At 53.4% G+C, this 134,278-nt stretch overlaps 9 protein-coding genes and 9 long non-coding RNA genes across 36 annotated transcripts; 10 read left to right on the top strand and 8 right to left on the bottom strand.

Annotated features, from left to right (window-relative positions):
* Window positions 1-24,340: 24,340 nt before the first annotated feature.
* On the top strand, window positions 24,341-27,137 carry LOC135321809 (ral guanine nucleotide dissociation stimulator-like). Of its 2 annotated transcripts, none has more exons than XM_064487905.1 (5): window positions 24,341-24,821; window positions 25,772-25,965; window positions 26,160-26,265; window positions 26,534-26,627; window positions 26,951-27,137. In XM_064487905.1, exons 1-5 carry the CDS (start codon window positions 24,784-24,786, stop codon window positions 26,954-26,956), a joined length of 438 nt encoding a protein of 145 aa, XP_064343975.1. In that variant the 5' UTR covers window positions 24,341-24,783; the 3' UTR covers window positions 26,957-27,137. The 2 variants fall into 2 exon arrangements, with proteins under 2 accessions (XP_064343975.1, XP_064343976.1); XM_064487906.1 differs by having other exon boundaries at window positions 24,342-24,821; window positions 26,166-26,265.
* Window positions 27,134-31,557, bottom strand: LOC116155731 (uncharacterized). 2 transcript variants are annotated; one of them, XR_010381886.1, is made up of 3 exons: window positions 30,787-31,557; window positions 28,704-29,870; window positions 27,134-27,402 (listed from the first exon to the last, which is right to left on the bottom strand). It is a non-coding gene; the product is annotated as an uncharacterized LOC116155731 (long non-coding RNA). The 2 variants fall into 2 exon arrangements; XR_010381887.1 differs by having other exon boundaries at window positions 28,704-29,833.
* A 4,044-nt stretch (window positions 31,558-35,601) lies between these two features.
* On the top strand, window positions 35,602-38,973 carry LOC116156065 (ral guanine nucleotide dissociation stimulator-like). 2 transcript variants are annotated; one of them, XM_064487904.1, is made up of 6 exons: window positions 35,602-35,961; window positions 36,598-36,657; window positions 37,608-37,801; window positions 38,002-38,101; window positions 38,370-38,463; window positions 38,787-38,973. In XM_064487904.1, the coding sequence occupies exons 2-6, from the start codon at window positions 36,620-36,622 to the stop codon at window positions 38,790-38,792; spliced, it is 432 nt and encodes a 143-aa protein (XP_064343974.1). In that variant the 5' UTR covers window positions 35,602-35,961; window positions 36,598-36,619; the 3' UTR covers window positions 38,793-38,973. The 2 variants fall into 2 exon arrangements, with proteins under 2 accessions (XP_064343974.1, XP_064343973.1); XM_064487903.1 differs by having other exon boundaries at window positions 37,996-38,101.
* A 25-nt stretch (window positions 38,974-38,998) lies between these two features.
* Window positions 38,999-43,391, bottom strand: LOC135321808 (uncharacterized). 2 transcript variants are annotated; one of them, XR_010381884.1, is made up of 3 exons: window positions 42,621-43,391; window positions 40,540-41,706; window positions 38,999-39,238 (listed from the first exon to the last, which is right to left on the bottom strand). It is a non-coding gene; the product is annotated as an uncharacterized LOC135321808 (long non-coding RNA). The 2 variants fall into 2 exon arrangements; XR_010381885.1 differs by having other exon boundaries at window positions 40,540-41,669.
* A 4,040-nt stretch (window positions 43,392-47,431) lies between these two features.
* On the top strand, window positions 47,432-50,803 carry LOC135321806 (ral guanine nucleotide dissociation stimulator-like). 2 transcript variants are annotated; one of them, XM_064487901.1, is made up of 6 exons: window positions 47,432-47,791; window positions 48,428-48,487; window positions 49,438-49,631; window positions 49,832-49,931; window positions 50,200-50,293; window positions 50,617-50,803. In XM_064487901.1, exons 2-6 carry the CDS (start codon window positions 48,450-48,452, stop codon window positions 50,620-50,622), a joined length of 432 nt encoding a protein of 143 aa, XP_064343971.1. In that variant the 5' UTR covers window positions 47,432-47,791; window positions 48,428-48,449; the 3' UTR covers window positions 50,623-50,803. The 2 variants fall into 2 exon arrangements, with proteins under 2 accessions (XP_064343971.1, XP_064343970.1); XM_064487900.1 differs by having other exon boundaries at window positions 49,826-49,931.
* Window positions 50,800-55,221, bottom strand: LOC135321807 (uncharacterized). 2 transcript variants are annotated; one of them, XR_010381882.1, is made up of 3 exons: window positions 54,451-55,221; window positions 52,370-53,536; window positions 50,800-51,068 (listed from the first exon to the last, which is right to left on the bottom strand). It is a non-coding gene; the product is annotated as an uncharacterized LOC135321807 (long non-coding RNA). The 2 variants fall into 2 exon arrangements; XR_010381883.1 differs by having other exon boundaries at window positions 52,370-53,499.
* A 3,952-nt stretch (window positions 55,222-59,173) lies between these two features.
* Window positions 59,174-62,625, top strand: LOC135321804 (ral guanine nucleotide dissociation stimulator-like). Of its 2 annotated transcripts, none has more exons than XM_064487898.1 (6): window positions 59,174-59,613; window positions 60,250-60,309; window positions 61,260-61,453; window positions 61,648-61,753; window positions 62,022-62,115; window positions 62,439-62,625. In XM_064487898.1, exons 2-6 carry the CDS (start codon window positions 60,272-60,274, stop codon window positions 62,442-62,444), a joined length of 438 nt encoding a protein of 145 aa, XP_064343968.1. In that variant the 5' UTR covers window positions 59,174-59,613; window positions 60,250-60,271; the 3' UTR covers window positions 62,445-62,625. The 2 variants fall into 2 exon arrangements, with proteins under 2 accessions (XP_064343968.1, XP_064343969.1); XM_064487899.1 differs by having other exon boundaries at window positions 59,176-59,613; window positions 61,654-61,753.
* On the bottom strand, window positions 62,622-67,180 carry LOC135321805 (uncharacterized). The gene is made up of 3 exons (XR_010381881.1): window positions 66,276-67,180; window positions 64,192-65,358; window positions 62,622-62,890 (listed from the first exon to the last, which is right to left on the bottom strand). It is a non-coding gene; the product is annotated as an uncharacterized LOC135321805 (long non-coding RNA).
* Window positions 67,181-71,084: 3,904 nt separating this feature from the next.
* On the top strand, window positions 71,085-74,450 carry LOC135321802 (ral guanine nucleotide dissociation stimulator-like). Of its 2 annotated transcripts, none has more exons than XM_064487896.1 (6): window positions 71,085-71,438; window positions 72,075-72,134; window positions 73,085-73,278; window positions 73,473-73,578; window positions 73,847-73,940; window positions 74,264-74,450. In XM_064487896.1, exons 2-6 carry the CDS (start codon window positions 72,097-72,099, stop codon window positions 74,267-74,269), a joined length of 438 nt encoding a protein of 145 aa, XP_064343966.1. In that variant the 5' UTR covers window positions 71,085-71,438; window positions 72,075-72,096; the 3' UTR covers window positions 74,270-74,450. The 2 variants fall into 2 exon arrangements, with proteins under 2 accessions (XP_064343966.1, XP_064343967.1); XM_064487897.1 differs by having other exon boundaries at window positions 71,086-71,438; window positions 73,479-73,578.
* Window positions 74,447-79,005, bottom strand: LOC135321803 (uncharacterized). Of its 3 annotated transcripts, XR_010381880.1 has the most exons (4): window positions 78,893-79,005; window positions 78,103-78,228; window positions 76,021-77,187; window positions 74,447-74,715 (listed from the first exon to the last, which is right to left on the bottom strand). It is a non-coding gene; the product is annotated as an uncharacterized LOC135321803 (long non-coding RNA). The 3 variants fall into 3 exon arrangements; XR_010381878.1 differs by lacking the exon at window positions 78,893-79,005 and having other exon boundaries at window positions 78,103-78,870; XR_010381879.1 differs by lacking the exon at window positions 78,893-79,005 and having other exon boundaries at window positions 76,021-77,150; window positions 78,103-78,870.
* Window positions 79,006-82,919: 3,914 nt separating this feature from the next.
* On the top strand, window positions 82,920-86,285 carry LOC135321801 (ral guanine nucleotide dissociation stimulator-like). 2 transcript variants are annotated; one of them, XM_064487893.1, is made up of 6 exons: window positions 82,920-83,273; window positions 83,910-83,969; window positions 84,920-85,113; window positions 85,308-85,413; window positions 85,682-85,775; window positions 86,099-86,285. In XM_064487893.1, exons 2-6 carry the CDS (start codon window positions 83,932-83,934, stop codon window positions 86,102-86,104), a joined length of 438 nt encoding a protein of 145 aa, XP_064343963.1. In that variant the 5' UTR covers window positions 82,920-83,273; window positions 83,910-83,931; the 3' UTR covers window positions 86,105-86,285. The 2 variants fall into 2 exon arrangements, with proteins under 2 accessions (XP_064343963.1, XP_064343964.1); XM_064487894.1 differs by having other exon boundaries at window positions 82,921-83,273; window positions 85,314-85,413.
* LOC116156040 (uncharacterized) lies at window positions 86,282-90,824 on the bottom strand. Of its 2 annotated transcripts, XR_010381877.1 has the most exons (4): window positions 90,721-90,824; window positions 89,931-90,056; window positions 87,852-87,979; window positions 86,282-86,550 (listed from the first exon to the last, which is right to left on the bottom strand). It is a non-coding gene; the product is annotated as an uncharacterized LOC116156040 (long non-coding RNA). The 2 variants fall into 2 exon arrangements; XR_010381876.1 differs by lacking the exon at window positions 90,721-90,824 and having other exon boundaries at window positions 89,931-90,658.
* Window positions 90,825-94,655: 3,831 nt separating this feature from the next.
* On the top strand, window positions 94,656-98,105 carry LOC135321799 (ral guanine nucleotide dissociation stimulator-like). 2 transcript variants are annotated; one of them, XM_064487891.1, is made up of 6 exons: window positions 94,656-95,093; window positions 95,730-95,789; window positions 96,740-96,933; window positions 97,128-97,233; window positions 97,502-97,595; window positions 97,919-98,105. In XM_064487891.1, the coding sequence occupies exons 2-6, from the start codon at window positions 95,752-95,754 to the stop codon at window positions 97,922-97,924; spliced, it is 438 nt and encodes a 145-aa protein (XP_064343961.1). In that variant the 5' UTR covers window positions 94,656-95,093; window positions 95,730-95,751; the 3' UTR covers window positions 97,925-98,105. The 2 variants fall into 2 exon arrangements, with proteins under 2 accessions (XP_064343961.1, XP_064343962.1); XM_064487892.1 differs by having other exon boundaries at window positions 94,658-95,093; window positions 97,134-97,233.
* Window positions 98,106-98,127: 22 nt separating this feature from the next.
* On the bottom strand, window positions 98,128-102,641 carry LOC135321800 (uncharacterized). 2 transcript variants are annotated; one of them, XR_010381875.1, is made up of 3 exons: window positions 102,547-102,641; window positions 99,676-99,803; window positions 98,128-98,370 (listed from the first exon to the last, which is right to left on the bottom strand). It is a non-coding gene; the product is annotated as an uncharacterized LOC135321800 (long non-coding RNA). The 2 variants fall into 2 exon arrangements; XR_010381874.1 differs by lacking the exon at window positions 102,547-102,641 and adding an exon at window positions 101,757-102,230.
* Window positions 102,642-106,476: 3,835 nt separating this feature from the next.
* LOC135321797 (ral guanine nucleotide dissociation stimulator-like) lies at window positions 106,477-109,933 on the top strand. Of its 2 annotated transcripts, none has more exons than XM_064487889.1 (6): window positions 106,477-106,920; window positions 107,557-107,616; window positions 108,567-108,760; window positions 108,956-109,061; window positions 109,330-109,423; window positions 109,747-109,933. In XM_064487889.1, the coding sequence occupies exons 2-6, from the start codon at window positions 107,579-107,581 to the stop codon at window positions 109,750-109,752; spliced, it is 438 nt and encodes a 145-aa protein (XP_064343959.1). In that variant the 5' UTR covers window positions 106,477-106,920; window positions 107,557-107,578; the 3' UTR covers window positions 109,753-109,933. The 2 variants fall into 2 exon arrangements, with proteins under 2 accessions (XP_064343959.1, XP_064343960.1); XM_064487890.1 differs by having other exon boundaries at window positions 106,479-106,920; window positions 108,962-109,061.
* On the bottom strand, window positions 109,930-114,483 carry LOC135321798 (uncharacterized). 4 transcript variants are annotated; one of them, XR_010381873.1, is made up of 4 exons: window positions 114,373-114,483; window positions 113,583-113,708; window positions 111,501-112,667; window positions 109,930-110,198 (listed from the first exon to the last, which is right to left on the bottom strand). It is a non-coding gene; the product is annotated as an uncharacterized LOC135321798 (long non-coding RNA). The 4 variants fall into 4 exon arrangements; XR_010381870.1 differs by lacking the exon at window positions 114,373-114,483 and having other exon boundaries at window positions 113,583-114,188; XR_010381871.1 differs by lacking the exon at window positions 114,373-114,483 and having other exon boundaries at window positions 111,501-112,630; window positions 113,583-114,188.
* A 3,712-nt stretch (window positions 114,484-118,195) lies between these two features.
* LOC135321795 (ral guanine nucleotide dissociation stimulator-like) lies at window positions 118,196-123,104 on the top strand. The gene is made up of 5 exons (XM_064487888.1): window positions 118,196-118,747; window positions 119,384-119,443; window positions 120,394-120,587; window positions 120,787-120,886; window positions 122,900-123,104. Exons 2-5 carry the CDS (start codon window positions 119,406-119,408, stop codon window positions 122,967-122,969), a joined length of 402 nt encoding a protein of 133 aa, XP_064343958.1. The 5' UTR covers window positions 118,196-118,747; window positions 119,384-119,405; the 3' UTR covers window positions 122,970-123,104.
* A 4,183-nt stretch (window positions 123,105-127,287) lies between these two features.
* LOC135321796 (uncharacterized) lies at window positions 127,288-129,824 on the top strand. The gene is made up of 3 exons (XR_010381869.1): window positions 127,288-127,313; window positions 127,471-127,507; window positions 128,367-129,824. It is a non-coding gene; the product is annotated as an uncharacterized LOC135321796 (long non-coding RNA).
* The last annotated feature ends 4,454 nt before the right edge of the window (window positions 129,825-134,278 follow it).

Here is a 134,278-nt window from a genome sequence, read left to right as displayed (position 1 = left end):
TTGGGTGGGGCTCACCCTAGGGCTTGCTCTAAGAAGACTTAGTGCCAGGGCCACCCCCTCTCTGCTCCTGTTATTGCAACAGGAAGACATAATCTCCCCAAATAACCTGACTGCTGGCTACCCAAGTGAGATGCATCCCATCCAAACACGTATCCGGCTCCACGCAGCTACTCTGAAATAAGAATACTTTAAATTTATGCAACAGCTTTCATCTAAGGATTTCAAAATATATTTCAGTCAATAATTAAGTCTGATAGCATCCAGTCAGCCTCCTAAATTTTAAAGAAGTTGCAAAATTTTCAGGCTAAAGATGAGTGCTTGGATGGAAATAAAATATCAGTAAAGTTCATTCCTCTTCTCAGGTGCATTTGATCATCTCATTTTATCTTTTCTTTTTTTCCCTTTGTGAAGTCATTATATACGAACCGGATTGGGAACTAAGAACCTTGACACCATGGACAAGTATTACAAACCGGAGCCCGTGCTCTGGCTTTGCAGCCACCTGGACATGTGGCCAAGATGAACCATTTTACCTTCCTAGGTCTTAGTTTGTGCACACATAAAGGACTTGAGGCCACTGAGGTTAATGGTTAAAGCCTCCATAGGGAGGTAGATAGGAACCGATTCTGACTGAAAGGAAGATTAAATAGCAAACAGCTGCACTGAAATTCAAATGCATGTTCTCTGCAGAAGCCTTTCATCTTCTGTTCTGTATCTGGTCTTCGCCCCCAAACCTCTCAACCTGTCAATCTAATGGAAATGAACAGTTATGAGACAGTGATGGATTGGTTCAAACAAATGAAGATGTAATCAGATCGCTGTTTTGAATATCAAACCCTTCACACAGAGTTACCAGATAATCTATCAACCTGATTTGATGACTACTAACATCTCTGAGAGTCTGGTAGTACCGAGTTTTCCCTCAAGGCTTCTTCTGGCTTTGTTAGATGCTCCTAACACTTAGAATTGCTACCCACTCAAGCAAACTGTCACGAGATGCCTGAAAGCCTGCTGAATCTTCACAAATGTCCCTCAACCATGGCTTCCCTTTGAAGTTAGGAGACAATAATGCTTAATTAGATTTATTTAAGCTTCTCCCTGGGTCTTATCCCGTGTTGCTTTTGAAAGCCTCACATTGGATTTGTCCTGAAGAGGTAAAGAAATGAAGAAGGGAAAAAGGCTGAGGAAAGAAGAGCTTTATATGTATCCCTTCCTTCCAGAGACATGCTGCTGTTGCTATTAAAATATTGCTTTCACAGAATTACTTTCTATCCTAAGACTCCAAGCAGAAGCAGCCTGAAGGAATTCTTCAAATATTCAGTTCCTTTCAACTATTAGGATGCCTCTTCTTTAGAAACCATAAGAGAGAATCCATGCTATTCTGAGGGCCCTCCTCCTATAAAATTAGAATTATAATCCCAGAAAATTTTAAAGCAGTACTTGGATTTTTGTTTTAATGTTTAGCGTTGGCTATACCAGAAGATCAGTTCATGGCTGAGAGCTGACACTTAATCCCTGTGGTACCCTCCACTTCTTTATCTGAAAGTTGATGGTGTAGAACCAAATGACCTTTAAGAACTCCCTTTCCCCAAAAACCCAGGCACTTCAGAGGTCCGAGGGGGTGGTGGTTAAGAGTGCAGGCTCTGGGGTCAAACTGCTTAGTCTGAACTCTGGGCTCTGTCACTTCCTTGCTCTAATTTCTGTAATTTGTTCTTTATTCTCTCCCCAAACATGGCCCTTGTGTCCATCAAACTGCTCAGATGCAAGTGTAGTGAATCCATCCCCAAATGGGTCTTCTCCCCTCCGGTCACCAGATTCTCTCCAAAAATCTTACCAAACCCCCTCCTCATTTAGTTCAACATCCCAGGGCTGTACCACATACAAACGAACAGGCAGGGTCTGAAATACTGAAAGTCAAATACTCTGAGTTGCCCTCTGTCTGGGCCTCTGCTCCGGACCAGCAGCTAAAGAAAGGGCTGGGAGCTGGGGTGAGTGTTCGGTAGACAGAATGAGCCCAGGAAAAGGATCCATTTCCTGTCCCCCAAGTGAACCACGTCTACCCTGCCTTGTCTGGGGCATTGAGCCCTGGAGGTATTTGCCCTCTCCCGTGGGGGAACCCTATTCTGGGACGGGTCCTGGCAGGATGTAAGGAGGTGAAGATACAGTTGGTCCATACTTCGGAGGCTGCTGTCTTGGGTGCACCGTGTCCTCCTCTAAAGCTGGCTCTCAAGAGTGGGCTCCTGGCAGGGGGAGGAAGTGAGGGGGTGCGGCTGGCTTTGACTTTCTTTGCTTCTAGCTGCCTCAGGCTGCATCCCCCTCTGCCTTGGGTTCCATCTCAGACAACACTGCCCTGTTCTGCCTCCGCCCCACTTCCTGGAGAACACTGGCTTCCTCCAGTGCCTGAAATAGTGGCCCACCATGTGGCCACCCTGGAAGCCTCTCTCAGATGCCCATGACACCGGCAAGGTCTAAAGGGCTGGCAGGGCCCCTAGCATCTCTCCTCTCTTCTCCAGATATCTCCTGGTTCAAGGGCCGCCAGCCTGTCTCTGCCTGGAAGGGAGTGACGGTGTCAGCTGATGGAAGAGCTCTCTGCATTGAGCAAGCCTGATTTTCTGATACTGGGAGCTACCGCTGTGTGGCATCCAATGTGGCAGGCAGCCCAGAACTGCAGTATGGCCTACGGGTCAATGGTGACCTGCCCTGTAACTAAAAGAAGCCTTGTCTGAAAAGTTGTCTTCCATCCATTTTTCCATTAGTCTATTCATCCATCTGTCATCCTTCCTTTCTTTCTTCCACCCATCATCCATCCATCCATTCTTCCATCTATGCATGGAAACACCTACCTGCCCATCCATTGATCCAACCATCCATCCAATCCCCTGCCTATCCATCCAGCCACCCGTCTAACCATCCAGTTGTCCATCTACCCAACCATTCATCTATTTAACATTCATTCCTCCATCTATCCATCTTCTATCCAACCACATTTATTGAGCACAGGCGGACCCTGGAGACATTGCTTGTTCAGTTCCAGACCACCACAACGAAGCAAATAGCACAATTAAGCAAGTCACATGAATTTTTTGGTTTCCCAGTGCATACAAAAGTTATACTTACATTGTACTGTAGTCTAGTAAGTGTGCTGTAGCATTATGTCTAAAGAAACAATGTACATTCCTTAATTTAAAATATTTTATTGCTAAAAAATGCTAACCATCATCTGAGCCTTTGGTGAGTTGTAGTAGTAAGAGCAGAGACCACTGATCGCAGATCACCACGACAAATATAACAATAAAGGAAAAGTTTGAAATATTGTGAGAATTACCACCATGTGATAAGGAGATCAGAAGTAAGCAAATGCTGTTAGAAAAATGGCACCAACAATCTTGCTCAGCGCGGGGTTGCCACAAACCTTCAGTGTGTAAAAAAAACTCAACATCTGCAAAGTGCAGTGGAGTGCAGCCCAGTAAGACGAGGTGTGCCCGTACGTGTCCTGGGCAGACCCTGGGGCTGCAGCCCTGAACCAAACAGACGCGGGAGCTGTCAGTCTAGTCAAGGATACAGTAACTTGACACTTACCCAAGTGCTGTTTCATGACTGCAGTGATAAGACCTAGGAAAGGTGAGTGCCTGGAACTGGGGCACTGACCTGGCCTGGGGAGTCCCGGGAGGCATCTGTGAGAGCTGGATAGCTAAACAGAGACCACCTGCCAAGCCCTGAGGCTGTAGAGAATTTGAGAAACTGAAAGGAAGCCAGGCGCCTGGAGCTAACAGAACCATGAGAGGAGGGGCCAGGCGTGCTGGTGTCCAGATGCAGCTGGAGAGATCGGGTCTGTATCCTAAGAGAAGAGGGTAGATTGACACGAGGCTGGGCCCTGAGCATCATGGCTCAGGCCCCGCAGATGCAACTGAATCTTCTGGCCATTTTCTGCCCAAGACTGGGCACCTGTTGGCTGATACCACTGAGGTGGGAAACAAAACCTGCCCAGGGATCCCTAACCCTTGTTACCCTGCACCATTCCCATGGTAATGACCTCATGCTGACCAGAGGCCCAAGATCAAGTGCTGCTTCTGCCAGTTCCTAGCTGGTCAACCTTGGGCAGGTGACTTGCCCTCTCTGAGCCTTAGTTTTCCATCTGTGGAAGCCTTATGGAGTTAGAAGGATGAAATGAGAACTGTGGAGTGGCGTGCCCTATGCTCTTGGGTGTGGCTGTGTGCTCCTGTGGTGGTGCCCAGCCAGGGGCCCTCCCTGCTTCACCCCTGCAGGGTTCAGCCTGTGCCCTGTGTCGCCCTGGCTTTGCAGTGGCTCTGTGCATCACACTGCCGCCCAGCCTGCCATGCTCCATGCTGCTCCACACCCCGGTTCGGCTGACCTGCAATGCCACCAGAGTCCCCAGCCCCATGCTGATGTGGCTGAGGGATGGAAACCCTGTGTCCATTGCAGGGACCTCCAGCCTCCAGGTCAGTAGGGCTGAGTGTTCCTGGCTCACCTCCCTGGTGCCCAAGCAGGTGCTGGGAGCAGAGGTCAGGGTCTGGGAGCGCCGAGGTGTGAGGGAAACAGTGATGGTCCAGAAGGGTTGGCTGGCTGGAGCTGCTAAACAGAGTCTAGAGTCAGATGGTCTCCAGAAACACAACGCGTGCCACAAACATGAGCCAAACATGGAATTGTAAATTTCCTGGTAGTTGTGCTAAGATGCATAAAAAGAAACAGGCGAAACCAATTTTAATCATACCTTTTAGTTAACACAATATACCCAAAAAGCATGATTTCATCACATGGATCATTAAAGAAAATTATCAACTAGACATGTCACATTCTTCTTTTTGTACAAAGTCTTTGAAATCTGTTGTGCCTCTTATACTCTGAGACAAGCCTGGTTTCAAAAGGTCCCCAGCCACAGCCCTGCTCCTGGGAACTCATTCTGAGATCCAATGCAAGTGGCCATCAGTGGCAAAGGTCCTGAGGTCTGGGTACAGCTCACAGCTCCCCTGCATTGTGGGGGACTCTGGAGGTCTGAGGTAGGCTGCCCAGTTGTGCCGTGCAGCAGGGCCAGCTTGTGAAGGTGCATGACCTCATGTGGGCTTCCTTCTGGGGCACAGGTCTTCCCTGGGGCTGGGTTCTCATGCTGGCCTGTGCCCAGGCCTCAGACTCAGGCAGCTACTCCTGCATGGCAATGAGTGCACGGGGCGAGGATTGCCGGGACATCATCCTAAATGTCCACAGTGAGTGTCAGGCCCTGGAGGCTGCCAGGTCCAGGCCAGCAGCTTAAGAACATGGATCTAGGGCATCCCCAGCCACATCCAAAGGGGGAGGGTGCAGCTGGATATGGTATGTCTGGCCTGAGACTGTGGCTGCCTTCATGTGGGGGTCAGTTGGACCCCCAGAGGCCTGTCTTAGAGTGTGAACCCCCTCATCATGGACAGGTGGGCAGGTAGGCAGGTGCATCACCCAGCTCAGCCAGAAGCTCTGTATCAGGGAGCAGGACGTAGCAGGAGGAGCACCAGGCCAAGAGTCAGGGGGCTGGACAATCTCACTGTCCTGGGTCAAATGGGGGTTACCATCTGTTTGGGGAAAGGCAGTATGGGGTGGTGGTTAGGAACACTGGCTCTCTAGTGCCGCAGACCTGAATTCAAATCCTGCCTCGCAACTTTCTAGCTCCGTGACCTTGGGCAGGTTGCTTTGTTTCTCTGAGCCTCCATTTCCTCATCCATAAAATGGGGATAAGATAGCACCCACCTCAGAGGGTGTCATGGGATTCACTAAGCTCATGGAACACCCAGTTATAGTCGCTATTATTGAAAAATTTCCTTGTCGGGGATTTTGTGGGGATCTGTGGAGGAAAACGTGAGAATTCTGGCAAATGCAGAGCCTTGGGCAGCAGGAGTGAGGTAGTATCTGGTTCTAGTTCTTTCCCTTTGCTGGAGTCAAGATAATAGATATTCTGTGCTGGGCACTCATCTGCGTCATTGTGTTTAATCTCATGTGGCCCCACAAGCTAGGCCCCATTTGACAGAAGAGGAAACTCAGGCCCAGAGAGGCTGAGTAAGGTCTCCAGGGCCTCACAGTGTGACCAAGGATAGCTCGCAGGGCTTCAACCCAGGAGCACTGACTCCGGACCCTGCCTTCTTAACTCCGACACTGTACTGGTTGATTTAGCCACAGGGAAGAAGGTGGTTCTGGCATGTGATTTTTAAAAACTTAAAAAAATATATTAATTAAAAAAAATTTAAGATATTGTAAATTCACATACAGTTGTAAGAAATGAAACAGAGAGATCCTAGGTCCCTTTTCAACAGTGGTAACATCAGGTACAACTAAAGTACACAGTCGTATTCGGGACACTGATTTCGTTATAATCCACCATCCTATTCAGGTTTGGGGGCCTCCTCTGAAGGTCATTGAGGGGACGACAAGAAAGCTGCAGCTCAGGGGGTGGCCCCCATCCTAGTGATGACAGCCCATCCCCTGGCGTTGGCTCCTGGCTGCTGGAAGGGGCAGACCTGACCCAGGTCGTGGCCCTGTCCTGCGAGCCCCACTCACGTGCCTGACACAGTCCCTCTCATGCCCCCTCCTGCAGTGCCCCCAAGCATCCTTGGAGAATAGCTGAACGTGTCTGTCATGGCCACGAGTCAGTGGCCATGGAATTCCAGAGGCACACTGTGCCCTCTCCTGTGCTGAGCTGACGGAAGGACGGCCACCCACTGGAGCCTCAGCCGGAGTCCACCGGTCTGCAGACAAGGCCTTGCTGGAGGTGTGTGACCTGTGAGGTCCTCACCTGCCCCAGAGAGCAGCTCATCCATGTCAGCTGGGGAAGGGGAGGTACCTCTCCAAGCTGTTGGGAAGAACCCTCCACTCCACCCTGCTCCTCCTTCTCCCACCCCTCTACACCTTGTGATATGACCATTCCCAACTCTGAGCACATCCGTATGGTTTCCTCTTCCCTTCATTCTTCAAAGCCACAGCCTAGCTCCATCTCCCCCAGGTCAGGATTTGACTCCTGATGACAGGGCTCCCTCTGCCTCCTCTTTGAAACAGGGCTGGGCTGTGGATGTGAAGTGGGGTGAGGCTGGCAGGGCCACCATTTGTGCCCAAGATGTGTCAGACCTCCAAGGCACTGGCTTCCAGAACCTTCCCAGTATAAGTGTCACAGCAGGTGCTGTCATTGCCCCCAGGTCCCAAGTGGGAGGATGGGACTCAGTGAGGTCAAGTGACATATCCAGGGGTAATCCCATCTCTGTGCAGCCCCCGCTGATGGGTTGTTCTGCTCTTGGCCAGGTGGACAGAGCAGAGGTGTGGGATGCAGGCTGCTACACCTGTAAGGCACTGAACCAGGTGGGCCGCTCGGAGAAACACTACAACCTAAATGTCAGGGGTGAGGGTCTCCTGGGCTGGGCGGGGGTCCCTCCCCTGCCCCTGTCAGGCTGGCTCTCAAGCCCTGGGTAGGGGTGGAATGCTGTCTCGGATGGGTCCCAGAATACAGCCCTCCTCCACCTCACCTTATCCTGTGGGGTCCTGTTCTCATTCCAGCCAAAAGCTTCCTGCCCCCTCATCTCCTCTCTGCTTTTACTCAGTCCCTCCAGTGTTCCCCTCATGGGAGCCCTGGACCCTGACTGTGACTGAGGGGCACCCTGCCAGGCTGTCCTGAGAATGTCAGGGCATCCCCTTCCCCAAGATCTCCTGAAGGAAGGATGGTAGGATGGCTGCCCCTGCCCAGCTCCACCCTCGCTGCCCCATACAAGGAGGAAGCACCCCCTGCCCTCTCTGGAAGTCACTCCAGACACTAGCTGAGATAGAGGTGGGTGGGCTTACAGCCTTAGGGGGTGCAGGTGCTGGTAACAGAAATGAAGTTTCCTGAAGCCCCTCTTTGCTCAGTCCCTGAGTCTGCAGGCCCCCCATGCCCTTCTCAGCCAGTGAGAGCTAAATTGATCCTCATGCCTCTTCTTCCAGGAAGCCCTCCCTGACCTCCACCTCAGTCTAGGGCAGGGCCTCTTGATGCCACCCCTGTGTGTTAACTTGTCATGTTACCCACCCCAGTCCTTCAATGTTTGCTCCTCAGTGAGTCTGTGAGCCCCATGAGGCACTGTCTGGGAATTCAGCAATGGCCAAGACAGTGCCTGGTGCAAAATGGGTGCTCAATAAATATTTGGAGTTCTTTCATCTAACCAGTATTTTGAGAACCTCTCTATGTGTGGCCCAATTCTAGGTTATGGAAATACAGTAGATTGAGGCAGTCAGATAATTAACAAGAAGTTAGTACCGGCATAACCTCATCTATACTGTGCTTTGCTTTATTGAGTCTCACAGGTGTTATGTTTTGCCAAACAGAAGGTTTGTGGCAACCCTGCCTCCAGCCAGTCTGTTGGCACCATTTTTCCAGCAGTAATTGCCTACTTGGCGTTTCTGTCACATTTTGATAATTCTCGCAATATTTATAACATTTTTGATTTTATTATGTTTTATGGTAATCTGTGACTATTGAAAAAAGATTATGACTTGCTGAAGGCTCAGATGATGGTTAACATTTTTTTAGCAGTACAGCATTTTTTAATTGAGGTATGTACATTTTTTAAAAAAATTTCATTCATTCCATGACTATTAAATTGAGGTGTTGCACATATGGTGAATAAATCTTCAGAATGTGGCTTGGTGAATTTGGGGTGTTTTGGTGGGGGTAGGTAATTAGGCTTATTTATTGATTTATTTTTTAGTGGAGGTACTGGGGATTGAACCCAGGGCCTTGTGTATGCTAAGCACATACGTGACCACTGAGCTATATACTGCCCCCCATTGTTTTTAAACATAATTCTATTGAACACCTAATAGACTCCAGTATAGTGTAAACATAATTTTTATATGCACTGGGAAATCAAAAAATTCATGTGACTTGCTTTATTTCGATATTTGCTTTATTGTGGTGGCCTGGAACTGAACCTGCAGTCTCTCCGAGGTATGCCTGTAAATGACTTAATACCTGACGTGATAAGTGCTCTGGAGAAAAATAAAGCCAGGAAAGGGGAGAAGATGTGCTGGGGGCTGGGGAGGGGGTAGGATTTGCTATTTTAAGTTGAGTGGCCAGGGACATTTGAACAAGCAGACCTGAAGAAGCTGAAGGATGAACATGGGCCTATTGTAGGGAAAAGCATTCCAGGCAGAGGTGATGGCAGGTGCAAAGGCCCTGGGGCAGGAATGAGGCATGCATGTTTGAAGAACAGCAGAGAGGCCAGTGGGGCTGCAGCAGATTGACCAAGGGGCGGCAGCAGGACATGGTCACCTGAGTGATGGGGGCTGGATCAAAGGCTGTTGTGAGGATCTCAGCTTTTACCTTGAGTGAGATGCGGCTACTGTGGGGCTCTGGAAAAGGGAAGGACACAATCCGATTGGTGCTCTAGCAGATTCCTGCCAGCGTGATGAGCACAGACCATTGGGAGCCAGGGTGGAGCAGGGTGGCCAGGGAGGAGGCTCTTGCAGGGACTCCAGGCAAGAGGTACTGGTGCCTGCAGGTGGGTAGCCATGAGGTGCTGGGAGGGGTCCATAATCTGGATGAGTTTCAAAGGTGTTGCTGGCAGGATTTCCTGGATGGGGGCTGAGAAGAAGGAGTTGGGAATGACTGGAGGTTCTAGCTTGAGTGTCAGGAGAGTGCTGCTGTCATCACTGAGACAGAGAGGCTATGGGGGCAGGTTTCGGGGGCAGGTCCAGAGTTTGGGCCTTGTTAGTTTTGAGATCTGCTAGACACCCAGTGTGTTGTTGGCTGGGCAGACGTAGGTGTCCGGAGCTCAGAGGAGAGGTCTGGATGAAGAATAAATCTAGCTGCAGAAAGACCTGGAGATCACCAGGAGAGAGCGTGTGGACACATGGTAGACCATAAGAGGGAGGAAGTATCATCCTGGGGCCACTGGGGCTCCTCCCCCTGCTGGGACATGTATAGATGGATGGCCAGAGCCCAGAGGGCTGCTGCTCTGTAAACAGGTGCAGGATGACAGAAGTTAGTGTTTAACCCAATGCCTTGGGGTGTACAAAATCCTTCCCTGCATTGGAGTCTCCTTGCTGCCAGGTGTGCCAGCTGCTTGGCCTCCCTCCCTTGGTCAGTGTAGCTCGACAGATGGGTCATTTATTCAGTAGCCTTCACTGAGCCCTATGATGTGCCAGGCCCTGGACAGCCTCTGACAATCCTGGGGAAAGTGAGGCAGGTCTGCCCTCCAGGACAGGCCAGGCAAGGGCAGGATTCAGATGGCCAGCTGCAGGGAGATCTGTGACTGCCTCACCATGACCTTGGCTGTTAGGGAGGGTGGGCTATGATACACTGAGGATGGAGGAAATAACCTGGAAATCTCTCAAAAGAAATCCCTTAAGAACTCAAAAATCTCCATGCTACCATATTATCCAAATTATTTCTCATGCAAACTATCTATTCATTAAGGGTCCATGAGGGGATTGAGGTGGGGACCTGAAGAAGTGAATGCTGTGCCCCACAAAGCCACTCAGAGACTCAGGCTGAAAGAGGTTTCACCATCTTGTAAACTCCATCATTTGAAAAAAATATGTGGTCTTCTCAATCCCATGGATCAGAGAAGAGAGAGGTGGGATCATGACACATGTTTTTTTCACTGCTTTATATGTCATTTCTGCTCACTCTTATTGGCTAGCACTGGTCACATGACCCTGCCTAGCTGCAAAGGGTTTGGGAAATGTAGGGGAGCCAATGGAATTCGTGTAAGCATTCATTTCTTTGCCACATTCCCTAAGGTGGCTGTTGTTCCTGGTTCAGGAAGCAATCCCAGAAAGATTAAGTACTCTTACCCAACATTATAGAACACACACTGGAGAGAAACCATATGGATGCTGTGAATGTGGGAAATCATTCTCATTTAAATCAGTCCTTACTGTACATCAGAAAACACATACAAGGGATTAGCCCTATGAATGCTGTGAATGTGGGAAAGCCTTTCTCAGAAAATCAGACCTCATTAAACATCAGAGAACTCACACAAGGGGAAAGCCTTATGAATATAACGAATGTGGGAAATCCTTCTCTGAAAAATCAACTCTCACTAAATATTTGAGAACTCATACAGCTGATAAGCCCTATAAATGTATAATGTGGAAAATGTTTCTGCTACATCTCAGGTTTCACAGAACATCATAGGAGACACACAGGAGAGAAACCTTTTGGATGTAATGAATGTGGGCAAAACTTTCATCAAAAGTCAGCCCTAATTGTTCATGAGAGAACTCACGTAAGATAGAAATCCTATGAATGTAATGAATGTGGAAAATCATTCTGTGTGAAGTCAAAACTCATGCACATCAGAGAACACATTTAAAGAGAAACTCTATAAACATAATAAATGAAGGAAATCACTCCGTGTGAAGTCCAGTGTTTATAGAACATAGAACACAAAATGGAGAGGAAAATCTATTTATATAATGATTTTGAGAACACCTTTGATCTAAAATCAGTTCTTACAATACAGAGCAGAGAACTTACATAGGGGAGAAAATCACATCTGGACATAGGAACATTTTCTACTGAAATTTGGACCATACTGTATATGAGACAACTGAGTGGAGAAAACCTATTGTTGAAGGAATACAGGGCACCTTTTGCACAAAGCCACACCTTACTAAACATCAGAGAAATCAAATAGGGTAGAAACCTCTATAAGCATTTGCTGAGAAGACTACACACAGGCTAGAGGAAATGCACAAGCTATAGAAAATTATAGGAAAACATTTACTAAGAGGTGATATTTTATTGGATTTGTGTGAAATATTTTAAGTAGCATCTCAGTGGATATCAGATAGTAGTTACTAGAAAAATACTTTTAAGTGAATGGAAGCTTTAAGTTAAACCTAAGATTATCATACATCAGAGATGTTCAATTGCAGTGTCTAGCAATTTAGGAAACGTGGAGAGTGTTTCCATTTTAGCACTTTGCTTTGTTAAAATACAATCTGGACCATTGCCTGGTATACTGTTCCTTTCAACTTAAGGTTTTAGATGTGACCTGGAGCTGGCGGTTGTAAACAATTTGCAGGTTTATTGCTCAGGCATATGTGAAATAAGGAAAGGTTTTTGCAGTGGACCCACCAACAAGAAGACATTCCGATGTCCAGGCAGAGAGAGAGCAATCCTGGTCTTGGTGACATATATAGGACAGGAGACTGCCAGCAGGATTTTTAAAATAATTCTGGGGTAGACTAATTTTGAGTGGCTTGTCCGGAAGTGGTGGATTGAAGGGGCAAGGTAGGTTGCCTTGAATGTAACTTACTAGCTGTAGCGGAAGTGGGTGAGTATAGAACGTAGGTGGTGTCTGCCCTGCCAGTGTCTTACCAGTTTGGCCAGCTGTCATCCTGCTGTGAGTGACTTACTGCACCCAACGTTATTTCTCCACATACTTAACACTTCTCACATGAGATACAATGATTTTTTAAAAGCAAAAATTCACGTACAAACATACACATTGTCAAGTACGGAGCTTTAAAAAGCACAAATAGATTCTACTACTCAATAGGCTATAGTAGCTTTCAGCAGACCAGTGCACTCACTAAGGACAACTAGAAAAGCAGTTCACAAAAAGTATATTTAAATGCAACCTGTTGTTGCAAAAGCAGAGAGGGCTGGTATGCTAAAATTCAGGAGGGGAGTGAAAGACAGAAAGTAAACAGGAAAATGTAGCTGTTTTACCTGGGAGCGCTTGCCAGTTCTGGCTATAGGGAGGAGCCTGAATATTGAGCTTGGCTCAGGCAGAGGGTTATGACTTGGTGGCAGGGGAGGGGAGATGTAGGGTGCAGGGAGACCAGAAACCAGTGACCAGCAGAACTTTGGCAGTCAAGGCTGGAGTGAAAATTTTTGAAACATGGGAGGCTTCAAACCCATGGCCAGTTTCTCAGGATTTTCAGAAGACTGACACAGGGCAGGAATCTGAAAACCTAAGCTGAAAAACACGATTAGTTTTTCTTCCATTACTGAGGGAAAAATGAATAGAATTCAGGAACTGCCAGCAGGCTGGGCCCTTGGTGAGCACAGCATGCTCTCAGTGACAGCGCAGGGTCAAACCAGAGGTAGACCATACCTTACCAAAACTGCAAACAATTCCTGACTCATATTTAAAATACCTCCCAGAAAGAAAACTCACGGGAACAGATGACTTCACTCCAGTTATTCCAAATATTTAAAGAAATAGTACCAAGCTTTTATAAGCTCTTCCAGAGAAAGGATGAGGGGGGTTTTCCTGTTCATTTTATGAGGCTAGTACAACATTGATACCAAAACCTATAAGATATTTCAGGAAAGTAAATGTACATTTCACTATCTTATGAATTTAGATGCAAATCCTGAAATGAAAAAAAAAATTCCAGCTATATCAGTGGATAACATATCTTGACTAAATGATATTTATTAGAGGAATCAAAGGATGAATTTAATATTTAAAATCACTTGATTTGGCCTTCTATTCCCCTTCCTCTCAGATTCTGCCTTCTCCCTTGCAATTTGTACATTTCTCTCCTGCTTTCCTGTCCTAGAGTGGGAGTCAGAACAGCCCTGACATGGGGGATGAGAAAGGTGTTGAGGTGATGTGCCTCCTTGCATCAAAAGTGCTGAGGGCAGATGGAAGACATGATCAGCATGGCTGAGATGCTGGTAACACTGGGCAGATAAATAAATGTACTGAGGGTGGTGAGAGCCAGCTTTCTCACTGTGGTATCTGTAAACACAGAAGGGGAAAGCTAGAAAACCACCTGAAGTGTTGGATTGGAATTTAATTCAGATTTTAAGTACACAAATCGAATAGTGCTTGTGGTTGTGTTTTTGCATTTGTGTGCTGAGAGGGCATAAACACAATGACACCCCAGTAGTGTTGAGCACACCAGGTGCCAGGTGATTAATTTTAAATACTATCCTCCCACCAATAAAAGACCAGGCCCCTGAAGTGATGGCTTATTGAAAGTCAGAGATGGGGAGAAATACAAGATGATCCTGAATCATCTTAGCTATTAGACAATAAAATGTCAAAGAATTATGGAGACATGTTAAAAGGACAAAAGAACCATCTTGTGCAGCTTCCAATGGCCAAGTCTGAGACAATTTGAACATGAAAACAAATGAACAGCGTCAAAATGCAAGAGATGAAATAGGAATCCATTAATTTGTACTGACATAAATATTTGAATCCATAAACAAAGGAAAGCTTTATACAATGCCAGCTAATAAATGTAGGAGGAACAATGGCAATAGAAAAACACTATCTGGTAGCCATCATACTGGTTGTTGATTCAGTACATAGTTGATGACACAGTCTAGCGTTTGTGGGTAGAGGTTTGATGGACAGGATGTTGGCATAATCTCCAAACATTTCCCCACAAAATACTAAACCACAAAGGTGAAAATGGTGACAACAACATAATCAGATGATCAAAGTTCACTTCACCAGCGGCAGAGCACATCAGTGTGTTGTACCCCTGATGAGATGCACTGAGAAGAGCCAGCATCACTCGTGCTGTATTCCTGCTAAGGACGCGTGGCCAGAGTGTGCTCACAAGGAAACATTAGATGAATTCACTTGAAAGGATCTTTCACAGAATGGAAAGTCTATGTTTAAATTGGCAAGGACATGCAAGGAAAAGACTTCCAGATTGAAGGAGGATGAAGATACTTAACAAGAAAACAAAAAGGAAGAATAGAACATTGGCCTAATTCAGAGTGTGTGGGTTCAATGGTAGTGTCTCTTTCCTGACTTGGTTCAGTAAGCAAGTGTTTTTGTTTGTGGAAAATACACACTCCAATATTTAGCAGAAATAGAGTCTCATGTCTGCAGGTTGTTTTCAAATGCTTTAGAGAAAGAGGAAAGTGTGTGAGTGAGTGTAGAGGTAGGAGTGCAAGCAAGTGTGTGAGGGACATGGAGGAAATGCAGTGCACAGTTGGGGAAAAGTGAGTTTTCTGTACACTGCCTGTGACTTAAATTCTGAAGTCATTTCAAAATAAATATGTAAACATTTAAGTTAATTGATGTAGCCTAACACATTAGTAGAAAAAGACAAGTGAAGCCTTGTTAGTATCTCAGTAGATGCAGAAAACATTTGAAAAAACTTCACACACCTTCATGATCAGAAAAAAAAAAAAACTAAACTAGGAATGAAAGGAAACTTCATTAAAAACAAAACAAACAAAATAAAAATCATACTAAGATAAATACTGGACTGTTTCTTCCTGATATTAATAATGAGAGAAGAAGGCTTGTTACTGCCACTTCTATTCAACATTGGACTGAAAGCTCTAGCTTGGTCAGATCAGTAAGGCCAAAAAGATTTTTAGAAAAGGTGTAAAAACATTTAAGATTGAAATAAAACTCATTTTCAAGTGATATCATTGTATTCATCAAACAGTCAAAAAATTCTATGGAAGAGATATTAGAAATAAGTTAATTTAGCAACCTGACTATATAAAAATCATATTTTTGTGTATAATCAACAAATAGAAAAATTAAGTGATACCAGGACAATTGTACCCTTTCTGGATTGGGTAGCATGGGGCCAGACTTACCCTCCCACCTGACAAAATTGGGTAAAAGAAAACAAAAATAATTATTTTCAAGTCACTGCATTGTGATGGTTACACAGGTATATTTGTTAAATTGTATCAAGTTGTACAATTCAAATATGTGCATTTTAAATACTGTGTTACATTGCTGTTAAATTTATAACAGGCCTAAAACAGTACCAGAAATCTAAAAACTTAAAAAAAAAAGAAAAGAAAAGAAAAAGAAAGAAATCTAAAAACTGCATCACAAAATTGAGAAGTTAAAAGACAAAAAGGACTTTTGATGACTTTGAAGTCTGGTTTCTTCCCAGATTGGTTGATTCAGTGCTCCCCTAATCACCATCCAACAGCTGGTTTTGTTGTTGGAAATTAGCAAGTCTGAATGTAAATAGTATATGCAGATTCAGTGACCACCAACAGCTAAGTCAATCTGAAAATGGCAAAGTCAGTCTACAGGACTTAGAGGGCTAAACAACAAGACTGTTACAGGCACACCTCAGAGTCACTGTGGGCTTCGTTTTGGACCACTGCAATAAAGTAAATATCACAGTAAAATGGGTCATAATTTTTTTGGTTTTCCAGTCATATAAGAAGTTATAATTACACCATAATTTATAAAGTGTGCCATAGTTTTATGTCTAAAAAAAGTACTTGCCTTAATTAAAAAGATACTCTATTTCTAAAAAATGCTAACCATCATATGAGCATTCAGCAACTTGCAATCTTTTTGTAATGGTAACATCAGGGATCACTGATCACAAATTATCATAACAAGTGAAAAAGTAAGAAATAGTATGAAATATTGTGAGAATTACCAGAGTGTGACACAGACACATGAAGGAAGCATGCTGTTTTCTCCCAGACCCCATCCCCAACCTGAACCCCTAGACCCACAGCCCTCACACTCCCCATCAGTCTTGTCCTCAGGAAGTCCCACCCCTTTCTTTGAGGTGGTTTGGTGCAGTTTAACCATTTCTCTAATTCTGGGCCCTGTGACAACAGCTCCGTTCCTGACAGCCTACTTTATTCGCAAAATCTATGAGAGTCACACTTAATAGGCAAAGTTCCCAGGAACAAAAAGGTAACAGGAAAGATGGAGCTGAACTCCTATTGGTGAGGACATCCCTGAGGGAGAGGGAGGCCTTGAGGCTGGGTGAGGAGGCCACAGAAGTGGGGGTGGGTCAGGGAGGCTCAAGACTCTTCTTTGCCACTGCTTGGAGCTCATCTCATTGAGGTTTTCCAGCTAAAATCTGCAGGCACAAGATTCCCCATCTGGCCGGACAAGGGCAGATCACCCAGGCCCGCCTACATCCAGGAACTCTGCTCTGGGCACCAGGCTCATATCAGTGGGGTGGGGGATCCCTAGCTACACAGGGCCTGCCTGGGTGTGGCTCGCCTGTGGGTCAGGGCAACGATGGACACAGGTTAGGAGCTGCTGCCTGTTACAGTTTATTAAGATGCACACAAAGCCTGCTCTGGCCCCACTGTGGAATGTGGATGGCGGGGCTACTGGCCCATCTTGAGCAACACTACCTGTGGTCAGCCCCTCACCTCCCATCCCAACCTGTGTGTGGCCCCAAACTCATGGCCTGGACAGGGCTGTGGGGAAAAAACACTGCTCTGGAGAATACTTGGGTATTAAAAGTACCAGAAGCCCCTCCCAATCCCCACCCTGGGCACATGGCAAGGACTGTGCCACCTTCTGTAGCACAGTGATCACAGGCCTGGCTGGGAGTCCTGGGGGATCTAGCCACCTGCTCCTTCCCTGCCAATGCTCAGGCTGGTGAGAAGTCCTGCAGTGATGTTAAAGCAGGCAGATAGCTGGATAAGAGCAGAGAAAGACACAGAAATAATGGCAGATTTGGACAGAAAGGAGGGCCACAGGCCAGATGCAGGAAACCATACATCATATAAGCACCAGGGGTCCCTGGGCAGAGAAAGAAAAGCAGGAACCTCTGGGCTGATAAGTGGTCACAACTTTGGGGGTGATAAGCAACAAAGAAAGGTGGGAAAAGGCAGGAATTTCCAGTGTCCGAATGTAACCTTTTGCACATTATGCCCTCATTTCAATAAAACTAGACTTGCAGATTAGAAGAACTCACCACTGGCCAACACCATGACACTTCCCATCCAGACTAAATAAGGACAAAAATCCCTCCTCCATTTGGGGAGGTGGAGTTGGGATTGAAAAATCAAGGAATATAACCCCAGATCCTTCCCTCCCTAAATAATACACAAACCATTTATTTTTACACCCTATGGAACCAACTTGCCAAAGAAACTCAGGGCAGCCCCTCACCTGAGGCTGCCTGCTCTTCCCCTGGGAGTGTACTATCCATCCTTTAAAAAATTCTCACTTGACTTTTTTAACCACAGTGTCTTGCCTCTGAATTCTTTCTGGGACAGGACAAGAAACTGGAACACCAGTTACATCCATCAGCAACAGAATCTTGCAATATTTTTCCTTTCCAAAGTCTGGCATACTTTGCTTAGTGCACTTCTTCAAGATTCACCCATGTTGTAGGAGGTATCAGAACTTAATTCCTATGTTTCCTTTTTGCATTCCCATTATGTTAATTTTTTTCTTTTTTTTTTTTTTAACACCTTTATTGTGGTAGATTCCTGAACAGTAAATGACGCTTACTTCAGATGTACAATTTGATGAATTTTGATAGTTGTATACACCAATGACACCATCACCACAATCAAGAAAGCTAACATTTCCATCACTCCCCAAGAGGAGCAAATTTAAATACCCAGCTTATACCTTCCCACCCACATTACCCGCTGCTAAACCTAAGTTTAGAACTGAATTCCTTTTCAAGGTAGAATAATATTCCACTATATGAGTTCACCACACATGATTCCACCATTCATTGGCAGATGGACACATGCTGTTTGCCCCCTTTAGGCTGTTGAGAATAATGCTACTGTGAACATGGACCCTGGTTACAATTCTTTTGGAAATTTAGCTGTACAAGTGGAATTGCTGGATCAGTTGGTAATTCTGTGTTTAATTTTGGAAGCCCTGCCCCTCCTCACTGCAGCTGAGGCTGTCAGAGGTTACAGGCTGGCATCCAGAAGTAGCACATCAGGCCTTTCCCTCTCCAGTCCCCCTTCCAAGGATTGTGGTGTGTGAGCTTCCCCTGTGCCTAAGGGGCCCATTGGAAGGGAAGACAAGGGAAGAGGAATATGAAGACACCTTGAGTAACTGAGGGTTTTTGTTAAAATTGATGTCAAACTCTAAACTGGGCAGAGAACATTTAAGCAGTTCTGAAAAATACCTACTAAATTGGACCAAGTATCCTGAGCTAGGAGAACATTATAATAGGGCCTTGAGAGCAAAGTTCAATGCCATTAAACACAATTAATTTTTTTTTTCATTTGTGGGAAATCAAGTGGGTTTTTCCTTTTGACATTGTAGTCGAAATGCACACATTTTAAACTCAGTCACAGAAACCACTAAGATCCTTGTAGCTTGTGATTCATGCCAGTTCTCACAAGGAACTGGAGGAGGCCCTGTGATGGAGAGAACTGAGGGGGCCTGTTCTAACTCCTGTCATGGCCCCAGAGGGCCCTTCGGAGGAGGTGACACTTGGGTGGAACTTTGTCGAAGTCAACCCAGAGGTGAGCTAGTGTAAGAGGTTCCCAGGCAGATAGAAGTGTGCACAAAGAGGCCTGGAGGTGAAAAATAGCTTGATGTGTTTGAAGAGCAGAAGCTATTTCATAGTAAATAGAGCATGATGATTAAGGAGGTTGCATGACCTTTCAGTTTTGATCATAGGCCCCCACTCCTTTCAATTCTTTACCCATTGCTCATAGGTTTGAAAATAAAGTTTAATTTCTGCACTCTTGAGACAAGTTCCATCCTGGTCCTGACTTCCCTGGCCTCCCCCTCTGTCATGACAGTGCACACCCTTCCCATCAGCCGTGCTCACCCCCATGCAGCCCCTGGACATTGATGGTTCTTTTCTCCCCTCTGCCTTCCCTTCTGCCTGGGACACTGGCCTCCGTCTTCTCTACCTGCCTAATTCCCTTCCTGTGTTTGAAAACCCAGGTCCTGCCACCTCCTCCAGGAAACCTCCCAGGTTGAGGGGCTCACCCCCTCGGCACTTCTGCCATTCTCTCTGCAATGGTTGGTTCTTTGTCTTTCTGTCTGAGTGACTGCACACTCTTTCAAGGCAGTAAGCAAGGCTCATTACTCATGTTTGTGTCCCTGTGTTGACCTGGTCAGAGTTAATATCTCCGCTGATGTCTCCCAAACACCTTCTGCACCCCAGGTCCTCCCTCTCGAGCTTTACGCCCACACATCTGCCTTCCTAGTAGATACGTTCATGCAGTTGGCCTCCAGCAGTGGTCCTGGGGCCCCAGGTTCACAGCACAACCACTTGGAGCTACCATGCTGCCTGAGGGTGACAATTGCTGTGTCTCTTCTCAACTCGGTCTGAAGTCAGATGAGTGGCTAGAAGTCAACTGTGGTGGGATGGTTCCCACCACTGAGTTGGCAGACACTAAAATCAGGGCTCCTACCCTCTCCCCAGGAATGAGTTGTTAAACACTGACCAGCACACCCTTCCTGGGAGGGCTGGAGGGTTTGTTAACACCCAGATTGCTCGCCCTACACACCCAGAGAGTTCCTGATCTAAGAGGTCTGGGGTAGGGCCTGAGAAATTGCATTTCTAAAAGTTAACAGTGACACGAGGCAGCTGGACTCAGAGTCAGAGCCCTACAGACAAGTTAGCATCACGTCCAAAAGGAAAGCCATCATCTTTCCCTCAACCTGCTCTTTCTGTGTGTTGTGTGTGGGGAATGGCAGCACCATCCACCCAGTTTCCTCTGCCAGAAATCTGGGGATTGTCTCCCTTTTGTCTCCCTCCACTTCTGGGCTAACTGATCACCAGATCCTTAGTGTCACCTCTCCTCAATCTTCCCCCTCTGATTCTTCCCCTTCTCCCCCACCTCAGGGCCTGGGCCCAGCCTCATTCACACTCCCTCCCTCCTGTCTGTTCCTGTGACAGCCTCCCAAGGAGGCACCAGCTTCCCTCCTCACCTGTTCTGGTCCATTCTCCGTGTCACTTGGTACCGTGGTCCTGATGAGCTAAGCCATCAATCCCATCATATGATTCCCCATTCATTCCCTTCAGAAGAACTTCTGCCTGGAGGCCTCCCATCATCATTCTTCAGCCCCCACCACCATCAGGGCTGGGCAGCTGTGTGTCCTCTGGGATCCCTGCACCCTCTCCATCCCCATGGCTTATTGAAGTGTATCAGGTTTACAGTGTTGTGTTAGTTCCTGCTGTATAGCACAGTGATTCAGTTATACATGTATATATATTGTTCTTCATATTCTTGTCATTATAGGTTATTAATAGTTACTGGATATAGTTTCCTGTACTATAAAGTGGTCCTTGTTGTTTATCTGTTTTCTGTATAGTCATGTGAACCTGCTAATCCCACACTCCTACTTTAACCCTCCTCACCAACACTTTCATCCTGGTAACCATAGTTTGTTTTCTATGTGTGTGAGACTGTTTCTGTTTTATAAATAAGTCAATGTGTATCATTTTTTTAGATTCCACATACCAGTGAAGTATTTGTCTTTCTCTGCCTGACTTACTTCACTGAGTATGATAAACACCATGTCCAACCATGTTCCTGGAAATGACATTACTTCATTCTTTTTTATGGCTGAGTAGTATTTCATTGTGTGCATATATGATGTCTTCCTTATTCACTCATCTGTCAGTGAACATTTAGGTTCCTTCTCTGTCTTGGCTGTCATACATAGTGCTGCTGTGAACATTTGGGTGTATGTCTAGGAAACCTAGAGACAGTCATACTAACGGAAGTCAGTCAGACAGACAAGAATACATACTACATGATATAAATGATACAAGGCATCTAAACAAACTGCAAATCTGAGACCACTTTATAATGAAGACACTGGGAGAAACTGCTCCTCAGGGGGTTACAAGAAAGCTGAGCTACTCCAGCTGAGTAAAGAGCCTCTTGTTCCTGGTGACCTCACCTCTGGTTCTACCAGGACTGGGCCTGGATAAAACCTGACAGCCAGCCTCAGTCTTGGGGAGAGGTATTTAAAGACAGGAACATAATGCAACTAGCAAATGAGATTTTCAAGTCTGTCTGGTGATGACAGCCACCATAAGCCCGTGTGTCCCCAGGTCACTGCATGTCCAACCGAAGTTAAGATGGCAGACAGTTTGACTAGAGAAGTGGACAGTTTCCCTGCCCACAGCACCATGGCAATAAGTGTGCATAGTGGAACCAGACTGCCTTTGCACGCAGGTTCAGCCCTGCTACCTGCATGGCCTTCAGTTGTGAGCTCTGAAATCCAAGCCAGGGCCTAAGACCACTCATTTAGTTTGCTTTGGAAATTAGAAACCCTGAGACTTCAGGGTGCTCTTGCAAATCCCTCCCATTCTGGAGCAGTGTTCTGCTGGTCACACAAAGTATGAGTACTGGCTTAGAAACACACACACACACACACACAAAGACAAACACAGACAGAAATGCACCACTGTACATTACATAAGGATTATAAGGTAGGATCAGAAGAGGAACAGAAATGGAGGAGGAAGTCAGAGGAAGATAACTTGGGTCGCAGGCAACACCTCCAGGTGACATCACTCTCCAATTTTTTAGGCCTTATTCCACTTGCACCTCAGGACGTCCCTAGAAGTACTTGCTAAAATCATTCCCACTGTGCAGCTGGGGAGACACACCGGCCTGGACACACACCAGGACTTCCCCAGGATGGAGAACAGGTAAGTATGAGGGGTGGAGTCTGGAAGCCAGGGCGTCTCCTCAAAGCTGCATGCAGACCCTCCCCGGCAGCTCTAGAGACGGCGGGGCTGCTATAACTGTGCAAGATGCGGGTTCACGTGGAGAAGGGCGTGAGCAGGCAAGCAGCCCAGAGGGCAGTGTGTGGAGGTGTTGTCTGAGGAGGGGCTTCCAGGAAGTGGACCCCAGGAAGTGACATCACATCCTTCACAGACCCCAACCGAAATGGAACCTGGTTACCAGGCACCCACATTCTAGTGACGGCTCCAGAGCCAGCGCACTTGGCTGGAGACAGTTGAAGACACAGGATGTTCTCCTCTTGTTTCCCGGTCTCCCGGGGCTTCTCCGCCAGGAAACCCTGGACTGCGAGGTTCTTCGGTGGCTGTAGGCGTCTGTGGAACCCTCCACCCAGACGCCTGTGGCCTATTTTGCGCAGGTCACCTAAGGTAACGCAGGGTGGCCTGGAGAAGGCCAGTGTAGGACCGGCCTCCACTGGGGGCCCTCCCTGGGCAGGCCCGCTTTCCCTCATCTCCATGTCGCTGGAGGGGGACTTGAGAGGAGGTGTCCCCTCTGGGCAGGAATGGCTTGTTGAACACTTGGTAACCTGGTGGTCCTGTCATGGCTGCACCCAAGGACAGGGCTGATAAGGGGGAAAGAGGACCCCTGAGGGGCATCTTCTCTGTGTCAATGGGAATACAAGGCTCCCACTTTGTCAGCTTTTCTGCCCCTGAAGGAGGTCTGTGCAGACAGTGGTGGATGTGTGTCAGGACTGGAGATTGCTTATGGGTCGGACAACCAGACAGGGTTCTGAGGCTGCTGCCTGGCCTCTGGGCACTGTATTTACAGGACTCAACACAAGGGACGGGACAGGACCTGGTCCATGGAGAACCCCGCGCCACCTCCCTGCAGGAGGCGCAGGTGCCCCACGACAGCAGCAGAGCCAAGGACGCGCTCAGTGTGAGTGTGAGCGAGGAGAATCCACACCCAGGAAGCCCCGGGCCCCACTGCTGCCCCGCTTCTCCCCTGGGCTGCCTCTTAAGAGAGCTGCTGGCAAAGGGATCTGATGCCCCGTCTCCCCCATCTGCCGTCACAACCCAGGCCCTTCCTTGGCCAGACGCAAAGTCAGTGCCCACATATGAGTCCAAATCTGAGAAAGAGACTTGGACAGAACTTCAGTATATGTACAGTCAAGGGTGTTTCTGCATTTTTCTACACGTTGTCCTGTTTCTTCTACATCCCCACGTGTCCACATTAAACTGAATATCCTGAGCCCACCCACCCCAGGCTCAGCCGCTGTGTTCTCATCCCTAGAATGGGATGTGTGACCGCAGTCACGGGGATGAAGTGGTGCATGCAGGGAGGGGCCGGCACTGCGGTGCTGACACAGGGATCTGAGGCACTGATGCATTTCATCATCGCCCTTCGCCCCTTGTACTGGTGATGCCGAGAACCTTGGATCTGCTCAGGGCTCCCCTGTTCCACCTCAGTCACAAGAGCTTGCGGCTTGAGGATTCGGTCTAATCTCCAGCCCCAAGTGCCAGGGGGTCCCCGGTGCTGCCTCTGATTCACATCTCTCCACTTTCCACCCCAGGGTGTAGCTGGACAATCAGGGAGCAGGGATGAAGCCTGCAAGGCTTGAAGCCTCCAGCGACACAGGCTGGAGAAGCTGGTGGCAAAGCTGGTGCCTGCCGTCCTGGGTGGCCACCCCTCCTATGTGAACACATTTCTGGGCAATTGTCGAACTTTTGCCACCGCCCAGCAGGTGCTGGACCATCTGTTCCGAAGTTGAGCACTTTGTCTTCATGGGACATTGGGGACCTGGCCACCTACCAGCAGTGCCATGAGGCATTGTTCCTCTACATCCCTAAGCCTCAGATTCCCCCCCTGCACCCTGGGGTCAAGAGAGGATCAGGCCCTAGGAGGGTAGGATCAGAGGGAGACCTTCACGGAAGGTGCTCTCTGGGGACCTGGCTCAGGGCAAGAGCAGCTGGCGGGGCTGTGGTTGTGCGAATTTGTCATTGTCCTCCTGCCCAAGAGCTAGCGTCTGCCTCCTGTGTCACTGGGACTTTGGCCTTGGGTGGAACTGTTTTCCCATTTCAAAGGGGATCTGTGACGCCATTAGCTGTCCCTGTCCTGGGAGAGTGAGAGCAGGGATCCCTGGGAGGGACAAGTGGGGTCCCAGGCCCACTCAGATGTGCGCTGTGGGGCCGGGTGGGCTCACTCACTCATTCCTCCAATGTATAGGAAGGGCCCCCAGGGCGAGGGGCTTTTCTAGGAACAACCATCATTTAATGCATCGAGCAGACATCAGCCCTGCCCTCCAGGGCTTCCATTCTCTGGGGTGTCACACTGTCACACTAGACAGCACATCCAGCTAGTGTGCTCGGGACAGTCCATGTGACGCCTTCCTGCTCTCCTCTAGATACGGATGCATCCTCCCTGTTATGGAAGAGGACGGGGGACCCCTGCACCAGCTGAAACAGTGAGTCTTTTGGATTGAAGCGGGAAGGACTCCTTCCCCAAATAGTGTGTGAAGCTCTGGGCTCTCTGGTTGGTCCAAGGTGGGCAGAATCCAGGATCCCACATATCCAGTGAGTCTGGTTTGAGAGCAAAAGTCCTAGGGCTTCCCCTGGCAAAGAGGAGACGAGACCCAGAGAGCTGTGGATGGGACTGTGGTGCTGTGAGGGGCAGCTGGGAGGTCAGAGGAAAGAGTCAACCCTGAAGAAAACCCACAACCATCCCCTACACATCCCATCCCTGCCCACACGCCCTTTGGGAGACACAGAATGCAAGGGGTGGAGAGCATCCTGCCCACCATCTTGTGGAGCCTCAATGGTGGGGACTCAGCTGGTGCTCAGGGGACCCAGTGAGCCTCAGGGGACAGCTGAGCCCATCCTGATGATGCTGAGTGGCAGGGGCAGAAGGAGACCCAGGCAGGGTCCCTGGAGGATTCTGCAGCCAGCAGGTGCAGGAGCTAAAGTCTGTGGAGTTAGGAGGCCCGTGGGCAGCCTGGATGGCCGACACAGCCTGTCTGTTCCCTCCTGGCTCAGGCACTGATAGAGCAGCTCCCGTGTCCCTTAGAGGGCAGTGCCCAGAACGCACAGCCTGCCTGTCCTCACAGATGTGCCATCCAGTGGGGAGGGGCAGGGAGAGGGACATAGCAGTGTGACAGTTGTCCCTGAAGTGGTGGACAGGTGGTCACACCACTGAGCCAGGGCTGTCCCTTCAGAAGGCTGGTAGCAGCCCCTCCTCTGTGTCCAAGCCCGCCTCTGCCCACACTGCCAGCTGAGATGGGACATGGAGCAGAGCCGGCCTCTGGATGGGCAGGAGCCAAAGGCAAAAAGGCCCAGGTCCCCGCAGGGCTACCCTGGGAGCCCAGCATGGTAGGAAAGGCCAAGCCTCTGACCCTGGTGTCCCCCTGACTACCCCCAGGGCCATGTCCTCCATCCTGGGCACCTGGCTGTTCCAGTACCCAGACGATTTCCACCAGCCTCCAGAATTCCCATGCCTTAAGACCATTGTCGCTTACGTAGAGCTCAGCATGCCTGGCTCCGACCTGGAGCAGCAGGCCCACCTCCTCCTGGCACAGCTGGAGCAACTGGAGCTCCCAGAGGCAGACAGTGATGGTGAGCAGGATGCAGGGTGGGGGATCTGGTGGGTGGGGAGGGGAAGGCACTGGACCCCACAGAGCAGAGTCTGGGAAGACTCCCTGGGGGTGGAGTCAGGGAGTGAGAGTTGATTGAGTAGCAGTGAGGGCTCCCCTGGCTTTGGGAGACACGTGGGAAAGCAGTCCTATTGATGAGAGTTTCCCTTCTTGGAGCTACAGCACCAGCTCCAGAACCCGCTGGGGAAGCCCCTCTGGATGGAGAGCCAGCTCCAGCTCTCCTGCCTGCAACAGCACCAGAGCCAGAGCAGAGGGACGCGCTGTAAGTATCAGTCAGGCTCTGCTGCCTCCCGTCGCCTTCAGGCCCGGGACGCCCACTGTTCTTGAGGTGTCTGTGATTTACAATTCCGGATTACTCTTAGAGGTGATAACATATTCCTTGCGGCCTGTTGTGTTTGTGTTTTATTGTTAATAGAAACATCAAAGTGCCCTACATGTCTTTGTTTGGATACACTCACTTCTCTGCACCAGGCACACCGGGCGGGGATGTGGACAAGTGAACCCAGCATGTTCCCAATCTCTCCCTGCAGGTCCTGTGAGGCAGCGGCCTCCTCTCCCTTGTCTGCTGTGGACCCGGTGCCCAGCTCAGGGCCTCCATCAACACTCCCTGAGACCCCGCCCTTGGTAAGTGGCCGGTCATGTCATGATCAAGACAAGGACATAGAAGGCAACCCCGAATTTTGATCTTAGAGGGTTTGTTTTTTTCCAGCAGTGAGACTGATGTTGTGTTTGTGTGAATGTTGCCTGTTTGTCCGACATCCATGGAGCCAGCAGCTCACTTGCCATTCCCATATGGCCACCAGAGGGAGGGGTGTCACTGCTTCTGAGAAACACTGTTCCATTCCAACGTGGTCCTTCCCAATTTAGCCCCCCTCAGAACATGTTTTAGAAAGTGAGGATTTCTTTAAGCTATAGAGCTTTGGTTTTTTCCTTCAATCTCATTTCAGGTCTAATCTCAATACACTGTAATTCACAAAAAGAAGTTGGCCACTGAGTGGAAGTTGTCCCTTGGGATACACAGACATGTGTTAGTCTGTGTCCAGCACCCATCTGTGTCCACCTCTGTCCCTTCCTCTCTCCCTCCAACCGTCTGCGTTTGTAAATATCTATTTAAATAAAAGACTTTGACAATCAGTGCAATGTAGTAGAGATATTTTAATTCATGTTGCCTTGTGTGTGTGTGATGTAGATTTGGGTAGAAAGAGGTCTGCTCACAGGACAGTGGGGTTGTCCCTGAATCCCTAGGAGACAATTGAAGCAGGGCAGTAGGTCTCGGTGAGAGTCACTCACCGGGGAATTTCTCCTGCTCAGCACAGCCAAGGTGGGTCCGCATCGACTTCTATCCCCAGAGCACTGAGTCTGCTTTCGCCTGGGGCGCTTTGCTACAATCCTGTGTATCCTAAAGTGTCAGAAGAAAGAACAGTGATGATAAGAACTGCGGGAGAGGGACAGGTTTTGATTTCAATTACCTGCTCCTCTACCTACAACGGCTTTCCCTGGATTGTAGTATAACGAACGCTCAGCCACCTGGGAGCAGAGTCTATGCCTGGTTTTGAGCATATTACAGATCTCCAGCCCAGCACTTGGCCAAGAAGATGTACACGTATTGCTGAGTGAATACAGTTGGGAGGGAAGATAGGACAGGTTCGGGAATATATTTGAAATGGGGCCACTCCTGGAGCTTTCCTGACAGGAGGTGATCATACATAGGCACCTTCCTCACCTGCCACACCTGCCAGGCCGTTTACTCCTGAAGACCTTCCCACAGAGCCCCTCAGCCAGGACCCACATGATCCCAGGGCTCTCCCACATCACATCTCACCATCTGCTCTCACTTCCGTTCTCATTTTGGCCCCCTTGACTCTCCTGCTGTGTGGCTCTCCACTCTAGGACTCAGGGGACACCTCTGACTCCCTCAGGGATCCAAAGTCAGAATATTAGATCCTACAGACCTGTAGTTCCACTATGGGACTGAATTTAGGAATCAGTCACCACATGGAGAAATACCGCTCTGCATGACTGTCATAATGGGGGGGTTTCTCCTGAACAATCTATGTTAAATTCGATGGCATAAAGGAAGCATGTTTTTCTTGCAATGAGCATCCCTACTAAATGGAGCCATTTCTCTGATGAGGCTCTAAAAGACCTGACGCACAGCATGAGGAACAGTTTGAAGTGATATTGTGCTATAACGCAGTATATAATGCTGTGATACTTCTAAAAATTGTTATTATCCAGTTGGGCTAGAGTTATTGAAGAAAAAAACATTGTGTGTATATGACCCTTTAAATTTCTCATGTTTCCATGAAATTCAGAAGATGGTGGTGAATTCATCCATTTCCTTCTCGGCATTCATTGGGATGATCCTGTTTTTTCTCCTCACACTGTTAATGGAATGGAGTATATACTCATGCATTTTTCTAGGGTGAAGCCACCCTGCATTCCAGGAATCTTTCCCACTTGTTCATGGTGCACAATTCTTCTTACACAGATGGATGTGAGTGACTAGTATATAGGTATTTTTCTGCCCTTTCTACCTCAGCTCAGGCTTCCTGAGCCCTGGTAGGGTGGCCGGTGATGGCCAGGACACAACACCGAACCACAGAGGTTTTTGCCTTCTCATTACTCATGATAATCGTTCTTACTAACCCCCGATGCTTGATTTACACAGTCATGACTGTCAGACAGACCTGCCCTCACCCATTTCCCCACCTCGTGTCTCACGCTCCACTCGTTCCTTCTGGGATTCGTTCATTTCTTCCTTCAATCCAACCGTCCTCACTCTCAGTGACAGCCTGACAGCGGCAAACTCTCTGAGTCTCTTGGATCTGAACACAATGTTATTTTGCTTTTACTCCTGAGTCATGGCTTAGAAGGAAAAACATATGGACATTCCTGTGATGGGTCCCTTCGCATCTGAGATGTCTTTCTGAAGTCTTGAAGTCAGTGGCAGCCTGGCCTCGCACAAAGTGGGCTCACTTGGACCACTGGGCCCTGGCTGGGCTGAGAAGCATCCGTGCAGATGGGGCACTGCCCTTGGAGGAGCATCAGCAGGGCCCTCGCGGGTCAGGAGGCAGGGGAGGGGAAAAAGTGGGCAAGAGCCTCTCCTGTGGTTTCCATGGCGAGCAACAGGGAGGCAGGACTAGCAGGTGGGAGGAATCAGCATCTCTGGGTGGAGGGGCTGCCCCTACTTGTCTGTCCCCGCCCTGGGTGTGCTCACTGGCATCTTCTACTGTCTCTAGGAACTGACTAGCCCTGGGAGGGGCAGCCCCTCCAGGGTCAGTGGGACCCAGATGTCAAAGTGTCAGAAAACAGACAATAAAAAACGGCTAGCATACATGTCCAAACCACAGGCCTCTGTTTCCGCATCCGTGGAGGGCGGGATTGGTCCCAGTGGCCCTCCAAGGTCCAGCCCTGCACTCTCAGAGTCCAGCCAGCCCCCAGGACCTCCCCGAATTCAGGTCCTAACTGTCTGGGGTCAGCAAAGCAGCCATGCCTCTACCCAGCCCTGCAGATCAGGCATTTCAAGGCCAGTGGGTCACCTGGGGCTTCTGTGGCACAGGAGAACAGGCAGTGGTGGGGCTGCTGGCTCAGCCTCCAGGTTGGACTTCACAAATGGAACAGGGGGCTCTGGGCTGGAATAATCCAGGCTTGTTCGCCAAGGGGAAGGACGGGGGTAACCGAGTCAGAGCACAGACTGCCAGTGCCTCGAGAACCATGCTGAGGACCGGGGGCGAGGGGGTTGGCAACTGGGAGCGCGCATCCTGCTGGGATCCTGTGAGATGGTGGCTGGGTGATTAATGCTGAAGCTCACACTGCCCAGAAGGCTTCTGGAAATAAACACGCTCTCATAAACACAGGAACATCCTGAGAAGACAGTCAGACAAGGCTGGGAGACAAATGCGGGGCACGCGGCCCACCGCCCATCAGAAAGCACCCCTCGCACACACGCCCCTTGTCACCACGGCTGCCTGGCCTGTCAGTGGTGACAGCGAGTGGCCTGCTTTCCTGACCGCTTGGCCAGTGGCCAAAAGTCAGGGCTGAAGTTGGCACTTGTTCACCAGTGCTGTCCAGGGGACAGCAGGTGCCACAGAAGGATCTGTGGGGCCTCCTTGCGTCTGGCCAGAGGGACAAGATCTGCAGATGGGTGTGGGGGTGCTGATCCTGCACCCGGGAAGTACACTGGCTAACTGGCCATCCTTTCCTGGAATCCCTGAGAACCAGCAAGACGGGGACCTTGACATTTGGGGCAGGACTGAGCCACCCCATGTCTGTTCTGAGTCTTGTCTTTCTGCCTGTCCTCCTGACAAGGTGGCGCTCTGAGCATTTTCATCTGGAGACAGGAAGACAGAGGCCCACAGGGGCAAAGTGACCTGCCCAAGGCCACACAGCCACAGCCAGGAGGGGCGCAGACTCCAAGTCCAGCCCCTTCCCACTGGGACATGGCCTGTAGCTGCAGAAGGCCCCAGCTGCAGCCCACAGAGGGTTCTCGGGAGTCCTTCTGACTCCAGAACCAGGGAGAGCAGGAGACCCCCAGGCCCCACATCTGCAAACGATAGCTACTGATAAAAAAAAAAAAAAAAAAAAAAAAAAATTGGCACGTCCAGAGCAGCCCAGGGCCAGAGTATAGTTCTTGAAGGCAGAAGGTGAGTCAGCTGGTCTCCTTCTTGCCAGGGTGGGTGGGATCCTGGTCCTCAGCCCCTGCCACAGCACTGGTGGATTTGGGGGACCCCGCAGCCTCTAAAACAAGCTCCTGGACCCCCTTGCCAGCCACTTGGCATACCTTCTCCCTTCTGACTGCCAGGATTTCTTCAATATTCCTCTTCCCATCCAGGTCCGAGAACCAACCCAGGTTGTCCGGGGTGGTGTGGTGGGTCTGGCAGCCAGGACAGGTCACAATGACCACACCCTGGTGATAGGCAAGCTTGGAGATATGCTTGGAGTACCCAGTCCCACAGACATCGCAGGTGAAGACTAGCTGGTAGTGCGCGGGCACAGGTCCCTTGTCGGAGCTGGAGGGCCGCCAGCCCCAGCCCCAGGCCCGCCTTCTCCCTGCGGCCTCCAGGCAGGCACCGAGCCCCCAGCAGCCACCTCAGGCCAAGCCTCCGGGAGTCGCGCGCCTCTCAACAGTCTCGGCAGGCGGCTCAGCGCTGTCCACAGCAGCCCGCCCGCAGGCCCCAGCCGCCACGATCTGCGCAGCGGAGACCGAACCCCGCCCCGGCTCTCCCCGCGCCACGGCTCTCCCGCACGGCAGAGGCCGCCTCCGGACCAGACTGTCCAGCCACAGCCGAGATCGCCCCCCGCCCCATGCCCCGGCTTTCCCGGCGCGGCCGAGAACGACCCCCGCACCAGATCTCCCCGAGCGGCCAAGGGCGCCCCCCTCCCAGGCTGTCTCGCCACAGCCGAGATCGCCCCGCCCCACAAGCCCCGGCTTTCCGGCGAGGCCGAGAACGACCCCCGCCCAGGCTCTCCCCGCCTCGGTCCTCCCCGCCCCAGATCTCCCCGCCCGGCTGAGGCTGCCCACTGCCCAGGCTCTCCCCGCGCAGCAGACGCCGCCCCCCGCCCCAGCTCACCCCGCACAGCCGAGACCGCCCCAACCGGGCTCTCCGCTCCTGGCCCAGCCCTTCCCCTGCCCCTGCTCCGCAGATTTCTCCCCTCCTGTTCTGGCCCTCCCCGCACAGCCCATACCGCCCCTGCCCCCTGCCCCAAGCTCTGTGCGGGAAGCCCGGGCCACGCCTTCGACATCTTGGAAGCAGGCTTCCCTAGGCTGTTGCTTTAAAGATGATTTTGAAGGGAAAAAAAGGAACAGAAAAGAACATAAATACAAAACAGAAACAGACTCATACAAATAGAAAACAAACTTGTGGTTGCCAAGCGGGAGGGGCGTGGGACGGGACAGACCGGGAGTTCGAAATGTGCACACACTGACAGGCAGATGCAGAATAGATGAACAAGATTATACTGTATAGCACAGGGAAATACATACAGGATCTTGTGGTAGCTCACAGCCAAAGACATTGTTCCAATGAATATGGGTATGTTCATGTATCCCTGAAAAATTGTGCTCTACATGGGAAATTGACAAAATTATAAAGAAAGATTCATTAATTGCCCAAATACCTGTCTATATAAATCAACCTTTTTAAATAAAATACCAAAAAGTGCAGGGGGGAGAAAAAGCTTCGGGTTATTTCCATAGCATCCTGGTGTGTTTGACGACGTGGAGTGACCCTATTCGTTCCTTCAGCGAGCATTCGTTGAACGCCTCCTATGTGCCTGATACTGTGCCTGGTGCCCAGGAAATACTCCCTGTCCTGAAAAAGCGTACAGTCGGACATGGAAATGAGCAGCTACAGCAGCGTATGAGCAGTTCTGTCATACTCACCCGGGCCCCGCTAGTTCAGACATGATCACAATTTGGGGAAGGACTGAGATAAGGACCGTATTCGTGGTAGTGTAGAAAGCATGTCGTCTAAGCAAACTGAAAGACAGAGCAATAAGCATTCCTCCACCTAAAAGTACAAATGGCTTCAAGGGCCCTAAGAGCATCCATTGACATGCTACAGCAGTGAAGGCAGAATCCGCTTTAAGGAGCAGAGAACAGAGAAAGCACTCACCTTACAAGGGCAAACCTCTGACTGCCCTGTTGCCATCCCAGTTGAGGGAGTGGGACCTATAGGAAGGAAAAGTGACCTGAAAGGAAAAAGGTAAGTGGTAATACGATAAGGCTGAGAAAGGGCCAAATGAGCAGCCGTGGCAATGACACAGTGGCTTCAGCGATTCAGTGGCGTGTGAGCTGCCTGAACGTGTAACCCCCAATATCTCAGTGGCTTAATACAATCCCGGGCTTTTCTTCCCTTGCGTAACGTCCAAGATGGGTTTATCTTCCTTGGTGGGTAGCTCTTCTCCTAGCCAGAGTTCGGGGATCCAGGTTCTTTTTATCCGCTGAATCGATCATCTTCGACATATGGCTTCTCAGGTCTCAAGGACGTGAAGGAGGACGTGAAGGGGAACGTGTGGGAGATCTTTATGGGCTGTGCTGAAGTTCACATGCCACCGTTAGACCTCAACAGCTGAGCGCGCCCGACTGCCAGGGAGGCCGGGAAATGGAGTCCAGCCGCATCTGTGCCCACGAACAGGAGGCAGTGACCATGGTAAGCAGCTAGGCCAGAGCGCCACACGGAGCTAGAGGTAGAGGCCAGCTCCCTGTGGGTGGGCACCCTCTCTCGGCCTCACCTTGCTATCTCTGATGCCGAGTTGAGGATCTCGGGCCCCCAGGTCATGAGGTCCCTACTGTCATTTGCTCCGTGCCATGCTGCCCGTGGCCTTGCTCTCTCTCACGTCCCCAGTGTATTCCATCAGAGCAGTTATTACTTCCTGATTACATCCTTCCTTGTCATTCAGTTTACCCGCTGGCCTTCCTCCTACGTGGACGGAAGCTCCATGAAGGCAAGGAAGCAGCCAACGAGATGGTCACGTCACTCTAGTGATGTCAGCCTCCATCTGCCCATCTGTCCCTGGGTCTCTGCATATCCAGCTGGAGAAGTTCAGCGTGCCAGACTGTGTAATCAGAGAAGTGGATAGTTTTCCTGCTCCCAGGACTGTGCTACTGAGTGTGCACAGTGGACACAGGCTGTCTATAATCCCAGTTCCAGCCCTGCTACCTGCATGGCCTTGACTCACGAGCTCTAAACTTCCAGCAAGGGCCTCAGAATTTCTCATTCCATTTGCTTTAGAGAACTGAAACCCTCAGACCTCAGGATGCTCTTGCCCATTTCTCCTGTGTGGGGACAGTTTCCTACTGGCGACACAGAGTGTGAGCACTGGTTTAGGCACACAAACACACACACACACACACACACACACACACACACATACCAACAAAGACACACACATAGACACCCGTGTACAATGACATTGAATAAGAATTATCGCGTCACATCCTAAGAGGAACAGCCATGGAGGAGGAAGTCAGAGGAAGATAACTTGGGTCGCAGGCAACACCTCCAGGTGACATCACTCTCCAATTTTTTAGGCCTTATTCCACTTGCACCTCAGGACGTCCCTGGAAGTACTTGCTAGAATCATTCCCACTGTGCAGCTGGGGAGACACACGGGCCTGGACACACACCAGGACTTCCCCAGGATGGAGAACAGGTAAGTATGAGGGGTGGAGTCTGGAAGCCAGGGCGTCTCCTCAAAGCTGCATGCAGACCCTCCCCGGCAGCTCTAGAGACGGCGGGGCTGCTATAACTGTGCAAGATGCGGGTTCACGTGGAGAAGGGCGTGAGCAGGCAAGCAGCCCTGAGGGCAGTGTGTGGAGGTGTTGTCTGAGGAGGGGCTTCCAGGAAGTGGACCCCAGGAAGTGACATCACATCCTTCACAGACCCCAACCGAAATGGAACCTGGTTACCAGGCACCCACATTCTAGTGACGGCTCCAGAGCCAGCGCACTTGGCTGGAGACAGTTGAAGACACAGGATATTCTCCTCTTGTTTCCCGGTCTCCCGGGGCTTCTCCGCCAGGAAACCCTGGACTGCGAGGTTCTTCGGTGGCTGTAGGCGTCTGTGGAACCCTCCACCCAGACGCCTGTGGCCTATTTTGCGCAGGTCACCTAAGGTAACGCAGGGTGGCCTGGAGAAGGCCAGTGTGGGACCGGCCTCCATTGGGGGCCCTCCCTGGGCAGGCCCGCTTTCCCTCATCTCCATGTCGCTGAAGGGGGACTTGAGAGGAGGTGTCCCCTCTGGGCAGGAATGGCTTGTTGAACACTTGGTAACCTGGTGGTCCTGTCATGGCCGCACCCAAGGACAGGGCTGATAAGGGGGAAAGAGGACCCCTGAGGGGCATCTTCTCTGTGTCAATGGGAATACAAGGCTCCCACTTTGTCAGCTTTTCTGCCCCTGAAGGAGGTCTGTGCAGACAGTGGTGGATGTGTGTCAGGACTGGAGATTGCTTATGGGTCGGACAACCAGACAGGGTTCTGAGGCTGCTGCCTGGCCTCTGGGCACTGTATTTACAGGACTCAACACAAGGGACGGGACAGGAACTGGTCCATGGAGAACCCCGTGCCACCTCCCTGCAGGAGGCGCAGGTGCCCCACGACAGCAGCAGAGCCAAGGACGCGCTCAGTGTGAGTGTGAGCGAGGAGAATCCACACCCAGGAAGCCCCGGGCCCCACTGCTGCCCCGCTTCTCCCCTGGGCTGCCTCTTAAGAGAGCTGCTGGCAAAGGGATCTGATGCCCCGTCTCCCCCATCTGCCGTCACATCCCAGGCCCTGCCTTAGCCAGACGCAAAGTCAGTGCCCACATATGAGTCCAAATCTGAGAAAGAGACTTGGACAGAACTTCAGTATATGTACAGTCAAGGGTGTTTCTGCATTTTTCTACACGTTGTCCTGTTTCTTCTACATCCCCACGTGTCCACATTAAACTGAATATCCTGAGCCCACCCACCCCAGGCTCAGCCGCTGTGTTCTCATCCCTAGAATGGGATGTGTGACCGCAGTCACGGGGATGAAGTGGTGCATGCAGGGAGGGGCCGGCACTGCGGTGCTGACACAGGGATCTGAGGCACTGATGCATTTCATCATCGCCCTTCGCCCCTCGTACTGGTGATGCCGAGAACCTTGGATCTGCTCAGGGCTCCCCTCTTCCACCTCAGTCACAAGAGCTTGAGGCTTGAGGATTCGGTCTAATCTCCAGCCCCAAGTGCCTGGGGGTCCCCGGTGCTGCCTCTGATTCACATCTCTCCTCTTTCCACCCCAGGGTGGAGCTGGACCATCAGGGAGCAGGGATGAGGCCTACAGGGCTTGGAGCCTCCAGCGACACAGGCTGGAGAAGCTGGTGGCAAAGCTGGTGCCTGCCGTCCTGGGCGGCCACCCCTCCTATGTGAACACATTTCTGGGCAATTATCGAACTTTTGCCACCGCCCAGCAGGTGCTGGACCATCTGTTCCGGAGGTGAGCACTCTGTCTTCATGGGACATTGGGGACCTGGCCACCTACCAGCAGTGCCATGAGGCATTGTTCCTCTACCTCCCTAAGCCTCAGTTTCCCCCCTGCACCCTGGGGTCAAGAGAGGATCAGGCCCTAGGAGGGTAGGATCAGAGGGAGACCTTCACGGAAGGTGCTCTCTGGGGACCTGGCTCAGGGCAAGAGCAGCTGGCGGGGCTGTGGTTGTGCGAATTTGTCATTGTCCTCCTGCCCAAGAGCTAGCGTCTGCCTCCTGTGTCACTGGGACTTTGGCCTTGGGTGGAACTGTTTTCCCATTTCAAAGGGGATCTGTGACGCCATTAGCTGTCCCTGTCCTGGGAGAGTGAGAGCAGGGATCCCTGGGAGGGACAAGTGGGGTCCCAGGCCCACTCAGATGTGCGCTGTGGGGCCGGGTGGGCTCACTCACTCATTCCTCCAATGTATAGGAAGGGCCCCCAGGGTGAGGGGCTTTTCTAGGAACAACCATCATTTAATGCATCGAGCAGACATCAGCCCTGCCCTCCAGGGCTTCCATTCTCTGGGGTGTCACACTGTCACACTAGACAGCACATCCAGCTAGTGTGCTCGGGACAGTCCATGTGACGCCTTCCTGCTCTCCTCTAGATACGGATGCATCCTCCCTGTTATGGAAGAGGACGGGGGACCCCTGCACCAGCTGAAACAGTGAGTCTTTTGGATTGAAGCGTGAAGGACTCCTTCCCCAAATAGTGTGTGAAGCTCTGGGCTCTCTGGTTGGTCCAAGGTGGGCAGAATCCAGGATCCCACATATCCAGTGAGTCTGGTTTGAGAGCAAAAGTCCTAGGGCTTCCCCTGGCAAAGAGGAGACGAGACCCAGAGAGCTGTGGATGGGACTGTGGTGCTGTGAGGGGCAGCTGGGAGGTCAGAAGACAGAGTCAACCCTGAAGAAAACCCACAACCATCCCCTACACATCCCATCCCTGCCCACACGCCCTATGGGAGACACAGAACGCAAGGGGTGGAGAGCATCCTGCCCACCATCTAGTGGAGCCTCAATGGTGGGGACTCAGCTGGTGCTCAGGGGACCCAGTGAGCCTCAGGGGACAGCTGAGCCCATCCTGATGATGCTGAGTGGCAGGGGCAGAAGGAGACCCAGGCAGGGTCCCTGGAGGATTCTGCAGCCAGCAGGTGCAGGAGCTAAAGTCTGTGGAGTTAGGAGGCCCGTGGGCAGCCTGGATGGCCGACACAGCCTGTCTGTTCCCTCCTGGCTCAGGCACTGATAGAGCAGCTCCCGTGTCCCTTAGAGGGCAGTGCCCAGAACGCACAGCCTGCCTGTCCTCACAGATGTGCCATCCAGTGGGGAGGGGCAGGGAGAGGGACATAGCAGTGTGACAGGTGTCCCTGAAGTGGTGGACAGGTGGTCACACCACTGAGCCAGGGCTGTCCCTTCAGAAGGCTGGTAGCAACCCCTCCTCTGTGTCCAAGCCCGCCTCTGCCCACACTGCCAGCTGAGATGGGACATGGAGCAGAGCCGGCCTCTGGATGGGCAGGAGCCAAAGGCAAAAAGGCCCAGGTCCCCGCAGGGCTACCCTGGGAGCCCAGCATGGTAGGAAAGGCCAAGCCTCTGACCCTGGTGTCCCCCTGACTACCCCCAGGGCCATGTCCTCCATCCTGGGCACCTGGCTGTTCCAGTACCCAGACGATTTCCACCAGCCTCCAGAATTCCCATGCCTTAAGACCATTGTCGCTTACGTAGAGCTCAGCATGCCTGGCTCCGACCTGGAGCAGCAGGCCCACCTCCTCCTGGCACAGCTGGAGCAACTGGAGCTCCCAGAGGCAGACAGTGATGGTGAGCAGGATGCAGGGTGGGGGATCTGGTGGGTGGGGAGGGGAAGGCACTGGACCCCACAGAGCAGAGTCTGGGAAGACTCCCTGGGGGTGGAGTCAGGGAGTGAGAGTTGATTGAGTAGCAGTGAGGGCTCCCCTGGCTTTGGGAGACACGTGGGAAAGCAGTCCTATTGATGAGAGTTTCCCTTCTTGGAGCTACAGCACCAGCTCCAGAACCCGCTGGGGAAGCCCCTCTGGATGGAGAGCCAGCTCCAGCTCTCCTGCCTGCAACAGCACCAGAGCCAGAGCAGAGGGACGCGCTGTAAGTATCAGTCAGGCTCTGCTGCCTCCCGTCGCCTTCAGGCCCGGGACGCCCACTGTTCTTGAGGTGTCTGTGATTTACAATTCCGGATTACTCTTAGAGGTGATAACATATTCCTTGCGGCCTGTTGTGTTTGTGTTTTATTGTTAATAGAAACATCAAAGTGCCCTACATGTCTTTGTTTGGATACACTCACTTCTCTGCACCAGGCACACCGGGCGGGGATGTGGACAAGTGAACCCAGCATGTTCCCAATCTCTCCCTGCAGGTCCTGTGAGGCAGCGGCCTCCTCTCCCTTGTCTGCTGTGGACCCAGGGCCCAGCTCAGGGCCTCCATCAACACTCCCTGAGACCCCGCCCTTGGTAAGTGGCCGGTCATGTCATGATCAAGACAAGGACATAGAAGGCAACCCCGAATTTTGATCTTAGAGGGTTTGTTTTTTTCCAGCAGTGAGACTGATGTTGTGTTTGTGTGAATGTTGCCTGTTTGTCCGACATCCATGGAGCCAGCAGCTCACTTGCCATTCCCATATGGCCACCAGAGGGAGGGGTGTCACTGCTTCTGAGAAACACTGTTCCATTCCAACGTGGTCCTTCCCAATTTAGCCCCCCTCAGAACATGTTTTAGAAAGTGAGGATTTCTTTAAGCTATAGAGCTTTGGTTTTTTCCTTCAATCTCATTTCAGGTCTAATCTCAATACACTGTAATTCACAAAAAGAAGTTGGCCACTGAGTGGAAGTTGTCCCTTGGGATACACAGACATGTGTTAGTCTGTGTCCAGCACCCATCTGTGTCCACCTCTGTCCCTTCCTCTCTCCCTCCAACCGTCTGCGTTTGTAAATATCTATTTAAATAAAAGACTTTGACAATCAGTGCAATGTAGTAGAGATATTTTAATTCATGTTGCCTTGTGTGTGCGTGATGTAGATTTGGGTAGAAAGAGGTCTGCTCACAGGACAGTGGGGTTGTCCCTGAATCCCTAGGAGACAATTGAAGCAGGGCAGTAGGTCTCAGTGAGAGTCACTCACCGGGGAATTTCTCCTGCTCAGCACAGCCAAGGTGGGTCCGCATCGACTTCTATCCCCAGAGCACTGAGTCTGCTTTCGCCTGGGGGGCTTTGCTACAATCCTGTGTATCCTAAAGTGTCAGAAGAAAGAACAGTGATGATAAGAACTGCGGGAGAGGGACAGGTTTTGATTTCAATTACCTGCTCCTCTACCTACAACGGCTTTCCCTGGATTGTAGTATAACGAACGCTCAGCCACCTGGGAGCAGAGTCTATGCCTGGTTTTGAGCATATTACAGATCTCCAGCCCAGCACTTGGCCAAGAAGATGTACACGTATTGCTGAGTGAATACAGTTGGGAGGGAAGATAGGACAGGTTCGGGAATATATTTGAAATGGGGCCACTCCTGGAGCTTTCCTGACAGGAGGTGATCATACATAGGCACCTTCCTCACCTGCCACACCTGCCAGGCCGTTTACTCCTGAAGACCTTCCCACAGAGCCCCTCAGCCAGGACCCACATGATCCCAGGGCTCTCCCACATCACACCTCACCATCTGCTCTCACTTCCGTTCTCATTTTGGCCCCCTTGACTCTCCTGCTGTGTGGCTCTCCACTGTAGGACTCAGGGGACACCTCTGACTCCCTCAGGGATCCAAAGTCAGAATATTAGATCCTACAGACCTGTAGTTCCACTATGGGACTGAATTTAGGAATCAGTCACCACATGGAGAAATACCGCTCTGCATGACTGTCATAATGGGGGGGTTTCTCCTGAACAATCTATGTTAAATTCGATGGCATAAAGGAAGCATGTTTTTCTTGCAATGAGCATCCCTACTAAATGGAGCCATTTCTCTGATGAGGCTCTAAAAGACCTGACGCACAGCATGAGGAACAGTTTGAAGTGATATTGTGCTATAACGCAGTATATAATGCTGTGATACTTCTAAAAATTGTTATTATCCAGTTGGGCTAGAGTTATTGAAGAAAAAAACATTGTGTGTATATGACCCTTTAAATTTCTCATGTTTCCATGAAATTCAGAAGATGGTGGTGAATTCATCCATTTCCTTCTCGGCATTCATTGGGATGATCCTGTTTTTTCTCCTCACACTGTTAATGGAATGGAGTATATACTCATGCATTTTTCTAGGGTGAAGCCACCCTGCATTCCAGGAATCTTTCCCACTTGTTCATGGTGCACAATTCTTCTTACACAGATGGATGTGAGTGACTAGTATATAGGTATTTTTCTGCCCTTTCTACCTCAGCTCAGGCTTCCTGAGCCCTGGTAGGGTGGCCGGTGATGGCCAGGACACAACACCGAACCACAGAGGTTTTTGCCTTCTCATTACTCATGATAATCGTTCTTACTAACCCCCGATGCTTGATTTACACAGTCATGACTGTCAGACAGACCTGCCCTCACCCATTTCCCCACCTCGTGTCTCACGCTCCACTCGTTCCTTCTGGGATTCGTTCATTTCTTCCTTCAATCCAACCGTCCTCACTCTCAGTGACAGCCTGACAGCGGCAAACTCTCTGAGTCTCTTGGATCTGAACACAATGTTATTTTGCTTTTACTCCTGAGTCATGGCTTAGAAGGAAAAACATATGGACATTCCTGTGATGGGTCCCTTCGCATCTGAGATGTCTTTCTGAAGTCTTGAAGTCAGTGGCAGCCTGGCCTCGCACAAAGTGGGCTCACTTGGACCACTGGGCCCTGGCTGGGCTGAGAAGCATCCGTGCAGATGGGGCACTGCCCTTGGAGGAGCATCAGCAGGGCCCTCGCGGGTCAGGAGGCAGGGGAGGGGAAAAAGTGGGCAAGAGCCTCTCTTGTGGTTTCCATGGCGAGCAACAGAGAGGCAGGACTAGCAGGTGGGAGGAATCAGCATCTCTGGGTGGAGGGGCTGCCCCTACTTGTCTGTCCCCGCCCTGGGTGTGCTCACTGGCATCTTCTACTGTCTCTAGGAACTGACTAGCCCTGGGACGGGCAGCCCCTCCAGGGTCAGTGGGACCCAGATGTCAAAGTGTCAGAAAACAGACAATAAAAAACGGCTGGCATACATGTCCAAACCACAGGCCTCTGTTTCCGCATCCGTGGAGGGCGGGATTGGTCCCAGTGGCCCTCCAAGGTCCAGCCCTGCACTCTCAGAGTCCAGCCAGCCCCCAGGACCTCCCCGAATTCAGGTCCTAACTGTCTGGGGTCAGCAAAGCAGCCATGCCTCTACCCAGCCCTGCAGATCAGGCATTTCAAGGCCAGTGGGTCACCTGGGGCTTCTGTGGCACAGGAGAACAGGCAGTGGTGGGGCTGCTGGCTCAGCCTCCAGGTTGGACTTCACAAATGGAACAGGGGGCTCTGGGCTGGAATAATCCAGGCTTGTTCGCCAAGGGGAAGGACGGGGGTAACCGAGTCAGAGCACAGACTGCCAGTGCCTCGAGAACCATGCTGAGGACCGGGGGCGAGGGGGTCGGCAACTGGGAGCGCGCATCCTGCTGGGATCCTGTGAGATGGTGGCTGGGTGATTAATGCTGAAGCTCACACTGCCCAGAAGGCTTCTGGAAATAAACACGCTCTCATAAACACAGGAACATCCTGAGAAGACAGTCAGACAAGGCTGGGAGACAAATGCGGGGCACGCGGCCCACCGCCCATCAGAAAGCACCCCTCGCACACACGCCCCTTGTCACCACGGCTGCCTGGCCTGTCAGTGGTGACAGCGAGTGGCCTGCTTTCCTGACCGCTTGGCCAGTGGCCAAAAGTCAGGGCTGAAGTTGGCACTTGTTCACCAGTGCTGTCCAGGGGACAGCAGGTGCCACAGAAGGATCTGTGGGGCCTCCTTGCGTCTGGCCAGAGGGACAAGATCTGCAGATGGGTGTGGGGGTGCTGATCCTGCACCCGGGAAGTACACTGGCTAACTGGCCATCCTTTCCTGGAATCCCTGAGAACCAGCAAGACGGGGACCTTGACATTTGGGGCAGGACTGAGCCACCCCATGTCTGTTCTGAGTCTTGTCTTTCTGCCTGTCCTCCTGACAAGGTGGCGCTCTGAGCATTTTCATCTGGAGACAGGAAGACAGAGGCCCACAGGGGCAAAGTGACCTGCCCAAGGCCACACAGCCACAGCCAGGAGGGGCGCAGACTCCAAGTCCAGCCCCTTCCCACTGGGACATGGCCTGTAGCTGCAGAAGGCCCCAGCTGCAGCCCACAGAGGGTTCTCGGGAGTCCTTCTGACTCCAGAACCAGGGAGAGCAGGAGACCCCCAGGCCCCACATCTGCAAACGATAGCTACTGATAAAAAAAAAAAAAAAAAAAAAAAAATTGGCACGTCCAGAGCAGCCCAGGGCCAGAGTATAGTTCTTGAAGGCAGAAGGTGAGTCAGCTGGTCTCCTTCTTGCCAGGGTGGGTGGGATCCTGGTCCTCAGCCCCTGCCACAGCACTGGTGGATTTGGGGGACCCCGCAGCCTCTAAAACAAGCTCCTGGACCCCCTTGCCAGCCACTTGGCATACCTTCTCCCTTCTGACTGCCAGGATTTCTTCAATATTCCTCTTCCCATCCAGGTCCGAGAACCAACCCAGGTTGTCCGGGGTGGTGTGGTGGGTCTGGCAGCCAGGACAGGTCACAATGACCACACCCTGGTGATAGGCAAGCTTGGAGATATGCTTGGAGTACCCAGTCCCACAGACATCGCAGGTGAAGACTAGCTGGTAGTGCGCGGGCACAGGTCCCTTGTCGGAGCTGGAGGGCCGCCAGCCCCAGCCCCAGGCCCGCCTTCTCCCTGCGGCCTCCAGGCAGGCACCGAGCCCCCAGCAGCCACCTCAGGCCAAGCCTCCGGGAGTCGCGCGCCTCTCAACAGTCTCGGCAGGCGGCTCAGCGCTGTCCACAGCAGCCCGCCCGCAGGCCCCAGCCGCCACGATCTGCGCAGCGGAGACCGAACCCCGCCCCGGCTCTCCCCGCGCCACGGCTCTCCCGCACGGCAGAGGCCGCCTCCGGACCAGACTGTCCAGCCACAGCCGAGATCGCCCCCCGCCCCATGCCCCGGCTTTCCCGGCGCGGCCGAGAACGACCCCCGCACCAGATCTCCCCGAGCGGCCAAGGGCGCCCCCCTCCCAGGCTGTCTCGCCACAGCCGAGATCGCCCCGCCCCACAAGCCCCGGCTTTCCGGCGAGGCCGAGAACGACCCCCGCCCAGGCTCTCCCCGCCTCGGTCCTCCCCGCCCCAGATCTCCCCGCCCGGCTGAGGCTGCCCACTGCCCAGGCTCTCCCCGCGCAGCAGACGCCGCCCCCCGCCCCAGCTCACCCCGCACAGCCGAGACCGCCCCAACCGGGCTCTCCGCTCCTGGCCCAGCCCTTCCCCTGCCCCTGCTCCGCAGATTTCTCCCCTCCTGTTCTGGCCCTCCCCGCACAGCCCATACCGCCCCTGCCCCCTGCCCCAAGCTCTGTGCGGGAAGCCCGGGCCACGCCTTCGACATCTTGGAAGCAGGCTTCCCTAGGCTGTTGCTTTAAAGATGATTTTGAAGGGAAAAAAAGGAACAGAAAAGAACATAAATACAAAACAGAAACAGACTCATACAAATAGAAAACAAACTTGTGGTTGCCAAGCGGGAGGGGCGTGGGACGGGACAGACCGGGAGTTCGAAATGTGCACACACTGACAGGCAGATGCAGAATCGATGAACAAGATTATACTGTATAGCACAGGGAAATACATACAAGATCTTGTGGTAGCTCACAGCCAAAGACATTGTTCCAATGAATATGGGTATGTTCATGTATCCCTGAAAAATTGTGCTCTACATGGGAAATTGACAAAATTATAAAGAAAGATTCATTAATTGCCCAAATACCTGTCTATATAAATCAACCTTTTTAAATAAAATACCAAAAAGTGCAGGGGGGAGAAAAAGCTGCGGGTTATTTCCATAGCATCCTGGTGTGTTTGACGACGTGGAGTGACCCTATTCGTTCCTTCAGCGAGCATTCGTTGAACGCCTCCTATGTGCCTGATACTGTGCCTGGTGCCCAGGAAATACTCCCTGTCCTGAAAAAGCGTACAGTCGGACATGGAAATGAGCAGCTACAGCAGCGTATGAGCAGTTCTGTCATACTCACCCGGGCCCCGCTAGTTCAGACATGATCACAATTTGGGGAAGGACTGAGATAAGGACCGTATTCGTGGTAGTGTAGAAAGCATGTCGTCTAAGCAAACTGAAAGACAGAGCAATAAGCATTCCTCCACCTAAAAGTACAAATGGCTTCAAGGGCCCTAAGAGCATCCATTGACATGCTACAGCAGTGAAGGCAGAATCCGCTTTAAGGAGCAGAGAACAGAGAAAGCACTCACCTTACAAGGGCAAACCTCTGACTGCCCTGTTGCCATCCCAGTTGAGGGAGTGGGACCTATAGGAAGGAAAAGTGACCTGAAAGGAAAAAGGTAAGTGGTAATACGATAAGGCTGAGAAAGGGCCAAATGAGCAGCCGTGGCAATGACACAGTGGCTTCAGCGATTCAGTGGCGTGTGAGCTGCCTGAACGTGTAACCCCCAATATCTCAGTGGCTTAATACAATCCCGGGCTTTTCTTCCCTTGCGTAACGTCCAAGATGGGTTTATCTTCCTTGGTGGGTAGCTCTTCTCCTAGCCAGAGTTCGGGGATCCAGGTTCTTTTTATCCGCTGAATCGATCATCTTCGACATATGGCTTCTCAGGTCTCAAGGACGTGAAGGAGGACATGAAGGGGAACGTGTGGGAGATCTTTATGGGCTGTGCTGAAGTTCACATGCCACCGTTAGACCTCAACAGCTGAGCGCGCCCGACTGCCAGGGAGGCCGGGAAATGGAGTCCAGCCGCATCTGTGCCCACGAACAGGAGGCAGTGACCATGGTAAGCAGCTAGGCCAGAGCGCCACACGGAGCTAGAGGTAGAGGCCAGCTCCCTGTGGGTGGGCACCCTCTCTCGGCCTCACCTTGCTATCTCTGATGCCGAGTTGAGGATCTCGGGCCCCCAGGTCATGAGGTCCCTACTGTCATTTGCTCCGTGCCATGCTGCCCGTGGCCTTGCTCTCTCTCACGTCCCCAGTGTATTCCATCAGAGCAGTTATTACTTCCTGATTACATCCTTCCTTGTCATTCAGTTTACCCGCTGGCCTTCCTCCTACGTGGACGGAAGCTCCATGAAGGCAAGGAAGCAGCCAACGAGATGGTCACGTCACTCTAGTGATGTCAGCCTCCATCTGCCCATCTGTCCCTGGGTCTCTGCATATCCAGCTGGAGAAGTTCAGCGTGCCAGACTGTGTAATCAGAGAAGTGGACAGTTTTCCTGCTCCCAGGACTGTGCTACTGAGTGTGCACAGTGGACACAGGCTGTCTATAATCCCAGTTCCAGCCCTGCTACCTGCATGGCCTTGACTCACGAGCTCTAAACTTCCAGCAAGGGCCTCAGAATTTCTCATTCCATTTGCTTTAGAGAACTGAAACCCTCAGACCTCAGGATGCTCTTGCCCATTTCTCCTGTGTGGGGACAATTTCCTACTGGCGACACAGAGTGTGAGCACTGGTTTAGGCACACAAACACACACACACACACACACACACACACACATACCAACAAAGACACACACATAGACACCCGTGTACAATGACGTTGAATAAGAATTATCGCGTCACATCCTAAGAGGAACAGCCATGGAGGAGGAAGTCAGAGGAAGATAACTTGGGTCGCAGGCAACACCTCCAGGTGACATCACTCTCCAATTTTTTAGGCCTTATTCCACTTGCACCTCAGGACGTCCCTGGAAGTACTTGCTAGAATCATTCCCACTGTGCAGCTGGGGAGACACACGGGCCTGGACACACACCAGGACTTCCCCAGGATGGAGAACAGGTAAGTATGAGGGGTGGAGTCTGGAAGCCAGGGCGTCTCCTCAAAGCTGCATGCAGACCCTCCCCGGCAGCTCTAGAGACGGCGGGGCTGCTATAACTGTGCAAGATGCGGGTTCACGTGGAGAAGGGCGTGAGCAGGCAAGCAGCCCTGAGGGCAGTGTGTGGAGGTGTTGTCTGAGGAGGGGCTTCCAGGAAGTGGACCCCAGGAAGTGACATCACATCCTTCACAGACCCCAACCGAAATGGAACCTGGTTACCAGGCACCCACATTCTAGTGACGGCTCCAGAGCCAGCGCACTTGGCTGGAGACAGTTGAAGACACAGGATGTTCTCCTCTTGTTTCCCGGTCTCCCGGGGCTTCTCCGCCAGGAAACCCTGGACTGCGAGGTTCTTCGGTGGCTGTAGGCGTCTGTGGAACCCTCCACCCAGACGCCTGTGGCCTATTTTGCGCAGGTCACCTAAGGTAACGCAGGGTGGCCTGGAGAAGGCCAGTGTGGGACCGGCCTCCACTGGGGGCCCTCCCTGGGCAGGCCCGCTTTCCCTCATCTCCATGTCGCTGAAGGGGGACTTGAGAGGAGGTGTCCCCTCTGGGCAGGAATGGCTTGTTGAACACTTGGTAACCTGGTGGTCCTGTCATGGCCGCACCCAAGGACAGGGCTGATAAGGGGGAAAGAGGACCCCTGAGGGGCATCTTCTCTGTGTCAATGGGAATACAAGGCTCCCACTTTGTCAGCTTTTCTGCCCCTGAAGGAGGTCTGTGCAGACAGTGGTGGATGTGTGTCAGGACTGGAGATTTCTTATGGGTCGGACAACCAGACAGGGTTCTGAGGCTGCTGCCTGGCCTCTGGGCACTGTATTTACAGGACTCAACACAAGGGACGGGACAGGAACTGGTCCATGGAGAACCCCGCGCCACCTCCCTGCAGGAGGCGCAGGTGCCCCACGACAGCAGCAGAGCCAAGGACGCGCTCAGTGTGAGTGTGAGCGAGGAGAATCCACACCCAGGAAGCCCCGGGCCCCACTGCTGCCCCGCTTCTCCCCTGGGCTGCCTCTTAAGAGAGCTGCTGGCAAAGGGATCTGATGCCCCGTCTCCCCCATCTGCCGTCACATCCCAGGCCCTGCCTTAGCCAGACGCAAAGTCAGTGCCCACATATGAGTCCAAATCTGAGAAAGAGACTTGGACAGAACTTCAGTATATGTACAGTCAAGGGTGTTTCTGCATTTTTCTACACGTTGTCCTGTTTCTTCTACATCCCCACGTGTCCACATTAAACTGAATATCCTGAGCCCACCCACCCCAGGCTCAGCCGCTGTGTTCTCATCCCTAGAATGGGATGTGTGACCGCAGTCACGGGGATGAAGTGGTGCATGCAGGGAGGGGCCGGCACTGCGGTGCTGACACAGGGATCTGAGGCACTGATGCATTTCATCATCGCCCTTCGCCCCTCGTACTGGTGATGCCGAGAACCTTGGATCTGCTCAGGGCTCCCCTCTTCCACCTCAGTCACAAGAGCTTGAGGCTTGAGGATTCGGTCTAATCTCCAGCCCCAAGTGCCTGGGGGTCCCCGGTGCTGCCTCTGATTCACATCTCTCCTCTTTCCACCCCAGGGTGGAGCTGGACCATCAGGGAGCAGGGATGAGGCCTACAGGGCTTGGAGCCTCCAGCGACACAGGCTGGAGAAGCTGGTGGCAAAGCTGGTGCCTGCCGTCCTGGGCGGCCACCCCTCCTATGTGAACACATTTCTGGGCAATTATCGAACTTTTGCCACCGCCCAGCAGGTGCTGGACCATCTGTTCCGGAGGTGAGCACTCTGTCTTCATGGGACATTGGGGACCTGGCCACCTACCAGCAGTGCCATGAGGCATTGTTCCTCTACCTCCCTAAGCCTCAGTTTCCCCCCTGCACCCTGGGGTCAAGAGAGGATCAGGCCCTAGGAGGGTAGGATCAGAGGGAGACCTTCACGGAAGGTGCTCTCTGGGGACCTGGCTCAGGGCAAGAGCAGCTGGCGGGGCTGTGGTTGTGCGAATTTGTCATTGTCCTCCTGCCCAAGAGCTAGCGTCTGCCTCCTGTGTCACTGGGACTTTGGCCTTGGGTGGAACTGTTTTCCCATTTCAAAGGGGATCTGTGACGCCATTAGCTGTCCCTGTCCTGGGAGAGTGAGAGCAGGGATCCCTGGGAGGGACAAGTGGGGTCCCAGGCCCACTCAGATGTGCGCTGTGGGGCCGGGTGGGCTCACTCACTCATTCCTCCAATGTATAGGAAGGGCCCCCAGGGCGAGGGGCTTTTCTAGGAACAACCATCATTTAATGCATCGAGCAGACATCAGCCCTGCCCTCCAGGGCTTCCATTCTCTGGGGTGTCACACTGTCACACTAGACAGCACATCCAGCTAGTGTGCTCGGGACAGTCCATGTGACGCCTTCCTGCTCTCCTCTAGATACGGATGCATCCTCCCTGTTATGGAAGAGGACGGGGGACCCCTGCACCAGCTGAAACAGTGAGTCTTTTGGATTGAAGCGGGAAGGACTCCTTCCCCAAATAGTGTGTGAAGCTCTGGGCTCTCTGGTTGGTCCAAGGTGGGCAGAATCCAGGATCCCACATATCCAGTGAGTCTGGTTTGAGAGCAAAAGTCCTAGGGCTTCCCCTGGCAAAGAGGAGACGAGACCCAGAGAGCTGTGGATGGGACTGTGGTGCTGTGAGGGGCAGCTGGGAGGTCAGAAGACAGAGTCAACCCTGAAGAAAACCCACAACCATCCCCTACACATCCCATCCCTGCCCACACGCCCTATGGGAGACACAGAACGCAAGGGGTGGAGAGCATCCTGCCCACCATCTAGTGGAGCCTCAATGGTGGGGACTCAGCTGGTGCTCAGGGGACCCAGTGAGCCTCAGGGGACAGCTGAGCCCATCCTGATGATGCTGAGTGGCAGGGGCAGAAGGAGACCCAGGCAGGGTCCCTGGAGGATTCTGCAGCCAGCAGGTGCAGGAGCTAAAGTCTGTGGAGTTAGGAGGCCCGTGGGCAGCCTGGATGGCCGACACAGCCTGTCTGTTCCCTCCTGGCTCAGGCACTGATAGAGCAGCTCCCGTGTCCCTTAGAGGGCAGTGCCCAGAACGCACAGCCTGCCTGTCCTCACAGATGTGCCATCCAGTGGGGAGGGGCAGGGAGAGGGACATAGCAGTGTGACAGTTGTCCCTGAAGTGGTGGACAGGTGGTCACACCACTGAGCCAGGGCTGTCCCTTCAGAAGGCTGGTAGCAGCCCCTCCTCTGTGTCCAAGCCCGCCTCTGCCCACACTGCCAGCTGAGATGGGACATGGAGCAGAGCCGGCCTCTGGATGGGCAGGAGCCAAAGGCAAAAAGGCCCAGGTCCCCGCAGGGCTACCCTGGGAGCCCAGCATGGTAGGAAAGGCCAAGCCTCTGACCCTGGTGTCCCCCTGACTACCCCCAGGGCCATGTCCTCCATCCTGGGCACCTGGCTGTTCCAGTACCCAGACGATTTCCACCAGCCTCCAGAATTCCCATGCCTTAAGACCATTGTCGCTTACGTAGAGCTCAGCATGCCTGGCTCCGACCTGGAGCAGCAGGCCCACCTCCTCCTGGCACAGCTGGAGCAACTGGAGCTCCCAGAGGCAGACAGTGATGGTGAGCAGGATGCAGGGTGGGGGATCTGGTGGGTGGGGAGGGGAAGGCACTGGACCCCACAGAGCAGAGTCTGGGAAGACTCCCTGGGGGTGGAGTCAGGGAGTGAGAGTTGATTGAGTAGCAGTGAGGGCTCCCCTGGCTTTGGGAGACACGTGGGAAAGCAGTCCTATTGATGAGAGTTTCCCTTCTTGGAGCTACAGCACCAGCTCCAGAACCCGCTGGGGAAGCCCCTCTGGATGGAGAGCCAGCTCCAGCTCTCCTGCCTGCAACAGCACCAGAGCCAGAGCAGAGGGACGCGCTGTAAGTATCAGTCAGGCTCTGCTGCCTCCCGTCGCCTTCAGGCCCGGGACGCCCACTGTTCTTGAGGTGTCTGTGATTTACAATTCCGGATTACTCTTAGAGGTGATAACATATTCCTTGCGGCCTGTTGTGTTTGTGTTTTATTGTTAATAGAAACATCAAAGTGCCCTACATGTCTTTGTTTGGATACACTCACTTCTCTGCACCAGGCACACCGGGCGGGGATGTGGACAAGTGAACCCAGCATGTTCCCAATCTCTCCCTGCAGGTCCTGTGAGGCAGCGGCCTCCTCTCCCTTGTCTGCTGTGGACCCGGTGCCCAGCTCAGGGCCTCCATCAACACTCCCTGAGACCCCGCCCTTGGTAAGTGGCCGGTCATGTCATGATCAAGACAAGGACATAGAAGGCAACCCCGAATTTTGATCTTAGAGGGTTTGTTTTTTTCCAGCAGTGAGACTGATGTTGTGTTTGTGTGAATGTTGCCTGTTTGTCCGACATCCATGGAGCCAGCAGCTCACTTGCCATTCCCATATGGCCACCAGAGGGAGGGGTGTCACTGCTTCTGAGAAACACTGTTCCATTCCAACGTGGTCCTTCCCAATTTAGCCCCCCTCAGAACATGTTTTAGAAAGTGAGGATTTCTTTAAGCTATAGAGCTTTGGTTTTTTCCTTCAATCTCATTTCAGGTCTAATCTCAATACACTGTAATTCACAAAAAGAAGTTGGCCACTGAGTGGAAGTTGTCCCTTGGGATACACAGACATGTGTTAGTCTGTGTCCAGCACCCATCTGTGTCCACCTCTGTCCCTTCCTCTCTCCCTCCAACCGTCTGCGTTTGTAAATATCTATTTAAATAAAAGACTTTGACAATCAGTGCAATGTAGTAGAGATATTTTAATTCATGTTGCCTTGTGTGTGTGTGATGTAGATTTGGGTAGAAAGAGGTCTGCTCACAGGACAGTGGGGTTGTCCCTGAATCCCTAGGAGACAATTGAAGCAGGGCAGTAGGTCTCGGTGAGAGTCACTCACCGGGGAATTTCTCCTGCTCAGCACAGCCAAGGTGGGTCCGCATCGACTTCTATCCCCAGAGCACTGAGTCTGCTTTCGCCTGGGGCGCTTTGCTACAATCCTGTGTATCCTAAAGTGTCAGAAGAAAGAACAGTGATGATAAGAACTGCGGGAGAGGGACAGGTTTTGATTTCAATTACCTGCTCCTCTACCTACAACGGCTTTCCCTGGATTGTAGTATAACGAACGCTCAGCCACCTGGGAGCAGAGTCTATGCCTGGTTTTGAGCATATTACAGATCTCCAGCCCAGCACTTGGCCAAGAAGATGTACACGTATTGCTGAGTGAATACAGTTGGGAGGGAAGATAGGACAGGTTCGGGAATATATTTGAAATGGGGCCACTCCTGGAGCTTTCCTGACAGGAGGTGATCATACATAGGCACCTTCCTCACCTGCCACACCTGCCAGGCCGTTTACTCCTGAAGACCTTCCCACAGAGCCCCTCAGCCAGGACCCACATGATCCCAGGGCTCTCCCACATCACATCTCACCATCTGCTCTCACTTCCGTTCTCATTTTGGCCCCCTTGACTCTCCTGCTGTGTGGCTCTCCACTCTAGGACTCAGGGGACACCTCTGACTCCCTCAGGGATCCAAAGTCAGAATATTAGATCCTACAGACCTGTAGTTCCTCTATGGGACTGAATTTAGGAATCAGTCACCACATGGAGAAATACCGCTCTGCATGACTGTCATAATGGGGGGGTTTCTCCTGAACAATCTATGTTAAATTCGATGGCATAAAGGAAGCATGTTTTTCTTGCAATGAGCATCCCTACTAAATGGAGCCATTTCTCTGATGAGGCTCTAAAAGACCTGACGCACAGCATGAGGAACAGTTTGAAGTGATATTGTGCTATAACGCAGTATATAATGCTGTGATACTTCTAAAAATTGTTATTATCCAGTTGGGCTAGAGTTATTGAAGAAAAAAACATTGTGTGTATATGACCCTTTAAATTTCTCATGTTTCCATGAAATTCAGAAGATGGTGGTGAATTCATCCATTTCCTTCTCGGCATTCATTGGGATGATCCTGTTTTTTCTCCTCACACTGTTAATGGAATGGAGTATATACTCATGCATTTTTCTAGGGTGAAGCCACCCTGCATTCCAGGAATCTTTCCCACTTGTTCATGGTGCACAATTCTTCTTACACAGATGGATGTGAGTGACTAGTATATAGGTATTTTTCTGCCCTTTCTACCTCAGCTCAGGCTTCCTGAGCCCTGGTAGGGTGGCCGGTGATGGCCAGGACACAACACCGAACCACAGAGGTTTTTGCCTTCTCATTACTCATGATAATCGTTCTTACTAACCCCCGATGCTTGATTTACACAGTCATGACTGTCAGACAGACCTGCCCTCACCCATTTCCCCACCTCGTGTCTCACGCTCCACTCGTTCCTTCTGGGATTCGTTCATTTCTTCCTTCAATCCAACCGTCCTCACTCTCAGTGACAGCCTGACAGCGGCAAACTCTCTGAGTCTCTTGGATCTGAACACAATGTTATTTTGCTTTTACTCCTGAGTCATGGCTTAGAAGGAAAAACATATGGACATTCCTGTGATGGGTCCCTTCGCATCTGAGATGTCTTTCTGAAGTCTTGAAGTCAGTGGCAGCCTGGCCTCGCACAAAGTGGGCTCACTTGGACCACTGGGCCCTGGCTGGGCTGAGAAGCATCCGTGCAGATGGGGCACTGCCCTTGGAGGAGCATCAGCAGGGCCCTCGCGGGTCAGGAGGCAGGGGAGGGGAAAAAGTGGGCAAGAGCCTCTCTTGTGGTTTCCATGGCGAGCAACAGGGAGGCAGGACTAGCAGGTGGGAGGAATCAGCATCTCTGGGTGGAGGGGCTGCCCCTACTTGTCTGTCCCCGCCCTGGGTGTGCTCACTGGCATCTTCTACTGTCTCTAGGAACTGACTAGCCCTGGGACGGGCAGCCCCTCCAGGGTCAGTGGGACCCAGATGTCAAAGTGTCAGAAAACAGACAATAAAAAACGGCTAGCATACATGTCCAAACCACAGGCCTCTGTTTCCGCATCCGTGGAGGGCGGGATTGGTCCCAGTGGCCCTCCAAGGTCCAGCCCTGCACTCTCAGAGTCCAGCCAGCCCCCAGGACCTCCCCGAATTCAGGTCCTAACTGTCTGGGGTCAGCAAAGCAGCCATGCCTCTACCCAGCCCTGCAGATCAGGCATTTCAAGGCCAGTGGGTCACCTGGGGCTTCTGTGGCACAGGAGAACAGGCAGTGGTGGGGCTGCTGGCTCAGCCTCCAGGTTGGACTTCACAAATGGAACAGGGGGCTCTGGGCTGGAATAATCCAGGCTTGTTCGCCAAGGGGAAGGACGGGGGTAACCGAGTCAGAGCACAGACTGCCAGTGCCTCGAGAACCATGCTGAGGACCGGGGGCGAGGGGGTCGGCAACTGGGAGCGCGCATCCTGCTGGGATCCTGTGAGATGGTGGCTGGGTGATTAATGCTGAAGCTCACACTGCCCAGAAGGCTTCTGGAAATAAACACGCTCTCATAAACACAGGAACATCCTGAGAAGACAGTCAGACAAGGCTGGGAGACAAATGCGGGGCACGCGGCCCACCGCCCATCAGAAAGCACCCCTCGCACACACGCCCCTTGTCACCACGGCTGCCTGGCCTGTCAGTGGTGACAGCGAGTGGCCTGCTTTCCTGACCGCTTGGCCAGTGGCCAAAAGTCAGGGCTGAAGTTGGCACTTGTTCACCAGTGCTGTCCAGGGGACAGCAGGTGCCACAGAAGGATCTGTGGGGCCTCCTTGCGTCTGGCCAGAGGGACAAGATCTGCAGATGGGTGTGGGGGTGCTGATCCTGCACCCGGGAAGTACACTGGCTAACTGGCCATCCTTTCCTGGAATCCCTGAGAACCAGCAAGACGGGGACCTTGACATTTGGGGCAGGACTGAGCCACCCCATGTCTGTTCTGAGTCTTGTCTTTCTGCCTGTCCTCCTGACAAGGTGGCGCTCTGAGCATTTTCATCTGGAGACAGGAAGACAGAGGCCCACAGGGGCAAAGTGACCTGCCCAAGGCCACACAGCCACAGCCAGGAGGGGCGCAGACTCCAAGTCCAGCCCCTTCCCACTGGGACATGGCCTGTAGCTGCAGAAGGCCCCAGCTGCAGCCCACAGAGGGTTCTCGGGAGTCCTTCTGACTCCAGAACCAGGGAGAGCAGGAGACCCCCAGGCCCCACATCTGCAAACGATAGCTACTGATAAAAAAAAAAAAAAAAAAAAAAAAATTGGCACGTCCAGAGCAGCCCAGGGCCAGAGTATAGTTCTTGAAGGCAGAAGGTGAGTCAGCTGGTCTCCTTCTTGCCAGGGTGGGTGGGATCCTGGTCCTCAGCCCCTGCCACAGCACTGGTGGATTTGGGGGACCCCGCAGCCTCTAAAACAAGCTCCTGGACCCCCTTGCCAGCCACTTGGCATACCTTCTCCCTTCTGACTGCCAGGATTTCTTCAATATTCCTCTTCCCATCCAGGTCCGAGAACCAACCCAGGTTGTCCGGGGTGGTGTGGTGGGTCTGGCAGCCAGGACAGGTCACAATGACCACACCCTGGTGATAGGCAAGCTTGGAGATATGCTTGGAGTACCCAGTCCCACAGACATCGCAGGTGAAGACTAGCTGGTAGTGCGCGGGCACAGGTCCCTTGTCGGAGCTGGAGGGCCGCCAGCCCCAGCCCCAGGCCCGCCTTCTCCCTGCGGCCTCCAGGCAGGCACCGAGCCCCCAGCAGCCACCTCAGGCCAAGCCTCCGGGAGTCGCGCGCCTCTCAACAGTCTCGGCAGGCGGCTCAGCGCTGTCCACAGCAGCCCGCCCGCAGGCCCCAGCCGCCACGATCTGCGCAGCGGAGACCGAACCCCGCCCCGGCTCTCCCCGCGCCACGGCTCTCCCGCACGGCAGAGGCCGCCTCCGGACCAGACTGTCCAGCCACAGCCGAGATCGCCCCCCGCCCCATGCCCCGGCTTTCCCGGCGCGGCCGAGAACGACCCCCGCACCAGATCTCCCCGAGCGGCCAAGGGCGCCCCCCTCCCAGGCTGTCTCGCCACAGCCGAGATCGCCCCGCCCCACAAGCCCCGGCTTTCCGGCGAGGCCGAGAACGACCCCCGCCCAGGCTCTCCCCGCCTCGGTCCTCCCCGCCCCAGATCTCCCCGCCCGGCTGAGGCTGCCCACTGCCCAGGCTCTCCCCGCGCAGCAGACGCCGCCCCCCGCCCCAGCTCACCCCGCACAGCCGAGACCGCCCCAACCGGGCTCTCCGCTCCTGGCCCAGCCCTTCCCCTGCCCCTGCTCCGCAGATTTCTCCCCTCCTGTTCTGGCCCTCCCCGCACAGCCCATACCGCCCCTGCCCCCTGCCCCAAGCTCTGTGCGGGAAGCCCGGGCCACGCCTTCGACATCTTGGAAGCAGGCTTCCCTAGGCTGTTGCTTTAAAGATGATTTTGAAGGGAAAAAAAGGAACAGAAAAGAACATAAATACAAAACAGAAACAGACTCATACAAATAGAAAACAAACTTGTGGTTGCCAAGCGGGAGGGGCGTGGGACGGGACAGACCGGGAGTTCGAAATGTGCACACACTGACAGGCAGATGCAGAATCGATGAACAAGATTATACTGTATAGCACAGGGAAATACATACAAGATCTTGTGGTAGCTCACAGCCAAAGACATTGTTCCAATGAATATGGGTATGTTCATGTATCCCTGAAAAATTGTGCTCTACATGGGAAATTGACAAAATTATAAAGAAAGATTCATTAATTGCCCAAATACCTGTCTATATAAATCAACCTTTTTAAATAAAATACCAAAAAGTGCAGGGGGGAGAAAAAGCTGCGGGTTATTTCCATAGCATCCTGGTGTGTTTGACGACGTGGAGTGACCCTATTCGTTCCTTCAGCGAGCATTCGTTGAACGCCTCCTATGTGCCTGATACTGTGCCTGGTGCCCAGGAAATACTCCCTGTCCTGAAAAAGCGTACAGTCGGACATGGAAATGAGCAGCTACAGCAGCGTATGAGCAGTTCTGTCATACTCACCCGGGCCCCGCTAGTTCAGACATGATCACAATTTGGGGAAGGACTGAGATAAGGACCGTATTCGTGGTAGTGTAGAAAGCATGTCGTCTAAGCAAACTGAAAGACAGAGCAATAAGCATTCCTCCACCTAAAAGTACAAATGGCTTCAAGGGCCCTAAGAGCATCCATTGACATGCTACAGCAGTGAAGGCAGAATCCGCTTTAAGGAGCAGAGAACAGAGAAAGCACTCACCTTACAAGGGCAAACCTCTGACTGCCCTGTTGCCATCCCAGTTGAGGGAGTGGGACCTATAGGAAGGAAAAGTGACCTGAAAGGAAAAAGGTAAGTGGTAATACGATAAGGCTGAGAAAGGGCCAAATGAGCAGCCGTGGCAATGACACAGTGGCTTCAGCGATTCAGTGGCGTGTGAGCTGCCTGAACGTGTAACCCCCAATATCTCAGTGGCTTAATACAATCCCGGGCTTTTCTTCCCTTGCGTAACGTCCAAGATGGGTTTATCTTCCTTGGTGGGTAGCTCTTCTCCTAGCCAGAGTTCGGGGATCCAGGTTCTTTTTATCCGCTGAATCGATCATCTTCGACATATGGCTTCTCAGGTCTCAAGGACGTGAAGGAGGACGTGAAGGGGAACGTGTGGGAGATCTTTATGGGCTGTGCTGAAGTTCACATGCCACCGTTAGACCTCAACAGCTGAGCGCGCCCGACTGCCAGGGAGGCCGGGAAATGGAGTCCAGCCGCATCTGTGCCCACGAACAGGAGGCAGTGACCATGGTAAGCAGCTAGGCCAGAGCGCCACACGGAGCTAGAGGTAGAGGCCAGCTCCCTGTGGGTGGGCACCCTCTCTCGGCCTCACCTTGCTATCTCTGATGCCGAGTTGAGGATCTCGGGCCCCCAGGTCATGAGGTCCCTACTGTCATTTGCTCCGTGCCATGCTGCCCGTGGCCTTGCTCTCTCTCACGTCCCCAGTGTATTCCATCAGAGCAGTTATTACTTCCTGATTACATCCTTCCTTGTCATTCAGTTTACCCGCTGGCCTTCCTCCTACGTGGACGGAAGCTCCATGAAGGCAAGGAAGCAGCCAACGAGATGGTCACGTCACTCTAGTGATGTCAGCCTCCATCTGCCCATCTGTCCCTGGGTCTCTGCATATCCAGCTGGAGAAGTTCAGCGTGCCAGACTGTGTAATCAGAGAAGTGGATAGTTTTCCTGCTCCCAGGACTGTGCTACTGAGTGTGCACAGTGGACACAGGCTGTCTATAATCCCAGTTCCAGCCCTGCTACCTGCATGGCCTTGACTCACGAGCTCTAAACTTCCAGCAAGGGCCTCAGAATTTCTCATTCCATTTGCTTTAGAGAACTGAAACCCTCAGACCTCAGGATGCTCTTGCCCATTTCTCCTGTGTGGGGACAGTTTCCTACTGGCGACACAGAGTGTGAGCACTGGTTTAGGCACGCAAACACACACACACACACACACACATACCAACAAAGACACACACATAGACACCCGTGTACAATGACATTGAATAAGAATTATCGCGTCGCATCCTAAGAGGAACAGCCATGGAGGAGGAAGTCAGAGGAAGATAACTTGGGTCGCAGGCAACACCTCCAGGTGACATCACTCTCCAATTTTTCAGGCCTTATTCCACTTGCACCTCAGGACATCCCTGGAAGTACTTGCTAGAATCATTCCCACTGTGCAGCTGGGGAGACACACGGGCCTGGACACACACCAGGACTTCCCCAGGATGGAGAACAGGTAAGTATGAGGGGTGGAGTCTGGAAGCCAGGGCGTCTCCTCAAAGCTGCATGCAGACCCTCCCCGGCAGCTCTAGAGACGGCGGGGCTGCTATAACTGTGCAAGATGCGGGTTCACGTGGAGAAGGGCGTGAGCAGGCAAGCAGCCCTGAGGGCAGTGTGTGGAGGTGTTGTCTTAGGAGGGGCTTCCAGGAAGTGGACCCCAGGAAGTGACATCACATCCTTCACAGACCCCAACCGAAATGGAACCTGGTTACCAGGCACCCACATTCTAGTGACGGCTCCAGAGCCAGCGCACTTGGCTGGAGACAGTTGAAGACACAGGATGTTCTCCTCTTGTTTCCCGGTCTCCCGGGGCTTCTCCGCCAGGAAACCCTGGACTGCGAGGTTCTTCGGTGGCTGTAGGCGTCTGTGGAACCCTCCACCCAGACGCCTGTGGCCTATTTTGCGCAGGTCACCTAAGGTAACGCAGGGTGGCCTGGAGAAGGCCAGTGTGGGACCGGCCTCCACTGGGGGCCCTCCCTGGGCAGGCCCGCTTTCCCTCATCCCCATGTCGCTGAAGGGGGACTTGAGAGGAGGTGTCCCCTCTGGGCAGGAATGGCTTGTTGAACACTTGGTAACCTGGTGGTCCTGTCATGGCCGCACCCAAGGACAGGGCTGATAAGGGGGAAAGAGGACCCCTGAGGGGCATCTTCTCTGTGTCAATGGGAATACAAGGCTCCCACTTTGTCAGCTTTTCTGCCCCTGAAGGAGGTCTGTGCAGACAGTGGTGGATGTGTGTCAGGACTGGAGATTTCTTATGGGTCGGACAACCAGACAGGGTTCTGAGGCTGCTGCCTGGCCTCTGGGCACTGTATTTACAGGACTCAACACAAGGGACGGGACAGGAACTGGTCCATGGAGAACCCCGCGCCACCTCCCTGCAGGAGGCGCAGGTGCCCCACGACAGCAGCAGAGCCAAGGACGCGCTCAGTGTGAGTGTGAGCGAGGAGAATCCACACCCAGGAAGCCCCGGGCCCCACTGCTGCCCCGCTTCTCCCCTGGGCTGCCTCTTAAGAGAGCTGCTGGCAAAGGGATCTGATGCCCCGTCTCCCCCATCTGCCGTCACATCCCAGGCCCTGCCTTAGCCAGACGCAAAGTCAGTGCCCACATATGAGTCCAAATCTGAGAAAGAGACTTGGACAGAACTTCAGTATATGTACAGTCAAGGGTGTTTCTGCATTTTTCTACACGTTGTCCTGTTTCTTCTACATCCCCACGTGTCCACATTAAACTGAATATCCTGAGCCCACCCACCCCAGGCTCAGCCGCTGTGTTCTCATCCCTAGAATGGGATGTGTGACCGCAGTCACGGGGATGAAGTGGTGCATGCAGGGAGGGGCCGGCACTGCGGTGCTGACACAGGGATCTGAGGCACTGATGCATTTCATCATCGCCCTTCGCCCCTTGTACTGGTGATGCCGAGAACCTTGGATCTGCTCAGGGCTCCCCTGTTCCACCTCAGTCACAAGAGCTTGAGGCTTGAGGATTCGGTCTAATCTCCAGCCCCAAGTGCCTGGGGGTCCCCGGTGCTGCCTCTGATTCACATCTCTCCTCTTTCCACCCCAGGGTGGAGCTGGACCATCAGGGAGCAGGGATGAGGCCTACAGGGCTTGGAGCCTCCAGCGACACAGGCTGGAGAAGCTGGTGGCAAAGCTGGTGCCTGCCGTCCTGGGCGGCCACCCCTCCTATGTGAACACATTTCTGGGCAATTATCGAACTTTTGCCACTGCCCAGCAGGTGCTGGACCATCTGTTCCGGAGGTGAGCACTCTGTCTTCATGGGACATTGGGGACCTGGCCACCTACCAGCAGTGCCATGAGGCATTGTTCCTCTACCTCCCTAAGCCTCAGTTTCCCCCCTGCACCCTGGGGTCAAGAGAGGATCAGGCCCTAGGAGGGTAGGATCAGAGGGAGACCTTCACGGAAGGTGCTCTCTGGGGACCTGGCTCAGGGCAAGAGCAGCTGGCGGGGCTGTGGTTGTGCGAATTTGTCATTGTCCTCCTGCCCAAGAGCTAGCGTCTGCCTCCTGTGTCACTGGGACTTTGGCCTTGGGTGGAACTGTTTTCCCATTTCAAAGGGGATCTGTGACGCCATTAGCTGTCCCTGTCCTGGGAGAGTGAGAGCAGGGATCCCTGGGAGGGACAAGTGGGGTCCCAGGCCCACTCAGATGTGCGCTGTGGGGCCGGGTGGGCTCACTCACTCATTCCTCCAATGTATAGGAAGGGCCCCCAGGGCGAGGGGCTTTTCTAGGAACAACCATCATTTAATGCATCGAGCAGACATCAGCCCTGCCCTCCAGGGCTTCCATTCTCTGGGGTGTCACACTGTCACACTAGACAGCACATCCAGCTAGTGTGCTCGGGACAGTCCATGTGACGCCTTCCTGCTCTCCTCTAGATACGGATGCATCCTCCCTGTTATGGAAGAGGACGGGGGACCCCTGCACCAGCTGAAACAGTGAGTCTTTTGGATTGAAGCGGGAAGGACTCCTTCCCCAAATAGTGTGTGAAGCTCTGGGCTCTCTGGTTGGTCCAAGGTGGGCAGAATCCAGGATCCCACATATCCAGTGAGTCTGGTTTGAGAGCAAAAGTCCTAGGGCTTCCCCTGGCAAAGAGGAGACGAGACCCAGAGAGCTGTGGATGGGACTGTGGTGCTGTGAGGGGCAGCTGGGAGGTCAGAAGACAGAGTCAACCCTGAAGAAAACCCACAACCATCCCCTACACATCCCATCCCTGCCCACACGCCCTATGGGAGACACAGAACGCAAGGGGTGGAGAGCATCCTGCCCACCATCTAGTGGAGCCTCAATGGTGGGGACTCAGCTGGTGCTCAGGGGACCCAGTGAGCCTCAGGGGACAGCTGAGCCCATCCTGATGATGCTGAGTGGCAGGGGCAGAAGGAGACCCAGGCAGGGTCCCTGGAGGATTCTGCAGCCAGCAGGTGCAGGAGCTAAAGTCTGTGGAGTTAGGAGGCCCGTGGGCAGCCTGGATGGCCGACACAGCCTGTCTGTTCCCTCCTGGCTCAGGCACTGATAGAGCAGCTCCCGTGTCCCTTAGAGGGCAGTGCCCAGAACGCACAGCCTGCCTGTCCTCACAGATGTGCCATCCAGTGGGGAGGGGCAGGGAGAGGGACATAGCAGTGTGACAGTTGTCCCTGAAGTGGTGGACAGGTGGTCACACCACTGAGCCAGGGCTGTCCCTTCAGAAGGCTGGTAGCAGCCCCTCCTCTGTGTCCAAGCCCGCCTCTGCCCACACTGCCAGCTGAGATGGGACATGGAGCAGAGCCGGCCTCTGGATGGGCAGGAGCCAAAGGCAAAAAGGCCCAGGTCCCCGCAGGGCTACCCTGGGAGCCCAGCATGGTAGGAAAGGCCAAGCCTCTGACCCTGGTGTCCCCCTGACTACCCCCAGGGCCATGTCCTCCATCCTGGGCACCTGGCTGTTCCAGTACCCAGACGATTTCCACCAGCCTCCAGAATTCCCATGCCTTAAGACCATTGTCGCTTACGTAGAGCTCAGCATGCCTGGCTCCGACCTGGAGCAGCAGGCCCACCTCCTCCTGGCACAGCTGGAGCAACTGGAGCTCCCAGAGGCAGACAGTGATGGTGAGCAGGATGCAGGGTGGGGGATCTGGTGGGTGGGGAGGGGAAGGCACTGGACCCCACAGAGCAGAGTCTGGGAAGACTCCCTGGGGGTGGAGTCAGGGAGTGAGAGTTGATTGAGTAGCAGTGAGGGCTCCCCTGGCTTTGGGAGACACGTGGGAAAGCAGTCCTATTGATGAGAGTTTCCCTTCTTGGAGCTACAGCACCAGCTCCAGAACCCGCTGGGGAAGCCCCTCTGGATGGAGAGCCAGCTCCAGCTCTCCTGCCTGCAACAGCACCAGAGCCAGAGCAGAGGGACGCGCTGTAAGTATCAGTCAGGCTCTGCTGCCTCCCGTCGCCTTCAGGCCCGGGACGCCCACTGTTCTTGAGGTGTCTGTGATTTACAATTCCGGATTACTCTTAGAGGTGATAACATATTCCTTGCGGCCTGTTGTGTTTGTGTTTTATTGTTAATAGAAACATCAAAGTGCCCTACATGTCTTTGTTTGGATACACTCACTTCTCTGCACCAGGCACACCGGGCGGGGATGTGGACAAGTGAACCCAGCATGTTCCCAATCTCTCCCTGCAGGTCCTGTGAGGCAGCGGCCTCCTCTCCCTTGTCTGCTGTGGACCCAGGGCCCAGCTCAGGGCCTCCATCAACACTCCCTGAGACCCCGCCCTTGGTAAGTGGCCGGTCATGTCATGATCAAGACAAGGACATAGAAGGCAACCCCGAATTTTGATCTTAGAGGGTTTGTTTTTTTTTTGGAGTGAGACTGATGTTGTGTTTGTGTGAATGTTGCCTGTTTGTCCGACATCCATGGAGCCAGCAGCTCACTTGCCATTCCCATATGGCCACCAGAGGGAGGGGTGTCACTGCTTCTGAGAAACACTGTTCCATTCCAACGTGGTCCTTCCCAATTTAGCCCCCCTCAGAACATGTTTTAGAAAGTGAGGATTTCTTTAAGCTATAGAGCTTTGGTTTTTTCCTTCAATCTCATTTCAGGTCTAATCTCAATACACTGTAATTCACAAAAAGAAGTTGGCCACTGAGTGGAAGTTGTCCCTTGGGATACACAGACATGTGTTAGTCTGTGTCCAGCACCCATCTGTGTCCACCTCTGTCCCTTCCTCTCTCCCTCCAACCGTCTGCGTTTGTAAATATCTATTTAAATAAAAGACTTTGACAATCAGTGCAATGTAGTAGAGATATTTTAATTCATGTTGCCTTGTGTGTGTGTGATGTAGATTTGGGTAGAAAGAGGTCTGCTCACAGGACAGTGGGGTTGTCCCTGAATCCCTAGGAGACAATTGAAGCAGGGCAGTAGGTCTCGGTGAGAGTCACTCACCGGGGAATTTCTCCTGCTCAGCACAGCCAAGGTGGGTCCGCATCGACTTCTATCCCCAGAGCACTGAGTCTGCTTTCGCCTGGGGGGCTTTGCTACAATCCTGTGTATCCTAAAGTGTCAGAAGAAAGAACAGTGATGATAAGAACTGCGGGAGAGGGACAGGTTTTGATTTCAATTACCTGCTCCTCTACCTACAACGGCTTTCCCTGGATTGTAGTATAACGAACGCTCAGCCACCTGGGAGCAGAGTCTATGCCTGGTTTTGAGCATATTACAGATCTCCAGCCCAGCACTTGGCCAAGAAGATGTACACGTATTGCTGAGTGAATACAGTTGGGAGGGAAGATAGGACAGGTTCGGGAATATATTTGAAATGGGGCCACTCCTGGAGCTTTCCTGACAGGAGGTCATCATACATAGGCACCTTCCTCACCTGCCACACCTGCCAGGCCGTTTACTCCTGAAGACCTTCCCACAGAGCCCCTCAGCCAGGACCCACATGATCCCAGGGCTCTCCCACATCACATCTCACCATCTGCTCTCACTTCCGTTCTCATTTTGGCCCCCTTGACTCTCCTGCTGTGTGGCTCTCCACTCTAGGACTCAGGGGACACCTCTGACTCCCTCAGGGATCCAAAGTCAGAATATTAGATCCTACAGACCTGTAGTTCCACTATGGGACTGAATTTAGGGATCAGTCACCACATGGAGAAATACCGCTCTGCATGACTGTCATAATGGGGGGGTTTCTCCTGAACAATCTATGTTAAATTCGATGGCATAAAGGAAGCATGTTTTTCTTGCAATGAGCATCCCTACTAAATGGAGCCATTTCTCTGATGAGGCTCTAAAAGACCTGACGCACAGCATGAGGAACAGTTTGAAGTGATATTGTGCTATAACGCAGTATATAATGCTGTGATACTTCTAAAAATTGTTATTATCCAGTTGGGCTAGAGTTATTGAAGAAAAAAACATTGTGTGTATATGACCCTTTAAATTTCTCATGTTTCCATGAAATTCAGAAGATGGTGGTGAATTCATCCATTTCCTTCTCGGCATTCATTGGGATGATCCTGTTTTTTCTCCTCACACTGTTAATGGAATGGAGTATATACTCATGCATTTTTCTAGGGTGAAGCCACCCTGCATTCCAGGAATCTTTCCCACTTGTTCATGGTGCACAATTCTTCTTACACAGATGGATGTGAGTGACTAGTATATAGGTATTTTTCTGCCCTTTCTACCTCAGCTCAGGCTTCCTGAGCCCTGGTAGGGTGGCCGGTGATGGCCAGGACACAACACCGAACCACAGAGGTTTTTGCCTTCTCATTACTCATGATAATCGTTCTTACTAACCCCCGATGCTTGATTTACATAGTCATGACTGTCAGACAGACCTGCACTCACCCATTTCCCCACCTCGTGTCTCACTCTCCACTCGTTCCTTCTGGGATTCGTTCATTTCTTCCTTCAATCCAACCGTCCTCACTCTCAGTGACAGCCTGACAGCGGCAAACTCTCTTAGTCTCTTGGATCTGAACACAATGTTATTTTGCTTTTACTCCTGAGTCATGGCTTAGAAGGAAAAACATATGGACATTCCTGTGATGGGTCCCTTCGCATCTGAGATGTCTTTCTGAAGTCTTGAAGTCAGTGGCAGCCTGGCCTCGCACAAAGTGGGCTCACTTGGACCACTGGGCCCTGGCTGGGCTGAGAAGCATCCGTGCAGATGGGGCACTGCCCTTGGAGGAGCATCAGCAGGGCCCTCGCGGGTCAGGAGGCAGGGGAGGGGAAAAAGTGGGCAAGAGCCTCTCCTGTGGTTTCCATGGCGAGCAACAGGGAGGCAGGACTAGCAGGTGGGAGGAATCAGCATCTCTGGGTGGAGGGGCTGCCCCTACTTGTCTGTCCCCGCCCTGGGTGTGCTCACTGGCATCTTCTACTGTCTCTAGGAACTGACTAGCCCTGGGAGGGGCAGCCCCTCCAGGGTCAGTGGGACCCAGATGTCAAAGTGTCAGAAAACAGACAATAAAAAACGGCTAGCATACATGTCCAAACCACAGGCCTCTGTTTCCGCATCCGTGGAGGGCGGGATTGGTCCCAGTGGCCCTCCAAGGTCCAGCCCTGCACTCTCAGAGTCCAGCCAGCCCCCAGGACCTCCCCGAATTCAGGTCCTAACTGTCTGGGGTCAGCAAAGCAGCCATGCCTCTACCCAGCCCTGCAGATCAGGCATTTCAAGGCCAGTGGGTCACCTGGGGCTTCTGTGGCACAGGAGAACAGGCAGTGGTGGGGCTGCTGGCTCAGCCTCCAGGTTGGACTTCACAAATGGAACAGGGGGCTCTGGGCTGGAATAATCCAGGCTTGTTCGCCAAGGGGAAGGACGGGGGTAACCGAGTCAGAGCACAGACTGCCAGTGCCTCGAGAACCATGCTGAGGACCGGGGGCGAGGGGGTCGGCAACTGGGAGCGCGCATCCTGCTGGGATCCTGTGAGATGGTGGCTGGGTGATTAATGCTGAAGCTCACACTGCCCAGAAGGCTTCTGGAAATAAACACGCTCTCATAAACACAGGAACATCCTGAGAAGACAGTCAGACAAGGCTGGGAGACAAATGCGGGGCACGCGGCCCACCGCCCATCAGAAAGCACCCCTCGCACACACGCCCCTTGTCACCACGGCTGCCTGGCCTGTCAGTGGTGACAGCGAGTGGCCTGCTTTCCTGACCGCTTGGCCAGTGGCCAAAAGTCAGGGCTGAAGTTGGCACTTGTTCACCAGTGCTGTCCAGGGGACAGCAGGTGCCACAGAAGGATCTGTGGGGCCTCCTTGCGTCTGGCCAGAGGGACAAGATCTGCAGATGGGTGTGGGGGTGCTGATCCTGCACCCGGGAAGTACACTGGCTAACTGGCCATCCTTTCCTGGAATCCCTGAGAACCAGCAAGACGGGGACCTTGACATTTGGGGCAGGACTGAGCCACCCCATGTCTGTTCTGAGTCTTGTCTTTCTGCCTGTCCTCCTGACAAGGTGGCGCTCTGAGCATTTTCATCTGGAGACAGGAAGACAGAGGCCCACAGGGGCAAAGTGACCTGCCCAAGGCCACACAGCCACAGCCAGGAGGGGCGCAGACTCCAAGTCCAGCCCCTTCCCACTGGGACATGGCCTGTAGCTGCAGAAGGCCCCAGCTGCAGCCCACAGAGGGTTCTCGGGAGTCCTTCTGACTCCAGAACCAGGGAGAGCAGGAGACCCCCAGGCCCCACATCTGCAAACGATAGCTACTGATTAAAAAAAAAAAAAAAAAAAAAAAAAAATTGGCACGTCCAGAGCAGCCCAGGGCCAGAGTATAGTTCTTGAAGGCAGAAGGTGAGTCAGCTGGTCTCCTTCTTGCCAGGGTGGGTGGGATCCTGGTCCTCAGCCCCTGCCACAGCACTGGTGGATTTGGGGGACCCCGCAGCCTCTAAAACAAGCTCCTGGACCCCCTTGCCAGCCACTTGGCATACCTTCTCCCTTCTGACTGCCAGGATTTCTTCAATATTCCTCTTCCCATCCAGGTCCGAGAACCAACCCAGGTTGTCCGGGGTGGTGTGGTGGGTCTGGCAGCCAGGACAGGTCACAATGACCACACCCTGGTGATAGGCAAGCTTGGAGATATGCTTGGAGTACCCAGTCCCACAGACATCGCAGGTGAAGACTAGCTGGTAGTGCGCGGGCACAGGTCCCTTGTCGGAGCTGGAGGGCCGCCAGCCCCAGCCCCAGGCCCGCCTTCTCCCTGCGGCCTCCAGGCAGGCACCGAGCCCCCAGCAGCCACCTCAGGCCAAGCCTCCGGGAGTCGCGCGCCTCTCAACAGTCTCGGCAGGCGGCTCAGCGCTGTCCACAGCAGCCCGCCCGCAGGCCCCAGCCGCCACGATCTGCGCAGCGGAGACCGAACCCCGCCCCGGCTCTCCCCGCGCCACGGCTCTCCCGCACGGCAGAGGCCGCCTCCGGACCAGACTGTCCAGCCACAGCCGAGATCGCCCCCCGCCCCATGCCCCGGCTTTCCCGGCGCGGCCGAGAACGACCCCCGCACCAGATCTCCCCGAGCGGCCAAGGGCGCCCCCCTCCCAGGCTGTCTCGCCACAGCCGAGATCGCCCCGCCCCACAAGCCCCGGCTTTCCGGCGAGGCCGAGAACGACCCCCGCCCAGGCTCTCCCCGCCTCGGTCCTCCCCGCCCCAGATCTCCCCGCCCGGCTGAGGCTGCCCACTGCCCAGGCTCTCCCCGCGCAGCAGACGCCGCCCCCCGCCCCAGCTCACCCCGCACAGCCGAGACCGCCCCAACCGGGCTCTCCGCTCCTGGCCCAGCCCTTCCCCTGCCCCTGCTCCGCAGATTTCTCCCCTCCTGTTCTGGCCCTCCCCGCACAGCCCATACCGCCCCTGCCCCCTGCCCCAAGCTCTGTGCGGGAAGCCCGGGCCACGCCTTCGACATCTTGGAAGCAGGCTTCCCTAGGCTGTTGCTTTAAAGATGATTTTGAAGGTGAAAAAAGGAACAGAAAAGAACATAAATACAAAACAGAAACAGACTCATACAAATAGAAAACAAACTTGTGGTTGCCAAGCGGGAGGGGCGTGGGACGGGACAGACCGGGAGTTCGAAATGTGCACACACTGACAGGCAGATGCAGAATCGATGAACAAGATTATACTGTATAGCACAGGGAAATACATACAAGATCTTGTGGTAGCTCACAGCCAAAGACATTGTTCCAATGAATATGGGTATGTTCATGTATCCCTGAAAAATTGTGCTCTACATGGGAAATTGACAAAATTATAAAGAAAGATTCATTAATTGCCCAAATACCTGTCTATATAAATCAACCTTTTTAAATAAAATACCAAAAAGTGCAGGGAGGAGAAAAAGCTGCGGGTTATTTCCATAGCATCCTGGTGTGTTTGACGACGTGGAGTGACCCTATTCGTTCCTTCAGCGAGCATTCGTTGAACGCCTCCTATGTGCCTGATACTGTGCCTGGTGCCCAGGAAATACTCCCTGTCCTGAAAAAGCGTACAGTCGGACATGGAAATGAGCAGCTACAGCAGCGTATGAGCAGTTCTGTCATACTCACCCGGGCCCCGCTAGTTCAGACATGATCACAATTTGGGGAAGGACTGAGATAAGGACCGTATTCGTGGTAGTGTAGAAAGCATGTCGTCTAAGCAAACTGAAAGACAGAGCAATAAGCATTCCTCCACCTAAAAGTACAAATGGCTTCAAGGGCCCTAAGAGCATCCATTGACATGCTACAGCAGTGAAGGCAGAATCCGCTTTAAGGAGCAGAGAACAGAGAAAGCACTCACCTTACAAGGGCAAACCTCTGACTGCCCTGTTGCCATCCCAGTTGAGGGAGTGGGACCTATAGGAAGGAAAAGTGACCTGAAAGGAAAAAGGTAAGTGGTAATACGATAAGGCTGAGAAAGGGCCAAATGAGCAGCCGTGGCAATGACACAGTGGCTTCAGCGATTCAGTGGCGTGTGAGCTGCCTGAACGTGTAACCCCCAATATCTCAGTGGCTTAATACAATCCCGGGCTTTTCTTCCCTTGCGTAACGTCCAAGATGGGTTTATCTTCCTTGGTGGGTAGCTCTTCTCCTAGCCAGAGTTCGGGGATCCAGGTTCTTTTTATCCGCTGAATCGATCATCTTCGACATATGGCTTCTCAGGTCTCAAGGACGTGAAGGAGGACGTGAAGGGGAACGTGTGGGAGATTTTTATGGGCTGTGCTGAAGTTCACATGCCACCGTTAGACCTCAACAGCTGAGCGCGCCCGACTGCCAGGGAGGCCGGGAAATGGAGTCCAGCCGCATCTGTGCCCACGAACAGGAGGCAGTGACCATGGTAAGCAGCTAGGCCAGAGCGCCACACGGAGCTAGAGGTAGAGGCCAGCTCCCTGTGGGTGGGCACCCTCTCTCGGCCTCACCTTGCTATCTCTGATGCCGAGTTGAGGATCTCGGGCCCCCAGGTCATGAGGTCCCTACTGTCATTTGCTCCGTGCCATGCTGCCCGTGGCCTTGCTCTCTCTCACGTCCCCAGTGTATTCCATCAGAGCAGTTATTACTTCCTGATTACATCCTTCCTTGTCATTCAGTTTACCCGCTGGCCTTCCTCCTACGTGGACGGAAGCTCCATGAAGGCAAAGAAGCAGCCAACGAGATGGTCACGTCACTCTAGTGATGTCAGCCTCCATCTGCCCATCTGTCCCTGGGTCTCTGCATATCCAGCTGGAGAAGTTCAGCGTGCCAGACTGTGTAATCAGAGAAGTGGACAGTTTTCCTGCTCCCAGGACTGTGCTACTGAGTGTGCACAGTGGACACAGGCTGTCTATAATCCCAGTTCCAGCCCTGCTACCTGCATGGCCTTGACTCACGAGCTCTAAACTTCCAGCAAGGGCCTCAGAATTTCTCATTCCATTTGCTTTAGAGAACTGAAACCCTCAGACCTCAGGATGCTCTTGCCCATTTCTCCTGTGTGGGGACAGTTTCCTACTGGCGACACAGAGTGTGAGCACTGGTTTAGGCACGCAAACACACACACACACACACACACATACCAACAAAGACACACACATAGACACCCGTGTACAATGACATTGAATAAGAATTATCGCGTCGCATCCTAAGAGGAACAGCCATGGAGGAGGAAGTCAGAGGAAGATAACTTGGGTCGCAGGCAACACCTCCAGGTGACATCACTCTCCAATTTTTCAGGCCTTATTCCACTTGCACCTCAGGACATCCCTGGAAGTACTTGCTAGAATCATTCCCACTGTGCAGCTGGGGAGACACACGGGCCTGGACACACACCAGGACTTCCCCAGGATGGAGAACAGGTAAGTATGAGGGGTGGAGTCTGGAAGCCAGGGCGTCTCCTCAAAGCTGCATGCAGACCCTCCCCGGCAGCTCTAGAGACGGCGGGGCTGCTATAACTGTGCAAGATGCGGGTTCACGTGGAGAAGGGCGTGAGCAGGCAAGCAGCCCTGAGGGCAGTGTGTGGAGGTGTTGTCTTAGGAGGGGCTTCCAGGAAGTGGACCCCAGGAAGTGACATCACATCCTTCACAGACCCCAACCGAAATGGAACCTGGTTACCAGGCACCCACATTCTAGTGACGGCTCCAGAGCCAGCGCACTTGGCTGGAGACAGTTGAAGACACAGGATGTTCTCCTCTTGTTTCCCGGTCTCCCGGGGCTTCTCCGCCAGGAAACCCTGGACTGCGAGGTTCTTCGGTGGCTGTAGGCGTCTGTGGAACCCTCCACCCAGACGCCTGTGGCCTATTTTGCGCAGGTCACCTAAGGTAACGCAGGGTGGCCTGGAGAAGGCCAGTGTGGGACCGGCCTCCACTGGGGGCCCTCCCTGGGCAGGCCCGCTTTCCCTCATCCCCATGTCGCTGAAGGGGGACTTGAGAGGAGGTGTCCCCTCTGGGCAGGAATGGCTTGTTGAACACTTGGTAACCTGGTGGTCCTGTCATGGCCGCACCCAAGGACAGGGCTGATAAGGGGGAAAGAGGACCCCTGAGGGGCATCTTCTCTGTGTCAATGGGAATACAAGGCTCCCACTTTGTCAGCTTTTCTGCCCCTGAAGGAGGTCTGTGCAGACAGTGGTGGATGTGTGTCAGGACTGGAGATTTCTTATGGGTCGGACAACCAGACAGGGTTCTGAGGCTGCTGCCTGGCCTCTGGGCACTGTATTTACAGGACTCAACACAAGGGACGGGACAGGAACTGGTCCATGGAGAACCCCGCGCCACCTCCCTGCAGGAGGCGCAGGTGCCCCACGACAGCAGCAGAGCCAAGGACGCGCTCAGTGTGAGTGTGAGCGAGGAGAATCCACACCCAGGAAGCCCCGGGCCCCACTGCTGCCCCGCTTCTCCCCTGGGCTGCCTCTTAAGAGAGCTGCTGGCAAAGGGATCTGATGCCCCGTCTCCCCCATCTGCCGTCACATCCCAGGCCCTGCCTTAGCCAGACGCAAAGTCAGTGCCCACATATGAGTCCAAATCTGAGAAAGAGACTTGGACAGAACTTCAGTATATGTACAGTCAAGGGTGTTTCTGCATTTTTCTACACGTTGTCCTGTTTCTTCTACATCCCCACGTGTCCACATTAAACTGAATATCCTGAGCCCACCCACCCCAGGCTCAGCCGCTGTGTTCTCATCCCTAGAATGGGATGTGTGACCGCAGTCACGGGGATGAAGTGGTGCATGCAGGGAGGGGCCGGCACTGCGGTGCTGACACAGGGATCTGAGGCACTGACGCATTTCATCATCGCCCTTCGCCCCTTGTACTGGTGATGCCGAGAACCTTGGATCTGCTCAGGGCTCCCCTGTTCCACCTCAGTCACAAGAGCTTGAGGCTTGAGGATTCGGTCTAATCTCCAGCCCCAAGTGCCTGGGGGTCCCCGGTGCTGCCTCTGATTCACATCTCTCCTCTTTCCACCCCAGGGTGGAGCTGGACCATCAGGGAGCAGGGATGAGGCCTACAGGGCTTGGAGCCTCCAGCGACACAGGCTGGAGAAGCTGGTGGCAAAGCTGGTGCCTGCCGTCCTGGGCGGCCACCCCTCCTATGTGAACACATTTCTGGGCAATTATCGAACTTTTGCCACCGCCCAGCAGGTGCTGGACCATCTGTTCCGGAGGTGAGCACTCTGTCTTCATGGGACATTGGGGACCTGGCCACCTACCAGCAGTGCCATGAGGCATTGTTCCTCTACCTCCCTAAGCCTCAGTTTCCCCCCTGCACCCTGGGGTCAAGAGAGGATCAGGCCCTAGGAGGGTAGGATCAGAGGGAGACCTTCACGGAAGGTGCTCTCTGGGGACCTGGCTCAGGGCAAGAGCAGCTGGCGGGGCTGTGGTTGTGCGAATTTGTCATTGTCCTCCTGCCCAAGAGCTAGCGTCTGCCTCCTGTGTCACTGGGACTTTGGCCTTGGGTGGAACTGTTTTCCCATTTCAAAGGGGATCTGTGACGCCATTAGCTGTCCCTGTCCTGGGAGAGTGAGAGCAGGGATCCCTGGGAGGGACAAGTGGGGTCCCAGGCCCACTCAGATGTGCGCTGTGGGGCCGGGTGGGCTCACTCACTCATTCCTCCAATGTATAGGAAGGGCCCCCAGGGCGAGGGGCTTTTCTAGGAACAACCATCATTTAATGCATCGAGCAGACATCAGCCCTGCCCTCCAGGGCTTCCATTCTCTGGGGTGTCACACTGTCACACTAGACAGCACATCCAGCTAGTGTGCTCGGGACAGTCCATGTGACGCCTTCCTGCTCTCCTCTAGATACGGATGCATCCTCCCTGTTATGGAAGAGGACGGGGGACCCCTGCACCAGCTGAAACAGTGAGTCTTTTGGATTGAAGCGGGAAGGACTCCTTCCCCAAATAGTGTGTGAAGCTCTGGGCTCTCTGGTTGGTCCAAGGTGGGCAGAATCCAGGATCCCACATATCCAGTGAGTCTGGTTTGAGAGCAAAAGTCCTAGGGCTTCCCCTGGCAAAGAGGAGACGAGACCCAGAGAGCTGTGGATGGGACTGTGGTGCTGTGAGGGGCAGCTGGGAGGTCAGAAGACAGAGTCAACCCTGAAGAAAACCCACAACCATCCCCTACACATCCCATCCCTGCCCACACGCCCTATGGGAGACACAGAACGCAAGGGGTGGAGAGCATCCTGCCCACCATCTAGTGGAGCCTCAATGGTGGGGACTCAGCTGGTGCTCAGGGGACCCAGTGAGCCTCAGGGGACAGCTGAGCCCATCCTGATGATGCTGAGTGGCAGGGGCAGAAGGAGACCCAGGCAGGGTCCCTGGAGGATTCTGCAGCCAGCAGGTGCAGGAGCTAAAGTCTGTGGAGTTAGGAGGCCCGTGGGCAGCCTGGATGGCCGACACAGCCTGTCTGTTCCCTCCTGGCTCAGGCACTGATAGAGCAGCTCCCGTGTCCCTTAGAGGGCAGTGCCCAGAACGCACAGCCTGCCTGTCCTCACAGATGTGCCATCCAGTGGGGAGGGGCAGGGAGAGGGACATAGCAGTGTGACAGTTGTCCCTGAAGTGGTGGACAGGTGGTCACACCACTGAGCCAGGGCTGTCCCTTCAGAAGGCTGGTAGCAGCCCCTCCTCTGTGTCCAAGCCCGCCTCTGCCCACACTGCCAGCTGAGATGGGACATGGAGCAGAGCCGGCCTCTGGATGGGCAGGAGCCAAAGGCAAAAAGGCCCAGGTCCCCGCAGGGCTACCCTGGGAGCCCAGCATGGTAGGAAAGGCCAAGCCTCTGACCCTGGTGTCCCCCTGACTACCCCCAGGGCCATGTCCTCCATCCTGGGCACCTGGCTGTTCCAGTACCCAGACGATTTCCACCAGCCTCCAGAATTCCCATGCCTTAAGACCATTGTCGCTTACGTAGAGCTCAGCATGCCTGGCTCCGACCTGGAGCAGCAGGCCCACCTCCTCCTGGCACAGCTGGAGCAACTGGAGCTCCCAGAGGCAGACAGTGATGGTGAGCAGGATGCAGGGTGGGGGATCTGGTGGGTGGGGAGGGGAAGGCACTGGACCCCACAGAGCAGAGTCTGGGAAGACTCCCTGGGGGTGGAGTCAGGGAGTGAGAGTTGATTGAGTAGCAGTGAGGGCTCCCCTGGCTTTGGGAGACACGTGGGAAAGCAGTCCTATTGATGAGAGTTTCCCTTCTTGGAGCTACAGCACCAGCTCCAGAACCCGCTGGGGAAGCCCCTCTGGATGGAGAGCCAGCTCCAGCTCTCCTGCCTGCAACAGCACCAGAGCCAGAGCAGAGGGACGCGCTGTAAGTATCAGTCAGGCTCTGCTGCCTCCCGTCGCCTTCAGGCCCGGGACGCCCACTGTTCTTGAGGTGTCTGTGATTTACAATTCCGGATTACTCTTAGAGGTGATAACATATTCCTTGCGGCCTGTTGTGTTTGTGTTTTATTGTTAATAGAAACATCAAAGTGCCCTACATGTCTTTGTTTGGATACACTCACTTCTCTGCACCAGGCACACCGGGCGGGGATGTGGACAAGTGAACCCAGCATGTTCCCAATCTCTCCCTGCAGGTCCTGTGAGGCAGCGGCCTCCTCTCCCTTGTCTGCTGTGGACCCAGGGCCCAGCTCAGGGCCTCCATCAACACTCCCTGAGACCCCGCCCTTGGTAAGTGGCCGGTCATGTCATGATCAAGACAAGGACATAGAAGGCAACCCCGAATTTTGATCTTAGAGGGTTTGTTTTTTTTTTGGAGTGAGACTGATGTTGTGTTTGTGTGAATGTTGCCTGTTTGTCCGACATCCATGGAGCCAGCAGCTCACTTGCCATTCCCATATGGCCACCAGAGGGAGGGGTGTCACTGCTTCTGAGAAACACTGTTCCATTCCAACGTGGTCCTTCCCAATTTAGCCCCCCTCAGAACATGTTTTAGAAAGTGAGGATTTCTTTAAGCTATAGAGCTTTGGTTTTTTCCTTCAATCTCATTTCAGGTCTAATCTCAATACACTGTAATTCACAAAAAGAAGTTGGCCACTGAGTGGAAGTTGTCCCTTGGGATACACAGACATGTGTTAGTCTGTGTCCAGCACCCATCTGTGTCCACCTCTGTCCCTTCCTCTCTCCCTCCAACCGTCTGCGTTTGTAAATATCTATTTAAATAAAAGACTTTGACAATCAGTGCAATGTAGTAGAGATATTTTAATTCATGTTGCCTTGTGTGTGTGTGATGTAGATTTGGGTAGAAAGAGGTCTGCTCACAGGACAGTGGGGTTGTCCCTGAATCCCTAGGAGACAATTGAAGCAGGGCAGTAGGTCTCGGTGAGAGTCACTCACCGGGGAATTTCTCCTGCTCAGCACAGCCAAGGTGGGTCCGCATCGACTTCTATCCCCAGAGCACTGAGTCTGCTTTCGCCTGGGGGGCTTTGCTACAATCCTGTGTATCCTAAAGTGTCAGAAGAAAGAACAGTGATGATAAGAACTGCGGGAGAGGGACAGGTTTTGATTTCAATTACCTGCTCCTCTACCTACAACGGCTTTCCCTGGATTGTAGTATAACGAACGCTCAGCCACCTGGGAGCAGAGTCTATGCCTGGTTTTGAGCATATTACAGATCTCCAGCCCAGCACTTGGCCAAGAAGATGTACACGTATTGCTGAGTGAATACAGTTGGGAGGGAAGATAGGACAGGTTCGGGAATATATTTGAAATGGGGCCACTCCTGGAGCTTTCCTGACAGGAGGTCATCATACATAGGCACCTTCCTCACCTGCCACACCTGCCAGGCCGTTTACTCCTGAAGACCTTCCCACAGAGCCCCTCAGCCAGGACCCACATGATCCCAGGGCTCTCCCACATCACATCTCACCATCTGCTCTCACTTCCGTTCTCATTTTGGCCCCCTTGACTCTCCTGCTGTGTGGCTCTCCACTCTAGGACTCAGGGGACACCTCTGACTCCCTCAGGGATCCAAAGTCAGAATATTAGATCCTACAGACCTGTAGTTCCACTATGGGACTGAATTTAGGGATCAGTCACCACATGGAGAAATACCGCTCTGCATGACTGTCATAATGGGGGGGGGGGTTTCTCCTGAACAATCTATGTTAAATTCGATGGCATAAAGGAAGCATGTTTTTCTTGCAATGAGCATCCCTACTAAATGGAGCCATTTCTCTGATGAGGCTCTAAAAGACCTGACGCACAGCATGAGGAACAGTTTGAAGTGATATTGTGCTATAACGCAGTATATAATGCTGTGATACTTCTAAAAATTGTTATTATCCAGTTGGGCTAGAGTTATTGAAGAAAAAAACATTGTGTGTATATGACCCTTTAAATTTCTCATGTTTCCATGAAATTCAGAAGATGGTGGTGAATTCATCCATTTCCTTCTCGGCATTCATTGGGATGATCCTGTTTTTTCTCCTCACACTGTTAATGGAATGGAGTATATACTCATGCATTTTTCTAGGGTGAAGCCACCCTGCATTCCAGGAATCTTTCCCACTTGTTCATGGTGCACAATTCTTCTTACACAGATGGATGTGAGTGACTAGTATATAGGTATTTTTCTGCCCTTTCTACCTCAGCTCAGGCTTCCTGAGCCCTGGTAGGGTGGCCGGTGATGGCCAGGACACAACACCGAACCACAGAGGTTTTTGCCTTCTCATTACTCATGATAATCGTTCTTACTAACCCCCGATGCTTGATTTACATAGTCATGACTGTCAGACAGACCTGCACTCACCCATTTCCCCACCTCGTGTCTCACTCTCCACTCGTTCCTTCTGGGATTCGTTCATTTCTTCCTTCAATCCAACCGTCCTCACTCTCAGTGACAGCCTGACAGCGGCAAACTCTCTGAGTCTCTTGGATCTGAACACAATGTTATTTTGCTTTTACTCCTGAGTCATGGCTTAGAAGGAAAAACATATGGACATTCCTGTGATGGGTCCCTTCGCATCTGAGATGTCTTTCTGAAGTCTTGAAGTCAGTGGCAGCCTGGCCTCGCACAAAGTGGGCTCACTTGGACCACTGGGCCCTGGCTGGGCTGAGAAGCATCCGTGCAGATGGGGCACTGCCCTTGGAGGAGCATCAGCAGGGCCCTCGCGGGTCAGGAGGCAGGGGAGGGGAAAAAGTGGGCAAGAGCCTCTCCTGTGGTTTCCATGGCGAGCAACAGGGAGGCAGGACTAGCAGGTGGGAGGAATCAGCATCTCTGGGTGGAGGGGCTGCCCCTACTTGTCTGTCCCCGCCCTGGGTGTGCTCACTGGCATCTTCTACTGTCTCTAGGAACTGACTAGCCCTGGGAGGGGCAGCCCCTCCAGGGTCAGTGGGACCCAGATGTCAAAGTGTCAGAAAACAGACAATAAAAAACGGCTAGCATACATGTCCAAACCACAGGCCTCTGTTTCCGCATCCGTGGAGGGCGGGATTGGTCCCAGTGGCCCTCCAAGGTCCAGCCCTGCACTCTCAGAGTCCAGCCAGCCCCCAGGACCTCCCCGAATTCAGGTCCTAACTGTCTGGGGTCAGCAAAGCAGCCATGCCTCTACCCAGCCCTGCAGATCAGGCATTTCAAGGCCAGTGGGTCACCTGGGGCTTCTGTGGCACAGGAGAACAGGCAGTGGTGGGGCTGCTGGCTCAGCCTCCAGGTTGGACTTCACAAATGGAACAGGGGGCTCTGGGCTGGAATAATCCAGGCTTGTTCGCCAAGGGGAAGGACGGGGGTAACCGAGTCAGAGCACAGACTGCCAGTGCCTCGAGAACCATGCTGAGGACCGGGGGCGAGGGGGTCGGCAACTGGGAGCGCGCATCCTGCTGGGATCCTGTGAGATGGTGGCTGGGTGATTAATGCTGAAGCTCACACTGCCCAGAAGGCTTCTGGAAATAAACACGCTCTCATAAACACAGGAACATCCTGAGAAGACAGTCAGACAAGGCTGGGAGACAAATGCGGGGCACGCGGCCCACCGCCCATCAGAAAGCACCCCTCGCACACACGCCCCTTGTCACCACGGCTGCCTGGCCTGTCAGTGGTGACAGCGAGTGGCCTGCTTTCCTGACCGCTTGGCCAGTGGCCAAAAGTCAGGGCTGAAGTTGGCACTTGTTCACCAGTGCTGTCCAGGGGACAGCAGGTGCCACAGAAGGATCTGTGGGGCCTCCTTGCGTCTGGCCAGAGGGACAAGATCTGCAGATGGGTGTGGGGGTGCTGATCCTGCACCCGGGAAGTACACTGGCTAACTGGCCATCCTTTCCTGGAATCCCTGAGAACCAGCAAGACGGGGACCTTGACATTTGGGGCAGGACTGAGCCACCCCATGTCTGTTCTGAGTCTTGTCTTTCTGCCTGTCCTCCTGACAAGGTGGCGCTCTGAGCATTTTCATCTGGAGACAGGAAGACAGAGGCCCACAGGGGCAAAGTGACCTGCCCAAGGCCACACAGCCACAGCCAGGAGGGGCGCAGACTCCAAGTCCAGCCCCTTCCCACTGGGACATGGCCTGTAGCTGCAGAAGGCCCCAGCTGCAGCCCACAGAGGGTTCTCGGGAGTCCTTCTGACTCCAGAACCAGGGAGAGCAGGAGACCCCCAGGCCCCACATCTGCAAACGATAGCTACTGATTAAAAAAAAAAAAAAAAAAAAAAAAATTGGCACGTCCAGAGCAGCCCAGGGCCAGAGTATAGTTCTTGAAGGCAGAAGGTGAGTCAGCTGGTCTCCTTCTTGCCAGGGTGGGTGGGATCCTGGTCCTCAGCCCCTGCCACAGCACTGGTGGATTTGGGGGACCCCGCAGCCTCTAAAACAAGCTCCTGGACCCCCTTGCCAGCCACTTGGCATACCTTCTCCCTTCTGACTGCCAGGATTTCTTCAATATTCCTCTTCCCATCCAGGTCCGAGAACCAACCCAGGTTGTCCGGGGTGGTGTGGTGGGTCTGGCAGCCAGGACAGGTCACAATGACCACACCCTGGTGATAGGCAAGCTTGGAGATATGCTTGGAGTACCCAGTCCCACAGACATCGCAGGTGAAGACTAGCTGGTAGTGCGCGGGCACAGGTCCCTTGTCGGAGCTGGAGGGCCGCCAGCCCCAGCCCCAGGCCCGCCTTCTCCCTGCGGCCTCCAGGCAGGCACCGAGCCCCCAGCAGCCACCTCAGGCCAAGCCTCCGGGAGTCGCGCGCCTCTCAACAGTCTCGGCAGGCGGCTCAGCGCTGTCCACAGCAGCCCGCCCGCAGGCCCCAGCCGCCACGATCTGCGCAGCGGAGACCGAACCCCGCCCCGGCTCTCCCCGCGCCACGGCTCTCCCGCACGGCAGAGGCCGCCTCCGGACCAGACTGTCCAGCCACAGCCGAGATCGCCCCCCGCCCCATGCCCCGGCTTTCCCGGCGCGGCCGAGAACGACCCCCGCACCAGATCTCCCCGAGCGGCCAAGGGCGCCCCCCTCCCAGGCTGTCTCGCCACAGCCGAGATCGCCCCGCCCCACAAGCCCCGGCTTTCCGGCGAGGCCGAGAACGACCCCCGCCCAGGCTCTCCCCGCCTCGGTCCTCCCCGCCCCAGATCTCCCCGCCCGGCTGAGGCTGCCCACTGCCCAGGCTCTCCCCGCGCAGCAGACGCCGCCCCCCGCCCCAGCTCACCCCGCACAGCCGAGACCGCCCCAACCGGGCTCTCCGCTCCTGGCCCAGCCCTTCCCCTGCCCCTGCTCCGCAGATTTCTCCCCTCCTGTTCTGGCCCTCCCCGCACAGCCCATACCGCCCCTGCCCCCTGCCCCAAGCTCTGTGCGGGAAGCCCGGGCCACGCCTTCGACATCTTGGAAGCAGGCTTCCCTAGGCTGTTGCTTTAAAGATGATTTTGAAGGTGAAAAAAGGAACAGAAAAGAACATAAATACAAAACAGAAACAGACTCATACAAATAGAAAACAAACTTGTGGTTGCCAAGCGGGAGGGGCGTGGGACGGGACAGACCGGGAGTTCGAAATGTGCACACACTGACAGGCAGATGCAGAATCGATGAACAAGATTATACTGTATAGCACAGGGAAATACATACAAGATCTTGTGGTAGCTCACAGCCAAAGACATTGTTCCAATGAATATGGGTATGTTCATGTATCCCTGAAAAATTGTGCTCTACATGGGAAATTGACAAAATTATAAAGAAAGATTCATTAATTGCCCAAATACCTGTCTATATAAATCAACCTTTTTAAATAAAATACCAAAAAGTGCAGGGAGGAGAAAAAGCTGCGGGTTATTTCCATAGCATCCTGGTGTGTTTGACGACGTGGAGTGACCCTATTCGTTCCTTCAGCGAGCATTCGTTGAACGCCTCCTATGTGCCTGATACTGTGCCTGGTGCCCAGGAAATACTCCCTGTCCTGAAAAAGCGTACAGTCGGACATGGAAATGAGCAGCTACAGCAGCGTATGAGCAGTTCTGTCATACTCACCCGGGCCCCGCTAGTTCAGACATGATCACAATTTGGGGAAGGACTGAGATAAGGACCGTATTCGTGGTAGTGTAGAAAGCATGTCGTCTAAGCAAACTGAAAGACAGAGCAATAAGCATTCCTCCACCTAAAAGTACAAATGGCTTCAAGGGCCCTAAGAGCATCCATTGACATGCTACAGCAGTGAAGGCAGAATCCGCTTTAAGGAGCAGAGAACAGAGAAAGCACTCACCTTACAAGGGCAAACCTCTGACTGCCCTGTTGCCATCCCAGTTGAGGGAGTGGGACCTATAGGAAGGAAAAGTGACCTGAAAGGAAAAAGGTAAGTGGTAATACGATAAGGCTGAGAAAGGGCCAAATGAGCAGCCGTGGCAATGACACAGTGGCTTCAGCGATTCAGTGGCGAGTGAGCTGCCTGAACGTGTAACCCCCAATATCTCAGTGGCTTAATACAATCCCGGGCTTTTCTTCCCTTGCGTAACGTCCAAGATGGGTTTATCTTCCTTGGTGGGTAGCTCTTCTCCTAGCCAGAGTTTGGGGATCCAGGTTCTTTTTATCCGCTGAATCGATCATCTTCGACATATGGCTTCTCAGGTCTCAAGGACGTGAAGGAGGACGTGAAGGGGAACGTGTGGGAGATCTTTATGGGCTGTGCTGAAGTTCACATGCCACCGTTAGACCTCAACAGCTGAGCGCGCCCGACTGCCAGGGAGGCCGGGAAATGGAGTCCAGCCGCATCTGTGCCCACGAACAGGAGGCAGTGACCATGGTAAGCAGCTAGGCCAGAGCGCCACACGGAGCTAGAGGTAGAGGCCAGCTCCCTGTGGGTGGGCACCCTCTCTCGGCCTCACCTTGCTATCTCTGATGCCGAGTTGAGGATCTCGGGCCCCCAGGTCATGAGGTCCCTACTGTCATTTGCTCCGTGCCATGCTGCCCGTGGCCTTGCTCTCTCTCACGTCCCCAGTGTATTCCATCAGAGCAGTTATTACTTCCTGATTACATCCTTCCTTGTCATTCAGTTTACCCGCTGGCCTTCCTCCTACGTGGACGGAAGCACCATGAAGGCAAGGAAGCAGCCAACGAGATGGTCACGTCACTCTAGTGATGTCAGCCTCCATCTGCCCATCTGTCCCTGGGTCTCTGCATATCCAGCTGGAGAAGTTCAGCGTGCCAGACTGTGTAATCAGAGAAGTGGACAGTTTTCCTGCTCCCAGGACTGTGCTACTGAGTGTGCACAGTGGACACAGGCTGTCTATTATCCCAGTTCCAGCACTGCTACCTGCATGGCCTTGACTCACGAGCTCTAAACTTCCAGCAAGGGCCTCAGAATTTCTCATTCCATTTGCTTTAGAGAACTGAAACCCTCAGACCTCAGGATGCTCTTGCCCATTTCTCCTGTGTGGGGACAGTTTCCTACTGGCGACACAGAGTGTGAGCACTGGTTTAGGCACACAAACACACACACACACACACACACACACACACATACCAACAAAGACACACACATAGACACCCGTGTACAATGACATTGAATAAGAATTATCGCGTCGCATCCTAAGAGGAACAGCCATGGAGGAGGAAGTCAGAGGAAGATAACATGGGTCGCAGGCAACACCTCCAGGTGACATCACTCTCCAATTTTTTAGGCCTTATTCCACTTGTACCTCAGGACGTCCCTGGAAGTACTTGCTAGAATCATTCCCACTGTGCAGCTGGGGAGACACACGGGCCTGGACACACACCAGGACTTCCCCAGGATGGAGAACAGGTAAGTATGAGGGGTGGAGTCTGGAAGCCAGGGCGTCTCCTCAAAGCTGCATGCAGACCCTCCCCGGCAGCTCTAGAGACGGCGGGGCTGCTATAACTGTGCAAGATGCGGGTTCACGTGGAGAAGGGCGTGAGCAGGCAAGCAGCCCTGAGGGCAGTGTGTGGAGGTGTTGTCTTAGGAGGGGCTTCCAGGAAGTGGACCCCAGGAAGTGACATCACATCTTTCACAGACCCCAACCGAAATGGAACCTGGTTACCAGGCAACCACATTCTAGTGATGGCTCCAGAGCCAGCGCACCTGGCTGGAGACAGTTGAAGACACAGGATGTTCTCCTCTTGTTTCCCGGTCTCCCGGGGCTTCTCCGCCAGGAAACCCTGGACTGCGAGGTTCTTCGGTGGCTGTAGGCGTCTGTGGAACCCTCCACCCAGACGCCTGTGGCCTATTTTGCGCAGGTCACCTAAGGTAACGCAGGGTGGCCTGGAGAAGGCCAGTGTGGGACCGGCCTCCACTGGGGGCCCTCCCTGGGCAGGCCCGCTTTCCCTCATCTCCATGTCGCTGAAGGGGGACTTGAGAGGAGGTGTCCCCTCTGGGCAGGAATGGCTTGTTGAACACTTGGTAACCTGGTGGTCCTGTCATGGCCGCACCCAAGGACAGGGCTGATAAGGGGGAAAGAGGACCCCTGAGGGGCATCTTCTCTGTGTCAATGGGAATACAAGGCTCCCACTTTGTCAGCTTTTCTGCCCCTGAAGGAGGTCTGTGCAGACAGTGGTGGATGTGTGTCAGGACTGGAGATTTCTTATGGGTCGGACAACCAGACAGGGTTCTGAGGCTGCTGCCTGGCCTCTGGGCACTGTATTTACAGGACTCAACACAAGGGACGGGACAGGAACTGGTCCATGGAGAACCCCGCGCCACCTCCCTGCAGGAGGCGCAGGTGCCCCACGACATCAGCAGAGCCAAGGACGCGCTCAGTGTGAGTGTGAGCGAGGAGAATCCACACCCAGGAAGCCCCGGGCCCCACTGCTGCCCCGCTTCTCCCCTGGGCTGCCTCTTAAGAGAGCTGCTGGCAAAGGGATCTGATGCCCCGTCTCCCCCATCTGCCGTCACATCCCAGGCCCTGCCTTAGCCAGACGCAAAGTCAGTGCCCACATATGAGTCCAAATCTGAGAAAGAGACTTGGACAGAACTTCAGTATATGTACAGTCAAGGGTGTTTCTGCATTTTTCTACACGTTGTCCTGTTTCTTCTACATCCCCACGTGTCCACATTAAACTGAATATCCTGAGCCCACCCACCCCAGGCTCAGCCGCTGTGTTCTCATCCCTAGAATGGGATGTGTGACCGCAGTCACGGGGATGAAGTGGTGCATGCAGGGAGGGGCCGGCACTGCGGTGCTGACACAGGGATCTGAGGCACTGACGCATTTCATCATCGCCCTTCGCCCCTTGTACTGGTGATGCCGAGAACCTTGGATCTGCTCAGGGCTCCCCTGTTCCACCTCAGTCACAAGAGCTTGAGGCTTGAGGATTCGGTCTAATCTCCAGCCCCAAGTGCCTGGGGGTCCCCGGTGCTGCCTCTGATTCACATCTCTCCTCTTTCCACCCCAGGGTGGAGCTGGACCATCAGGGAGCAGGGATGAGGCCTACAGGGCTTGGAGCCTCCAGCGACACAGGCTGGAGAAGCTGGTGGCAAAGCTGGTGCCTGCCGTCCTGGGCGGCCACCCCTCCTATGTGAACACATTTCTGGGCAATTATCGAACTTTTGCCACCGCCCAGCAGGTGCTGGACCATCTGTTCCGGAGGTGAGCACCCTGTCTTCATGGGACATTGGGGACCTGGCCACCTACCAGCAGTGCCATGAGGCATTGTTCCTCTACCTCCCTAAGCCTCAGTTTCCCCCCTGCACCCTGGGGTCAAGAGAGGATCAGGCCCTAGGAGGGTAGGATCAGAGGGAGACCTTCACGGAAGGTGCTCTCTGGGGACCTGGCTCAGGGCAAGAGCAGCTGGCGGGGCTGTGGTTGTGCGAATTTGTCATTGTCCTCCTGCCCAAGAGCTAGCGTCTGCCTCCTGTGTCACTGGGACTTTGGCCTTGGGTGGAACTGTTTTCCCATTTCAAAGGGGATCTGTGACGCCATTAGCTGTCCCTGTCCTGGGAGAGTGAGAGCAGGGATCCCTGGGAGGGACAAGTGGGGTCCCAGGCCCACTCAGATGTGCGCTGTGGGGCCGGGTGGGCTCACTCACTCATTCCTCCAATGTATAGGAAGGGCCCCCAGGGCGAGGGGCTTTTCTAGGAACAACCATCATTTAATGCATCGAGCAGACATCAGCCCTGCCCTCCAGGGCTTCCATTCTCTGGGGTGTCACACTGTCACACTAGACAGCACATCCAGCTAGTGTGCTCGGGACAGTCCATGTGACGCCTTCCTGCTCTCCTCTAGATACGGATGCATCCTCCCTGTTATGGAAGAGGACGGGGGACCCCTGCACCAGCTGAAACAGTGAGTCTTTTGGATTGAAGCGGGAAGGACTCCTTCCCCAAATAGTGTGTGAAGCTCTGGGCTCTCTGGTTGGTCCAAGGTGGGCGGAATCCAGGATCCCACATATCCAGTGAGTCTGGTTTGAGAGCAAAAGTCCTAGGGCTTCCCCTGGCAAAGAGGAGACGAGACCCAGAGAGCTGTGGATGGGACTGTGGTGCTGTGAGGGGCAGCTGGGAGGTCAGAAGACAGAGTCAACCCTGAAGAAAACCCACAACCATCCCCTACACATCCCATCCCTGCCCACACGCCCTATGGGAGACACAGAACGCAAGGGGTGGAGAGCATCCTGCCCACCATCTAGTGGAGCCTCAATGGTGGGGACTCAGCTGGTGCTCAGGGGACCCAGTGAGCCTCAGGGGACAGCTGAACCCATCCTGATGATGCTGAGTGGCAGGGGCAGAAGGAGACCCAGGCAGGGTCCCTGGAGGATTCTGCAGCCAGCAGGTGCAGGAGCTAAAGTCTGTGGAGTTAGGAGGCCCGTGGGCAGCCTGGATGGCCGACACAGCCTGTCTGTTCCCTCTTGGCTCAGGCACTGATAGAGCAGCTCCCGTGTCCCTTAGAGGGCAGTGCCCAGAACGCACAGCCTGCCTGTCCTCACAGATGTGCCATCCAGTGGGGAGGGGCAGGGAGAGGGACATAGCAGTGTGACAGGTGTCCCTGAAGTGGTGGACAGGTGGTCACACCACTGAGCCAGGGCTGTCCCTTCAGAAGGCTGGTAGCAGCCCCTCCTCTGTGTCCAAGCCCGCCTCTGCCCACACTGCCAGCTGAGATGGGACATGGAGCAGAGCCGGCCTCTGGATGGGCAGGAGCCAAAGGCAAAAAGGCCCAGGTCCCCGCAGGGCTACCCTGGGAGCCCAGCATGGTAGGAAAGGCCAAGCCTCTGACCCTGGTGTCCCCCTGACTACCCCCAGGGCCATGTCCTCCATCCTGGGCACCTGGCTGTTCCAGTACCCAGACGATTTCCACCAGCCTCCAGAATTCCCATGCCTTAAGACCATTGTCGCTTACGTAGAGCTCAGCATGCCTGGCTCCGACCTGGAGCAGCAGGCCCACCTCCTCCTGGCACAGCTGGAGCAACTGGAGCTCCCAGAGGCAGACAGTGATGGTGAGCAGGATGCAGGGTGGGGGATCTGGTGGGTGGGGAGGGGAAGGCACTGGACCCCACAGAGCAGAGTCTGGGAAGACTCCCTGGGGGTGGAGTCAGGGAGTGAGAGTTGATTGAGTAGCAGTGAGGGCTCCCCTGGCTTTGGGAGACACGTGGGAAAGCAGTCCTATTGATGAGAGTTTCCCTTCTTGGAGCTACAGCACCAGCTCCAGAACCCGCTGGGGAAGCCCCTCTGGATGGAGAGCCAGCTCCAGCTCTCCTGCCTGCAACAGCACCAGAGCCAGAGCAGAGGGACGCGCTGTAAGTATCAGTCAGGCTCTGCTGCCTCCCGTCGCCTTCAGGCCCGGGACGCCCACTGTTCTTGAGGTGTCTGTGATTTACAATTCCGGATTACTCTTAGAGGTGATAACATATTCCTTGCGGCCTGTTGTGTTTGTGTTTTATTGTTAATAGAAACATCAAAGTGCCCTACATGTCTTTGTTTGGATACACTCACTTCTCTGCACCAGGCACACCGGGCGGGGATGTGGACAAGTGAACCCAGCATGTTCCCAATCTCTCCCTGCAGGTCCTGTGAGGCAGCGGCCTCCTCTCCCTTGTCTGCTGTGGACCCAGGGCCCAGCTCAGGGCCTCCATCAACACTCCCTGAGACCCCGCCCTTGGTAAGTGGCCGGTCATGTCATGATCAAGACAAGGACATAGAAGGCAACCCCGAATTTTGATCTTAGAGGGTTTGTTTTTTTCCAGCAGTGAGACTGATGTTGTGTTTGTGTGAATGTTGCCTGTTTGTCCGACATCCATGGAGCCAGCAGCTCACTTGCCATTCCCATATGGCCACCAGAGGGAGGGGTGTCACTGCTTCTGAGAAACACTGTTCCATTCCAACGTGGTCCTTCCCAATTTAGCCCCCCTCAGAACATGTTTTAGAAAGTGAGGATTTCTTTAAGCTATAGAGCTTTGGTTTTTTCCTTCAATCTCATTTCAGGTCTAATCTCAATACACTGTAATTCACAAAAAGAAGTTGGCCACTGAGTGGAAGTTGTCCCTTGGGATACACAGACATGTGTTAGTCTGTGTCCAGCACCCATCTGTGTCCACCTCTGTCCCTTCCTCTCTCCCTCCAACCGTCTGCGTTTGTAAATATCTATTTAAATAAAAGACTTTGACAATCAGTGCAATGTAGTAGAGATATTTTAATTCATGTTGCCTTGTGTGTGTGTGATGTAGATTTGGGTAGAAAGAGGTCTGCTCACAGGACAGTGGGGTTGTCCCTGAATCCCTAGGAGACAATTGAAGCAGGGCAGTAGGTCTCGGTGAGAGTCACTCACCGGGGAATTTCTCCTGCTCAGCACAGCCAAGGTGGGTCCGCATCGACTTCTATCCCCAGAGCACTGAGTCTGCTTTCGCCTGGGGGGCTTTGCTACAATCCTGTGTATCCTAAAGTGTCAGAAGAAAGAACAGTGATGATAAGAACTGCGGGAGAGGGACAGGTTTTGATTTCAATTACCTGCTCCTCTACCTACAACGGCTTTCCCTGGATTGTAGTATAATGAACGCTCAGCCACCTGGGAGCAGAGTCTATGCCTGGTTTTGAGCATATTACAGATCTCCAGCCCAGCACTTGGCCAAGAAGATGTACACGTATTGCTGAGTGAATACAGTTGGGAGGGAAGATAGGACAGGTTCGGGAATATATTTGAAATGGGGCCACTCCTGGAGCTTTCCTGACAGGAGGTCATCATACATAGGCACCTTCCTCACCTGCCACACCTGCCAGGCCGTTTACTCCTGAAGACCTTCCCACAGAGCCCCTCAGCCAGGACCCACATGATCCCAGGGCTCTCCCACATCACATCTCACCATCTGCTCTCACTTCCGTTCTCATTTTGGCCCCCTTGACTCTCCTGCTGTGTGGCTCTCCACTCTAGGACTCAGGGGACACCTCTGACTCCCTCAGGGATCCAAAGTCAGAATATTAGATCCTACAGACCTGTAGTTCCACTATGGGACTGAATTTAGGGATCAGTCACCACATGGAGAAATACCGCTCTGCATGACTGTCATAATGGGGGGGTTTCTCCTGAACAATCTATGTTAAATTCGATGGCATAAAGGAAGCATGTTTTTCTTGCAATGAGCATCCCTACTAAATGGAGCCATTTCTCTGATGAGGCTCTAAAAGACCTGACGCACAGCATGAGGAACAGTTTGAAGTGATATTGTGCTATAACGCAGTATATAATGCTGTGATACTTCTAAAAATTGTTATTATCCAGTTGGGCTAGAGTTATTGAAGAAAAAAACATTGTGTGTATATGACCCTTTAAATTTCTCATGTTTCCATGAAATTCAGAAGATGGTGGTGAATTCATCCATTTCCTTCTCGGCATTCATTGGGATGATCCTGTTTTTTCTCCTCACACTGTTAATGGAATGGAGTATATACTCATGCATTTTTCTAGGGTGAAGCCACCCTGCATTCCAGGAATCTTTCCCACTTGTTCATGGTGCACAATTCTTCTTACACAGATGGATGCGAGTGACTAGTATATAGGTATTTTTCTGCCCTTTCTACCTCAGCTCAGGCTTCCTGAGCCCTGGTAGGGTGGCCGGTGATGGCCAGGACACAACACCGAACCACAGAGGTTTTTGCCTTCTCATTACTCATGATAATCGTTCTTACTAACCCCCGATGCTTGATTTACACAGTCATGACTGTCAGACAGACCTGCACTCACCCATTTCCCCACCTCGTGTCTCACTCTCCACTCGTTCCTTCTGGGATTCGTTCATTTCTTCCTTCAATCCAACCGTCCTCACTCTCAGTGACAGCCTGACAGCGGCAAACTCTCTGAGTCTCTTGGATCTGAACATAATGTTATTTTGCTTTTACTCCTGAGTCATGGCTTAGAAGGAAAAACATATGGACATTCCTGTGATGGGTCCCTTCGCATCTGAGATGTCTTTCTGAAGTCTTGAAGTCAGTGGCAGCCTGGCCTCACACAAAGTGGGCTCACTTGGACCACTGGGCCCTGGCTGGGCTGAGAAGCATCCGTGCAGATGGGGCACTGCCCTTGGAGGAGCATCAGCAGGGCCCTCGCTTGTCAGGAGGCAGGGGAGGGGAAAAAGTGGGCAAGAGCCTCTCTTGTGGTTTCCATGGCGAGCAACAGGGAGGCAGGACTAGCAGGTGGGAGGAATCAGCATCTCTGGGTGGAGGGGCTGCCCCTAGTTGTCTGTCCCCGCCCTGGGTGTGCTCACTGGCATCTTCTACTGTCTCTAGGAATTGACTAGCCCTGGGAGGGGCAGCCCCTCCAGGGTCAGTGGGACCCAGATGTCAAAGTGTCAGAAAACAGACAATAAAAAACGGCTAGCATACATGTCCAAACCACAGGCCTCTGTTTCCGCATCCGTGGAGGGCGGGATTGGTCCCAGTGGCCCTCCAAGGTCCAGCCCTGCACTCTCAGAGTCCAGCCAGCCCCCAGGACCTCCCCGAATTCAGGTCCTAACTGTCTGGGGTCAGCAAAGCAGCCATGCCTCTACCCAGCCCTGCAGATCAGGCATTTCAAGGCCAGTGGGTCACCTGGGGCTTCTGTGGCACAGGAGAACAGGCAGTGGTGGGGCTGCTGGCTCAGCCTCCAGGTTGGACTTCACAAATGGAACAGGGGGCTCTGGGCTGGAATAATCCAGGCTTGTTCGCCAAGGGGAAGGACGGGGGTAACCGAGTCAGAGCACAGACTGCCAGTGCCTCGAGAACCATGCTGAGGACCGGGGGCGAGGGGGTTGGCAACTGGGAGCGCGCATCCTGCTGGGATCCTGTGAGATGGTGGCTGGGTGATTAATGCTGAAGCTCACACTGCCCAGAAGGCTTCTGGAAATAAACACGCTCTCATAAACACAGGAACATCCTGAGAAGACAGTCAGACAAGGCTGGGAGACAAATGCGGGGCACGCGGCCCACCGCCCATCAGAAAGCACCCCTCGCACACACGCCCCTTGTCACCACGGCTGCCTGGCCTGTCAGTGGTGACAGCGAGTGGCCTGCTTTCCTGACCGCTTGGCCAGTGGCCAAAAGTCAGGGCTGAAGTTGGCACTTGTTCACCAGTGCTGTCCAGGGGACAGCAGGTGCCACAGAAGGATCTGTGGGGCCTCCTTGCGTCTGGCCAGAGGGACAAGATCTGCAGATGGGTGTGGGGGTGCTGATCCTGCACCCGGGAAGTACACTGGCTAACTGGCCATCCTTTCCTGGAATCCCTGAGAACCAGCAAGACGGGGACCTTGACATTTGGGGCAGGACTGAGCCACCCCATGTCTGTTCTGAGTCTTGTCTTTCTGCCTGTCCTCCTGACAAGGTGGCGCTCTGAGCATTTTCATCTGGAGACAGGAAGACAGAGGCCCACAGGGGCAAAGTGACCTGCCCAAGGCCACACAGCCACAGCCAGGAGGGGCGCAGACTCCAAGTCCAGCCCCTTCCCACTGGGACATGGCCTGTAGCTGCAGAAGGCCCCAGCTGCAGCCCACAGAGGGTTCTCGGGAGTCCTTCTGACTCCAGAACCAGGGAGAGCAGGAGACCCCCAGGCCCCACATCTGCAAACGATAGCTACTGATAAAAAAAAAAAAAAAAAAAAAAATTGGCACGTCCAGAGCAACCCAGGGCCAGAGTATAGTTCTTGAAGGCAGAAGGTGAGTCAGCTGGTCTCCTTCTTGCCAGGGTGGGTGGGATCCTGGTCCTCAGCCCCTGCCACAGCACTGGTGGATTTGGGGGACCCCGCAGCCTCTAAAACAAGCTCCTGGACCCCCTTGCCAGCCACTTGGCATACCTTCTCCCTTCTGACTGCCAGGATTTCTTCAATATTCCTCTTCCCATCCAGGTCCGAGAACCAACCCAGGTTGTCCGGGGTGGTGTGGTGGGTCTGGCAGCCAGGACAGGTCACAATGACCACACCCTGGTGATAGGCAAGCTTGGAGATATGCTTGGAGTACCCAGTCCCACAGACATCGCAGGTGAAGACTAGCTGGTAGTGCGCGGGCACAGGTCCCTTGTCGGAGCTGGAGGGCCGCCAGCCCCAGCCCCAGGCCCGCCTTCTCCCTGCGGCCTCCAGGCAGGCACCGAGCCCCCAGCAGCCACCTCAGGCCAAGCCTCCGGGAGTCGCGCGCCTCTCAACAGTCTCGGCAGGCGGCTCAGCGCTGTCCACAGCAGCCCGCCCGCAGGCCCCAGCCGCCACGATCTGCGCAGCGGAGACCGAACCCCGCCCCGGCTCTCCCCGCGCCACGGCTCTCCCGCACGGCAGAGGCCGCCTCCGGACCAGACTGTCCAGCCACAGCCGAGATCGCCCCCCGCCCCATGCCCCGGCTTTCCCGGCGCGGCCGAGAACGACCCCCGCACCAGATCTCCCCGAGCGGCCAAGGGCGCCCCCCTCCCAGGCTGTCTCGCCACAGCCGAGATCGCCCCGCCCCACAAGCCCCGGCTTTCCGGCGAGGCCGAGAACGACCCCCGCCCAGGCTCTCCCCGCCTCGGTCCTCCCCGCCCCAGATCTCCCCGCCCGGCTGAGGCTGCCCACTGCCCAGGCTCTCCCCGCGCAGCAGACGCCGCCCCCCGCCCCAGCTCACCCCGCACAGCCGAGACCGCCCCAACCGGGCTCTCCGCTCCTGGCCCAGCCCTTCCCCTGCCCCTGCTCCGCAGATTTCTCCCCTCCTGTTCTGGCCCTCCCCGCACAGCCCATACCGCCCCTGCCCCCTGCCCCAAGCTCTGTGCGGGAAGCCCGGGCCACGCCTTCGACATCTTGGAAGCAGGCTTCCCTAGGCTGTTGCTTTAAAGATGATTTTGAAGGGAAAAAAAGGAACAGAAAAGAACATAAATACAAAACAGAAACAGACTCATACAAATAGAAAACAAACTTGTGGTTGCCAAGCGGGAGGGGCGTGGGACGGGACAGACCGGGAGTTCGAAATGTGCACACACTGACAGGCAGATGCAGAATCGATGAACAAAATTATACTGTATAGCACAGGGAAATACATACAAGATCTTGTGGTAGCTCACAGCCAAAGACATTGTTCCAATGAATATGGGTATGTTCATGTATCCCTGAAAAATTGTGCTCTACATGGGAAATTGACAAAATTATAAAGAAAGATTCATTAATTGCCCAAATACCTGTCTATATAAATCAACCTTTTTAAATAAAATACCAAAAAGTGCAGGGGGGAGAAAAAGCTGCGGGTTATTTCCATAGCATCCTGGTGTGTTTGACGACGTGGAGTGACCCTATTCGTTCCTTCAGCGAGCATTCGTTGAACGCCTCCTATGTGCCTGATACTGTGCCTGGTGCCCAGGAAATACTCCCTGTCCTGAAAAAGCGTACAGTCGGACATGGAAATGAGCAGCTACAGCAGCGTATGAGCAGTTCTGTCATACTCACCCGGGCCCCGCTAGTTCAGACATGATCACAATTTGGGGAAGGACTGAGATAAGGACCGTATTCGTGGTAGTGTAGAAAGCATGTCGTCTAAGCAAACTGAAAGACAGAGCAATAAGCATTCCTCCACCTAAAAGTACAAATGGCTTCAAGGGCCCTAAGAGCATCCATTGACATGCTACAGCAGTGAAGGCAGAATCCGCTTTAAGGAGCAGAGAACAGAGAAAGCACTCACCTTACAAGGGCAAACCTCTGACTGCCCTGTTGCCATCCCAGTTGAGGGAGTGGGACCTATAGGAAGGAAAAGTGACCTGAAAGGAAAAAGGTAAGTGGTAATACGATAAGGCTGAGAAAGGGCCAAATGAGCAGCCGTGGCAATGACACAGTGGCTTCAGCGATTCAGTGGCGTGTGAGCTGCCTGAACGTGTAACCCCCAATATCTCAGTGGCTTAATACAATCCCGGGCTTTTCTTCCCTTGCGTAACGTCCAAGATGGGTTTATCTTCCTTGGTGGGTAGCTCTTCTCCTAGCCAGAGTTCGGGGATCCAGGTTCTTTTTATCCGCTGAATCGATCATCTTCGACATATGGCTTCTCAGGTCTCAAGGACGTGAAGGAGGACGTGAAGGGGAACGTGTGGGAGATCTTTATGGGCTGTGCTGAAGTTCACATGCCACCGTTAGACCTCAACAGCTGAGCGCGCCCGACTGCCAGGGAGGCCGGGAAATGGAGTCCAGCCGCATCTGTGCCCACGAACAGGAGGCAGTGACCATGGTAAGCAGCTAGGCCAGAGCGCCACACGGAGCTAGAGGTAGAGGCCAGCTCCCTGTGGGTGGGCACCCTCTCTCGGCCTCACCTTGCTATCTCTGATGCCGAGTTGAGGATCTCGGGCCCCCAGGTCATGAGGTCCCTACTGTCATTTGCTCCGTGCCATGCTGCCCGTGGCCTTGCTCTCTCTCACGTCCCCAGTGTATTCCATCAGAGCAGTTATTACTTCCTGATTACATCCTTCCTTGTCATTCAGTTTACCCGCTGGCCTTCCTCCTACGTGGACGGAAGCTCCATGAAGGCAAGGAAGCAGCCAACGAGATGGTCACGTCACTCTAGTGATGTCAGCCTCCATCTGCCCATCTGTCCCTGGGTCTCTGCATATCCAGCTGGAGAAGTTCAGCGTGCCAGACTGTGTAATCAGAGAAGTGGACAGTTTTCCTGCTCCCAGGACTGTGCTACTGAGTGTGCACAGTGGACACAGGCTGTCTATAATCCCAGTTCCAGCCCTGCTACCTGCATGGCCTTGACTCACGAGCTCTAAACTTCCAGCAAGGGCCTCAGAATTTCTCATTCCATTTGCTTTAGAGAACTGAAACCCTCAGACCTCAGGATGCTCTTGCCCATTTCTCCTGTGTGGGGACAGTTTCCTACTGGCGACACAGAGTGTGAGCACTGGTTTAGGCACGCAAACACACACACACACACACACACATACCAACAAAGACACACACATAGACACCCGTGTACAATGACATTGAATAAGAATTATCGCGTCGCATCCTAAGAGGAACAGCCATGGAGGAGGAAGTCAGAGGAAGATAACTTGGGTCGCAGGCAACACCTCCAGGTGACATCACTCTCCAATTTTTCAGGCCTTATTCCACTTGCACCTCAGGACATCCCTGGAAGTACTTGCTAGAATCATTCCCACTGTGCAGCTGGGGAGACACACGGGCCTGGACACACACCAGGACTTCCCCAGGATGGAGAACAGGTAAGTATGAGGGGTGGAGTCTGGAAGCCAGGGCGTCTCCTCAAAGCTGCATGCAGACCCTCCCCGGCAGCTCTAGAGACGGCGGGGCTGCTATAACTGTGCAAGATGCGGGTTCACGTGGAGAAGGGCGTGAGCAGGCAAGCAGCCCTGAGGGCAGTGTGTGGAGGTGTTGTCTTAGGAGGGGCTTCCAGGAAGTGGACCCCAGGAAGTGACATCACATCCTTCACAGACCCCAACCGAAATGGAACCTGGTTACCAGGCACCCACATTCTAGTGACGGCTCCAGAGCCAGCGCACTTGGCTGGAGACAGTTGAAGACACAGGATGTTCTCCTCTTGTTTCCCGGTCTCCCGGGGCTTCTCCGCCAGGAAACCCTGGACTGCGAGGTTCTTCGGTGGCTGTAGGCGTCTGTGGAACCCTCCACCCAGACGCCTGTGGCCTATTTTGCGCAGGTCACCTAAGGTAACGCAGGGTGGCCTGGAGAAGGCCAGTGTGGGACCGGCCTCCACTGGGGGCCCTCCCTGGGCAGGCCCGCTTTCCCTCATCTCCATGTCGCTGAAGGGGGACTTGAGAGGAGGTGTCCCCTCTGGGCAGGAATGGCTTGTTGAACACTTGGTAACCTGGTGGTCCTGTCATGGCCGCACCCAAGGACAGGGCTGATAAGGGGGAAAGAGGACCCCTGAGGGGCATCTTCTCTGTGTCAATGGGAATACAAGGCTCCCACTTTGTCAGCTTTTCTGCCCCTGAAGGAGGTCTGTGCAGACAGTGGTGGATGTGTGTCAGGACTGGAGATTTCTTATGGGTCGGACAACCAGACAGGGTTCTGAGGCTGCTGCCTGGCCTCTGGGCACTGTATTTACAGGACTCAACACAAGGGACGGGACAGGAACTGGTCCATGGAGAACCCCGCACCACCTCCCTGCAGGAGGCGCAGGTGCCCCACGACAGCAGCAGAGCCAAGGACGCACTCAGTGTGAGTGTGAGCGAGGAGAATCCACACCCAGGAAGCCCCGGGCCCCACTGCTGCCCCGCTTCTCCCCTGGGCTGCCTCTTAAGAGAGCTGCTGGCAAAGGGATCTGATGCCCCGTCTCCCCCATCTGCCGTCACATCCCAGGCCCTGCCTTAGCCAGACGCAAAGTCAGTGCCCACATATGAGTCCAAATCTGAGAAAGAGACTTGGACAGAACTTCAGTATATGTACAGTCAAGGGTGTTTCTGCATTTTTCTACACGTTGTCCTGTTTCTTCTACATCCCCACGTGTCCACATTAAACTGAATATCCTGAGCCCACCCACCCCAGGCTCAGCCGCTGTGTTCTCATCCCTAGAATGGGATGTGTGACCGCAGTCACGGGGATGAAGTGGTGCATGCAGGGAGGGGCCGGCACTGCGGTGCTGACACAGGGATCTGAGGCACTGATGCATTTCATCATCGCCCTTCGCCCCTTGTACTGGTGATGCCGAGAACCTTGGATCTGCTCAGGGCTCCCCTGTTCCACCTCAGTCACAAGAGCTTGAGGCTTGAGGATTCGGTCTAATCTCCAGCCCCAAGTGCCTGGGGGTCCCCGGTGCTGCCTCTGATTCACATCTCTCCTCTTTCCACCCCAGGGTGGAGCTGGACCATCAGGGAGCAGGGATGAGGCCTACAGGGCTTGGAGCCTCCAGCGACACAGGCTGGAGAAGCTGGTGGCAAAGCTGGTGCCTGCCGTCCTGGGCGGCCACCCCTCCTATGTGAACACATTTCTGGGCAATTATCGAACTTTTGCCACCGCCCAGCAGGTGCTGGACCATCTGTTCCGGAGGTGAGCACTCTGTCTTCATGGGACATTGGGGACCTGGCCACCTACCAGCAGTGCCATGAGGCATTGTTCCTCTACCTCCCTAAGCCTCAGTTTCCCCCCTGCACCCTGGGGTCAAGAGAGGATCAGGCCCTAGGAGGGTAGGATCAGAGGGAGACCTTCACGGAAGGTGCTCTCTGGGGACCTGGCTCAGGGCAAGAGCAGCTGGCGGGGCTGTGGTTGTGCGAATTTGTCATTGTCCTCCTGCCCAAGAGCTAGCGTCTGCCTCCTGTGTCACTGGGACTTTGGCCTTGGGTGGAACTGTTTTCCCATTTCAAAGGGGATCTGTGACGCCATTAGCTGTCCCTGTCCTGGGAGAGTGAGAGCAGGGATCCCTGGGAGGGACAAGTGGGGTCCCAGGCCCACTCAGATGTGCGCTGTGGGGCCGGGTGGGCTCACTCACTCATTCCTCCAATGTATAGGAAGGGCCCCCAGGGCGAGGGGCTTTTCTAGGAACAACCATCATTTAATGCATCGAGCAGACATCAGCCCTGCCCTCCAGGGCTTCCATTCTCTGGGGTGTCACACTGTCACACTAGACAGCACATCCAGCTAGTGTGCTCGGGACAGTCCATGTGACGCCTTCCTGCTCTCCTCTAGATACGGATGCATCCTCCCTGTTATGGAAGAGGACGGGGGACCCCTGCACCAGCTGAAACAGTGAGTCTTTTGGATTGAAGCGGGAAGGACTCCTTCCCCAAATAGTGTGTGAAGCTCTGGGCTCTCTGGTTGGTCCAAGGTGGGCAGAATCCAGGATCCCACATATCCAGTGAGTCTGGTTTGAGAGCAAAAGTCCTAGGGCTTCCCCTGGCAAAGAGGAGACGAGACCCAGAGAGCTGTGGATGGGACTGTGGTGCTGTGAGGGGCAGCTGGGAGGTCAGAAGACAGAGTCAACCCTGAAGAAAACCCACAACCATCCCCTACACATCCCATCCCTGCCCACACGCCCTATGGGAGACACAGAACGCAAGGGGTGGAGAGCATCCTGCCCACCATCTAGTGGAGCCTCAATGGTGGGGACTCAGCTGGTGCTCAGGGGACCCAGTGAGCCTCAGGGGACAGCTGAGCCCATCCTGATGATGCTGAGTGGCAGGGGCAGAAGGAGACCCAGGCAGGGTCCCTGGAGGATTCTGCAGCCAGCAGGTGCAGGAGCTAAAGTCTGTGGAGTTAGGAGGCCCGTGGGCAGCCTGGATGGCCGACACAGCCTGTCTGTTCCCTCCTGGCTCAGGCACTGATAGAGCAGCTCCCGTGTCCCTTAGAGGGCAGTGCCCAGAACGCACAGCCTGCCTGTCCTCACAGATGTGCCATCCAGTGGGGAGGGGCAGGGAGAGGGACATAGCAGTGTGACAGTTGTCCCTGAAGTGGTGGACAGGTGGTCACACCACTGAGCCAGGGCTGTCCCTTCAGAAGGCTGGTAGCAGCCCCTCCTCTGTGTCCAAGCCCGCCTCTGCCCACACTGCCAGCTGAGATGGGACATGGAGCAGAGCCGGCCTCTGGATGGGCAGGAGCCAAAGGCAAAAAGGCCCAGGTCCCCGCAGGGCTACCCTGGGAGCCCAGCATGGTAGGAAAGGCCAAGCCTCTGACCCTGGTGTCCCCCTGACTACCCCCAGGGCCATGTCCTCCATCCTGGGCACCTGGCTGTTCCAGTACCCAGACGATTTCCACCAGCCTCCAGAATTCCCATGCCTTAAGACCATTGTCGCTTACGTAGAGCTCAGCATGCCTGGCTCCGACCTGGAGCAGCAGGCCCACCTCCTCCTGGCACAGCTGGAGCAACTGGAGCTCCCAGAGGCAGACAGTGATGGTGAGCAGGATGCAGGGTGGGGGATCTGGTGGGTGGGGAGGGGAAGGCACTGGACCCCACAGAGCAGAGTCTGGGAAGACTCCCTGGGGGTGGAGTCAGGGAGTGAGAGTTGATTGAGTAGCAGTGAGGGCTCCCCTGGCTTTGGGAGACACGTGGGAAAGCAGTCCTATTGATGAGAGTTTCCCTTCTTGGAGCTACAGCACCAGCTCCAGAACCCGCTGGGGAAGCCCCTCTGGATGGAGAGCCAGCTCCAGCTCTCCTGCCTGCAACAGCACCAGAGCCAGAGCAGAGGGACGCGCTGTAAGTATCAGTCAGGCTCTGCTGCCTCCCGTCGCCTTCAGGCCCGGGACGCCCACTGTTCTTGAGGTGTCTGTGATTTACAATTCCGGATTACTCTTAGAGGTGATAACATATTCCTTGCGGCCTGTTGTGTTTGTGTTTTATTGTTAATAGAAACATCAAAGTGCCCTACATGTCTTTGTTTGGATACACTCACTTCTCTGCACCAGGCACACCGGGCGGGGATGTGGACAAGTGAACCCAGCATGTTCCCAATCTCTCCCTGCAGGTCCTGTGAGGCAGCGGCCTCCTCTCCCTTGTCTGCTGTGGACCCAGGGCCCAGCTCAGGGCCTCCATCAACACTCCCTGAGACCCCGCCCTTGGTAAGTGGCCGGTCATGTCATGATCAAGACAAGGACATAAAAGGCAACCCCGAATTTTGATCTTAGAGGGTTTGTTTTTTTCCAGCAGTGAGACTGATGTTGTGTTTGTGTGAATGTTGCCTGTTTGTCCGACATCCATGGAGCCAGCAGCTCACTTGCCATTCCCATATGGCCACCAGAGGGAGGGGTGTCACTGCTTCTGAGAAACACTGTTCCATTCCAACGTGGTCCTTCCCAATTTAGCCCCCCTCAGAACATGTTTTAGAAAGTGAGGATTTCTTTAAGCTATAGAGCTTTGGTTTTTTCCTTCAATCTCATTTCAGGTCTAATCTCAATACACTGTAATTCACAAAAAGAAGTTGGCCACTGAGTGGAAGTTGTCCCTTGGGATACACAGACATGTGTTAGTCTGTGTCCAGCACCCATCTGTGTCCACCTCTGTCCCTTCCTCTCTCCCTCCAACCGTCTGCGTTTGTAAATATCTATTTAAATAAAAGACTTTGACAATCAGTGCAATGTAGTAGAGATATTTTAATTCATGTTGCCTTGTGTGTGTGTGATGTAGATTTGGGTAGAAAGACGTCTGCTCACAGGACAGTGGGGTTGTCCCTGAATCCCTAGGAGACAATTGAAGCAGGGCAGTAGGTCTCGGTGAGAGTCACTCACCGGGGAATTTCTCCTGCTCAGCACAGCCAAGGTGGGTCCGCATCGACTTCTATCCCCAGAGCACTGAGTCTGCTTTCGCCTGGGGGGCTTTGCTACAATCCTGTGTATCCTAAAGTGTCAGAAGAAAGAACAGTGATGATAAGAACTGCGGGAGAGGGACAGGTTTTGATTTCAATTACCTGCTCCTCTACCTACAACGGCTTTCCCTGGATTGTAGTATAACGAACGCTCAGCCACCTGGGAGCAGAGTCTATGCCTGGTTTTGAGCATATTACAGATCTCCAGCCCAGCACTTGGCCAAGAAGATGTACACGTATTGCTGAGTGAATACAGTTGGGAGGGAAGATAGGACAGGTTCGGGAATATATTTGAAATGGGGCCACTCCTGGAGCTTTCCTGACAGGAGGTCATCATACATAGGCACCTTCCTCACCTGCCACACCTGCCAGGCCGTTTACTCCTGAAGACCTTCCCACAGAGCCCCTCAGCCAGGACCCACATGATCCCAGGGCTCTCCCACATCACATCTCACCATCTGCTCTCACTTCCGTTCTCATTTTGGCCCCCTTGACTCTCCTGCTGTGTGGCTCTCCACTCTAGGACTCAGGGGACACCTCTGACTCCCTCAGGGATCCAAAGTCAGAATATTAGATCCTACAGACCTGTAGTTCCACTATGGGACTGAATTTAGGGATCAGTCACCACATGGAGAAATACCGCTCTGCATGACTGTCATAATGGGGGGGGGGGTTTCTCCTGAACAATCTATGTTAAATTCGATGGCATAAAGGAAGCATGTTTTTCTTGCAATGAGCATCCCTACTAAATGGAGCCATTTCTCTGATGAGGCTCTAAAAGACCTGACGCACAGCATGAGGAACAGTTTGAAGTGATATTGTGCTATAACGCAGTATATAATGCTGTGATACTTCTAAAAATTGTTATTATCCAGTTGGGCTAGAGTTATTGAAGAAAAAAACATTGTGTGTATATGACCCTTTAAATTTCTCATGTTTCCATGAAATTCAGAAGATGGTGGTGAATTCATCCATTTCCTTCTCGGCATTCATTGGGATGATCCTGTTTTTTCTCCTCACACTGTTAATGGAATGGAGTATATACTCATGCATTTTTCTAGGGTGAAGCCACCCTGCATTCCAGGAATCTTTCCCACTTGTTCATGGTGCACAATTCTTTTTAAACAGATGGATGTGAGTGACTAGTATATAGGTATTTTTCTGCCCTTTCTACCTCAGCTCAGGCTTCCTGAGCCCTGGTAGGGTGGCCGGTGATGGCCAGGACACAACACCGAACCACAGAGGTTTTTGCCTTCTCATTACTCATGATAATCGTTCTTACTAACCCCCGATGCTTGATTTACACAGTCATGACTGTCTGACAGACCTGCACTCACCCATTTCCCCACCTCGTGTCTCACTCTCCACTCGTTCCTTCTGGGATTCGTTCATTTCTTCCTTCAATCCAACCGTCCTCACTCTCAGTGACAGCCTGACAGCGGCAAACTCTCTGAGTCTCTTGGATCTGAACACAATGTTATTTTGTTTTACTCCTGAGTCATGGCTTAGAAGAAAAAATATATGGACATTCCTGTGATGGGTCCCTTCGCATCTGAGATGTCTTTCTGAAGTCTTGAAGTCAGTGGCAGCCTGGCCTCGAACAAAGTGGGCTCACTTGGACCACTGGGCCCTGGCTGGGCTGAGAAGCATCCGTGCAGATGGGGCACAGCCCTTGGAGGAGCATCAGCAGGGCCCTCGCGGGTCAGGAGGCAGGGGAGGGGAAAAAGTGGGCAAGAGCCTCTCCTGTGGTTTCCATGGCGAGCAACAGGGAGGCAGGACTAGCAGGTGGGAGGAATCAGCATCTCTGGGTGGAGGGGCTGCCCCTACTTGTCTGTCCCCGCCCTGGGTGTGCTCACTGGCATCTTCTACTGTCTCTAGGAACTGACTAGCCCTGGGAGGGGCAGCCCCTCCAGGGTCAGTGGGACCCAGATGTCAAAGTGTCAGAAAACAGACAATAAAAAACGGCTAGCATACATGTCCAAACCACAGGCCTCTGTTTCCGCATCCGTGGAGGGCGGGATTGGTCCCAGTGGCCCTCCAAGGTCCAGCCCTGCACTCTCAGAGTCCAGCCAGCCCCCAGGACCTCCCCGAATTCAGGTCCTAACTGTCTGGGGTCAGCAAAGCAGCCATGCCTCTACCCAGCCCTGCAGATCAGGCATTTCAAGGCCAGTGGGTCACCTGGGGCTTCTGTGGCACAGGAGAACAGGCAGTGGTGGGGCTGCTGGCTCAGCCTCCAGGTTGGACTTCACAAATGGAACAGGGGGTTCTGGGCTGGAATAATCCAGGCTTGTTCGCCAAGGGGAAGGACGGGGGTAACCGAGTCAGAGCACAGACTGCCAGTGCCTCGAGAACCATGCTGAGGACCGGGGGCGAGGGGGTCGGCAACTGGGAGCGAGCATCCTGCTGGGATCCTGTGAGATGGTGGCTGGGTGATTAATGCTGAAGCTCACACTGCCCAGAAGGCTTCTGGAAATAAACACGCTCTCATAAACACAGGAACATCCTGAGAAGACAGTCAGACAAGGCTGGGAGACAAATGCGGGGCACGCGGCCCACCGCCCATCAGAAAGCACCCCTCGCACACACGCCCCTTGTCACCACGGCTGCCTTGCCTGTCAGTGGTGACAGTGAGTGGCCTGCTTTCCTGACCGCTTGGCCAGTGGCCAAAAGTCAGGGCTGAAGTTGGCACTTGTTCACCAGTGCTGTCCAGGGGACAGCAGGTGCCACAGAAGGATCTGTGGGGCCTCCTTGTGTCTGGCCAGAGGGACAAGATCTGCAGATGGGTGTGGGGGTGCTGATCCTGCACCCGGGAAGTACACTGGCTAACTGGCCATCCTTTCCTGGAATCCCTGAGAACCAGCAAGACGGGGACCTTGACATTTGGGGCAGGACTGAGCCACCCCATGTCTGTTCTGAGTCTTGTCTTTCTGCCTGTCCTCCTGACAAGGTGGCGCTCTGAGCATTTTCATCTGGAGACAGGAAGACAGAGGCCCACAGGGGCAAAGTGACCTGCCCAAGGCCACACAGCCACAGCCAGGAGGGGCGCAGACTCCAAGTCCAGCCCCTTCCCACTGGGACATGGCCTGTAGCTGCAGAAGGCCCCAGCTGCAGCCCACAGAGGGTTCTCGGGAGTCCTTCTGACTCCAGAACCAGGGAGAGCAGGAGACCCCCAGGCCCCACATCTGCAAACGATAGCTACTGATAAAAAAAAAAAAAAAAAAAAAAAAAATTGGCACGTCCAGAGCAGCCCAGGGCCAGAGTATAGTTCTTGAAGGCAGAAGGTGAGTCAGCTGGTCTCCTTCTTGCCAGGGTGGGTGGGATCCTGGTCCTCAGCCCCTGCCACAGCACTGGTGGATTTGGGGGACCCCGCAGCCTCTAAAACAAGCTCCTGGACCCCCTTGCCAGCCACTTGGCATACCTTCTCCCTTCTGACTGCCAGGATTTCTTCAATATTCCTCTTCCCATCCAGGTCCGAGAACCAACCCAGGTTGTCCGGGGTGGTGTGGTGGGTCTGGCAGCCAGGACAGGTCACAATGACCACACCCTGGTGATAGGCAAGCTTGGAGATATGCTTGGAGTACCCAGTCCCACAGACATCGCAGGTGAAGACTAGCTGGTAGTGCGCGGGCACAGGTCCCTTGTCGGAGCTGGAGGGCCGCCAGCCCCAGCCCCAGGCCCGCCTTCTCCCTGCGGCCTCCAGGCAGGCACCGAGCCCCCAGCAGCCACCTCAGGCCAAGCCTCCGGGAGTCGCGCGCCTCTCAACAGTCTCGGCAGGCGGCTCAGCGCTGTCCACAGCAGCCCGCCCGCAGGCCCCAGCCGCCACGATCTGCGCAGCGGAGACCGAACCCCGCCCCGGCTCTCCCCGCGCCACGGCTCTCCCGCACGGCAGAGGCCGCCTCCGGACCGGACTGTCCAGCCACAGCCGAGATCGCCCCCCGCCCCATGCCCCGGCTTCCCCGGCGCGGCCGAGAACGACCCCCGCACCAGATCTCCCCGAGCGGCCAAGGGCGCCCCCCTCCCAGGCTGTCTCGCCACAGCCGAGATCGCCCCGCCCCACAAGCCCCGGCTTTCCGGCGAGGCCGAGAACGACCCCCGCCCAGGCTCTCCCCGCCTCGGTCCTCCCCGCCCCAGATCTCCCCGCCCGGCTGAGGCTGCCCACTGCCCAGGCTCTCCCCGCGCAGCAGACGCCGCCCCCCGCCCCAGCTCACCCCGCACAGCCGAGACCGCCCCAACCGGGCTCTCCGCTCCTGGCCCAGCCCTTCCCCTGCCCCTGCTCCGCAGATTTCTCCCCTCCTGTTCTGGCCCTCCCCGCACAGCCCATACCGCCCCTGCCCCCTGCCCCAAGCTCTGTGCGGGAAGCCCGGGCCACGCTTCGACATCTTGGAAGCAGGCTTCCCTAGGCTGTTGCTTTAAAGATGATTTTGAAGGGAAAAAAAGGAACAGAAAAGAACATAAATACAAAACAGAAACAGACTCATACAAATAGAAAACAAACTTGTGGTTGCCAAGCGGGAGGGGCGTGGGACGGGACAGACCGGGAGTTCGAAATGTGCACACACTGACAGGCAGATGCAGAATCGATGAACAAGATTATACTGTATAGCACAGGGAAATACATACAAGATCTTGTGGTAGCTCACAGCCAAAGACATTGTTCCAATGAATATGGGTATGTTCATGTATCCCTGAAAAATTGTGCTCTACATGGGAAATTGACAAAATTATAAAGAAAGATTCATTAATTGCCCAAATACCTGTCTATATAAATCAACCTTTTTAAATAAAATACCAAAAAGTGCAGGGGGGAGAAAAAGCTGCGGGTTATTTCCATAGCATCCTGGTGTGTTTGACGACGTGGAGTGACCCTATTCGTTCCTTCAGCGAGCATTCGTTGAACGCCTCCTATGTGCCTGATACTGTGCCTGGTGCCCAGGAAATACTCCCTGTCCTGAAAAAGCGTACAGTCGGACATGGAAATGAGCAGCTACAGCAGCGTATGAGCAGTTCTGTCATACTCACCCGGGCCCCGCTAGTTCAGACATGATCACAATTTGGGGAAGGACTGAGATAAGGACCGTATTCGTGGTAGTGTAGAAAGCATGTCGTCTAAGCAAACTGAAAGACAGAGCAATAAGCATTCCTCCACCTAAAAGTACAAATGGCTTCAAGGGCCCTAAGAGCATCCATTGACATGCTACAGCAGTGAAGGCAGAATCCGCTTTAAGGAGCAGAGAACAGAGAAAGCACTCACCTTACAAGGGCAAACCTCTGACTGCCCTGTTGCCATCCCAGTTGAGGGAGTGGGACCTATAGGAAGGAAAAGTGACCTGAAAGGAAAAAGGTAAGTGGTAATACGATAAGGCTGAGAAAGGGCCAAATGAGCAGCCGTGGCAATGACACAGTGGCTTCAGCGATTCAGTGGCGTGTGAGCTGCCTGAACGTGTAACCCCCAATATCTCAGTGGCTTAATACAATCCCGGGCTTTTCTTCCCTTGCGTAACGTCCAAGATGGGTTTATCTTCCTTGGTGGGTAGCTCTTCTCCTAGCCAGAGTTCGGGGATCCAGGTTCTTTTTATCCGCTGAATCGATCATCTTCGACATATGGCTTCTCAGGTCTCAAGGACGTGAAGGAGGACGTGAAGGGGAACGTGTGGGAGATCTTTATGGGCTGTGCTGAAGTTCACATGCCACCATTAGACCTCAACAGCTGAGCGCGCCCGACTGCCAGGGAGGCCGGGAAATGGAGTCCAGCCGCATCTGTGCCCACGAACAGGAGGCAGTGACCATGGTAAGCAGCTAGGCCAGAGCGCCACACGGAGCTAGAGGTAGAGGCCAGCTCCCTGTGGGTGGGCACCCTCTCTCGGCCTCACCTTGCTATCTCTGATGCCGAGTTGAGGATCTCGGGCCCCCAGGTCATGAGGTCCCTACTGTCATTTGCTCCGTGCCATGCTGCCCGTGGCCTTGCTCTCTCTCACGTCCCCAGTGTATTCCATCAGAGCAGTTATTACTTCCTGATTACATCCTTCCTTGTCATTCAGTTTACCCGCTGGCCTTCCTCCTACGTGGACGGAAGCTCCATGAAGGCAAGGAAGCAGCCAACGAGATGGTCACGTCACTCTAGTGATGTCAGCCTCCATCTGCCCATCTGTCCCTGGGTCTCTGCATATCCAGCTGGAGAAGTTCAGCGTGCCAGACTGTGTAATCAGAGAAGTGGACAGTTTTCCTGCTCCCAGGACTGTGCTACTGAGTGTGCACAGTGGACACAGGCTGTCTATAATCCCAGTTCCAGCCCTGCTACCTGCATGGCCTTGACTCACGAGCTCTAAACTTCCAGCAAGGGCCTCAGAATTTCTCATTCCATTTGCTTTAGAGAACTGAAACCCTCAGACCTCAGGATGCTCTTGCCCATTTCTCCTGTGTGGGGACAGTTTCCTACTGGCGACACAGAGTGTGAGCACTGGTTTAGGCACACAAACACACACACACACACACACACACATACCAACAAAGACACACACATAGACACCCGTGTACAATGACATTGAATAAGAATTATCGCGTCGCATCCTAAGAGGAACAGCCATGGAGGAGGAAGTCAGAGGAAGATAACTTGGGTCGCAGGCAACACCTCCAGGTGACATCACTCTCCAATTTTTTAGGCCTTATTCCACTTGCACCTCAGGACGTCCCTGGAAGTACTTGCTAGAATCATTCCCACTGTGCAGCTGGGGAGACACACGGGCCTGGACACACACCAGGACTTCCCCAGGATGGAGAACAGGTAAGTATGAGGGGTGGAGTCTGGAAGCCAGGGCGTCTCCTCAAAGCTGCATGCAGACCCTCCCCGGCAGCTCTAGAGAAGGCGGGGCTGCTATAACTGTGCAAGATGCGGGTTCACGTGGAGAAGGGCGTGAGCAGGCAAGCAGCCCTGAGGGCAGTGTGTGGAGGTGTTGTCTGAGGAGGGGCTTCCAGGAAGTGGACCCCAGGAAGTGACATCACATCCTTCACAGACCCCAACCGAAATGGAACCTGGTTACCAGGCACCCACATTCTAGTGACGGCTCCAGAGCCAGCGCACTTGGCTGGAGACAGTTGAAGACACAGGATGTTCTCCTCTTGTTTCCCGGTCTCCCGGGGCTTCTCCGCCAGGAAACCCTGGACTGCGAGGTTCTTCAGTGGCTGTAGGCGTCTGTGGAACCCTCCACCCAGACGCCTGTGGCCTATTTTGCGCAGGTCACCTAAGGTAACGCAGGGTGGCCTGTAGAAGGCCAGTGTGGGACCGGCCTCCACTGGGGGCCCTCCCTGGGCAGGCCCGCTTTCCCTCATCTCCATGTCGCTGAAGGGGGACTTGAGAGGAGGTGTCCCCTCTGGGCAGGAATGGCTTGTTGAACACTTGGTAACCTGGTGGTCCTGTCATGGCCGCACCCAAGGACAGGGCTGATAAGGGGGAAAGAGGACCCCTGAGGGGCATCTTCTCTGTGTCAATGGGAATACAAGGCTCCCACTTTGTCAGCTTTTCTGCCCCTGAAGGAGGTCTGTGCAGACAGTGGTGGATGTGTGTCAGGACTGGAGATTTCTTATGGGTCGGACAACCAGACAGGGTTCTGAGGCTGCTGCCTGGCCTCTGGGCACTGTATTTACAGGACTCAACACAAGGGACGGGACAGGAACTGGTCCATGGAGAACCCCGCACCACCTCCCTGCAGGAGGCGCAGGTGCCCCACGACAGCAGCAGAGCCAAGGACGCACTCAGTGTGAGTGTGAGCGAGGAGAATCCACACCCAGGAAGCCCCGGGCCCCACTGCTGCCCCGCTTCTCCCCTGGGCTGCCTCTTAAGAGAGCTGCTGGCAAAGGGATCTGATGCCCCGTCTCCCCCATCTGCCGTCACATCCCAGGCCCTGCCTTAGCCAGACGCAAAGTCAGTGCCCACATATGAGTCCAAATCTGAGAAAGAGACTTGGACAGAACTTCAGTATATGTACAGTCAAGGGTGTTTCTGCATTTTTCTACACGTTGTCCTGTTTCTTCTACATCCCCACGTGTCCACATTAAACTGAATATCCTGAGCCCACCCACCCCAGGCTCAGCCGCTGTGTTCTCATCCCTAGAATGGGATGTGTGACCGCAGTCACGGGGATGAAGTGGTGCATGCAGGGAGGGGCCGGCACTGCGGTGCTGACACAGGGATCTGAGGCACTGATGCATTTCATCATCGCCCTTCGCCCCTTGTACTGGTGATGCCGAGAACCTTGGATCTGCTCAGGGCTCCCCTGTTCCACCTCAGTCACAAGAGCTTGAGGCTTGAGGATTCGGTCTAATCTCCAGCCCCAAGTGCCTGGGGGTCCCCGGTGCTGCCTCTGATTCACATCTCTCCTCTTTCCACCCCAGGGTGGAGCTGGACCATCAGGGAGCAGGGATGTGGCCTACAGGGCTTGGAGCCTCCAGTGACACAGGCTGGAGAAGCTGGTGGCAAAGCTGGTGCCTGCCGTCCTGGGCGGCCACCCCTCCTATGTGAACACATTTCTGGGCAATTATCGAACTTTTGCCACCGCCCAGCAGGTGCTGGACCATCTGTTCCGGAGGTGAGCACTCTGTCTTCATGGGACATTGGGGACCTGGCCACCTACCAGCAGTGCCATGAGGCATTGTTCCTCTACCTCCCTAAGCCTCAGTTTCCCCCCTGCACCCTGGGGTCAAGAGAGGATCAGGCCCTAGGAGGGTAGGATCAGAGGGAGACCTTCACGGAAGGTGCTCTCTGGGGACCTGGCTCAGGGCAAGAGCAGCTGGCGGGGCTGTGGTTGTGCAAATTTGTCATTGTCCTCCTGCCCAAGAGCTAGCGTCTGCCTCCTGTGTCACTGGGACTTTGGCCTTGGGTGGAACTGTTTTCCCATTTCAAAGGGGATCTGTGACGCCATTAGCTGTCCCTGTCCTGGGAGAGTGAGAGCAGGGATCCCTGGGAGGGACAAGTGGGGTCCCAGGCCCACTCAGATGTGCGCTGTGGGGCCGGGTGGGCTCACTCACTCATTCCTCCAATGTATAGGAAGGGCCCCCAGGGCGAGGGGCTTTTCTAGGAACAACCATCATTTAATGCATCGAGCAGACATCAGCCCTGCCCTCCAGGGCTTCCATTCTCTGGGGTGTCACACTGTCACACTAGACAGCACATCCAGCTAGTGTGCTCGGGACAGTCCATGTGACGCCTTCCTGCTCTCCTCTAGATACGGATGCATCCTCCCTGTTATGGAAGAGGACGGGGGACCCCTGCACCAGCTGAAACAGTGAGTCTTTTGGATTGAAGCGGGAAGGACTCCTTCCCCAAATAGTGTGTGAAGCTCTGGGCTCTCTGGTTGGTCCAAGGTGGGCAGAATCCAGGATCCCACATATCCAGTGAGTCTGGTTTGAGAGCAAAAGTCCTAGGGCTTCCCCTGGCAAAGAGGAGACGAGACCCAGAGAGCTGTGGATGGGACTGTGGTGCTGTGAGGGGCAGCTGGGAGGTCAGAAGACAGAGTCAACCCTGAAGAAAACCCACAACCATCCCCTACACATCCCATCCCTGCCCACACGCCCTATGGGAGACACAGAACGCAAGGGGTGGAGAGCATCCTGCCCACCATCTAGTGGAGCCTCAATGGTGGGGACTCAGCTGGTGCTCAGGGGACCCAGTGAGCCTCAGGGGACAGCTGAGCCCATCCTGATGATGCTGAGTGGCAGGGGCAGAAGGAGACCCAGGCAGGGTCCCTGGAGGATTCTGCAGCCAGCAGGTACAGGAGCTAAAGTCTGTGGAGTTAGGAGGCCCGTGGGCAGCCTGGATGGCCGACACAGCCTGTCTGTTCCCTCCTGGCTCAGGCACTGATAGAGCAGCTCCCGTGTCCCTTAGAGGGCAGTGCCCAGAACGCACAGCCTGCCTGTCCTCACAGATGTGCCATCCAGTGGGGAGGGGCAGGGAGAGGGACATAGCAGTGTGACAGGTGTCCCTGAAGTGGTGGACAGGTGGTCACACCACTGAGCCAGGGCTGTCCCTTCAGAAGGCTGGTAGCAGCCCCTCCTCTGTGTCCAAGCCCGCCTCTGCCCACACTGCCAGCTGAGATGGGACATGGAGCAGAGCCGGCCTCTGGATGGGCAGGAGCCAAAGGCAAAAAGGCCCAGGTCCCCGCAGGGCTACCCTGGGAGCCCAGCATGGTAGGAAAGGCCAAGCCTCTGACCCTGGTGTCCCCCTGACTACCCCCAGGGCCATGTCCTCCATCCTGGGCACCTGGCTGTTCCAGTACCCAGACGATTTCCACCAGCCTCCAGAATTCCCATGCCTTAAGACCATTGTCGCTTACGTAGAGCTCAGCATGCCTGGCTCCGACCTGGAGCAGCAGGCCCACCTCCTCCTGGCACAGCTGGAGCAACTGGAGCTCCCAGAGGCAGACAGTGATGGTGAGGAGGATGCAGGGTGGGGGATCTGGTGGGTGGGGGGGGGGAAGGCACTGGACCCCACAGAGCAGAGTCTGGGAAGACTCCCTGGGGGTGGAGTCAGGGAGTGAGAGTTGATTGAGTAGCAGTGAGGGCTCCCCTGGCTTTGGGAGACACGTGGGAAAGCAGTCCTATTGATGAGAGTTTCCCTTCTTGGAGCTACAGCACCAGCTCCAGAACCCGCTGGGGAAGCCCCTCTGGATGGAGAGCCAGCTCCAGCTCTCCTGCCTGCAACAGCACCAGAGCCAGAGCAGAGGGACGCGCTGTAAGTATCAGTCAGGCTCTGCTGCCTCCCGTCGCCTTCAGGCCCGGGACGCCCACTGTTCTTGAGGTGTCTGTGATTTACAATTCCGGATTACTCTTAGAGGTGATAACATATTCCTTGCGGCCTGTTGTGTTTGTGTTTTATTGTTAATAGAAACATCAAAGTGCCCTACATGTCTTTGTTTGGATACACTCACTTCTCTGCACCAGGCACACCGGGCGGGGATGTGGACAAGTGAACCCAGCATGTTCCCAATCTCTCCCTGCAGGTCCTGTGAGGCAGCGGCCTCCTCTCCCTTGTCTGCTGTGGACCCAGGGCCCAGCTCAGGGCCTCCATCAACACTCCCTGAGACCCCGCCCTTGGTAAGTGGCCGGTCATGTCATGATCAAGACAAGGACATAGAAGGCAACCCCGAATTTTGATCTTAGAGGGTTTGTTTTTTTCCAGCAGTGAGACTGATGTTGTGTTTGTGTGAATGTTGCCTGTTTGTCCGACATCCATGGAGCCAGCAGCTCACTTGCCATTCCCATATGGCCACCAGAGGGAGGGGTGTCACTGCTTCTGAGAAACACTGTTCCATTCCAACGTGGTCCTTCCCAATTTAGCCCCCCTCAGAACATGTTTTAGAAAGTGAGGATTTCTTTAAGCTATAGAGCTTTGGTTTTTTCCTTCAATCTCATTTCAGGTCTAATCTCAATACACTGTAATTCACAAAAAGAAGTTGGCCACTGAGTGGAAGTTGTCCCTTGGGATACACAGACATGTGTTAGTCTGTGTCCAGCACCCATCTGTGTCCACCTCTGTCCCTTCCTCTCTCCCTCCAACCGTCTGCGTTTGTAAATATCTATTTAAATAAAAGACTTTGACAATCAGTGCAATGTAGTAGAGATATTTTAATTCATGTTGCCTTGTGTGTGTGTGATGTAGATTTGGGTAGAAAGAGGTCTGCTCACAGGACAGTGGGGTTGTCCCTGAATCCCTAGGAGACAATTGAAGCAGGGCAGTAGGTCTCGGTGAGAGTCACTCACCGGGGAATTTCTCCTGCTCAGCACAGCCAAGGTGGGTCCGCATCGACTTCTATCCCCAGAGCACTGAGTCTGCTTTCGCCTGGGGGGCTTTGCTACAATCCTGTGTATCCTAAAGTGTCAGAAGAAAGAACAGTGATGATAAGAACTGCGGGAGAGGGACAGGTTTTGATTTCAATTACCTGCTCCTCTACCTACAACGGCTTTCCCTGGATTGTAGTATAACGAACGCTCAGCCACCTGGGAGCAGAGTCTATGCCTGGTTTTGAGCATATTACAGATCTCCAGCCCAGCACTTGGCCAAGAAGATGTACACGTATTGCTGAGTGAATACAGTTGGGAGGGAAGATAGGACAGGTTCGGGAATATATTTGAAATGGGGCCACTCCTGGAGCTTTCCTGACAGGAGGTCATCATACATAGGCACCTTCCTCACCTGCCACACCTGCCAGGCCGTTTACTCCTGAAGACCTTCCCACAGAGCCCCTCAGCCAGGACCCACATGATCCCAGGGCTCTCCCACATCACATCTCACCATCTGCTCTCACTTCCGTTCTCATTTTGGCCCCCTTGACTCTCCTGCTGTGTGGCTCTCCACTCTAGGACTCAGGGGACACCTCTGACTCCCTCAGGGATCCAAAGTCAGAATATTAGATCCTACAGACCTGTAGTTCCACTATGGGACTGAATTTAGGGATCAGTCACCACATGGAGAAATACCGCTCTGCATGACTGTCATAATGGGGGGGGTTTCTCCTGAACAATCTATGTTAAATTCGATGGCATAAAGGAAGCATGTTTTTCTTGCAATGAGCATCCCTACTAAATGGAGCCATTTCTCTGATGAGGCTCTAAAAGACCTGACGCACAGCATGAGGAACAGTTTGAAGTGATATTGTGCTATAACGCAGTATATAATGCTGTGATACTTCTAAAAATTGTTATTATCCAGTTGGGCTAGAGTTATTGAAGAAAAAAACATTGTGTGTATATGACCCTTTAAATTTCTCATGTTTCCATGAAATTCAGAAGATGGTGGTGAATTCATCCATTTCCTTCTCGGCATTCATTGGGATGATCCTGTTTTTTCTCCTCACACTGTTAATGGAATGGAGTATATACTCATGCATTTTTCTAGGGTGAAGCCACCCTGCATTCCAGGAATCTTTCCCACTTGTTCATGGTGCACAATTCTTCTTACACAGATGGATGTGAGTGACTAGTATATAGGTATTTTTCTGCCCTTTCTACCTCAGCTCAGGCTTCCTGAGCCCTGGTAGGGTGGCCGGTGATGGCCAGGACACAACACCGAACCACAGAGGTTTTTGCCTTCTCATTACTCATGATAATCGTTCTTACTAACCCCCGATGCTTGATTTACACAGTCATGACTGTCAGACAGACCTGCACTCACCCATTTCCCCACCTCGTGTCTCACTCTCCACTCGTTCCTTCTGGGATTCGTTCATTTCTTCCTTCAATCCAACCGTCCTCACTCTCAGTGACAGCCTGACAGCGGCAAACTCTCTGAGTCTCTTGGATCTGAACACAATGTTATTTTGCTTTTACTCCTGAGTCATGGCTTAGAAGGAAAAATATTTGGACATTCCTGTGATGGGTCCCTTCGCATCTGAGATGTCTTTCTGAAGTCTTGAAGTCAGTGGCAGCCTGGCCTCGAACAAAGTGGGCTCACTTGGACCACTGGGCCCTGGCTGGGCTGAGAAGCATCCGTGCAGATGGGGCACAGCCCTTGGAGGAGCATCAGCAGGGCCCTCGCGGGTCAGGAGGCAGGGGAGGGGAAAAAGTGGGCAAGAGCCTCTCCTGTGGTTTCCATGGCGAGCAACAGGGAGGCAGGACTAGCAGGTGGGAGGAATCAGCATCTCTGGGTGGAGGGGCTGGCCCTACTTGTCTGTCCCCGCCCTGGGTGTGCTCACTGGCATCTTCTACTGTCTCTAGGAACTGACTAGCCCTGGGAGGGGCAGCCCCTCCAGGGTCAGTGGGACCCAGATGTCAAAGTGTCAGAAAACAGACAATAAAAAACGGCTAGCATACATGTCCAAACCACAGGCCTCTGTTTCCGCATCCGTGGAGGGCGGGATTGGTCCCAGTGGCCCTCCAAGGTCCAGCCCTGCACTCTCAGAGTCCAGCCAGCCCCCAGGACCTCCCCGAATTCAGGTCCTAACTGTCTGGGGTCAGCAAAGCAGCCATGCCTCTACCCAGCCCTGCAGATCAGGCATTTCAAGGCCAGTGGGTCACCTGGGGCTTCTGTGGCACAGGAGAACAGGCAGTGGTGGGGCTGCTGGCTCAGCCTCCAGGTTGGACTTCACAAATGGAACAGGGGGCTCTGGGCTGGAATAATCCAGGCTTGTTCGCCAAGGGGAAGGACGGGGGTAACCGAGTCAGAGCACAGACTGCCAGTGCCTCGAGAACCATGCTGAGGACCGGGGGCGAGGGGGTCGGCAACTGGGAGCGAGCATCCTGCTGGGATCCTGTGAGATGGTGGCTGGGTGATTAATGCTGAAGCTCACACTGCCCAGAAGGCTTCTGGAAATAAACACGCTCTCATAAACACAGGAACATCCTGAGAAGACAGTCAGACAAGGCTGGGAGACAAATGCGGGGCACGCGGCCCACCGCCCATCAGAAAGCACCCCTCGCACACACGCCCCTTGTCACCACGGCTGCCTGGCCTGTCAGTGGTGACAGCGAGTGGCCTGCTTTCCTGACCGCTTGGCCAGTGGCCAAAAGTCAGGGCTGAAGTTGGCACTTGTTCACCAGTGCTGTCCAGGGGACAGCAGGTGCCACAGAAGGATCTGTGGGGCCTCCTTGCGTCTGGCTAGAGGGACAAGATCTGCAGATGGGTGTGGGGGTGCTGATCCTGCACCCGGGAAGTACACTGGCTAACTGGCCATCCTTTCCTGGGATCCCTGAGAACCAGCAAGACGGGGACCTTGACATTTGGGGCAGGACTGAGCCACCCCATGTCTGTTCTGAGTCTTGTCTTTCTGCCTGTCCTCCTGACAAGGTGGCGCTCTGAGCATTTTCATCTGGAGACAGGAAGACAGAGGCCCACAGGGGCAAAGTGACCTGCCCAAGGCCACACAGCCACAGCCAGGAGGGGCGCAGACTCCAAGTCCAGCCCCTTCCCACTGGGACATGGCCTGTAGCTGCAGAAGGCCCCAGCTGCAGCCCACAGAGGGTTCTCGGGAGTCCTTCTGACTCCAGAACCAGGGAGAGCAGGAGACCCCCAGGCCCCACATCTGCAAACGATAGCTACTGATAAAAAAAAAAAAAAAAAAAAAAAAAATTGGCACGTCCAGAGCAGCCCAGGGCCAGAGTATAGTTCTTGAAGGCAGAAGGTGAGTCAGCTGGTCTCCTTCTTGCCAGGGTGGGTGGGATCCTGGTCCTCAGCCCCTGCCACAGCACTGGTGGATTTGGGGGACCCCGCAGCCTCTAAAACAAGCTCCTGGACCCCCTTGCCAGCCACTTGGCATACCTTCTCCCTTCTGACTGCCAGGATTTCTTCAATATTCCTCTTCCCATCCAGGTCCGAGAACCAACCCAGGTTGTCCGGGGTGGTGTGGTGGGTCTGGCAGCCAGGACAGGTCACAATGACCACACCCTGGTGATAGGCAAGCTTGGAGATATGCTTGGAGTACCCAGTCCCACAGACATCGCAGGTGAAGACTAGCTGGTAGTGCGCGGGCACAGGTCCCTTGTCGGAGCTGGAGGGCCGCCAGCCCCAGCCCCAGGCCCGCCTTCTCCCTGCGGCCTCCAGGCAGGCACCGAGCCCCCAGCAGCCACCTCAGGCCAAGCCTCCGGGAGTCGCGCGCCTCTCAACAGTCTCGGCAGGCGGCTCAGCGCTGTCCACAGCAGCCCGCCCGCAGGCCCCAGCCGCCACGATCTGCGCAGCGGAGACCGAACCCCGCCCCGGCTCTCCCCGCGCCACGGCTCTCCCGCACGGCAGAGGCCGCCTCCGGACCAGACTGTCCAGCCACAGCCGAGATCGCCCCCCGCCCCATGCCCCGGCTTTCCCGGCGCGGCCGAGAACGACCCCCGCACCAGATCTCCCCGAGCGGCCAAGGGCGCCCCCCTCCCAGGCTGTCTCGCCACAGCCGAGATCGCCCCGCCCCACAAGCCCCGGCTTTCCGACGAGGCCGAGAACGACCCCCGCCCAGGCTCTCCCCGCCTCGGTCCTCCCCGCCCCAGATCTCCCCGCCCGGCTGAGGCTGCCCACTGCCCAGGCTCTCCCCGCGCAGCAGACGCCGCCCCCCGCCCCAGCTCACCCCGCACAGCCGAGACCGCCCCAACCGGGCTCTCCGCTCCTGGCCCAGCCCTTCCCCTGCCCCTGCTCCGCAGATTTCTCCCCTCCTGTTCTGGCCCTCCCCGCACAGCCCATACCGCCCCTGCCCCCTGCCCCAAGCTCTGTGCGGGAAGCCCGGGCCACGCCTTCGACATCTTGGAAGCAGGCTTCCCTAGGCTGTTGCTTTAAAGATGATTTTGAAGGGAAAAAAAGGAACAGAAAAGAACATAAATACAAAACAGAAACAGACTCATACAAATAGAAAACAAACTTGTGGTTGCCAAGCGGGAGGGGCGTGGGACGGGACAGACCGGGAGTTCGAAATGTGCACACACTGACAGGCAGATGCAGAATCGATGAACAAGATTATACTGTATAGCACAGGGAAATACATACAAGATCTTGTGGTAGCTCACAGCCAAAGACATTGTTCCAATGAATATGGGTATGTTCATGTATCCCTGAAAAATTGTGCTCTACATGGGAAATTGACAAAATTATAAAGAAAGATTCATTAATTGCCCAAATACCTGTCTATATAAATCAACCTTTTTAAATAAAATACCAAAAAGTGCAGGGGGGAGAAAAAGCTGCGGGTTATTTCCATAGCATCCTGGTGTGTTTGACGACGTGGAGTGACCCTATTCGTTCCTTCAGCGAGCATTCGTTGAACGCCTCCTATGTGCCTGATACTGTGCCTGGTGCCCAGGAAATACTCCCTGTCCTGAAAAAGCGTACAGTCGGACATGGAAATGAGCAGCTACAGCAGCGTATGAGCAGTTCTGTCATACTCACCCGGGCCCCGCTAGTTCAGACATGATCACAATTTGGGGAAGGACTGAGATAAGGACCGTATTCGTGGTAGTGTAGAAAGCATGTCGTCTAAGCAAACTGAAAGACAGAGCAATAAGCATTCCTCCACCTAAAAGTACAAATGGCTTCAAGGGCCCTAAGAGCATCCATTGACATGCTACAGCAGTGAAGGCAGAATCCGCTTTAAGGAGCAGAGAACAGAGAAAGCACTCACCTTACAAGGGCAAACCTCTGACTGCCCTGTTGCCATCCCAGTTGAGGGAGTGGGACCTATAGGAAGGAAAAGTGACCTGAAAGGAAAAAGGTAAGTGGTAATACGATAAGGCTGAGAAAGGGCCAAATGAGCAGCCGTGGCAATGACACAGTGGCTTCAGCGATTCAGTGGCGTGTGAGCTGCCTGAACGTGTAACCCCCAATATCTCAGTGGCTTAATACAATCCCGGGCTTTTCTTCCCTTGCGTAACGTCCAAGATGGGTTTATCTTCCTTGGTGGGTAGCTCTTCTCCTAGCCAGAGTTCGGGGATCCAGGTTCTTTTTATCCGCTGAATCGATCATCTTCGACATATGGCTTCTCAGGTCTCAAGGACGTGAAGGAGGACGTGAAGGGGAACGTGTGGGAGATCTTTATGGGCTGTGCTGAAGTTCACATGCCACCGTTAGACCTCAACAGCTGAGCGCGCCCGACTGCCAGGGAGGCCGGGAAATGGAGTCCAGCCGCATCTGTGCCCACGAACAGGAGGCAGTGACCATGGTAAGCAGCTAGGCCAGAGCGCCACACGGAGCTAGAGGTAGAGGCCAGCTCCCTGTGGGTGGGCACCCTCTCTCGGCCTCACCTTGCTATCTCTGATGCCGAGTTGAGGATCTCGGGCCCCCAGGTCATGAGGTCCCTACTGTCATTTGCTCCGTGCCATGCTGCCCGTGGCCTTGCTCTCTCTCACGTCCCCAGTGTATTCCATCAGAGCAGTTATTACTTCCTGATTACATCCTTCCTTGTCATTCAGTTTACCCGCTGGCCTTCCTCCTACGTGGACGGAAGCTCCATGAAGGCAAGGAAGCAGCCAACGAGATGGTCACGTCACTCTAGTGATGTCAGCCTCCATCTGCCCATCTGTCCCTGGGTCTCTGCATATCCAGCTGGAGAAGTTCAGCGTGCCAGACTGTGTAATCAGAGAAGTGGACAGTTTTCCTGCTCCCAGGACTGTGCTACTGAGTGTGCACAGTGGACACAGGCTGTCTATAATCCCAGTTCCAGCCCTGCTACCTGCATGGCGTTGACTCACGAGCTCTAAACTTCCAGCAAGGGCCTCAGAATTTCTCATTCCATTTGCTTTAGAGAACTGAAACCCTCAGACCTCAGGATGCTCTTGCCCATTTCTCCTGTGTGGGGACAGTTTCCTACTGGCGACACAGAGTGTGAGCACTGGTTTAGGCACACAAACACACACACACACACACACACACATACCAACAAAGACACACACATAGACACCCGTGTACAATGACATTGAATAAGAATTATCGCGTTGCATCCTAAGAGGAACAGCCATGGAGGAGGAAGTCAGAGGAAGATAACTTGGGTCGCAGGCAACACCTCCAGGTGACATCACTCTCCAATTTTTTAGGCCTTATTCCACTTGCACCTCAGGACGTCCCTGGAAGTACTTGCTAGAATCATTCCCACTGTGCAGCTGGGGAGACACACGGGCCTGGACACACACCAGGACTTCCCCAGGATGGAGAACAGGTAAGTATGAGGGGTGGAGTCTGGAAGCCAGGGCGTCTCCTCAAAGCTGCATGCAGACCCTCCCCGGCAGCTCTAGAGACGGCGGGGCTGCTATAACTGTGCAAGATGCGGGTTCACGTGGAGAAGGGCGTGAGCAGGCAAGCAGCCCTGAGGGCAGTGTGTGGAGGTGTTGTCTGAGGAGGGGCTTCCAGGAAGTGGACCCCAGGAAGTGACATCACATCCTTCACAGACCCCAACCGAAATGGAACCTGGTTACCAGGCAACCACATTCTAGTGATGGCTCCAGAGCCAGCGCACCTGGCTGGAGACAGTTGAAGACACAGGATGTTCTCCTCTTGTTTCCCGGTCTCCCGGGGCTTCTCCGCCAGGAAACCCTGGACTGCGAGGTTCTTCGGTGGCTGTAGGCGTCTGTGGAACCCTCCACCCAGACGCCTGTGGCCTATTTTGCGCAGGTCACCTAAGGTAACGCAGGGTGGCCTGGAGAAGGCCAGTGTGGGACCGGCCTCCACTGGGGGCCCTCCCTGGGCAGGCCCGCTTTCCCTCATCTCCATGTCGCTGAAGGGGGACTTGAGAGGAGGTGTCCCCTCTGGGCAGGAATGGCTTGTTGAACACTTGGTAACCTGGTGGTCCTGTCATGGCCGCACCCAAGGACAGGGCTGATAAGGGGGAAAGAGGACCCCTGAGGGGCATCTTCTCTGTGTCAATGGGAATACAAGGCTCCCACTTTGTCAGCTTTTCTGCCCCTGAAGGAGGTCTGTGCAGACAGTGGTGGATGTGTGTCAGGACTGGAGATTTCTTATGTGTTGGACAACCAGACAGGGTTCTGAGGCTGCTGCCTGGCCTCTGGGCACTGTATTTACAGGACTCAACACAAGGGACGGGACAGGAACTGGTCCATGGAGAACCCCGCGCCACCTCCCTGCAGGAGGCGCAGGTGCCCCACGACAGCAGCAGAGCCAAGGATGCGCTCAGTTTGAGTGTGAGCGAGGAGAATCCACACCCAGGAAGCCCCAGGCCCCACTGCTGCCCCGCTTCTCCCCTGGGCTGCCTCTTAAGAGAGCTGCTGGCAAAGGGATCTGATGCCCCGTCTCCCCCATCTGCCGTCACATCCCAGGCCCTGCCTTAGCCAGACGCAAAGTCAGTGCCCACATATGAGTCCAAATCTGAGAAAGAGACTTGGACAAAACTTCAGTATATGTACAGTCAAGGGTGTTTCTGCATTTTTCTACACGTTGTCCTGTTTCTTCTACATCCCCACGTGTCCACATTAAACTGAATATCCTGAGCCCACCCACCCCAGGCTCAGCCGCTGTGTTCTCATCCCTAGAATGGGATGTGTGACCGCAGTCACGGGGATGAAGTGGTGCATGCAGGGAGGGGCCGGCACTGCGGTGCTGACACAGGGATCTGAGGCACTGATGCATTTCATCATCGCCCTTCGCCCCTTGTACTGGTGATGCCGAGAACCTTGGATCTGCTCAGGGCTCCCCTGTTCCACCTCAGTCACAAGAGCTTGAGGCTTGAGGATTCGGTCTAATCTCCAGCCCCAAGTGCCTGGGGGTCCCCGGTGCTGCCTCTGATTCACATCTCTCCTCTTTCCACCCCAGGGTGGAGCTGGACCATCAGGGAGCAGGGATGAGGCCTACAGGGCTTGGAGCCTCCAGCGACACAGGCTGGAGAAGCTGGTGGCAAAGCTGGTGCCTGCCGTCCTGGGCGGCCACCCCTCCTATGTGAACACATTTCTGGGCAATTATCGAACTTTTGCCACCGCCCAGCAGGTGCTGGACCATCTGTTCCGGAGGTGAGCACTCTGTCTTCATGGGACATTGGGGACCTGGCCACCTACCAGCAGTGCCATGAGGCATTGTTCCTCTACCTCCCTAAGCCTCAGTTTCCCCCCTGCACCCTGGGGTCAAGAGAGGATCAGGCCCTAGGAGGGTAGGATCAGAGGGAGACCTTCACGGAAGGTGCTCTCTGGGGACCTGGCTCAGGGCAAGAGCAGCTGGCGGGGCTGTGGTTGTGCGAATTTGTCATTGTCCTCCTGCCCAAGAGCTAGCGTCTGCCTCCTGTGTCACTGGGACTTTGGCCTTGGGTGGAACTGTTTTCCCATTTCAAAGGGGATCTGTGACGCCATTAGCTGTCCCTGTCCTGGGAGAGTGAGAGCAGGGATCCCTGGGAGGGACAAGTGGGGTCCCAGGCCCACTCAGATGTGCGCTGTGGGGCCGGGTGGGCTCACTCACTCATTCCTCCAATGTATAGGAAGGGCCCCCAGGGCGAGGGGCTTTTCTAGGAACAACCATCATTTAATGCATCGAGCAGACATCAGCCCTGCCCTCCAGGGCTTCCATTCTCTGGGGTGTCACACTGTCACACTAGACAGCACATCCAGCTAGTGTGCTCGGGACAGTCCATGTGACGCCTTCCTGCTCTCCTCTAGATACGGATGCATCCTCCCTGTTATGGAAGAGGACGGGGGACCCCTGCACCAGCTGAAACAGTGAGTCTTTTGGATTGAAGCGGGAAGGACTCCTTCCCCAAATAGTGTGTGAAGCTCTGGGCTCTCTGGTTGGTCCAAGGTGGGCAGAATCCAGGATCCCACATATCCAGTGAGTCTGGTTTGAGAGCAAAAGTCCTAGGGCTTCCCCTGGCAAAGAGGAGACGAGACCCAGAGAGCTGTGGATGGGACTGTGGTGCTGTGAGGGGCAGCTGGGAGGTCAGAAGACAGAGTCAACCCTGAAGAAAACCCACAACCATCCCCTACACATCCCATCCCTGCCCACACGCCCTATGGGAGACACAGAACGCAAGGGGTGGAGAGCATCCTGCCCACCATCTAGTGGAGCCTCAATGGTGGGGACTCAGCTGGTGCTCAGGGGACCCAGTGAGCCTCAGGGGACAGCTGAGCCCATCCTGATGATGCTGAGTGGCAGGGGCAGAAGGAGACCCAGGCAGGGTCCCTGGAGGATTCTGCAGCCAGCAGGTGCAGGAGCTAAAGTCTGTGGAGTTAGGAGGCCCGTGGGCAGCCTGGATGGCCGACACAGCCTGTCTGTTCCCTCCTGGCTCAGGCACTGATAGAGCAGCTCCCGTGTCCCTTAGAGGGCAGTGCCCAGAACGCACAGCCTGCCTGTCCTCACAGATGTGCCATCCAGTGGGGAGGGGCAGGGAGAGGGACATAGCAGTGTGACAGGTGTCCCTGAAGTGGTGGACAGGTGGTCACACCACTGAGCCAGGGCTGTCCCTTCAGAAGGCTGGTAGCAGCCCCTCCTCTGTGTCCAAGCCCGCCTCTGCCCACACTGCCAGCTGAGATGGGACATGGAGCAGAGCCGGCCTCTGGATGGGCAGGAGCCAAAGGCAAAAAGGCCCAGGTCCCCGCAGGGCTACCCTGGGAGCCCAGCATGGTAGGAAAGGCCAAGCCTCTGACCCTGGTGTCCCCCTGACTACCCCCAGGGCCATGTCCTCCATCCTGGGCACCTGGCTGTTCCAGTACCCAGACGATTTCCACCAGCCTCCAGAATTCCCATGCCTTAAGACCATTGTCGCTTATGTAGAGCTCAGCATGCCTGGCTCCGACCTGGAGCAGCAGGCCCACCTCCTCCTGGCACAGCTGGAGCAACTGGAGCTCCCAGAGGCAGACAGTGATGGTGAGGAGGATGCAGGGTGGGGGATCTGGTGGGTGGGGGGGGAAGGCACTGGACCCCACAGAGCAGAGTCTGGGAAGACTCCCTGGGGGTGGAGTCAGGGAGTGAGAGTTGATTGAGTAGCAGTGAGGGCTCCCCTGGCTTTGGGAGACACGTGGGAAAGCAGTCCTATTGATGAGAGTTTCCCTTCTTGGAGGTACAGCACCAGCTCCAGAATCCTCTGGGGAAACCTCTCTGGATGGAGAGCCAGCTTCAGCTCTCCTGCCTGCGACAGCCCCAGACCCAGAGCAGAGGGACGCGCTGTAAGTATCAGTCAGGCTCTGCTGCCTCCCCTTCCCTTGAGGTCTGGGATGCCCACTGTTCCTGAGGTGTCTGTGAATTTACAATTCCTGATTATTGTCAGGTGATAACATATTCCTTGGCACCTGTTGTGTCTGGCTCAGTAATGGATGAAGGCAATCATCATCATTGTTTATTCTTTTAAATTTTACACACCTAATACTTAGAAACAAGGCAGGATATTGCGTTAAGGCACGCTCCTGGATTTATTCCCTGCAAAGGAAATTTGATTTGGAACAGCGGCACCCACTTGAGCTCAGATGAGCAGAAATAATCTTTGCAAATCATATCAGGTCCCAGAGAAGCTGCAGGAAGTTCTGAGCCTCAGGCCAGGTGTCCTGGGAGGTGCTTAGAGGCCCTCCCATCCCTCAGGGTCCCCCAGCAGAGACCCACTGCCCTGCCCTTCTCCAGTCGACAGGTCTGCCATCCATGCATTCAGCTTCTGCAGATGAAGGACCTCTGCATTTCCCCTAAATGCAGAAATACAGGGTGGGTGCACTGATGATATCAATCAGTATAAAGTCCGGGGATCCCATGTTTTGAGGTGACTGAGTGAGGCCACGCTCAGTGACCTCTCTCTTCTCCACCTGAAGATGGATGCCCCCATGCACGCCACATGGCTCCTCACACGGAGGTGATTCTGAGCTCTTCCAGAAGGCAGAAAGACAGAAGTCCCTGATTCAACTGGGAGCAGAGAAAGGAGAGATCAGAGGACCCGGGTGAAGGCCCGCTGGGCTGAGGCTCAACCTTGATGCTTAGGAGCACAGGCTCAGTGTCGCTTTGTAGGACTTGGCCAGAAATGATCACACCCAAGTCTGAGGGCAAAACCAAATTCACCTTGAGAAAAAGCCTTCAGTACACAATCCCCGACACCCCTTGTCCACTTTGAGGTTTTGGAAGCTTGAGATACTGTGTAGTTCGTGATGCTCCGGAGTTCACTCACATACTTCCAAGTTCTTAGAAAACCACTTACAACACCTGTGAGACTTCTGATTCTGCTAAGGGCCCCACCTGGTCAAACCTCTAAGGAGATGCTCCAATGTCAGCCAGTCATGGAAAACTTGTGGTTCAGCTGCGAGGATCTGTAGTCAGGCTGCACGGGCCATCCAAGCCCCTTGCAAGTTGCCCACCTATGTATTCTGTCGTTTAGCTTTGAGCAATCCTTCAACCCATCAACCCCTGGGGTTCATACTGTCCATTACAGGTGAAAACTCTGTGTTCCTGGTTTGCAGACCTTGCAAACAACAAACCAGCCCTTTTGCTTCAAGACATCCTGATTCTTTTCTGGGATTTAATTCTAATTTTCGAATGACATCAGAAACAGTGCATAAGTTCTTTTGGTGATTGATGTCCAAATCTTGAATGACTATTTACTATATGTCAAGCCCTGAGCAGAGAGCAGTCTGACAACTGATTGAGGAGCTTCCTGGTCTGGGAGAAGCTCTGAATCCAGAGAAGGAGAGAAGACATGCTGAGAAGTGCCTGCCATCCTAGGAAAATGGACAGGGCTCATGCTCAGGAACTTCAGGGAGGGATCCTAGATTTAGAAGCTGGCTGGGGAGGACAGGACTGGACTTTGCTTTCAGAGGGGAAGAAGACATGGTTGTGGAGGAAGGTGGCAGCAGGAGCAATAGAAGCAGGTCATTTAAGGACAAGGGATGACAAGGAACATGACACAGTTTTGAAAGTCATGTTTTCTAGCATTTTCAGTGGATACGATCATTACACCTGGTAAGTGACAAAGTGACCGGTAATAGAAGGTCATCTCATTTTTTTCAAGTTCAACATCATTTTAGATGCAATAGGAGAAAGACGCTGTGTGATACATTTCAAAACTGCGTTGACGTTTTATTGTTAATGTGAACAGCAATGGGCCATGCGTGTCTTTGTTTGGATAGACTCACTTCTCTGCACCAAACACACAGGGCGGGGATGTGGACAAGTGACCCCAGCATGTTCCCACTCTCTCCCTGCAGGTCCTGTGAGGCATCGACCTCCTCTCTCTTGTCTGCTGTGGACCCAGGGCCCAGCTCATGTCCACCATGAACACTCCCTGTGACCGTGCCCTTGTGACATATATACATGTATATAATTCTGTGTCCAGCCCACATCTGTGTCTACCTCTGACCCTTTTTCTCTCCCTTCAGCCATCTCCCTTAAGTATCTATTTAATTAAAACACTTTGACAGTAAGTGAAATGTTGTAGGTATACTTAAATTATGTTGTCTTTAGTGTGTGTGTGATGTAGATCTTTGGGTGCAAGTGGTCTGCTCACAGGACAGTGTGGTTGTCCCTCAGTCCTTAGAAGGCAATTCAAGGAGGGCAGTAGGCCTCAATGGGAGTCACTTCAAAGGAAAAATCTGCTCAGCACAGCCAAGGTGGGTCCACACTGACTTGTATCTTCTGAGCACTGATTCTGCTTTCCCCTGGGAAGCTCTGCTAAAATCCTGTGTATCCTTAAGGAGCATCAGGGTCAGAATAAAGAACAGTGATGATAGGAACTGTGGGAGTGGGACAGGTTATGATTTTCATTACCTGATGCTTTGCCTACAACAGCCTTCCCTGTATTATATTATAACCTATGCTTAGCCACCTGGGAGCAGAGTCTTCACCTAGGTTTTGAGCATATTAAAGGTTTCAGGCCCAGCACATGGCCGAGGAGACATGCTCGCATTGCTGAATGAGGGAAAATAGGGCAGGTTTGCAAATGTATTTGAAACAGGGGCTCTCCTGGAGCTGTCCCCACAGCAGGTCATCATGCATAGGCACCTTCCTCAGCTGCCAGGCCCTTTACTCCTGATGACTTTCCCGAGGGTGTGTCTTTGGAGAATCATCTCCTAGCTCTGGGTGATGGAAGAAGGATGATAATGAGCCATAATGTGTTTCCTTAGCATTCTGGGACAGGGGGTTACTTTGTGGTAAGTGTAGCTCTTCAAAATCAGAGCCACCCTCTGACTTTGGGCCCCTGTATTTCTAGAAGCGCCCAAGGGTCCAGGCCTCTCAATAAGTAAGTCAGATCAAAGTCAGAGCAGGTGTGGGATGAATGCCGCTTCCCTCTGGGGAGATGCGCCTCTACCTTTACAGGAAGAATGGCTGTGGAGGGCGGGTACAGTGCCATTTTTGGATCACCTGTGTCCCCAGGGGCCCCTTGCAAGGGGCCACATTTGTTTTGGCAACCTCCTTTCAATTAGCCGTGTCCAGGGCAAATATAATATCTTGACAAAGAATGTTCCAATTCAATGCAAACAGGCTTTCTCTACAAGCCACAGGATGCAATGAAATTATTTAATCTAGTAAGAAATCAGTGACCTGGAAAAAAATTGGTGTGCATTAAAGTGACCATCTCCTTCCCCGACACCTCGGTAAGCTCCTACTTAATGTGCAGGCAGCACTGTCCACCTGGGCTGCTGGCTGTGAAGCTGTTTGTTATTTCTGGAGCGCCTGTCCGGTCCCCCTGCCCTGCACTGACCCAGTGAGCATTGTGCTCGGCGATATAGATGGCGACCCCAACAGCAACTGGGCATTGGTATTCCTTGAGAGGCACTTTACAAAGACAGATTTCCAGGCTCTGGCTTCTCAGTAGATCTGAGGAGTAGCCCAGGAATCTGCATTTTCCTGTGCAGGCAGGCCTGTGGAACACTGGGCACGATCAAGTAGTGATGTGGACACTGTTGTCATGCAGTGTCTTGCAGGGATCCAGGCTCGGCCACTCGTTCCTGTGGGCTCCCTGACCATGAAAATTGCAGCCTCGGTTTACTTTTCTAGAAAAGGAATACACCATATATGGCCTGCTTAAGCCCTGGGCAGCTTGTGGGGATCAAGGGTGATGATATGAGTAACATAAGAAAAGAGCTAACATTTATTAACTATTGACCATGTTCCAGGCACCAGATGAAGCACTTTGCCTGCATAACAGTCTTCATAAAAGAAAAAAAATTGAAAAAAATTGAATGTTTCTTCTGTTTTAAAGATGAGTGAGCTGAGACACAGGGAGGTTAGGCAATTTGTATAAAGTCACTGAGCTTGGGACATGAGCTCAGGCATGAGAGCAGGGCCCAGGCTCCTCTCCAGTTTCACCCGTGAAACCTGGTAAGTGCTGGGCACAAGTGACAGTGGTGCGGGATCCAGCTTTCCTGCCCCGTCCCCTCTGAAAGCATCAGGATGTGAGACCTAAGCCCGAGGGACCTGACGAGGGGAGGCTTGAACATGGCTGGCCAGTGCCGTTCTGCAGGAGAATAAGGAGCAGATGGTCCTCATCCGACCCTCCCCTCCCTGCCTGCTGTCAGGGGTGTGGAAGTTTGCACTAGTTTCTTCTGACGGGCAGGAAGGAAAACTTCATGACAGTAGCAAGTCCAGCTGGGGCACAGGCTGCCATCTTGAACTGCCAAGGCCAGAAGCCAAAATATGGAGAATTCTTAAAACATCTCTTTACACTTCTATATTTGACAAGGAGAAGAGGATTCTACCATTTATTGAGCACCAACTCTATGCAAAACCCTTTTGAACTGTCATTTCTTTTAAGCCTCACAGAGCTCTTGTGAAGCAGGGTTTATTTCTGAGCCCATTCTACAAGTGAGAATCCTGGGTCTCAGAAGTGCTAATTAAGGTCTTCAGGGGCCAGCAAGCAATGCACAGTGGATCTTATTCAGAAGGGCCTAGCTCCAAAGTGTTGTCCTTCCTGTGCCACAGCATCCCACACAGGGCACTTCCCCTCCATCATGGTGGCCAGCTTTGACAAGGCTCTTTCTTCACAACCAACACCTGGATACTCTTTCCATACAACTTTAGATCTTGAAGATGAAGCTCTCTGTCTCATGACAGGACCAGGGCATCCTAGAGCATGTGGGAAGGCTAAGAAGACTGAGTTAAAGGAGTTTCAACCTCATGCTAAGGGTGTGCCCATTTCAATTATCAGCCAGGCCAAGATGAAAAGTCACAATTAACCGACCACTACTTAGTACCAAGAACTTGCTCATAAATGACATGAGTAAAGTGTCATCACCACCTTGCCAGATTGGGTTGTATTATCCCATTACAGATGCAGAACCTCAAGGTCAATGAAGGGGAAGGGAAAGAGGGAGGTGGGAGTGCTATTCCCCCCTGTCCTGCCCCTGCAGCCTGGGCCTGCCCCTTCCTTGCCCAAATCCTCTCCCACCTGCTGACTGAAAGGCTAGTTCCACCTGCTCAGATTTATCCTTTCAGCATTAGGCCAGTAGTTGCCATTAACATGCAAATTGTGTAGGAAAGGCTGACACTTAAACCCTTATCATGTGTTTCCACTTTGGAGTAGGATTGGTCAATTAAGGGATGGTTAGTTTTGATTCAGGAAGGCAAGCGGGTTGGAGAAGAGAAGAGGCAGTGCCAGGCTAGAAGGTAAAAAGAGCCAAAATGGGAACTTGGGAGTCAACACATCTTTAGATATGACACGAAAACACAAGCAAGAACAGAAAAAAGAAATAAACTTTACCAAAATTAAATGATTTTTCTGCTTCAAAGGACATTCTGAAGAAAGTAATGGACAACCCACAGAATGAGAGAATATTTTTTACAAATCATATTTCTGAAAAGTCTTTTATCTAGAATATGTAATTACTAATACATGTTGCTCCAAAAAGACAATACAAATGGCTAAAAAGCATATGAGAGAAGCTCAGTATCAGGGAAGCACAATCCAAAACCACAAGGAGATGCCACTTTACAACCATGAGGATGACTGTCATCAAAAGACAGATGGTAACAGGTGTTGGCTATAATTTAGAGATAACCTGAAACCCTCATAGTCTACTAGTGGAAATATATAAAATTGTGCAGCCTCTTGGGAAACGGGCAGTTTCTAAAAAGGCCATAGAGTTTCCTTATAACGCAGCCATGACAATCTCAGGCAGATAGCTGTGAGAAATGAAAATATAGATCCCCACAAAACTGGTATACACATGTTCACAGCGAAATTATTCCTTATAGAAAAAAATGAATACAAATTATGTGGACACCAGTTCACACACATGTCTATCCTAAGGGCGCAGCCCCGCCCCTGGGCCACAGGAGCCAATCGGCGCGCTCGCTGCCCGGCCCCGCCCCGGAGCCCTCCTAGGCCGGGCCCCTCCCTTCGCCACACGCCCTCCGTTGGCCAGGCAGGCGAGTGGCTGCTGGCAGTTGGTCCGAGCGGCGGGCGGTTCCGCCGCTCAGCAGCTCTCCCGAGGCGGCGGTTGCTGCGGCTGCAGCGGCTGCGGCCGCGCGGTCCCTCTGGGAGGCGCAGCGTGGGCCGAGCGGCGGCCGCGATGCATTGAGCTCAGCGCGCGCGGCGGCGGCGGCGGGCGCGGGCCCCGAGCTGGTCGCCGTGGGGCCGCGCTCCAGCAACCTCATGGGCGAGGGCTCCTCCGGCCTGATGTAGTGAGTGTCCGCGCCCCGCGTGCCCCCGATGCTCCCCCGCCCAGCCTCCTCCCTGGCCTAGTGTGATTTGTTATTATCATAGAGACTACTTGCCATGTGCCGGGAACTCTGCAGGGTTTTACTCTGCAGCTCAGAAAAGACCATCCCTGTTCCTTAGATGAGGAAGCAGAAGCTCAGAGAAGTCAGCATGGGCGGTAAGTAGGAGGGAAGGATGAAAACTCACATTTCCTTTTTTACTTACTTACTTCTTTCTTTGCACTTGACACAAAACTTAAGAGGTATTTAGAAATCTGCAGTGAAAAATATATCTCCATCCTTGTCCCAAGTCATTGTGCCTCCCTCCCTAGCACAGCGCTTCCTTAGGTCTGTGTGTGTGTACTCAAATAGACACGCGTGAGCTTGCTTTTACACAGAGCAATACTCATGTCACTGTTCTCACTTTGCTTTCGTGAGCTAACAGTACCGTGTGTTGGAACTATGGCCTCTTAATACATGAAGAACCACAATTTTCCAATAAATGTATGTATCATAGTATATGTAACCAATCTGCTAAGGGAGGGACATTTAAGTTGTTGGCAATGTCTGCTGTTACCAACAACGCTACAGTAAGTCCTTATGCATCAAGAAAAGAGTCTACCTGCAGTGTTCGCTCCCCACAGCTTTGCCATGAAGACCGTTAGGCTGTGAGCAGAGCTGTGACACCTGGGCTTTGGGAATCAGACCTGGCCAACCCCCTACTCACCAGCCATATGGCCTGGAACAAGTCCCTTTAATTCTCTGAGCCATAATTTTCTTGTCTGTAAAACAAGGATTGCATGAACCCATCTCAAAGGGTTGCCGTATTAATGATGAAGTGAGCTGGTGCAGTTAAGGCGCTTACACAGTGCCCAGCTTGGAGTGAGGGCTAGAGAAACATGAGCTGTTTCTCACTGACATCTGGACTACCTGGCTCGTCTGGGAAGTTCAAGTCCTGACTCTGCCTTGGACTCTGGGTCTGGGGTTTGTCCTCAGATCACAGTTCTTCTTTGTGCATCAGTTTCTTTCCTTTTGTAGGTGGTCAATGAGTCTGGACACAGGCTAAAGGGCCCTCTGGAGATGAAGACTCCAAATGTGTCCTCAGGTCTCTTGCCTGGGCGTAAAGAACAGGACCTAAAGGCACCACCTGAGGTAGCAAGGTATGGCTCCCAAAGACTTCTGGGGGTTCTGAGATCATCAGTGAGGCCTCTAAGGCCTGCCTGGCCCATAGCTCCAGCCACACCCATGGCCACTGCCCACAATCCAACCATATGCTCTTTCTCCTCTGCATTGCCCCCAGGCCTTCCAGCATGTTTTGCCTTCTGCCTGGGACACTCTTCCTACCCTCCTCCCCGCAGTGCCCTTCGCTGATCTATCTCCTACTAGACCTTTAGACTCTTGCTTACATGCCACCTCCTCCAGGAAGCCCTCCCTAACCACCATGCCACAACCTGTGCAATCACCACCAAGAATAAGATCAGCCCAGTGGCCACGGCAGAGTGGAGCAGTGTCAGGGAGGAATGTCAGGCAACTGGGTGCAGACAAAGATGGTCTAGCATCGGGATCCATGTGCACGCAGTGCCACAACCTAGGCTGCGGACACCCAGGAAGGAGGACAACATCTGCTCTCAGGACAGAGTGAGGTTTCAGCAGGAGACTATCTTTATGTCATCTGGATAGGGAAGGGCCTCTTAAATGTGACAGGAAATAGAGCTATGTGTCTAAAAGATGAATAAATTTGACAACAATACAATACAGAATTACTGTGAATTAAGACAAATCACTCAAAGATGATACTTAACCTACTTACAAAAGAAAGGGCTCAATCTTAAAAACAGGCAAAAAAAATAATAACTTTAAACAGGTGTTTCATAAGCGAGCAAACAAAAATAATGTATAAATATATGAAAAGATGCTCAACCTCCCTCACCTTTTATCATGGCAACATAAATTAAAATCAGAGTAAGACACCATTCCACATGAAAATCTTAAAAGTAAAAACAATACCAGGTGTTGGTGAGGTTGGGGAGTTTCGAGAACTCTTGTACACTGCAGACAGCAGTCAAAATAGGTAGTAATGTTTTGGAAAACAGTTTGGAATAAACTAATAAAGTGAAACATGCAAAGACCCAACAGTCCAGCAATTCTGCTCCTTGAGAGAGACCCTCAAAAACTTCTTGCACACAAACACAGAAAGCAAGAATCTTCTTATCAGCATCATTTGTAATAGCAAAAACCTGGGAACAACTCAAATGCCCACAGTGACAAAATGGATAATAAATCAGGTGATGACTTTGCAGGAATAAAAATGATTGAATACTCCCACCGGCATCAAATGAACAGATCTCAAAGACCTAACGTTGAATGAAAAAAACCATCACCAAGGTGTACAGAAGTGTATCTCCACATATTTAAGGTTCACCAAGAGGCCAAGCCAAGCAATAGGTATGTTAGGATCCATACTTGTATGATAAACTGTAAAGAAAAGCAAGAACTGGTTATAACACCACCAAGGTAGTGCTTATGCCCCCTCGGTAGGGGAGGACATAATAGGATTAGGACCCACAAGGGCTCTTTTACATGTTTTAAACTGGTTTGGGTTCATGGGAGTTCACTTTACTATCATTGTTTTAATTAGACATAAACATTGTAAGCATGTGTAAGTTTTAAGCTTTTTAAAATAATTTGAAAACAAGCGTGGATAGAAAATGGGTGCACATTTAGAGCCCCACGCTTTTACTTCTGTGGGATCCCAGCTGCCAGCACATCCCAGGCCTATAAGCTGGCTCAGAGGCCAAGAGGGACCATGACAACCCAGAGCCCTGGGTGTCCTGCCTTCTCATCCCAGCACTGTTGAGCTTTAACCAAGATACTCCACTCATCTGTTCCTTCATCTAAAATGAGCGCCTAGCAAAATAATTGTGCCTGCTAGGGACTCAGTGAATATTTGTTGAATGAATGAGTCAGTGATTTCTAAGAGCCCGTCATAAATATGCCCCTCATCCAAATGTGTTCACCAGGGAGAAATTGTGGCTGTAGTTTCTAGCACACCCTCCCCAGCACACACATGAATATCCCAGAATTTGAAGTGGCAAGTCAGAAAGTTCTCTCTTCTGTTCAGTCCAAACTTTTGGTATTTTAATGTTACAGATTTTCTCTCCCAAATGTCAGCTTCTCTTTTACTTTTCCTTTCGCTGTCACAACAAGCATACAAGTATTTTCAATGGAATTTTACCAAATGGCAGATCTTGCATTTTGTAAACCACATACAAACTCCTCTTCCACCTCTCTGCCAAGTTCTGTCTTAGAACTTGCTTTTGCTTCTCTGGCCCTTGGCTCTTGACTCAAATGCCCAATCCTCAGGCTCCACTCAGGGCAGGACCTTCCCCTGTTTAAAGGGAGGTTGAGGGGCAAATGAGGGAGGGTCAGTCCTCACCCTGCAAGGGTGAGAACTTACATATGACATTCACTAAAGTGACTGATTGCACCAACATAGGGCATGCCAAGTCCATTCCACACATCTCCTCGGCATCAACTCTACCCAGCTGGGGACAGGAGAAGAAAGCTGGAGCCAGAAAGCCCCAGATTGCAGAAATAGGACAGTGCCTTGGCTAAGTGCATGGGCATCAAGGTCAAAAAGAATCTCTCTGAGCTTCATGCTCTTCACTTGTAAAATGCGGCAACAATCCTACCTCAGAGAGCTATAGAATGGCTTAAATAAAATAAAACATGCAAAGATACTTGCAGATCAACATCAAAAAAAGTCACTATATCCCCCAAACCACTTCTGTTCGACTTTGGAAGGAATGAAACAGTCTTTACACTCAATTTGCTTTTTAACTAGGCTCATCACAGCTAGTGTTGCAGTGGTAGGGTGAAGGAAGGGCCTCAAGGAATCAGGGAGACACCATCTGTTTTGGGCGTTTCAGCAATGTAAACCCATCCACAGCCCTCGGACAGACGAGTGCCAACCAAGCTGAGGGAGCACCCAAACCCTTCATTCTTGGGGCTGCATCAAACACCATAACACTTGGATTCACCTAACATGTTGAAAATGGGCCAGAGGTTGGGTTGTGCATGAGGCGCATGGCCAAAACAAGTAAGAGGAGTTGGGAATGGTTAAAGGTTTACACACAATGTTTTGGGGTAGAAACCTGGTCTCAAAGGTTCTCAAATCAGGGGGCCAATGACCAGGGCAGGCAAAGACAGGAGGTCCTGCACAGATCCCTATGAAAGAACACTGGCCTCCAGAAAGTCTAAAGCCAAATGGATCAGCAGCTTGGACAGAGGCAGCCAAGTGTAAGGCAGCTCAGAGAGGCTTTAATTGCCCCCACCTTACAGATCAGACTCAGCAAACAGAGCAGGTTGCTGCCAGCTTCTCCCCTGCACCATGATCCTTCTTAGAGCAATCCCAGCTGTTTCTACTGCTGAGCCCACACGCATCCTCAGAATCCTTTCCAACACAGCATTCAAGGCTTGACAAATTGCCTGCAGTGTCTACCAAAGAAAAGCCATTGGTCATCCTGTGTCTTTATAGAATCACTAATAAAGGCCAGTCTTGTTGAAAACTAACTTCAACCCCATGAAGGTAGCAAGGTCTCCATGTTAGAAAAGAAAAGCATAAATTTTGGTTTGATTGGAGGTTCTGGTGGGAGAGGAGAGGAGAGGGGCAGGGGAGAGTATCAACAGAATGAAACATCTGTTTCCTAGCTCACCTTCCTGACCTCAGAGGTAAAGACTATGCAGTGCCCTTGTATATCTCCATTTTCTTGTACAAAAACTTGTTTGAAAAGTCTATGTCCTCATAAATGAATTGGTTCATTCACACAGTGACAATTTCTTAGGGCCTACTCTGTGTTGGCCACCATGCTCAGCAGCAGGGACGCAGCAGGGACACAGCAGTGAACAGCCCATGGCCTGCTCTCCTGGAGCTCACAGTCTGAGTAGGAGTAAGTGTCCATCAAGGATCAGCCCTTGGAGTGTGTCGGAACAAGCTGAGAGCAGGCTGAGGGAAGGAGATGCGTGTCTATGAGAGCATGTAACCAAGGAACCAGCTTCGTGGGAGAGGGAGGAGTCTGCAGACAAGTGGAGATCAGGGTGTCCTTCCTGGGGGACTGGATCTTAGAGCCAAGGGGAGAAAGCAATGTAATAAGAAGAAAACAGTGAGTCTGAGCAAGTGCCATCAGGCGTCATTCAGTCTGCAAGAATAACAGGAGCGCAGATGAGGTGGGCAGGCTGTAAGCTGATACCTGCCTCCTGTGGCTGAGGTTCCCCTCAAAGCCACCTCAAGGCCTTAGGAGGAGCCAAGGCTTGAAGAGTTTCTATACATCAGAGAAGAAGGGCAGCAAAAGAGCCAGGAGAAGAGAGGTGGGAAGGGCCTGCAGACACCGGACCACAGCACCCCTCCAGCCCTGGCAGTGTCTACACCTCCCCAAGGGACCCAGCCTCAGAGCACCCACAAAGTCAGGGTTGAGCCCGTGTGGTTCTCAGGGGAAGGTTGGGCCCCTGAGAGATGCTGTGAGACAATCTCCAACTCCTCCCCAGGGCCAGGGGTTGGATGGGGGTGGGAGAGAGAGGCCAGGTCCTGGACAGAGTCCAGTTCAGTTGCCCAGAGCCTCCAGCCTCCCTTGTCCCCATCACCACCTCGTCTTTATTTGAGCACAGTGACTGTTTGCTCTTTCAGTGCCTCCTGGAAGACTCCAAACAGCATATTTGCTCGAGAGCTGAGGACAGCCTTCCCACCTTAGGGACGCAGAGTGTTTAGGCAAATGCAAACATATGCTGGTTTCTCCTCTTTGTCGCATTCTTGGCAAAGGAATTCTTTCTCCAAGAGAGAAAAACAGGACTTTCGAGAGTCCACCCCATGCTATCCTGGCCCCAGCTATGTGGCTGCTGACTCTCCCCAGTCCTGCACACCCTTTAAAGACATGTAATATGGGTAGCTGTGGCTATAAAAGGGTAGCATGGGGATCCTTGTGAGGGACCTGCTCTGCATCTGACTGTGGTGGTGATGAATCCACATGTGACAAACTACACGGAAGTGAATACACACACCCAAGTGCATGAAAGCTGGTGAACGTGAACACAGCCTATGGACAAGGTCAATCCTGCTTAGGACATGGAATGACAGTTAGGCAAGGTGTTGGGGCAACAGGATATCTGCATTACTTCTCATAATTGCATGTGAATCTCAATTATCTCATAACATGGAAACTGTTTTATTTTGGGACCAGAATTGATCTGTTTTCACAGAGCAACCGTAAGAAAACCTGAAGCAATTCCTTCAAAGTCCATTTTTCTGGTTTCCTAACAAGCAAATTATGATTTTATTTTTTCATGTGGGAAGTCTTCAGAGAAGCCATGTCTGGCCATGCCCAGTGTCCCTAGACCCACACAACCCCAGCCTGGCTCCATGACATTCAGGGTGTCCCTCCCCCTGACCTTTGCCCCAGCCTGAGACTCTGAAACTGAGAGCAGCTCAGGGCAGAGGTAGGCAAGGAGGTGGGAAGGCCAGGAGGGCATCCATTGAGAGGGGCACTCTTTGCAGAGGAGGCTTCTGGGAGGACCCATGCTGGCCAGCCTCCACCGCTGCCTAGGTGCAGCCCTTCAGATCCCTACCAGCAGTTTATTAATATTTTATTGAAAACTCTTAAGATGATTCAAACTTCAGCTGACATGATAAGGAGTTGTTGCTAGGCAACTTTAGTGCCTGTCTACAGATCTGGTTTCAGAGCTCTTCCCCCACTCAACAAAACTCAAGGCTGGGCCCTACCACTCAGAGGCCCACTCAGCTCAGACCACCAACTGCCGTCCACACCCAGCCCCCTCCATAAACACTCAGCTGCCAAGGTTGATGATCCAGCTCATACGTCTGCCAGTGCCCAGCTGTGCCCCCACTGGAGCCCCAGAGCAGCTCGTGGCCCCAACTCACCATACTCGCTATCGTAGAA

The sequence above is a fragment of the Camelus dromedarius genome, chromosome 8, assembly GCF_036321535.1.
Source record: "Camelus dromedarius isolate mCamDro1 chromosome 8, mCamDro1.pat, whole genome shotgun sequence".
NCBI lineage: Eukaryota > Metazoa > Chordata > Mammalia > Artiodactyla > Camelidae > Camelus > Camelus dromedarius.
Note: the sequence above shows the minus strand (reverse complement) of the source record. Positions and strands in the feature narration are given on the sequence as shown.

Excerpts from the sequence above, each read along its gene's own strand:
- LOC135321809 (XM_064487905.1), top strand. The coding sequence starts at position 24,784 with ATGGAAGAGGACGGGGGACCCCTGCACCAGCTGAAACA. Across the intron at positions 24,822-25,771 it reads CCCCTGCACCAGCTGAAACA|GGCCATGTCCTCCATCCTGG; the intron begins GTGAGTCTTTTG and ends GACTACCCCCAG. Across the intron at positions 25,966-26,159 it reads CCCAGAGGCAGACAGTGATG|CTACAGCACCAGCTCCAGAA; the intron begins GTGAGCAGGATG and ends CCCTTCTTGGAG.
- LOC116156065 (XM_064487903.1), top strand. The coding sequence starts at position 36,620 with ATGGAAGAGGACGGGGGACCCCTGCACCAGCTGAAACA. Across the intron at positions 37,802-37,995 it reads CCCAGAGGCAGACAGTGATG|CTACAGCACCAGCTCCAGAA; the intron begins GTGAGCAGGATG and ends CCCTTCTTGGAG. Across the intron at positions 38,102-38,369 it reads CCAGAGCAGAGGGACGCGCT|GTCCTGTGAGGCAGCGGCCT; the intron begins GTAAGTATCAGT and ends CTCTCCCTGCAG.
- LOC135321806 (XM_064487900.1), top strand. The coding sequence starts at position 48,450 with ATGGAAGAGGACGGGGGACCCCTGCACCAGCTGAAACA. Across the intron at positions 48,488-49,437 it reads CCCCTGCACCAGCTGAAACA|GGCCATGTCCTCCATCCTGG; the intron begins GTGAGTCTTTTG and ends GACTACCCCCAG. Across the intron at positions 49,932-50,199 it reads CCAGAGCAGAGGGACGCGCT|GTCCTGTGAGGCAGCGGCCT; the intron begins GTAAGTATCAGT and ends CTCTCCCTGCAG.
- LOC135321804 (XM_064487898.1), top strand. The coding sequence starts at position 60,272 with ATGGAAGAGGACGGGGGACCCCTGCACCAGCTGAAACA. Across the intron at positions 61,454-61,647 it reads CCCAGAGGCAGACAGTGATG|CTACAGCACCAGCTCCAGAA; the intron begins GTGAGCAGGATG and ends CCCTTCTTGGAG. Across the intron at positions 61,754-62,021 it reads CCAGAGCAGAGGGACGCGCT|GTCCTGTGAGGCAGCGGCCT; the intron begins GTAAGTATCAGT and ends CTCTCCCTGCAG.
- LOC135321802 (XM_064487896.1), top strand. The coding sequence starts at position 72,097 with ATGGAAGAGGACGGGGGACCCCTGCACCAGCTGAAACA. Across the intron at positions 73,279-73,472 it reads CCCAGAGGCAGACAGTGATG|CTACAGCACCAGCTCCAGAA; the intron begins GTGAGCAGGATG and ends CCCTTCTTGGAG. Across the intron at positions 73,579-73,846 it reads CCAGAGCAGAGGGACGCGCT|GTCCTGTGAGGCAGCGGCCT; the intron begins GTAAGTATCAGT and ends CTCTCCCTGCAG.
- LOC135321801 (XM_064487893.1), top strand. The coding sequence starts at position 83,932 with ATGGAAGAGGACGGGGGACCCCTGCACCAGCTGAAACA. Across the intron at positions 83,970-84,919 it reads CCCCTGCACCAGCTGAAACA|GGCCATGTCCTCCATCCTGG; the intron begins GTGAGTCTTTTG and ends GACTACCCCCAG. Across the intron at positions 85,414-85,681 it reads CCAGAGCAGAGGGACGCGCT|GTCCTGTGAGGCAGCGGCCT; the intron begins GTAAGTATCAGT and ends CTCTCCCTGCAG.
- LOC135321799 (XM_064487891.1), top strand. The coding sequence starts at position 95,752 with ATGGAAGAGGACGGGGGACCCCTGCACCAGCTGAAACA. Across the intron at positions 96,934-97,127 it reads CCCAGAGGCAGACAGTGATG|CTACAGCACCAGCTCCAGAA; the intron begins GTGAGCAGGATG and ends CCCTTCTTGGAG. Across the intron at positions 97,234-97,501 it reads CCAGAGCAGAGGGACGCGCT|GTCCTGTGAGGCAGCGGCCT; the intron begins GTAAGTATCAGT and ends CTCTCCCTGCAG.
- LOC135321797 (XM_064487889.1), top strand. The coding sequence starts at position 107,579 with ATGGAAGAGGACGGGGGACCCCTGCACCAGCTGAAACA. Across the intron at positions 107,617-108,566 it reads CCCCTGCACCAGCTGAAACA|GGCCATGTCCTCCATCCTGG; the intron begins GTGAGTCTTTTG and ends GACTACCCCCAG. Across the intron at positions 108,761-108,955 it reads CCCAGAGGCAGACAGTGATG|CTACAGCACCAGCTCCAGAA; the intron begins GTGAGGAGGATG and ends CCCTTCTTGGAG.
- LOC135321795 (XM_064487888.1), top strand. The coding sequence starts at position 119,406 with ATGGAAGAGGACGGGGGACCCCTGCACCAGCTGAAACA. Across the intron at positions 120,588-120,786 it reads CCCAGAGGCAGACAGTGATG|CACCAGCTCCAGAATCCTCT; the intron begins GTGAGGAGGATG and ends TTGGAGGTACAG. Across the intron at positions 120,887-122,899 it reads CCAGAGCAGAGGGACGCGCT|GTCCTGTGAGGCATCGACCT; the intron begins GTAAGTATCAGT and ends CTCTCCCTGCAG.